The sequence below is a fragment of the Stomoxys calcitrans genome, chromosome 5 (assembly GCF_963082655.1).
Source record: "Stomoxys calcitrans chromosome 5, idStoCalc2.1, whole genome shotgun sequence".
Taxonomy (NCBI): domain Eukaryota; kingdom Metazoa; phylum Arthropoda; class Insecta; order Diptera; family Muscidae; genus Stomoxys; species Stomoxys calcitrans.
In genome coordinates, this window is record NC_081556.1 from 52,255,126 (window position 1) to 52,399,304 (window position 144,179).

Here is a 144,179-nt window from a genome sequence, read left to right on the forward strand (position 1 = left end):
ATCTCATCAATCTTGCCTCGCAGTCCATTGCAGTTTAACTGCAGGAACGATACATTTCCCGACACTGGCCTGGCAATAGTAGGGCTAGGGTGCTGTCTTTGCATAAATTGCCGTACGGGAGAGGTCGGGGGGGTCACATAGTCCGACGACGAGGACGCCGAAGGCGACGACGGCGACGCTTGTGACCCACTGCTGGCTATGTTCGCACAGCACCTAGCGACATAGCCAGTATGACTATACTCCCGTAGCGAAGTTAGGCCAGAGCAAGAACGGAAATGTACCCACTCCAAGCACCTGTTACACCTCACCGACACTGACCGATGATGAAGGCGGTTCTGGCAAACGGAACAGAACCAGGGTCCGGGGTTCTTTTCAATCCCGGCACGGAGAAGGCACTCCGGGATGTGCCTCTCCCATGACGAAAAAAGACGAACACGTACACTGAGGCGGCAGCCCTTGCCGATGAAGATTCCATCGGGTCAATCCGGTGCGTACAACCGGCTGCCATGGGATTGCTATTGGTCGTTACGGTTTGCGTGTACCACTGTGATTGCCTTTAAAATACTTTTTTCCTGGAGCTTCTCCATCCATTCTGAAAACATGACCTAGCCAATGCTATCGTCGTCATACAGCTCGTGATTCATACGACGCCTATATTCTCCACTAATGCCAACTGGTCCATATATTTTACGAAAATGTGTTCTCTCAAACACTCCAAGTACTGCCTCGTCTGCTTTCACAAGTACCCATGCCACAGAACCATATAACAACAGGGGTAGTATCAGTGTCTGTCGAGAGGTGGCCTTGTTTCTAAACTGCATACTAAATCCAAAGCAGCATCTGTTTGCCAGTATTATTCTTCGCTTAATTTCAAAACTGGTGTCATTCGTTTGGGTTACGGCGGTGCTAAATTAGATAAAGTTACTGACGTTTTGGGATTTGATACCATCAATTTTGTCGTATCCCCATTTTCTTTCGATTCTTTCAAAGGCTGCAGTTACTACCTTCAGCGACCGATCTTTGATATCGATGTCGTCGGCATAGGCATAGCATTTGTTGCATCTTGTATAATCTTCTCCAGCAGGTTATTAAAGAGATCGTACGATAGGCTGTCCCCTTGTCTGAAACTTTACTGAGGAACGTACAATATATCAGCAAGTGTCATCCTGCAGAGTCTTATTAATTTTGCAGGGATACCAAACTCAGACAATGCTTGAAATACCTTTGAACCTAAAGGGGTATCGAAAGCGGCTTTGTAGTCAACAAAGAGATGGTAGGTGTTGATTTGTCCTTCTCGGGTCTTTTCCAGGATTTGGTGCGGTGTGAATATCTAGACTAGGGTGGACTTACCAGGTGTAAAGCCGCATTGATAGGGCCCCATTCCCATTCACTTTAGATTTTAATCTTTTACACAGTACGCTCGAGGGTATCTTGTATGTGATGGCGAGGAGACTTACTCCTCTATAGCTGGCACATTCCGTTTTGTCTCCATTCTTGTGTACGGGACATAGTATGCTGAGGTTCCAATCATCGGGTATGCATACGCCTCATTAGCGTGTCGCCTCCGGTCTTAAATAGCTCAGGGAGTAACGCGTCTGCTCCTGCTGCCTTGTTATTCTTCAGCCGAGTCACAGCTACTTGAATCTCATTCTGATTAGGAGGTAAATATTCTATGCCCTTATCAGGGATTGGTTCTGCGAAATCCTCTTTGCCGCCATCTTCGGACTCTAACTCTGTCAGTTACCAGATTTCCTTTTTTGTCTCTGCAGAAGGATGTGCCTGCATTAAAGCCATTGGTTTGATGTTTAATTCTTTGGTAGAATTTCCGGACTTCATTCTGACACCTGTATATCTCAACTTTCTCACAACCATGTCTTTCCTTTTTCTTTCTTCGGAATAAACGTTTCACCTCTCTCCTTTTCTCTCGATACCTCTCCTTCATCTGGCTCGTTGCTACTGATTGCAAGGTTGCTCTGTATGCCGCATTCTTGGTTTCTTGGGGGAGGCTTCCTGTAGCCAAGTACGGCTTTCGCTGCATTTTCCCTGGAGTGGGCAATGGATTGCCAATGCGCCGTTTTATCATCGGGAAAAGGAGTGCTTTCACCAAGCAGTTGGCTCAGTCGAGTGGAATATGTCATTGACATCTCTTGTGCTTGCAGCTTTTCCATGTGCAGCTTCCGTGCAGTGTAAGTTCGTATGCTCCTCGCCATACTAAGATGGTTGCGAACCTTTGCTGCAACAAAGTAATGATCCGGATCGATGTTCGTCCCTCGAATCGATCGTACATCTGACACGCTGGTTGAATGCCTTCCATCTATCACAACATGATCTGTTTGGTTTTTCGAGTTTTGATCGGGTGACAGCTATGTGGTCATGTGAAGCCTTCGATGTTGGAATCTATGCTGCACAACACAAATCAGATACTTAAATTTTATGCTAAGCATGCACCGCCCCATAATTCCCTGCCCAAACGGGTAAATAGTAGAGGAGAGTACGAATCTGATTATTAAAAATTATGGGCAAGTTTATGGGCAATGCAGGGATTCTTGGGATTAAAGAAGCGGTAGAATTGGAGGCTACCGAATAGCGTGCCACAATGTGACAACTCTTTGGAGAGAAGATTTTACATGGCATAGTACCTCACAAATGTTGCCAACTGACAAATTTTTCTGATGGTCTCGCCAGGATTTGAACCCGGCCGTTCTGCGTCATAGGCGGACATGCTAACCTCGGCACAACGGTGGCGTTGGTTATCCCTTCCTAATACTTGCGACATTTGGGAGGCACTTTGCCATGCAAAAACTTCTCCCCAAAGAAGTGACGCACTGCGGCACGCCGTTCGGATACGGATTGAGTTTAAACTTGAATCGGTCAGCATTCATTGATATAAAGAGATATAGGAAAGTTAAAAAAACACATAAGATTCAAAAAAAATTGCATGAAATCTTTGTTTGAATCCACCGATATCTCGCGAATAAATGCTTCAATTTTGTCTTCTAATGCGTCAATTGAAGCGCCCTTGTCTGTATATACATGAGCTTTAACATAGCCCCACAATAGATAGTCTAAAGGCGTTATATCGCATGATCTGAGCGGCTAATTGAACAGTTCCGAACGTGAGATAAAATGTTCACTTAACTCGGCTCTCAATACTTCCATTGTTACGCGTACTGTGGCACGTGACACAGTCTTGTTGAAACCACATGTCATGCAAGTCAAGCTTTAGAATTTTGGGCAAAAATAAGTTAGATATCTTCTCACGGTAGCGCTCATAATTCACAGTTACGTTACGATTCGCATCATCTTTGAAGAAGTACGGTCTAGTGATTCCACCAGCCCATAAACCGCACCAAACTGTGACTTTTTCGGAATGCATCGGTGGCTCTTGCAATGCTTCTGGCTGATCTTCACTCCAAAATCGACATATTTGCTTTTTTACGTACCAATTGAGCTAAAAATTTGCTTTTCCGTAAAATGGAAGAAGCGCGGGATGAACTTTCTGAACAGAGCACGCGTTTTGATAACAAAATTTAATAATTTGCAAGCGTTGTTCGTTTTTAAGACGATTCATTGTTAAATCGAATCGAACCTACGACCCCTGCACTGGCAATCCAAGAACGCTACCAACTCGGCTACCGGGGCATTGTACACTGAGGCGGCTTCCCGGGATTAAAATTAAAAAAGAAAATTTGTTCCCCATTCGATGCATAGTATATTGACCTTCATTTAACTCTTTACCGATCTTTGTTCTACTTATTTTATTAATTGAACAGTTCATATATTTTAAAATTTAACGGTATTTCTCGCCTCGTGTCGCTGCAACATTTGTGGTCTTTTGTTTAACAAATTTTAAATGCTGGCAATACCACAATGTTTTGTGGCGACATCTATTGCAACTATTTCCAAGAATAAATCGATTATTGGCCTTTCTAATCGATTAGTGAATTTTTGATCATTTATTTGGAATTTTATCGATTATTTGATTATTTGTCTTGTTGATAAAGTGTGCGTAGTGAAGTTGAGTAAAACGACAGACATTAAATTAACTATCATCACCATCAAAACGTACGGGTGAACTTCTTGGAATCCGTCACGGGTTCCGTCGTCATTGTGAACGTCCGACAACCTCGATAATTTAACTTAAACAAATTTATCAATCTAATCAAGAGTGAAATTAAAAAAGGTAGTTGTGTGTTGATGTGTCAATGGTGTTGATTGAAATGCTCGTAATGATTATATTTGTGATGCATTAAGCGCTCATTTTCCTATTCTGTGACATATGTTGTGTACTGAATAAAGGAAATAAAAACAATATGTGGGAGAAAGGCCATAGAAAATTTTTTGCAAATCGAAAAGGATGTGTCGGCTGGTTAAATTCCTATTAATTCGTGATCGCTGAGACGGAAGAACCTCAATTTGTCAAGTAAATTGTTTCATAGCTTTGTTAATTATCTTGTTTTCCCCAATTTCCCAGCTGGCTGTGTGTATAGTGTGGTAGCGTTTCGTGTTTTTGGTGCTAATGAACAAAAATATCGAATATGTGAAAACTAACAAAAAAAAAGGTGCAAAAGTGGAAATATCAAAACAACACAACAGCTTTCGTAGAATTTTCCTACAAAGCAAAAGAGAAATAAAAATTAAATAGGCAGGAAAAGTGCAAAAGTGCAGTGAAGTGCTGTCTTCCGTAGTAAAAAAGGGAGTCATATGTCCTCATTATGAGGGTCTGGGAACAGCAGCTAAATAAAAAACCAGTTGCCTTTAGCCTAAAACTGTTCCTAGTGTTCGGGGTCGGGTGGATTTTTTTTTTGGAGGCACCAGCAAAAAAAAAATGCTAAACAAAAAACCCAAAGCCACAAGAGCAAAGTACAAGAAGCACACATAAAATCATTGTAACACTTGGAGTCAGTTTCATAGTTCTCGTTCTTTTTGTTGTGGCAGCAAACTAACAAGACCTGCCAAAAAACAATGGCCACTATTAGCAATTGCAAAATTTCGCTGTTCTGAGTTTATTAAAACAATATAACCCCACTACATCCATCAACAGCTGTGTCTTGCCCTCCCCCCAAATGCTTGTGCAAATAAAAGCTGCACACAAGCACACACACACACATAAACCAGTTTTGTTATTACAAATGTTCTCTCGAGAGACGACCTCACAAATTTTATCAGCTGCTCTTTTTGATTGGACAACGCAGTTGTTGTTGCTGTTGCTGCCAGTGTGCGTATGTGTGTTTTGTCTGCTGTTGCTTGCCCCATTGACAGCTGTTACAGCTTCCCACAAACAAAATAAAGGTAAGTTGAGACGAGAGATGATATACGATGAATTGTGTCTTGTGGTATACTTTTGTTGTTGGTTCATATTCTTTGCCGAAAAGTGTATGTTTACTTCCCAAGCTGTCTGTTATCTTTTGTTACCGCCATCTATAAGCCGAAACAACCCCCAACCATAGCAGTTTCATAATTAAGATGACATCTGTGCACTTGTTTGTCTGAGCATTTTTTCTCACAAATGTTGCAATTTTTTTTTTTTGATTATTCAGGTTTTTTGGTGGTTGGAGGATTTTTGAATTTTGTCCAGTGGCAATAAATCTAACATGTGCTTGCTTTAGTTTTGTACAGAATTCGATGGCTTGAGGGAATATAAGTATCAATATCAATAAAAAGTTGAAATAGGCCGTCATAAGTCGGATGAAATTTAATGATAAAACTTGATGTTACATTCAAACAAACAGCAATTGGGTAAGCTCTAGTACTAGCTCCGCTTGGGAATGTCTGTAGGATAGTAGTTATGACTGTACTCCTTTGCAACGAAATATGCTGAAGTCCTACTTTCATAGTTGATTGACAGACAAACAGTTTGATCTTGTGGCCGATATTAGAAAACATTTCCAAGCTCTGCAATCTTCTGTGCATCTCCTCTAATATATGACGCGAAGTTTCGAAATGTCACTTGAGGTTCTCTCTTGCAGCGCTGAAACTCTCGCTCTGCGTCATGAATCCACCTTAAGGTTTCTGGGCGGTGGATACCTATCGAAAAGACGATGATTTGTATGGTCCCTGCGATAAAAACCCACAAGGTATTGCTTACACAACATGTAGATTTGTCTTCGCACGGATAGGATCTTTGGCATTCTGACAGATCTGAATATTATTCCACTGCGTGTCACATAGCTGACGAGACCACACCGGCGCTGCATAATTTACCACAGACTGGCCAATTGCTTTGTATGAAGTCAACAAGGTTGCTTTGTCCGCAGTCCAAGTTCTGCCGGCAAGCAACTTGAGGACCTTGTTTCTACTCCTGACCTTGCCTTAAATTGCAGTGCCATGCGCGGAGGATTTATAAAGGATGTCACTTGTGCCACCAAATATTTTGAGATAGTTGTTGGTCGAATTCTTACTCCTTCGACTATCACATTCAACTGCCTATGCATCTCTGCTGACAATGAAGTGAAGAGAGTGGCTGAAGATTTGATGGCGGTTGTCTTCAAATTTCTGGCAGCGAAGTAAACGGCAAGTTCGGTGAGGTTGTAGTTCAACCTCACGCAGATGGAGGGAGCTACTGGGCATCCCCTTTTGATCTCTTCATCCACAACCGATTGGCGACAGCTGGAGAGATGGGGCTCGAGAGGTTCAGAGCCACGAGGGCCGTCCAATCGCAAGGCCTGACTACGATTAATATTTGTACTGATGGCGTGCAATGCAGTCATCGTGCTTTGCTATTTACGGAACCCATGCTGGTGCTCAGCAAATTAAAATTCTCCTACTAGGATCGGGAAGGGTATTGGGTCTGAACGACTCTGCTCTACTCAGGTCTTTTTAGGCTTCAGTAGCGGGATAACTCTGCCTATTTTCCAGACATAGGGAACTATGGGAGTGCTCACAGAAAGGTACGACTCCCGGTACGAGCAGGTTCGGCAGTATCAGTGTTGAGATTCCATCTTCGCTCGGAGCTTTAAACGATTTGGGGATGCATATGACATTTGTAAATTCGTCCAGGAAAATTGTGTTGTTGTTGTAACAGTGTGTTGTACACTGAGGCGGCAGCCCTTACGGATGTAAGACTCCATCGGGCCAATCCGGTACTTACAACCAGCCGCCATGGGATTGTGATAGTTGTTCATTGGTTGTAGCATGTACGCCTATAACGCTGAAACCGAGGGTTCGATTTCTGGCAAGAGCATCAAAAAAAATTTCATGCTGGTGGCATTTGTGAGGTATTATGCCATGTTAAAATTACTTCCTAACGGGCTTTTGCTCTAGCGCACGCCTTTCGGGCTCAGTTATAAAAAGGAGCTCCTTTACCACTGAGCTTTGACTTGAATCGGATAGCACTCATTGATATGTGAGAAGTTTACATCTGTTCCTTAATGGAATGTTCTTGGGCAAATTAGCATTTGTTCATCGGCTCGGACACCAATCGCCAAAAGTTACTGAGTTCCTGTCATACATCTTACAGGGGTTCGAAACTGGCTTTATAGTAGACCACAGCTTGCAAATGCCGGTGCCTAGGTTGCTCTGTACATTAATTCCGCTTATGTTTTTTGACCAGCCTATTGATTTTCAGATTAAGTTCCCTGATTCTGGGGCTAGTAGGACCTCTCGTCTGCCATTACCATTGACTACGCCAGAAAGTAGGTCTATACTTGGTGTTTTCGACCGGTTGGTCTAAAGCGAACGCGGCTGCTGCGTTAATGAATTTCTCGGAATTTCTTCTCAGCAATACGTAGATCAGAGGGATGTGGCAGCTCATTGAAACGAGGTTATGAAAGCGGATGATGATGAGAAGAATTATGGGAACATGGTCCGATCCCAATAAAATTACTGCTTGCCAGACAAGAAGATGCACTAGAGATGTCTGTTGACATCGTGTAAAAGTGGAGTTGTCAATCTCCTGTGCTAAAGCCATGTCCATTGATCGTTTTTCAGAGAATAACGCCATAAATCATGGCTCGCGTTAAAGTTCCCTAGTGCTAAGCGGTTGTGGCCAGACAACAGGCTTCCGATGCTGGTCCTATTATCTTGGTGATAACTGCTAACCGGCGTCACTGTCGGAACTGACTGCTATCTCTATACATTCCATGTAGGAGTCAGAAGTGCCAGGGTCAAGCGAGATAGCTTCCATTCCTTGTGCGTTAGGTGCTGTCACTTTCTGTATCCATAAGACTTTCCTTATGTGCGTCCGAAAAGGTCGCGCTCTCTTCGGCATGTATTCTCATACGTATTGTACTTTTTGTTTATAGTACTGTGTCTACATGTATGTTGGATGAAATAAGAGCTTGTCCTCATCAAAAACTAACATATTTTTTCCAAAATACATTTTTCATATTACATTTTTTTACTTTTGTAAATTTTTTATTTTTGTGCAATTTTCCAAGTTGCCACATTTGAAAAAAAACGTATAAGATTATATATCGCGAATACTGTTAAAGCTGCATGTTTAGTCCAGCTTTGTTGCCTGGATGGCTGCGACCATAATATTCTTTTGATTCATTAATTCCACTATCATATCAATCTTGCCCGAAGACCATTGAAATAAAATTGCAAGAACGATGCATATTGCCACACGAGAGAAGTTGCATAATCCGAAGAAGTCGAAGGCGATGACAACGACGCTTGCAACCGACTTAGTCAGCGGTGGCACACTCCATGAAAAATAGCTAGTATTACTGTTCTCCCATAAGGACGTCAAGCCGGAGCACGAACATTAATGCAAACGATAACCAATCCCTTGGCAGCCGGTTGTACATACTCGATGGTGGCCTTCAGTGTACAGCACGTATGTTCAGAAACGGAAATGCACCCACTCCATGCAACGGTTACAGTCACCTACAACGATCGTTAATCCCGGAACGGGGCAGCTGTGAGCACCACACAAGCTGGAACATTGAGCTCCAATTTTTGTGGTATTCAATGCTGTCACGAGAAGCTTAGCTGCGATTTACCGGGTGGCCTTCAGTGTACAGCATGTTTGTTCAAAAACGGAAATGCACCCACTCCATGCAATTGTTACAGTCACCGACAAGGATCGTTAATCCGGCTGTGAGCACCACACAAGCTGGAACATTGACCGAAAAAATTTTGTGGTGTTCATTGCTGTTACAAGAAGCTACCGGGCGCGTCCACAGGTTGCGGATAGTGGAATGCTCCACACGGAGTATGAGAATGCTCCACAATCAGCGGTTTCGAGCGGAGAGCCTCTGTGAGAGGCCCGGCGGTACCGGCTCTTGCACAAATACTGAGTGCCTATGATGCTCGATATGACAAGGCGAGTTAATGGTGCCTTTAAATAACCAATGGTCACCATGTTCTTGTGGCGATCGGCCCTTTGGACCGGAATGAGCTTGCTCACCAACAGGAGCTTGACGAAGATCGCCACCTCCATATGAAAATGTGTTTACAACAACAACAAAAGGACCGTTAATGGATGCGATTCTGGCTAGCCCAACAGAACCAATGTCCCGGGTTCATCTCCATCGCGGCACGAACCAGAAGCGTACGGAGCAGGCACTCCTGGATGTGCCTCTCTCATTACAAAAAAGGGTCAAAACACGTGCACTTAGGGTGCAGGCTCCTGGCCAGTGGGCATTCCAAACTTCTTCTGATGTTTTTGTCAGAATTCTTTGTCACAGATTCTCTCAAGATTCTCTCGGCGATTGTGATTGGCGTTAAAGTCACCCCTTGCCGGCACGGACAAACCCTAGACTGGCTGAGCAGAGACAGACTTCCAATATATAGTGGGATATAGGAATTGAAAGTTGACATCCTAGAAGACACTGCTTAGGTAGAAAAAAAAAACTCAAGCTGATTCCCAAACTATTAATGCGAGAATTTCAATACTTTGTCTTAATCACTTGAGACCATTGCTCTTAGTTCTTGTTTGACAGAGTTATAAACTGAAATAGAAAAGGCTTTAGTTTTCATTTCTATCCGTGGTACAATAAAATAAAGGCAGTCATGTTTCTATCATTATTGTACTACATATTGAAGAAAATTAATTAAATTATAAAACCTTGGAATATTTGAGAATATTTATGATTAAAATCACTTTTATGTCATTGGAACATTTGAAAAGACTTACAACATAGGGAGACTGGAGTTTAGATGCCGACAACGAAGCCAATCGTTTTCTTCTCAACTATAATTTGTAAATTCCTGAAATTGTTTGAAAGACAATGGGTAAATCCCTTACGGCAACCCTTGTCAACGAATAGTAAACAGATGCATCAACTTGTACACTGGTCACACAACTTCATTGAAAAACAAGACAACTACGCATTTGTCTGTCCGCCTTATCCGTCCATATTTAATTACCGTCAATCCCACACACGTACATACCTCGCTCTGACGTAGTTGTCAACTTCATCTTCTTCGAATATGGTGGTGGCGTGGTTTATTTTGTTTCAGTTGTAGGCGAACAAACTAAACTTGTCATTTTTTAGTCGGTGTATAGCTGACTGGGTTTCTCCAGCTTTTTTATATTGCACATGCTGGCGATGGATGAGATGAAATTAAACTTTAATGCGTCTGACAACAACAATTTTCGAATCAATAGATGCACCACATATTTACGTGCGCTGATAGCGAAATAACAACAACACTGAAAATGATGACAAAAGCAAAAAGACTGCATTGTCGCCAAGTGGTGACATCAATATGTTTGCAATCCCATGGCAGCCGGTTGTACGTACCGGATTGACCCGATGGAATCTTCATCGGCAAGGGCTGCCGCCTCAGTGTACGTGTTCGTCTTTTTTCGTCATGGGAGAGGCACATCCCGGAGTGCCTTCTCCGTATGCTTTTGGTCCATGCCGGGATTGAAAAGAACCCCGGACCCTGGTTCTGTTCCGTTTGCCAGAACCGCCTTCATCATCGGTCAGTGTCGGTGAGGTGTAACAGGTGCTTGGAGTGGGTACATTTCCGTTCTTGCTCTGGCCTAACTTCGCTACGGGAGTATAGTCATACTGGCTATGTCGCTAGGTGCTGTGCGAACACAGCCAGCAGTGGGTCACAAGCGTCGCCGTCGTCGCCTTCGGCGTCCTCGTCGTCGGACTATGTGACCCCCCCGACCTCTCCCGTACGGCAATTTATGCAAAGACAGCACCCTAGCCCTACTATTGCCAGGCCAGTGTCGGGAAATGTATCGTTCCTGCAGTTAAACTGCAATGGACTGCGAGGCAAGATTGATGAGATTGTGGATTTTATGAGTCGGAAGAGCATATCGGTCGCAGCGATCCAGGAGACAAAGCTGACTAACACCTGCAGCTTGCACAGTTGTCACGGCTACAATGTGCTACGTAAGGATCGCTCAAGGAATGGAGGTGGGGGATTGGCCTTCGTTATACACCATTCCGTGCAGTATAGACCTATCTCGCCTGCGCTTGACGCTAGTGACCCATACATGGAATGTATGGGGGTAGCAGTCAAGTCTGGTACTGCCGAGATAGAGATATACAACGTGTATATACCGCCGGTTGGCAGCTGTGTCCCGATTAATGGCCAGGCCTACAGCCCCGACATAAGTGGGTTGCTATCTGGCCATAGTCGTCTGGTTCTGGGGGATTTCAATGCACATCACTCGTCATGGCATTCTCCCCTAGGCAACGACCAGCGTGGCATAGCTTTGGCAGAGCAGATAGATAGCTCCACGTTTTGCACGGTGAATGAGGATGCCCCCACTAGGATTACGAGGAGGTGCAGCAGCTCGCCAGACATCTCAATCGCATCCCCTGATCTCCTGAGTGACGTATCCTGGCAAGCCGTCATCTCTTTGGGGTCAGACCACCTCCCCATAATCCTCACCATCGACCGACCACCCGACTTCATAACCTCTGAGCGCCGAACGTTCACCAACTATAAGAAGGCCAATTGGACTGGCTTCAGAGAGTATACCAATCGCCGCTTCAATGAACTGCCACCCCCCTCTGATGTGCTTGTGGCCGAGAGGAAATTCCGAGACATCATCAACGCAGCAGCCGCTCGCTTTATACCAGCCGGTCGAATACCGCAAGTGCGACCCAATTTCCCGGCGCAAGCAGTGGTACTCGCAGACGAGCGTGATGGGATTCGTGCTATGGACCCCGCTAACCCCAGAATCAGCGAGCTGAATCTGGAAATAAACAGGGTAGTCAACGAACATAAGCGGAATTTGTGGCTGGAACACTTGGAGCAATGTAACTTAGGCACCGGTGCAGGCAAATTGTGGGCCACTGTTAAGTCTCTCTCGAACCCCGGTAGACGGGACGACAGGACCTCAGTCACTTTTGGCGAGTTAACCGTGACTGATCCGAAGAGATGCGCCAGGTTGTTCAACCGTCAATTTATCGTGCATCCCGAGAGAGACAGGGCAAGGAGGAGAGCCATTCGCCGTATTCGTGGTCTCCGAGCCGATGAACAGCCATCACAATTTACCGTGGGCGAAGTTACGAATGTCATCCGTGGCGCCAAATCTTCCAAGGCGTTGGGCCCCGACGGAATCTCTACATTGATGCTGAAGAATCTGGATTTACCTGGAGTTGAGTACCTTACCACTGTCCTTAACCTGTCATTGAACACTCTTATAGTTCCCGATGTCTGGAAAATGGGCAGAGTGATCCCGCTACTGAAGCCTGGTAAAGACCCGAGTTTGGGGGAGTCGTACAGACCGATCTCCCTTCTCTCACCAGTGGCTAAGACGCTTGAGGCATTACTCCTCCCGAGCCTCGTAGGAGAATTTCCATTCGCCGAGCATCAACACGGATTTCGGAGACTGCACAGCACAACAACAGCTTTGCATGCCATCACCACACACATTTGCCGTGGCTTCAATCAACCCAGGCCATGTGATAGGACGGTCCTCGTGGCATTGGACCTATCGAAGGCATTCGACACGGTCAGCCATGCCAAATTATTTGAGGACATCGCCAACACGTCCCTCCAGCCAGGCCTTAAACGTTGGGTCGCGAATTATCTGTGTGGCCGCCAGTCATTTGTGGAATTTAGGGATAAGAAGTCAAAACACCGTAGAGTGAAACAGGGAGTTCCCCAAGGCGGGGTGATATCTCCGGCTCTGTTTAACCTCTACCTTTCCTCCATCCCACCTCCTCCAGACGGCATAGAGATCGTATCATATGCGGACGACTGTACGATCCTGGCATCAGGCCCCCCACCCATTGATGACATCTGCGATAGGTTGAACGTCTACCTCAACGAGCTTGCCTCATATTTCGCTGCAAGAAATCTGAAGATATCCGCCACCAAATCTTCAGCCACACTGTTCACTACAAATACGCGTGAGGTGAATTCTGAGCTGACTGTGATGGTCGATGGAGAATTGATTCCGACCATCAAGTGTCCCAAAATACTTGGCGTCACATTTGACAGCTCCTACACTTTCTCCCCACATGCCACAGCAATCTGCAATAAAGTCAAAAGTAGAAACAAGGTCCTCAAGTCACTCGCTGGCAGCACTTGGGGTGCAGACAAAGAAACCTTGTTGACCACGTACAAAGCAATTGGCCGGTCTGTGGTAAGTTATGCAGCGCCAGTGTGGTCACGTCAGCTTTGTGACACGCAGTGGAATAATATTCAGATCTGTCAAAATGCCGCCCTCCGAACTGCGACGGGCTGCCTCCTTAGTTCTCATGTGGACCACCTCCACCAGGAGACAAAGATCCTGCCAGTGCGAAGACATAACTACATGCTGTCTAAGCAATACCTTTTGGGCTGTTATCGCAGAAATCATCCAAATCATCATCTTGTGGATAGATACCCACCGCCCAGAAGCCTTAAGGTAGATCTACATGATCTAGAGCGTGAGGTCCAGCGCTATAAGAGAGAACCTCTAGATCAAGCGGCATATCAAGCGGGTCTGAACAACATTCATGCAGACACGGTAGCAGACGCGTTAACTGGCTACCGGGTGAATGTAGTCCTTGGAGTACGACCGCCACCCATTGCACCCGAAGAAATCGACCTCCCCCGGCAAACCAGAGTGATTCTGGCTCAATTACGTTCCGGCAGATGCAGCCGCCTCAATTCCCACAGAGCTAGGATTGATGCCGACGTGCAAGATGTATGTCCCGACTGTAACCAGGGACCGCACGATACACGTCACCTGTTTAACTGCCCGGCCAGACCCACTCGACTCAGACCCAGATCCCTGTGGACGCACCCCATCTTAGTCGCGGAGTTCCTGGGTCTTGACACTCAACAGAATCAAGCAGACGAAAGATAGTACACAATAAACTGCTACAACAACAACAACAACATCAATATGTTTGCTACTCACTTTCATTTACGCCCCAAATGGGGGATACGTTAACGAAAGGAAGATTGAGACAAGATTGGAGTGCTGATGAAGATTATGATCTTAATTCATTGTTATCCAAAATGGGAATATGAAAAGCTTAACGTGCACAATTGCTTATGTATACATGTACATGTTTGGATAAGGTGCCGTCTTTTTTTTATAGCCCATACTACACTACAGCATTAGAATTTAAAGTCAGGCTTTTAGCGTAGGTGGGGAAATGTTTATCGATTCAGAGATTCAAGATATAGCTTCCATGTATATGGATCGCCCAATTTACACTAATAGGCCCGTATTTTTATTGCATGTGCAATTTTGCACGGATTTGCCCAAAACATGGTACGGATTGTTGTTGTTCTTGTTGTAGCAGTTTGTTGTGTTCTATCTATCGTCTGCTTGATTCTGTTGAGTGTCAAGACCCAGGAACTCTGCGACTTCTATTTGATAAACGTCCGGCGCTCAGAGTTTATGAAGTCGGGTGGTCGGTCGATGATGAGAATTATGGGGAGGTCGTTGACCCCAAAGATATGATGGCTTGCCAAGATACGCCACTCAGGAAATCAGGGAATGCAATGGGAGGCCACCGTAGCGCAGAGGTTAGCATGTCCGCCTATGACGCTGAACGCCTGGGTTTGAATCCTGGTGAGACCAACAGAAAAAATTTTCAGTGGTGGTTTTCCCTTTCTGATGCTGGCAACATTTGTGAGGCACTGCGGCACGCCATTCGGACTCGGCTATAAAAGGGAGGCCCCTTAACATTGAGCTTAAAAACTTGAATCGGACTGCACTCATTGATATGTGAGAAGTTTGCCCCTGTTCCTTAGTGGAATGTTCATGGGCGAAATTTGCATATTTGCAATGGAAATGTCTGGCGAGCTGCTGCACGTCCTTGTAATCCTAGTGGGAGCATCCTCATCCACCGTGCAAAACGTGGAGTTTTAAATCAGCTATGCCACGCTGGTCGTTACCTAGGGAAAATGCCATGAAGTGTGATGCGCATTAAAGTCCCCTAGAACCAGACGATTATGGCCAGATAGTAACCCACTTATGTCGGGGTTGAAAGCTTGGCCATTAATTGGGACACAGCTACCAACCGGCGGTATGTACACGTTGTATGGCTCTATCTCGGAAGTACCGGACCTGACTGCTATCCCCTTGCACTCCATGTGGGGGTCACTAGCGCCAGGCGCAGGCAAGATGGGTCCATATTGCACGGAATGGTGTATTACGAAGGCCAACATAGTCCGACGAAGAGGACGCAGAAGGCGACGACGACGCTTGTGACACACTGCTGGCTATGTTCGCACAGCACTTTGTAACATATCCAATATGACTATACTCCTGTAGTGAAGTAAGGCCAGAGCAAAATCAGAAATTTACCCACTCCATGCACCGGTTACACCTCACCGACACGGACCGATGATGGATGGAGGCGGTTCTGACAAACCGAACAGAACCAGGGTCCGGGGTTTTTTCAGTCCCGGCACGGACAACAAGCGTGCGAAGAAGCCACTCAGGGATATGTCTCTCCCATGACCAAAAAAGACCATCACGTACATTGAGGCGGCAGCCCTTGCCGATGGAGGTTTCCATCGGGTCAATCCGGTGCGTTCAACCGGCTGCTATGGTACGGATTGTTGTATTACCCATGTTAATACTTCTTCCGAAATACAAAAATATCGGTTGAGAGTTAGACATTTCTTTTTCTTTAATTGCCTATTACAGAATATTTGTTCCACTAGCCGAACGTAGAATAGCGTTCCAAGCGCCTCGATCTTCTGCGCTCATTCTGAAATCTCTGACATCAAGTTTCGAGGTGTCTCCCAACACTTGATCTTTCCATCGGGCTTTTGGTCTTCCCGGTTTGCATGTACCACCGTGTTTGCCTTCAAAAGACTTCTTTGCTGGAGCTTCTTCATCCATTCTGACAACATGACCTAGCCAACGCAGCCGTTGTATTTTGATACGTGTAACTATGCTATCGTCGTCATACAGCTCGTGGTTCATACGTCGCCTATATTCTCCGTTTAAGCAAACTGGTCCATATATTTTACGAAGAATCTTTCTCTCAAATACTCCAAGCACTGCCTCATCTGCTTTCACAAGTACCCATGCTTCAGAACCATATAACAGCACGGGTAGTATCAGTGTCTTGTATAGTGTGATCTTCGTCTGTCGAGAGGTGGCCTTGTTTCTAAACTGCTTACTTAGTCTAAAGTAGCATCTGTTTGAGATCCAATTATAAGGTAGGGTTATACATGGTAGAATCAAATACAATTCAGCCCAGCTGATTACAAATTCATGAATTTTAAAATTGTATCGTCCCACTGAAATCTCGTTTACATTTCAAATAAATGACATACTAATGATAAAATGTTCCTACAAATTTAAAATTAAAGTTGAAAACATTTGAAGAATTAAAAAAAAAACGTTGTTAAGTGCAATTTTGTTGGGTCTTGTCGCAATCCCCACTTACACTGTCACTTGAAGCACCTTTTCTGTATTAATGTGCCCGTTGTTCTATGAGTCCCATAGTTTACCTGATAGCTTTCTTCTTCAACTTTTACGCTCCCTTGTTTTGTAACGATTTGGTGGTACATTTGTATAAGTCCGCTTCCCTCTTAACTATAGCGCACACAGTCGCCCTAAAGAGTTTCACTATGACCAAATTGTTTGAGAGCAATCCTCTGTTCTTCACAGGTATAAATATTCGCGAATAATGAAAAATTTTTTATAAAATACTAAATTCGCGATACTAGTTTATCCACCACGAAGTATTTTAAGATATATTTATTTATATTTTTTCTTTTATTTATTTATCCATAAGATAGCGAATCCGCTTGACTGCTAAATAAAACGATAAAATTGCCGCACTCTCCCTTTATTTGTCAACAACATGATGAGATAAAAGCCAGCTGACAAGCGATTGATTGGGCTTGTGGTGTGCGGAAAAAATGGCTCATTTGCTACTGCGAGTCTATGACTGTTCGCTTAATTATCACAACGCATTCAGGGTTATTTTTTCTAAGAAGTGTGAACATTTTGCGTTCACCCTCTTTTTTTATGCGGTTTTCTTTTGTTTATTTGTTTGTTAAAACATTGTCAAATATTTTTAGTTAATTACATAGAAATGTCAATTCTTTGACACAAGGGATGTGTAGGTATCCCTTGCTTTCTTGGCCTTCGGCTTCCGCTTACTTGGCCTTCGGCTTCTGCTTACTTGGTGGGGTATTCTTTCTCGACGCATCGATATGAAGCGCACTCTGCCTGGTTAGCCCGGAGCCTCCGACGTCAGATGGGGTATGCGCCGGTGTGGTGTCGTATGTTGGTTCAGACGGAGAGGGCTTCTGATTTGTTTGATGCTTTGGTCCCGTCTCCTCTAAAGACGGATAAGTTTAGATCGGCCATCAAATCTGCAGGAATACTATCCTGACTGAGTTCAATATAAGAGCCATCAATTGCCATCTCTATTAGACGTCCTCAAGCTCGCTGTATTGCGATCCTTGCTCCCTATTCAGCGTCTCGAGGTCCACGAAGACCTCTCCTTGCGCCTAACTTAATGAGAAATTGAGTGAAAAAAATTATCCTTAGCAGATGGACTTAGGAGCCACAGTGGCGTAGAGGTTAGCACGCTCGCCTATGACGTCGACGGACAAGTCGGCGGTACAGAAATCACTTTGGTGGTCCCGCCAGCATAAGGTGCCTTCTCCCATCCAATGATCATCAGTGTTGTTGTTGTCATTGTTTTTGTTTTTTGTTCTTAGCAGCAAGAACTCTGCTGAAAAACCGCCGCTGAGGCGCCCAGGCAACAACGGGGCTCCGTTCGAATAAATTCGATTACCCCTGACTGCTAACCATGGATCGTGAATGGACAAGTGGTCGCGCAATATTCTGACGTTAGCGGGACACTTCTGAGTGTGGCCTTATCTATCCTCTCCCTAAAATATGCATTAACAAAGAAACCCTTTTGTGTGTGATTGTGGCATTTAAATTGGCACTCATTTAAAGCATATTCCTGCACGCAAAAAAATAATTTGTTTCACATAAAAGAAAATTTCGCAAATATAAATTTTTGACAAATATAAAGTTTTTTACACTGACAATGCCTTTCATTATTGATATCACCTCGATCTTCTGCGCTCATTCTAAAATATCTGACACCAAGTTTCGAGGTGTTTCGCACCACTTGATCTTTCCATCGGGCTTTTGGTCTTTTGATCTAGCCAACGAAGCCGTTGTATTTTGATGCATGTAACTATGCTATCGTCGTCATACAGCTCATACAGCTCGTGGTTCATACGTCGCCTATATTCTCCATTAACGCAAACTGGTCCATATATTTAACAAAGAATACTTCTCTCAAATACTCCAAGCACTGCCACATCTAGTGCTTGGATTTATTTAAATTTTATGACACAAAATTATATTAGAAGCCTTCTATGTTGATCTAAAGACTTGTCATTAGACGTACCTACGGCGAAATTTTAAAAATTGTCAATTTCCGAGCTTACCATCCGCCCATCACTTTTTGTCCATCACTGGTCTATATGCTTAAATATTCACCATTTCTCTCTCTAGACACAAAAGAATAATAAATTCTCCGGTTAACGAATAATCGTTTGCGGCTATCAAACATTTTTGCCGTAAAAGCGTTTTTGGTGTTACAGCAAAAGAAAAGTACTTTTACCGTAGGGGAAGTTGCTAAAGGGTTTGCTAAAAACGAAATTAGTTACATTCAATAATCAAAAATTTTTGATAAAACCTGATAGAGCCGATTGGAACTACGATATCCCTGGCAACAGAAGTTACATGGACTTCTATACGGATAGTTTCAAACTAGGCGTCCAGGTGGGCTTTGGGATGTACACTAAAGATCTAGAGCTGGTCATGTCGAAAAGGTTACCCGATCACTGCAGTGTGTATCAAGCGGAGATCCTTGCAATTAAGGAAGTGGTGGAATGGCTAAAATATAATGTCATAACGACGATTAGCATAAATAACTTCTATCCGTAAATCCCTGGAGAACGTATTTCTAAACACAAAAACCGCCCTCGACTGTCGCAGATCTCTCAATGAGATGGCTGAACTGTTAAAAATTCACCTGTTCTGGGTGCGTGGCCCGGCAACCAGAGATATCCCAGCGAATTGTTGTTGTTGTAACAGTTTATGGTGTTCTATCTTTCGTCTGCTTGATTCTGTTGAGTGTCAAGACCTAGGAACTCTGCGACTAAGATGGGGTGCGTCCATAGGGATCTGGGTCTGAATCGAGTGGGAATTGTAAAGCGGACGAGCTTTCGAGACTAGGAACTACCCTACACATTCCAGGAATACTGGAATCTGTGAGTATACCTCTAGTGACATGTAGGCTTAGTTTTCAGGACCAGGCCGGAAGGACAAAGAATGATAGATGGTCACAAAGAGGGGGCTGTGAGCATTCCAAATTATGTGGCCTTATCTAGACTTGAAGAGGTCTACTGCTTTGCTGTCACGGGCTAGAACAGACGCCTCAGTCATTGTGTCCGTCATGACAGGTCACTGTCTAATCGGAAAACATGCTGACGGACTGATGGTTGCCAGCAACGAGCTGTGAGGACATCGAAGAAGAAGAGACTTTAGAACACCTTTTGTGTGTGTGTCCGGCACTAGCAATCGGAAAGAGTTTCACTTTAAGTTCTCTTTTCTTTGAGAATCTGTGTGATATAGCGGATGTAAAGCTTTGCAAGTTATGAGTCTTTTTAAAGCGATCTGGATGGTTCAACGGTAGGAACTAAAGGACATTTTCCTTCTTCTGTTCCTGTTATATCACAATGGACTGCCACTTAAACCTAACCTAACCTACATGTTACGTTTATGGCTAACGTTTGATATGTTGAGGCGAAACGTTACATAGTTACAATAAAAGAAGAAAATCATAATAAAAGTACTTTGTTTGTAATATAAATGTCTCAAACGTTTTATTTCTTTTGCGTATCCTTTTAACATTTCTAATAAAAAATGTGTGTCTTTCAGTATCTAAGACAGATATAGCTATCGCCCGATTCAAGCTTTCGAGGTCATAGTATGTAATATTACAATCCTTTTCGAATCAACTCTTAGCCTAACAAAAGTGTTTAAATTTAACTGATGCATGGACTTTCTCATCAACCTCTTGAGCTTGTATTTTTCCTTCATTTCTTATACTACACCTACTTGCGCATTGAAAATAAACAAGCAAACTTGCCAAGAATGTGTCCGGAAATAATTTGTTTATCTCCTCGTTTGAACTTATTACTCATAATAACCCCGAGACCTTCTCAATTAGGAACACTTTTTCATCTGCAAGATGCACTTTGTAATTAATACAAATTAAAAATATTAAAACCAGTGGGACGATTTGTTTGACTTGACTTGCGTTCACAGAAGAGTTTCATCTTCTTTTTCTCGAATGTCTTTATGACATGGAAATTTGCCATAATCGACGTGATCGCAACGATAATAGTTGGTGGATTTTAAAATTGGTATACCACCCAAGATAAGATGGATACTTTTTGTTTATTGCTTGTTATACCCACCAGCTGATCGGCTGATCGGTCTATACGAAGGTCTTAGGCCCACAGTAAGTTGTGTTAGGTCCTTCGATATCCTTCGTCAATTTGGCCCAGATCGGTCCAGATTTGGATATAGCTGTCATATAGACCGATCCACCGATTTAGGGTCTTAGGCCCATTTGGGACAGTGAGTTATGTTCAGCCCCTCGACATACTTCTTCAATTTGGCTTAGTTTGTTCAGATTTGCATATAGCTGCCATATAGACCGATCTCTCGATTTAAGATTTTGAGCCCATAAAAGGCGCATTTATTGTCCGGTGTCGCCGAAATTTGAAACAGTGAGTTGTGTTAGGACCTTCGACATCCTTCTCTAATTTGACCCAGATCAGTCGAGATTTGAATATAGCTGCCATATAGACCGATCTCTCGATTTAAGGTTTTGGGCCCATAAAAGGCGCATTTATTGTCCGATGTCGTCGAAATTTGGGACAGTGAGTTAAGTTAAGCCCCACGACATATTTCTGCAATTCGGCCTAGATCGATCAAGATTTGCACATAGCTGCCATCTAGACCGATCTCTCGAGTTAAGGTTTTGGGCCCATAAAAGGCGCATTTATTGTCCGATGTCGCCGAAATTTGGGAGAGTGAGTTGTGTTAGGACCTTCGACATCCTTCTTTAATTTGGCCCAGATCGGTCCAGATTTGAATATAGCTGCCATATAGACCGATCTCTCGATTTAAGGTTTTGGGCCCATAAAAGGCGCATTTATTGTCCGATGTCGCCGAAATGTGGGACAGTAAGTTAAGTTAAGCCCCTCGACATACTTCTGCAATTTGGCCTAGATCGATAAAGATTTGCATATAGCTGCCATCTAGACCGATCTCTCGATTTAAAGTTTTGGGCACATAAAAGGCGCATTTATTGTCCGATGTCGCCGAAATTTGGGACAGTGAATTATGTTAGGTCCTTCGACATCCTTCGTCAATTTGGCCCAGATCAGTCCAGTGAATATGGCTGTCATATAGACCGATCCGCCGATTTAGGGTCTTAGGTCCATAAAAGCTACATTTATTATACGATTTTGTTGAAATTTGGGACAGTGAGTTGTGTTAGGACCTTCGACATCCTTCTTCAATTTGGCCCAGATCGGTCCAGATTTGAATATATCTGCCATATAGACCGATCTCTATATTTAAGATTTTGAGCCCATAAAAGGCTCATTTATTGTCCGATGTCGCCGAAATTTGAGACAGTGAGTTGTGTTGGGCTCATTAAAATTTGTCTGTATCTTGGCCCAAATCTGTTCAGATTCGGATATAGCTGTCATATAGACCGATATCTCGATTTAAAGTCTTGGCCCCATAAAATGCGCATTAATAATCCGATTTCACTGAAATTTGACCCAGTGACTTATGTTAGGCTTTTCGACATCCTACTAAAAAGATCAATATTTTATTATAAACAATTGAACAATGACTTGTTCTTATTAGTATTTGGTCCGAATCGAAACATATTTCGATATTGCTGCCTTGGGGCATAAGGTATGCATTTTTCACCGGATTTTGATGAACAGTGGTTTACACATATACCCGAGGTGGTGGGTATCCAAAGTTCGGCCCTGCCGAACAATATGTATATTACTTTTTTGTTATCATGTTCTTTTTTTTCCCGGTGTAATAGCCTTGTGAACAAACATATTATATGTGTATAATTAATTTTTATTTAATCACATTTATTCGCTGGAAGCAAGCAAAAACAAAATCCCATGACGTATTTATTATGAGAATGGCCTGAAATCAAATGTAAACAGAAAATTTTGTATTCAATGCATGTGGCAGTCATGAATCGAAATATTTTGTGGTGGGGTATTTACTTCTGGGAATGCAATACATCTGCTGCATTGGTTTGTGTGGGATTTTGTTACATCTGCTCGTATTTTGTTTAATTTTAGTGTGCTGCAAGAAGACAGATTTTCGAATAAGTGACGCCTTAGTATTTTACTATTTTACTCATTGCATACAATTATAGCTTCTGCTCATTCAAATGATTATCTGTCTCAGATAAGGTAGATAATGTCTATTTGTTTTCAATAAAATTGCAAATATGATTGCTAAAACAGCAATATATGTTGTAAAAGAATACATTTTACAACTAGACTTAATATGTTGTGTATTGTGATTAACAAACAAAAGAATTTCTTATGATTTTTAATTGCATTGGCTAGTATACAACTTTTTATACCCTCCACCATAAGGGGGGTATACTAATTTCGTCATTCTGATTGTAACTACTCGAAATATTCGTCTGAGACCCCATAAAGTATATATATTCTTGATCGTCGTGAAATTTTATGTCGATCTAGCCATGTCCGTCCGTCTGTCTGTCGAAAGCACGCTAACTTCCGAAGGAGTAAAGCTAGCAGCTTGAAATTTTGCACAAATACTTCTTGTTAGTGTAGGTCGGTTTGTATTCTAAATGGGCCATATCGGTCCATGTTTTGATATAGCTGCCATATAAACCGATCTTGGGTCTTGACTTCTTGAGCCTCTAGAGTGCGCAATTCTTATCCGATTGGGATGAAATTTTGCACGACGTGTTTTGTTATGATATCCAACAACTGTGCCAAGTATGGTTCAAATCGGTTTATAACCTGATATAGCTGCCATATAAACCGATCTTGGGTCCTGATTTCTTGAGCCTCTAGAGTGCGGAATTCTTATCCGATTGGAATGAAATTTTGCACGACGTGTTTTGTTATGATATTCAACAACTGTGCCAAGTATGGTTCAAATCGGTTCATAACCTGATATAGCTGCCATATAAATCGATCTGGGGTCTTGACTTCTTGAGCCTCTAGAGTGCGCAATTCTTATCCGATTGGAATGAAATTTTGCACGACGTGTTTTGTTACAATATCCAACAACTGTGCCATGTATGGTTCAAATCGGTCCATAACCTTATATAGCTGCCATATAAACCGATCTTGGGTCTTGACTTCTTGAGCCTCTAGAGGGCACAATTCTTATCCAATTTGAATGAATTGTGGCACGTAGTATTTTTTTATGATATCCAACAACTGTGCCAAATATGGTTCAAATCGGTTCATAACCTGATATAGCTGTCATATAAACAGATCTGGGGACTTGACTTCTTGAGCTTCTAGATTTGGCTGAAATTTCGCAAGACGTTTTTTATTCTTACTTTCAACAACTATGTCAAATAAAGTACAAGTCGGTTCATAACCTGATATAGCTGCCATATAAACCGATCTGGGATCTTGACTTCTTGAGCCTCTAGAGGTCGCAATTATTATCCGATTTGCCTGAAATTTTGTACGACGGATTCTCTCATGACCATTAACATATGTGTTTATTATGGTCTGAATCGGTCTTTAGGCCGATACAGCTCCCATATAAATCGGTCTCTCTATTTTACTTCTTGAGCCCACAAAGGGCGCAATTCTTATTCGAATTGGCTGACATTTTACACAGGTCTCCAACATAAAATTTAATTGTGGTCCAAACCGGACCATATCTTGATATCGCTCTAATAGCAGAGCAAATCTTTTCTTATATCCTTTTTTTTTTGCCTAAGAAGAGATGCCGGAAAAAAAAAAGAAATGGACAAATGCGATCCATGGTGGAGGGTATATAAGATTCGGCCCGGCCGAACTTAGCACGCTTTTACTTGTTTTGTTTTCATTGCGCGCTATTACTTCTTATGGAAATTATTGACCGAACTTCTATCAAGGAACAACATTTTTTTAATGCCAGATTCGACTTTCTTCGTTGTTCTGTTAAAAATCAGAGTTGGACTCTGCCTGTTCCAAATTGAGAAGGCCACCTTTGGGCATGCGACTGACCATGGGGGCTATATTTCTGTCCAGAACCATAGTTTTGCTTAATGGTAATATTCTATTTAGTCAATTTAAATGCCTTGCCTTTTTTTGGAATGCCTTGCCCTAATTTGGAACAGTAATCTTTTCCATGGAACTATGGAGGTCACAATTCAATCCCCTTTTTCTAAATAACTATATTCGACCAACACAGCTGTATTCGAAGAATTTCAGCAGCTTAGGCAATATTATCCACCTCAATGACCTGATATTTGTGTTGATAACCAGTACAGGGAAACTCCTCAGGGACGGCGTCAAAATTTTCCTTATCCAGCCATCCGCAGCGGTGCACTTATAATTCCGCCCTTCATCTTTCTTTCAAACAAATTCAAAGAGGGGAGTGATGCAACAAGGGAGTCACTTGTGGGCTCCACCCTCACGTAATTTATGGACCCTTTTAAAGGGCCACCACAGTAAAGCCTCGTATCCCCTTAGTCTAGGCATTATGGTAGTTACTTACAAATGATTGGATCAAAAGATTCCTGAAATATGCGTACAGAAGGTGTCGAGGTTCTTCAGTAAAAAAGGTGAGAAATAGCCCATTTTTCCCGCCTTAGGAATAAGGCGGGAAAACTGGGCCACTCTGTTGCCACCTCATCTTCACGGAGATTGTCTATATATTCCAGTAAAAAACAGTTGTACTTTGTATGGCATAGGAACCGTAACCGTTCAAATGTATTCACCGTTCAGAGTATTTTTCCACCTGTTATCATTTCTACCTCTCAAACGGTATTAAATATCAGTCATCGTTCATGCTGTGGTTGGGGAAGCTTGACTTCGGACTGCTAATAGGAGTCTTGAGTGGAAATTGCAACGGCATATCCTCGACGTCGCGATAGAAACAGGTGTGTGAAGTCGAGGAGGATTTAGAAACGGTTAGAAACACTTATAGTGTCACTTTACCTACGTTATTCAAATCGAGGCTTCTAGTCGCGTGCCTTCCAATCTAATTTAACCTGGTTTATACATCGATGTAACCCTGAATTTTGACATCTGACCCGGTATTCAAAAATAGCAATTGTGAAACGCAATAATTTGTGTGATTTTTCGTTAAAAAAATATTTCACTTTTTTTCTCCTAAAGAGCTATAGAAAAGTTAAAAAAAAACATAAAATTCAGAAAAATACATGCAATCTTTATACTAATACGGTGTACGGTGCATATAATTTATTGTTTGAAGATTATTTCATGCAAATGTTGACCGTGACTGCGCCTCAAATGGTCCATCCGCTTAGTCCAATTTTGGCATACTCGTTCCAACATTTCGGCCGGTACCTCACGAATAAATGCTTCAATGTTGTCTTTCAATGCGTCAAATAAAGCGGGCTTGTCTGTATAGACATGAGCTTTAACAAAGCCCCACAAAAAATAGCCTAAAGCACATGATCTAGACGCCCAATCGACCGGTCCCGAACGAGAATTAAAATGTTCACCGAACTCGCCTCTCAATAAGGCCATTGTTACGCGTGCTATGTGGTACCGTCCACCACCACTTGACATGCAAGTCAAGGTCTTGCATTTTTGGATATCATCTCACGGTAGCGCTCACCATTCACAGTTACGTTACGATTCGCATCATCTTTGAAGAAGTACGGTCAAATGATGCCACCAGCCCATAAACCATTCATGGTTAAATTATAGACCAAACTGAAGATGTTTGACAGGGAAACAAAACTCGAAACATGCGTGAGCTGTTTAAACCAGTGCTGCAAAAAATATAATAGCTAAAAAAATCACCCTTTAGCTTTGCATAACCATCAACTTTACCAACTTGTTGTACGGTACTAGGCTCTTGATGACAGCCCAGGACATTTGGTGACATTCTGTTAGGGTTCTGAGAGGTTTGCAAGTTTCGGCAATTTGTTTCGCGGTCTATAGCGGCGGCGTATAGTTTATAACCGGTCGCCCGTTCGTCAACGTGGTTTTCTTGTCCATTCCTCAGGTGCTGCCGGCTAAAGATTTGAGGACTTTTCTTGTTCCTTGCTCTTTCGCAGATCGTAGTGGCGTGTGCCGACATTGAGAGGATTACTCCCAAAATTTTTGGGTGCCTCACCGTTAGGATCTTTTGTAAATCGACCCTCATATTAACCTTCCTGATGTGATCAGTTGTCAAATTGGTAAATAATGTTGCTGATGATGTGGTGGTGGGAGAAATTTTTAGGTTACGGCTCCTAAAAAATGCTGCCAAGTTTAGGAGGTAAATATTCATTTGGTCATACAGTCCGTTGATGTTATTCTATAGCCGGCATAGAACACTCATCTGCAATGATGTTATCTCTAGAGGTTTAGCCGGCGACAAGAAGTTTACCCGGCATTAGAATAGGGACCACTTGACCTATGTTCCAAATGTCTGGAATCACTAGGGTTAAGATGGACAGATTTAGTACATCCGTCGGGTATTTCATTTCCACCTTACCTTGTTGCTTGAGCATCGATTTTCCATCGAGGTCAATAGATTTTGATGGCTTAGCTCTTCTTCTGACCTCGGCAACGTGTTCTGTACTGAATAGTTGTGTTCAGTTCTGAACAGAAGTTTCTTAGGGTGCTCATTCCCGCCTTGTCTCTAGTTGGGTGCTCAATAAATTGTCCACCAAAACGGTTTGCAAATTTCTATGAGAATTTTTTTAAAAAAATTCCGTTGAAACTTTATCTTTGGGAACAATATTGTTGAAATTTTAAAAGTAAAATTCAGCTCAAAAATAAGTAGTGAGTATGGTGCGGTAGCGTTGTCCATTCACGGTAACGTGACGATTGGCATCGTCGACGAAGAAGTATGACCCAATGACACCACCAGCATGCAAACCGCAGCAAACCATTTATTTTTTGGATGAAGTGTTGATTGTGAAGCAAATGTGGATTGTCACCTGACCAATAACGCATAACGCAACGGAACCCACCGTAGCGTAGAGATTAGCATGTCCGCCTATGACGCTGAACGCCTGGGTTCAAATCCTGGCGAGACCATCAGAAAAAATTTTCACAGGTGGTTTTCCCCTCCTAATGCTGGAAACATTTGTGAGGTGTTGCTATGCTATGTAAAACTTCTCTCCAAAGAGGTGTCGCAATGCAACACGCCGTTCGGAAGGAGGCCCCTTATCATTGAGCTTAAACTTGAATCGGACTGCACTCATTAATATGTAAGAAGTTTGCCCCTGTTCCTTAGTGGAATGTTCATGGGCAACATTTGTAAATTTGTAATAACGCATATTTAGCTTATTTTCGAATCCATTTTGCTAAAAATGAGTTTCTTCACTAAAGGTGATTTTGCTTTGATTTCGCTAAAGTACGGTCATCGACTCCGAATTTCGGCATTAAATTTTTATGATTTGCAGACGTTGTCCGTTCGTTTACTTTACCATAATGAAAATGTTGAGTTTTCGAGTAAATTGACAGCGATTGAAGATAATTAGAGTGCGTTCACAAATTAAAATTTTCAAGTCCCCATTGGAAATCTCTTTAGAAGTAGAATTTTGCCTCTGTTCTTTAATGGAATGAATGTTCATCGACAAATTTGCAAACCTCACAATTAAGGAATATTTTACATATCCTTTTTTCTTCAAGCATAAACTTTACCGTTTTGTAAACCTCAATTCTTTAAGATAGTTTACCGAAACTGGCAAAGTTAGAAAAAGCACAATAATAATCAATCACTAAGGGGCCCCCGGCGCGGGACAGCTATGAGCACCACACAGGCTAGAACATTGGAGCTCCAATTTATGTGATGTTCATTGCTGTCATGAGAACCTTAGCTGCGAGCTACCGGGAGCGTTCACAGGTTGCGGATAGAAGAATGCTCTATACGGAGTAGCTGCAACGACAGTCACGGACAATCAGCGGTATCGATCGGAGAGTCTCAGTGAGAGGTCGCGCTCTTCCACAAATACTGAGTGTCTATTATACTCGATGTGACAAGGTGAGTTAGTGGCGCCTGTAAACAACTAATGGCCACCTGTTCCCGCGGCGATCGATCCTTTGCACCGGAATGAGATTGCTCACGTAGAGGAGCTTCACGAGGATCTTCTTGAAAATGTGGTTATAACAACAACTAAGGGGCCACCCTATTGTTCAGCATTATTTGTTATAAACATCTTAACAAAGCTATGTTAAGGCGTCAACTATTCTGTTGAAATTTAAATTTGCGGTCATTTTTTATACGAGGAGTTTATATTTTTTTTTTATTTTTCAAAAAAGCAGAGTTAGAATATCATTACTCTGGTTGGCATGTAGGAAGTACAATGCCATGTAAAAAATGCATATAATGAACGTTAAATTTTAATGGATGTGGCAAACTAAACTGTATGTAGAAACAAATTAATTAAAACAACGGGTTTAACTGGGTTAGGCGACCATTAGCTTGAAAACTATCAGAGACAAGCAGACGAGTTTTGGCTCTAAAATTTGCTTTTGAGAGAAATTAGCTTCGATTCTTTGTTCTTTTATTTAGCTACAACATTTTGTACGTTTGGCGATAAATTTACTTGGAAAACAAAGCATTTTAAAATTGGTTTAAGTCACTTAACTGCGAGGGAAATATTTTTTTTTTTTTAAATTTTGGGATTTATTTACAACATACTGCATATTATCCAGCTGAAAGCCATTAACTTCAAAGTTCTTATTTTAAGAATAGCAAAGCTTAAAATTCGTAAAAGTTAGGCAAGAGTGCATAATTTTTGTAGCGTTTGAAGGACTTCTCGGATCGCGAGATTTCCTCAAGAAATGACAAATGGTTTATCGTTCTCTACATACCCACAAACGGGGCTCTAAATCGAAACAAGAGACAAGTATACCTCACTTTCCTTGTTCTGACTCAACTCACCCGTCAATGCAAATAACAATAAACTTTATTCAATATCAACATAATTTTTCTAAATTTATTTATTTTCCAAGTTTTTGCCTGTTAGGCCGAGATTATTAATTCTTTTTTTTACAAATTTTGTTTGTTTCTCTTTCGAGACGAGATGGATGATCAGAGATACAAATGCAAAAGGAAAGCCAAAGATAGCAGCACACACCAACCACTGTGGGCCGCGTTTCGTCTTTCGTTTCGTTTTCGTTTCTATCTTTGGCTTTCCTTTTCCATTTGCATCTCCGATCATCCAGCTCGTCTCAAAAGAGAAACAAAAAAAAAATTGTAAAATTTAATGTCTCGCCCTAACATGCAAAACACTTGAAAATTTTAAATTCGGCAGAGCCGGCCAGGATTCGAACCTGGGACCACGGATCAACAGCGAGAGTCATTGCCGTTGTCTTAGCGTTCGAAGCCATCAATACAAATTCCAACAGATGAACAAAATCATGTGTAGTACGGAAGAAGTGTAATTTGATACAGATAGAATGTCTGTCATTACACAGAAATATATGCATTGGAAAAAGTACAGCTAATAAGCAGGATTGTCGAGCTTGGTTAATGTGGTAATTGTATCATAGATGCGTTTTCGCTATTAATAAGATTCAAATACAACATACCAACGCACGGCCCTTGAAGCCATCACATCTAATATGGTTGAAAAGTCTTCTAACCAAAGACGAAACGCATCTCATAGTGGTTGGTGTGTGCCGCTATCTTTGGCTTTCCTTTTCCATTTGCATTTCGGATCACCCAGCTCGTCTCAAAAGAGAAACAAACAAACATTTATTTATTTTTATTTTTTTTTTTTTCATTTAAAATTACTTCATCGAACACCAGGAGATTGAGTTCTTTAACGCTGGTTATTTATGCATTTGTGCTAGCCACATTTTCAAAGTTGTATTCAAGTTATGCGTTGCCTACTGTACTGTACCATGTTTGTTATGATCTAGTCTTAATATTAATTTGGCGATAGCCAATTTCCTATTGCATATTGGCGTTAGATGTAAAACTTGATTTGGTAAATAAAGAATAGTATAGATTTGTTAGATTTTTTGCCAATTGAAGCATAAAATACGCAATTCTTTTTTTTAACATTTCAAAATACGCGAATGTATTGAAAACTTTGCTGATTGGAAAAAAAGAAACTTAAACCCAATTTAAGATTAACAAATTGGTTGAAATTTGTTTGCAATTTCGCACAAATAGTGAAAAGATTTTTAGCGATTAGATAATCTAGCAATCTACAAAACTTTTAGTGTATGTATGTTTGATTTTTATACCCTCCACCATAGGATGGGGGTATACTAATTTCACAATTCTGTTTGTAACACCTCGAAATATGCGTCTAAGACCCTATAAAGTATATATATATTCTTGATCGTCATGTCATTTAAGTCGATCTAGCCATGTCCGTCCGTCTGTCTGTCGAAAGCACGCTAACTTTCGAAGGAGTAAAGCGATCCGCTTGAAATTTTGCACAAATACTTTTAATAAGTGCAGGTCAGTTGGTATTGTAAATGGGCCAAATCGGTCCATGTTTTGATATAGCTGTCATATAAATCGATCTTGGGTCTTGACTTCTTGAGCTTCTAGAGGGCGCAATTCTTATCTGATTTGGCTGAAATTTTGCACGCGTTGTTTTGGTATCATATCCGACAACTGTGCCAGGTTCGTAACCTGATATAGCTGCCATATAAACCGACCTTGGGTCTTGACTTTTAGAGCTTCTAGAGGGCGCAATTCTTATCCGATCCGATGGCTGAAATTTTGCATGAAGTGTTCTGGAATGACTTTTAACATTTGTGCCAAGTATAGTCTATATCATTCCCTAACCTGATATAAACGCCATATAAACCGATCTTACGAATAGACTTCTTAAGCCGCTAGAAGGAGTAATTCTTATCCGATTTGGCCAAAATTGTGCATGAAGTGTTTTATTTTGACTTCCAATAACTGTTTTGAGTATGATCTAAATCAGTCTATATCCTGATATAGCCGCCATATAAACCGATCTTCCGATTAAACTTCTTGAGCTTCTAGAGGGCGAAATTCTTATCCAATATGGTTGAAATTTTGCATATGTCGATTTGGTACAACTGTTCTAAGTATGGTCTAAATCGGTATATAACCTAATATAGCTGCGCTATAAACCGATCTCCCAGTTTGACTTTTTGAGGGCGCAATTATTACTCGATTTGCCTAAAATTTTGTAAGTGGTGTTTTTCTATAACTGGTGTTTTTCTATTCGAAAAAGTAATTTAAAGAACTTGACAGCTGTGATCCATGGCAGAGGGTATAAAAAATTCGGCCCGGCCGAACTTAGCACGCTTTTACTTGTTGTATTAGCTGTTTTTTGTTTTGACACAAACAAATGCTGAAAAAATAACCAAATTAATGAAAAAAGAAAACCCATAATACATAGTTGAGCTAATTCATCAACATAAAGTTTCAGCGCTGCACTTTATTATCGATCGACTCAGAATCACTTTCTGATTCGATTTAGTCATGTTCGTCTGTCCGTCTGTGAGTCCATGTATTCTTATAATCAAAGTGCAGGTCGTAATTGTTGTCCAATCATCACGAAATTTTGCACGTATCACTTTTTTGGCCGAAGGGCGACCTAAGCTATTGATTTTGATAAAAATTGGTTCAGATTTAGATATAGCTCCCATATATATGTATCGTCCGATTTGCACTTAAATGGCCATAGTAGCTAAAATTTTCAACCGATCTGCACAAAATTTGGCACGAAATGTTTTGTTACCGATCTTAACATATTTGCAATCTTTCATCCAAATCGGTTCAGATTTAGGTATAGCTCCCGTATATATGTATCGTCCGATTTGCACTTAAATGGCCATAGTAGCTACAATTTTCAACCGATCTGCACAAAATTTGGCACGGATTGTTTTGCTACTGATCTTAACATATCTGCTAGATTTCACCAAAATCGGTCCAGATTTGGATATAGCTCCAATATTTATATATCGCCCGATTTACACTTATAAGGCTGTAATAAACACAATTGCTAACCGATCTGCACAAAATTTGGCACGGATTGTTTTGTTACTGATTTTAACATATGTGCGAGATTTCATCAAAATCGGTTCAGATTTGGATGTAGCATCCATACATATTTATCGCCAGATTTGCACTTAAATGGCCGAAGTAACAACAATTTTCAAACGATCTGTTTAATAGTCGGTTCAAATTTAGATATGGCTCTCTTATACATATATATTGCCCGAATTTATAATTGTAGGGTAGGTGTAGGGTATTATATAGTCGGTTCCGCCCGACTTTTGCCTTTCCTTACTGGTTTTAAATTGGACTTAAATCTTTGACTTCTTTAGTTCAACCTTCGCCCGAACAAAATTGCTTAGAATTTTTTTATTTAATAAACTCGTATCCATTGTCTAGGTTAGGTTAATGAGGCAGTATACCATAAGAGTGGTATCACAATGGACGAAAACTTGTTAGGGAGTCTGATGGCAGACTGCCACTTTAGCCTAACCTAACCTATACCATCAGACTCACTTATACGTTTTCGTCCATTGTGATACCACAGGAACTGGAGAAGGGACGCCTTTAGTTCTTACCGTCGAAACATCCAGATCGTTTTAAAAAGCCCAACAGCTTGCGAATGTTCACATCCGCTAAATCAGACAAGTTCTTAAAGAAATGAGAACCTAAGGTATAACTCCTTCTGACTGTCAGTGTGGCGTCCTCACAGCTTCTGCAGAAGTCGTTACATGCAACCTTCAGTCTATCAGCATGTTTTCTGATCAGACAGTGACCTGTCATAATGGACACAATGACTGGGAGGTCGGTTCTAACCAGCGAAACCAAAGCGGTTGACCTTGTTGACCTTTTCAAGTCTAGATTGGGCCACATAATTTTGTAATGTTCACAACCCTCACTTTGTGACTATTTCACATGCGTAGCCGTTCGGGCCTGATCCTGAAGACTCAACTCAAATGTTGCTAGAGGTATACCCACAGATTCCAGTTCCTCTGAAATATGTAAGGTTGTTTCTAGTCTCGCAAGCTCGTCTACTTTGGAATTCGCTGAAATATCTCAATGGTCCGGCACCCAAATCAGGTAAATTTTCAACTGTTCCGCTATCTTGTTGAGAGAACTGCGATAGTCGAGGGTTGTTTTTTAATCGAGAAATACGTTTTTTTTTGAAATTTAGTGGCTGTTTGGCTAACTGAGAAGATATCTAATCGGCATGTATTCTCATATGTATTCTACTTTTTTTTTATAGACATGTCTACATGTATATTTAATAAAATAAAAGCTCGATTTAATCAAAAAGTTGCGTATTTGCACTATCCATTTGTCATATTAAATTTTTCGTACATGTCACACGATGTGTACAACTTTCAGACTATTTTTGAAATTACATATGACATGTCTGATCGTCTAATGGCAACTTTAGCCATTCTACCATTTCTTTAACTGCAAGGATCTCCGCTTGATGTACTCTACAGTGGTCGGATAACCTTCTCGATATGATCAGTCCTAGTTGTTCAGAGTACACACCAAAGTGCACCTGGTCGACTGGTTTTGAAACATTCGTATTTAAGTCTTCTATTGTCGTGGATATCGTACATCCAATGGGTTCTATCAGGAATATTGGTACAGTGCTTTTTATTAAAAAGCGCCTCAGGCAATGTGTAATCCTCCCCACTGCCTGGAACATCGGGCATTGTATCAAGGATAGCACAGTGTTCCTAGGCGCCACATTACCAAAGAGCTTCCTTAGCTTCACAGCAGTGGGAGCAGCAATTTGTCTAGCCACAATATCCAGGGGCAAATTTTTGTTGGAACCTTTACGAATCCAGCATACTAATGTAAATGCTCTTTTCAATAATTAAAACTAAATCTGCCCATTGCATTCTCAATGTATTGAGCATCATCAATTCCTCAATAACAAGATTTATCAATTTTTTTTTTGTTGCTTCTGTCTGAGCTAAGGCCCTTAACACTTGATATGCATTAAGAAGCCATAAAATGCAAAATCGAATGTTAGGCCCCGGACTTTATTCTGGCCATATTTAATACATATATTTTTATACCCACCACCTTAGGATGGGGGTATACTAATCTAGTCATTCCGTTTGTAACACCTCGAAATATTCGTCTAAGACCCCATAAAGTATATATATTCTTAATCGTCATGACATTTGAAGTCGAACTAGCCATGTCCGTCCGTCCGTCTGTCGAAAGCACGCTAACTTTCGAAGGAGTAAAGCTAGCCGCTTGAAATTTTGCACAGATGCTTAATATTGCTGTAGATCATTGGGGCTTGCAAATGGGCCATATCGGTTTAGATTTAGATATAGCTCCCATATAAACCGATCTCCCGATTTGACTTCTTGAGCCCCTGGAAGCCAAAATTTTTTACCGATTTGTTTAAATTTTTACATGTGGTATTCTGTTATGAATTCCAACTACTGTGCCAAGTATAGCCCAAATCGGTCTATAATCTGATATAGCTCCCATATAAACCGATCTCCCGATTTGACTTCTTGAGCCCCTGGAAACCGCAATTTTTGGGCTGAAATTTTGCTTGTAGTGTTCTCTTCCGACTTCTAACACTTGTGCCAAGTTCGGTCCGAATCGGTCTATAACCTGATATAGCTCCCATATAAACCGATCTCCCGATTTCACTTCTTGAGCCCCTGGAAGCCGCAATTTTTGTCCGATTTATCTGTATGGTCCAAAAAACCATAAAATTATGCCCTTCAACTAAACTTATGTTTTATAAAATTTTGCCAGAATCCATGGTGGTGGGTTTCCAAGATTCGGTCCGGCCGAACTTTTCATCTCATTCGTCATTATTTTTATCAGAAGTTAAATTTATGGTTGTGAATATTGTTATTTGATGCAAATAATTTTTATACAATCTTCGTTCATATATTTAACAGAATTTCAATGAACTTTGTTTGAATTTGCGTCAACGTGTAATGTGAGTCAAATTCAAAATACAGTATAGGTTATTGACTTGAGTTTCCTTCATAACACAATTGCATCTTTTGTGAAATGCGAGAGTGCCAATGAACATTGTTAACATTTCATTTAATAACTTTTCGCTGTGTGATTTAAGTAAATTTTATGGATTTTTTTTCAGACTAATGAAAATTGAGAAACTGCGAGATTATCTCGTTTATATTTAATATGTAATTTCTCGTGGTATATAAAATGAAGAATTTTTTATCATAAGATTTTTTAAAAAAGAATACAATTATATAAAAATGTACACAGAGAGAAATTGTTTTAAATATACCACTTGATTACTCTTTCTTTAACTGTTTCTTCTTAAACTGATAGGACATTAAATATTGAATTAAACTTATATGCAGTCAAAAAATAAGGTTTAAACACTTAATTCTAGTAAGAAAAGGATATATTTTCAAAAATTGTAATTATGGCATTTTTTTAAAAATTATACAAATGGGGAACAACAAGTAAAGGGTGATCTTTAAGCGTAGTTTTTTTTTCAAAATTAAATAAACAGTCAAATTGCAAATTTTTTCCCATGAACATTCCACTAAGGAACAGGGGCTAACTTTTCACATATCAATGAGTGCCGTCCGATTCAAGATGATAAGGACCTCCTTTTTTTAGCCGAGTCCGAACGGCGTGCTGCAGTGCGACACCTCTTTGGGGAGAATTTTTACATGGCATAGTACCTCACAAATGTTGCCAGCATTAGGAGGGGAAAACCACCGCTGAAAATTTGTTCTGATGGTCTCGCCAGGATTCGAACCCAGGCGTCATAGGCGCACATGCTAACATCTGCGCTACGGTGGCCTCCAAATATGCATCATATTTTAAATGCATCTATAAATTGGTTTTTGCCATTAAATTCTAATAAATAACATTAACATGTGTACACTCATAGAAATAAGTCTGCTGATAATAATAAAAACTATCACTGAGTGCTGTTCGATTCAAGTTTAAGCTCAATGATAAGAGGCCTCGTTCTAATAGCTGAGTCGGATCGGCGTGCCGGAGAGCGACACCTCTTTGGGGAGAAGTTTTTACATGGCATTGTACCTCACAAATATCGCCATAATTAGCAAGGCATAACCACCGCTGAGAATTTATTTTCTGATTTTGTCGCCAGGATTCGAGCTCTGGCGTTTAGCGTCATAGGCGGACATGCTAACCTCTGCGCTGTGGTGGCCTTCATGCTCTTTTGTTTAGGTGTGATATATTCTATTTATAGACACAATGTCTGGAAGTGAGTTTAACTTAAAATAACATTTTGCAATAAAATTGGTAGAGCTTTGTGGAAAAGAACATGTGATTCTGCTTTTCAATATAAAGGTCTCGAGTTCAAGGCTTGAACCAGGAAAACGATTTTAATTTAAATATTTCATACTTTAAAATTATGTCCCACATTATTTCGCGGGTTTGTGGGGTACCATATAATATAATAAAATATATTTTTGGAGTTAATAATGCCACAGTCATCAAATTCAATTGGAATTCAAAACTAACAGTTATTTAACTCTTACTTCGGAACATCCCTAGTAAAAAAGTTGAAAATTCGGGACAAATTATAGATACATTTTTATCTTATATTATCTTATTAGATATTTGAGGCAGATATAATTGAGTCTGGCAATATCAATTTTAATACCCTACACCAGCACTGTGGTACAGGAGAAGAGCTAGACCCATTGATAAGTAAAGCGATCAGCTTAGAATCACTTCCTGATTCGATTTAGCTATGTCCGTCTGTCTGTCCATGTATTCTAGTGATCAAGTTACAGGTCGCATTTATTGTCCGATTGTCATGAAATTTTGCACAAGTCTCTTTTTTGACCCAAGGACGAACGCTATTGATTTTGAACAAAATCGGTTCAGATTTCGTTATAGCTCCCATATATATCTTTCATCCGATATGGACTTTTAAGACTTCAGAAGCCATAATGTTGGTCCGATCTTTACATAATTTGGCATGAGATGCTTAATTTGACGTCTTCATATGTGTGCAAAATTTCATAAAAGTCGGTTCATATTCAAATATACCTCCCATATATATCTTTCATCCGATTTGAACTTCTAAGGCTGTATTAGGCACAATTTTTGTCCGATTTTTACAAAATTTTGCGTTAGGTGTTTTATTTAAAGTCCCAATGCGAGTACCAAATTTCATAAAAATCGATCCAGATTTAGATATAGCTCCCATATATAGAAGCCACAAATTAATTCGTACAAGATTTTGTACGAAGTGTTTTATTTGACGTCTTAATACCAGTGCCATATTTCATAAAATTCGGTTTAGATTTAAATATAGGTCCCAGATATATCTTTCATCCTAAATAGACTTTAAGCCTGTAGAAGCCACAATTTTTGTCCGATTTTGCATGAGACGCTTTATTTGACGTCCTGATTAGATATAGCTCCCATATATATATTTCATCCCATATGGACTTTTAAGGCAGTAAAAGCCACAACTTTGGTCACATCTCTAAAATAATGGACAAATGTTGCCAGCATAAGAAGGGGAAAACCAACGCTGAAAATTGTTTCTAATGGTCTTGCCAGGATTCGAACTCAGGCGTTCAGCGTCATAGGTGGACATGTTAACCTCTGCGCTACGGTGGCCTCCGGTCTGTAGGCCTTTGGTGTCGCATAACTTGCCTTGCCGGGCTTAACTGCCCCATCCCTTGATGAAGACCGTAGCCTTTGTGAGCTGGGAGATATCCATCTTTCTCACCAGGTCGAGCTATGCGTCCTCCCAGGGAGCATGAATACCTCCGACGAGCTGGTTGACGGTATCAATACTATACAGTCCACTCTGTGTGGGTGGACCCTCTACAGAGTTCTACACATTTTCAAAATCCGATCGTTAACCAGATCCTCCACTTGGGATCGATGATCTGGTACAATCCTACCGCATGCACAGCCGGTATTGATGACTGCATAAGTCAGCTCATAGGCGTAATAGGGCTGCTCCTTACCATTCTCAGCGACCATCTTCCCCTTCCGTGATGACTGTGGCTTCCTATTGGAAGTCACAGTCCTTCATAAAGACTCCTTCGATCATTTTCCAACTTTGTCTACTTCCGCAGCACACTGTCTGGAGTCTCCATTGTGGAATGGCTGGCTTGGTTTTCCCAGAGTACTTGAAAGCGGGGAGCTCTTTTTCTTCTTTAGTATTTTAACAGTGTTATGCTCTTCGGGAGATCTGATTCTTTTTCCAGCTTCCGTAGAAGTACTTGGAATATCAGTTCTATCCCTTCCAGCTTCCTGCACTTTTGCCCGATTACGCTGCCTCTGTCTCCTTCTTCGTGCGCCGGATCGATTTCTCGGTTTGCTTGTGAGCTTAGCAAAGCCATCGCTCACTTCTGCCGTCAACCCGATGCCCACATCTCTCGATTCGGCTGCGTTGACTGTTTCATTGACACAGTCGCTGTCTGAATCCGAGTCAGAAACACCACCTTTACTTAAAAGCTGAGGACGAACTGTGCATCCCTTTGGTTTATTCTGACGACTAGTTGTGCGCTTGAAGCACTATTCTCGATTACAGGTGCCAAGGCACCCACACCTATAGGAGGGGAGGACAACACGCTACGGTCTGATGCCACCACCGCAGATGTTGAGTCTTTGGAGTTCATTTCTAACCTACTCCAAAAGGCTTTAAAATTTTTTTCGTAATAAGTAGTACTTATTTCGAGATACGGATATATTTTTTTTCTTTGAGGAGCGAAATAAAAGCACGTTCGCTTCACTCAACAGCTACAATTGCATTACAATTATTAACAAATATAAAATATATATTTTTTCTGTTTGTACTCTTTTATGTTGATCTTTAAAATCTCTTCCTGATTATTCATTTCCAGCCCTAGATCATATTCAATGCTTTCTATTCAAAAAATGACAGCAAAGAAATTATAAAAGTTGGCAAAAAATATATATTTTCTATTGAAAAGCCAAAGTGCAATAGACCAGGAGTGACCAAAACAGACACTTCTATTCCTTTAAAATAAATGTAAATGATATAAAATTACTGTAGAAAGATATTTATGAAATACCCCTAGATATTGAAATTTATGAACTACGAAGTTAGTCGAAGTGAGATGACTTTGAAGAACAATTTTAAACCCCCATAACCATTATCATTTTTTTTATTATATTCTGTTCAATAAAAATGTTAAGCCAAGTATTTTCTACAAATAATACTTTGGGAGCAATAATGTAAATATAATTCATTGACCAGCCATAATAAACAACCATAATAAATAGAAATATTAATTTACAGCAGATTCTTAACGATGACGCACATGACTAAAACAGCTTCTCAGTAGTTATTGCAAGTTGTCAGATGCAAGTGAAATGAATACAAATTCACATATCTTTCGACAAAGACGAACAAACTTGGTAAGAAACTGGTTTGCGTCTTACTACTTTTTCTTCTAGGAATTTCAAAATAGGCTTTAGTAGCGAATATTACGTCATGAAAAAAAAAAATACTAGTTAGAAAACTTTTAGAATAGTACAGAAAATGAGAAAATACAATTAAACAATATTTGTACTAAAAGAGCCTATTTCTGATAGTTCACAAGTGAATTTTCTTTTATTTATTCTTATTGTTCAGAAATTCACTTCCTGGCTTGTTTTCTTCTTTAAATGGTAATATATAAAACTTAACAATTTGCACAGGTTTTAATTAAAAAAAAATATGCAATCAGCAGCATAAGTTTGAAAAGAACTGTTTGTAAGAAATCAATTTGATAAGATAATAATTATGACCGTAGTATTTCAATCACCCTCTTAATATCAACTATCCGTAATGGTCTCTTATTTCTACGTATTTTAAATTTCATTAACGCCGCTGATCAAGTGTTCAATACAATGATTATTATGACATGTTAATAACATTTTATAAATACCTACTTCCACTAGCGGAAATGGTGTAATTCAATATTTTCCTAGCTGGCAAGTGTGTGGTTGTTGTTAGTGCCATTATGAAATATTTGCACAAATTATATGGAAACCTTGTGAGTTGTTAGGAGAGAGGAAGCAAGCAGCGAGTAGACCACCAGCATTATTTTTGTGGTGAATCTTGTGAAAAAAGGGTACAACTTTTCATTGGAATATACACACTGAATATTTGAAATTTAAGATATGCAATGAAGTAAATGCCATGCTACTTCTATCATCTTGCAAGCCAGCTATACAACCAATATTGACCCTATGACCCAAGATGAAATACAAATGTATTTTCGAATTCACATGCGAATTTGTGTTTCATTCTTCAAAAAAAGATGTATAAGAAATAATGCTAAATTCTATAGAAAAAAGAGCATTGAAACTCTTGGCTATGGAGCACAATTGAAGCAGCAGCATTTCTCAGTCGACAAATGCAATCTGAACGTAGTTTCCCCTTGATACATTTCTGTCTGCATTTTTCCGTTCTGCGTTTTACATAGATTCATTAACATTCATTTGGTACGAGGGTCCTGAGCTAATATTGGTAGCGGTTTGCATGTGAAAATACCAATGTTTTCACATAACATCCCTATATGTTATTTTCTTGACACTTGCAATCATTTTCCATACACCTTCTCGCTTTTTGCGGAATTGTAGAATTAGGTGGTATGTTTATTTCACAGTATTATGAATCATATTCAACACTCCTAGTTTCATGGAAATCAGATTAAAGAAAATTTGTCGTCCAAGAGCTTAAAAAATTGACAAATTGGTCTGAATGTAGCCCTACATTCAAAAGTGGTCTTATGTGGCATTAACTAGGGACAAGTTCATAAGCCAGTATTTGCGTTTCATTTATGTACGACAGCGAAGTGGGCGACTAGGTTAGGTTGAAAAGAGGGTGAGGATATTAATCCGTGGGCAACTATATAAGGCGGAAATGTACCCACGGTGAATCTTTCGTCTCCTTTGACGAATGTTCCAATTGCAAAATGTCCGGGTATTTCCCCATAGCGTGTATGTCGCAAGCGTTTCTTCTTTACTTTCAAACTGTTTTTCGGGATATCTGTTCCGCTCCATGTTTCAATTTTTCCTGTATGTGTGAACCGCCAGGTGTTTATTCGCATGCAAACCAAGATTTGGCAGCCCCAACAATTTTTCGAGGTGACCAACTTTAGGGGGCCGCCAAAAGTCTTCCGGACAACTTAGAGCCTTCAAATTTTGCACATGATATCGCTAACACCTCAGCTTTAACCATTCCAAAGGGATATCTCTATCCGTTCTCACACGGCATATTCTTTACTAGTTTTTTCGATTTCTCGTCGTTTGGCACCGAATGGACCGACGTTCTTTTTTATTTTTGCTGATGTTCAAGTAAAAAGTATACTTGTGCAGAAAAATAAATCACAGACATTTCTTAAACATCATTTTAAAATATTGGACTATTGAGAGCTGTATTATAATCGACAAATAGGTGGAAGGTCCCAATCTGTTTGACCTAAAAGTATAAGCCCACAAGGATGAGAACCAATTAAGGGGAATTTAGCCATCTTTTTGCGAATCTGTTCGGCTTGTAATGTGTAATAGTAGTATTCGTTGGTGGTACAGTTATGGCGTAATAGCTTGCACGTTAGTGAAATCGTATTTAAGAATATTTTAAAAAATCTCCCTGTACTTGTAAAATCTCATGGAAATAGGTCCGGCTTTACATGGACCCTTTAAAATGATATTGTTCTGATTTCTATCAAACTTATTTTTCTTCACTATAGTATAGGATTTCGAAAATTCGTACTCGACGACTTAGTTTTTATTCCCTCCACCATAGGATGGGGTATACTAATTTCGTCATTTCGTTTGTAAATCCTCGAAATATTCCTCTGAGACCCCATAAAGTAGATATATTCTTGATCATCATGTCATTTTAAGTCGACCTAGCCATGGCCGTCCGTCCGTCTCACCGTCGAAAGCACGCTAACTTTCGAAGGAGTATAGCTGGACGCTTTTGCACAAATACTTTTTATTAGAGTAGGTCGGATGGGATTGTAAATGTGCCAAATCGGTCCAAGTTTTGATATAGCAGCCATATAAACCGATATTTTTATTACACAACACATTTAGTGCCGCCTGTCTTCCACCCCGTCGCTCTCATTCGCTCAGCTGGTTTAAAGAAGACAAATTTAATATGAAACATTCCAATTATAAATTTGATAAAACGGTACCTTTTGTCGCAGCCGAGAGGTGAACCATGAAACTTCTGTTTACAAAACAGACTTTCTAGGCATTCATCCACATCACTATTGTTTGAATCTGACTATTTCCTCCCTTCAATGTTTTCTAACAACACAATGCAAAACATTGAGCTTAGGTTAGGATGAAAAGAGGGTGCGGATATTACTACGCCCCATGCCACTATGGACATACACCTAAGTCAGTAATCGGATTGTTGTGCACTCTTAATACTAAAAAAGTAATCTAGAAAAAGAAAATCTAGGTAAGGAACTCCGTGTTACTTACAAAATCCTTAATTGTTTTCCATGCCACGCCACTAAGTTGGTTCATATCTGGTATAGTGTCCCCACCTAAGTACCGGTATCTGTTAGACGCGATAGCCGAGCAATGACATAGGCAATGCTCCATCGTCTTATCATCTTCCCCGCATGCTCTACACCTGATATCACTTGCCGCATCGATTTTACATAAGTAAGCTCGTAGTCCTATGTGTCCCGTTATGATACGGAGAGCTATACTGACCTCCTTCTTACATGCTTGCAGTAATAGCCTCGTCTTCTAACACCATAGGATTTTCGCCGTCCTACCGACCGTTTCGCTGTTCCATAGGGTTGCATGCGCATTCGTCGCCCACGCTCTAACTCGGACTGGGTCAATCCGAAAGGCTTCGGGATAATCAAGTTTATTGACGGCAGTTCTCTGGTCTTCACTGCAAAATCCAGTTACTCCGCTTTGGCCCGGCAACCAAACGATGCGAATCGTGCCATCCTCAGAGGCACGATCCACAAAACATTTTCTAACTCTTTTTCATTAAAGGTAGCCAGACTTTTTAGTTTACCTTTGACATATTCTAATTATTGACAATGTCTCACCAGTTCTACCATCACCAATGTCTCACCAGTACCATCAATAATGAAATGTTTTTGTACAAGATTAGTATAGTTCTTGCTTATTCCAAAGAGATTCGTTTAATTAAAATTACTCCACCTGAGTTTAAGCTATTTCATCTATGCTCATGATAAGTTAGTTTTTTTTTCTACTAAGTTAAATTTCTCATTCTCTAAGAATTATTAACTGAACGTGAGTAAATATCATGTACTAACGTGTATTAGTACCAAACTTACATTTACGAAAAACATTTTTCTCAATGTACACCTACAGGAGGCCCATTAGCAAAAGTTGTCATGTCAAATGCAAATTTGTCCATAAACATTCCATTAAGCACAGGGTAAATTTCTCAAATAATACTGAGTGATTTCCGATTGAAGTGTAAACTGATACAATAATAGTTATATTATGATATAGTTATATCAGGTTATACACCGATTTGAACCGTACTTGGCACGGGCGTTTGATGTTGTAACAACACACCCTGTGTAAAATTTAAGCCCAAGCGAATAAAAATTGCTGCTCCTAGAGTATCAAGAAATCAAATCAAGAGATCGGTGTATATGATAGTTTTATTCAAATGTGAACCGGTGTGGCCCATTTGCAATGCCCAACGACCTACACCAATAAGAATATGTCTGTGCAAAGTTACGAGCGGATATCTTTATTCGTTCGAACGCTCTCGTGATGTTTACAGACGGACGGGATTAACTCTGAACGTCAAAAATATATAAACTTTATGGGGTCTCAGATCAATATTTCGAGATGTTAAAAACGGAATAAGTAGATTAGTAAACTCGCAATCCAAAAATTCTAGTACGAGTTGCGGGTCTATAATTGTATATAATTTCTTGGGCATTTTATACACCCTTCTTTTTTTGCTCATAGTTTTTAATTCAACTCGTACAGTGGAAAATATAAAATGAAACTAAATGCATCAGCAGAGTAAGGTCATCGCGTCATTCATGTGTTTAGTAACTACACTTCTGTTCATAATTAAAGCATTGAGAATGGGGTGGGAGCGTTTAAACGTTGATTTGTCAGTGTTAGGTACAATCAAACGATACGATTTTTTTTTAATTAGCTTCACTATTATTTAAAGTTTGAAGAAGGTTATCGTAGCACATAGGTTAGCATGCCCGCCTATGACGCCTGGGTTCGATTCCTGGCAAGAACATAAAAAATCGGCTGTGATTTCCCCCCCATTTTGACGTACATATAGCACCTGTTTAAGTTGACATATCTTTTTTTAAAAAAAAGTCCAAAAAACTTATCAATGGAATTTTTTTTATCAAAAAATGCAAAAGTACCCTTTTTTACATTTTTTTACTTCCAAACTGTATAACTTTAAACTATCAGATGTGGAAACTTTTTGCAGCAAAATCGTTGTTTTTCGAACCACAAAAGACTTCAAAAATTGCAAAACATAAAGCCAGTATCGGCCAAAATTTCAACAAGTAAAAATTAAAACTCATATATTCCCGGAACCAGTGGAGATATTGCACTACCCAGCAAAAAAGAATTTTGGAAATCGGACCACAAATGAAGATTAGGCAGCCCGAACAATTTTTTGAAATACCGAAGTGATTTGGCAACCCGAACAATTTTTTGAAATACCGAAGTGATTTGGTAACCCGAACAATTTTTTGAAATACCGAAGTGACCAACTTAAGGGGCCTACCAAGAGGCGCCTGAACACCTAGGGACTTGAAATTTTGTAAATGATCTTGATAACACCTTATCTTTAACCTTTTCAAAATTCAAAGAGATGTATCTATCCGTTCTTAAATGGCTTGTTATACCCAACACCATAGGATAGAGGGTATATTCATATAGTCATTTCGTTTGCATCACATCGAAAAATCAATTTCGACCCTACAAAGTACATATATTTCAGATCGTCGTAAAATTCTAAGACGATTTAACGATGTCCGTGTGTCTGTCCGTCCGTCTGTTGTAGTCGCTCTGCAGTCTTAAAAAATTGAGATATTTAGCAGGTTAAGTTCTTGAACGGGTCAAATCGGACCATATTTGGATATAGCTGTTATATAAAGAGTCTGCAGCTCATAAAAGCTTTAACAGTGAGTAGTTTAAGGCCTCCCGACATCTGACCGGAATATGGTTCAAATCGGACTTTATTTAGATATACAATAGCTACCATATAGACCGATCTGCCGGTTAAGGGTCTAAAGTCCATAAAAGCTACATTTATTACCCAATTTCGCTGAAATTTGAAACAGTGTGTTATTTTAAGCCTACCGACATCCGACCTGAATACGGTTCAGTTCGGACTATATTAAGATATAGCTGTCATATAGACCAATATGCTGATTAAGGGTCTGATGCCCATAAAAGCTTTAATTATAATCCGATTTCACTGAAATGTGAATCAGTGAGTTATTTTAAGCCTCCAGCCATCTGACCCAGATATTGTAAACATCGGACGCTATTTAGATATAGCTGTCATATATTGGGTTGCCCAAAAAGTAATTGCGGATTTTTCATATAGTCGGCGTTGACAATTTTTTTCACAGCTTGTGACTCTGTAATTGCATTCTTTCTTCTGTCAATTATCAGCTGTTACTTTTAGCTTGCTTTCGAAAAAAAGTGTAAAAAAAGTATATTTGATTAAAGTTCATTCTAAGATCGATATGTCGATTAAGGGTCTGAAGCCCATAAAAGCTTTACTTATTACCCGATTTTGTTGAAATTTTAAATAGAGAGTTGTTTTAAGTCTCCCTAATATGAATCAGATCAGACTATACAAATATAGCTGTCATATAGATCGATCTTCTAATGTAGGGTTTTAATCCCATAAAAAGCGGATTTCTTGCCTTCGCCTTTCGCCGAAACTGTTACTTGTATATGAAATAAAGGGTGATTTTTTTGAGGTTAGGATTTTCATGCATTAGTATTTGACAGATCACGTGGGATTTCAGACATGGTGTCAAAGAGAAAGATGCTCAGTATGCTTTGACATTTCATCATGAATAGACTTACTAACGAGCAACGCTTGCAAATCATTGAATTTTATTACCAAAATCAGTGTTCGGTTCGAAATGTGTTCAAATTTTGACAAATTTTGTTCAGCGATGAGGCTCATTTCTGGTTGAATGGCTACGTAAATAAGCAAAATTGCCGCATTTGGAGTGAAGAGCAACCAGAAGCCGTTCAAGAACTGCCCATGCATCCCGAAAAATGCACTGTTTGGTGTGGTTTGTACGCTGGTGGAATCATTGGACCGTATTTTTTCAAAGATGCTGTTGGACGCAACGTTACGGTGAATGAACACATTTCGAACCGAACACTGATTTTGGTAATAAAATTCAATGATTTGCAAGCGTTGCTCGTTAGTAAGTCTATTCATGATGAAATGTCAAAGCATACTGAGCATCTTTCTCTTTGACACCATGTCTGAAATCCCACGTGATCTGTCAAATACTAATGCATGAAAATCCTAACCTCAAAAAAATCACCCTTTAGTAGTGGAGTTATAATAAAATTAGATGACTATTATATCCTTGGTGGTGAGTATCATGGTGGTAAGGCACGGCCGAACTTAACACGTTTTTAATAGTTTTTTTTTTTCGATTTTTCTCCCATTATGCGCCGTCGTCGTAGGTTGAAGGCCCGCTGGGTACTTGGACCCAATTTTTGGGTACTTGGACCCAATTGAAGGGGGACCCGTCCCCCTTCAGACACCGAAAAATTATATAGCCTATGTTTCCTTCCAGACCAACCTACACGATGTGCCAAAATTTCGAGAAAATCGGTTTTGCCGTTTTTCAGTCTATACGGAACAAACAAACCGAGTCCCATATATCCGTGATTGGCGTTTTTGTGGGGGTGGGGTGGAATCCTATACTTCGACATGAATTTGAATGCCAGATTAGTTATCTTCTCCCTCATACTTTTCATTCGATTCCCATATTGTCCTTATCGGTGGAGGGTCCGTCCCCTTCCGTTGTCAATAAATTATAAAGCCTATTCCTACTTTCTGACCATATTCGTAATCTACTCCTGAATATCTTTCATTTGAGTCCCATATTGTCATGACCGTCAAATAAACCTATTTTAAGGGGTTTTGGGGTTGGGGCGGCCCCCAGGTACTTGGACCCAACATTTATTATGAAATTCGTACTCTACTCTTGAATACCTTTCATTTGAATCCTATATTGTTCCGATCGGTCCACTTTTATTTTTGGGTAGTACTTTTGGGGTAAGGGGGAGGGTCCGCCCCCACCTGATAGCAAAAAATTATATAGCCTATTTTTGAGTCTATACGGAGAAAACAAATAAACAAACATATAAAAGATTTATATTTAAGATTTTCAATTGTGTTGCACGACATGTGCAAGTCTACATGTGGTAAATATGACATACTATAAGACACCGACATACCGTGTAATAGAGCCTTTAGGTAGAAATCTTTTTGTGCAGCATTCAAACTTTACACGCAGAGAAAATTAATAAAACCTAATCCGCGACTCTCGACATGAAAATGTATATACCCGCCTTTGCCAAAAAAATGCTAGAAATAATAGTCTTTTCCAAGCCGAGAGGCGCAGATTAAAATTTTATTTTAGATACTTGGTTTCTTCGGAGAAGTTTCTCAGAATTTCATGTATTGGGTTGCCCAAAAAGTAATTGCGGATTTTTCATATAGTCGGCGTTGACAAATTTTTTAACAGCTTGTGACTCTGTAATTGCATTCTTTCTTCTGTCAGTTATCAGCTGTTACTTTTAGCTTGCTTTAGAAAAAAATTGTAAAAAAGTATATTTGATTAAAGTTTATTCTAAGTTTTATTAAAAATGCATTTACTTTCTTTAAAAAAAAACCGTAATTACTTTTTGGGCAACCCAATAGATTACGTTTTTGCCATACGATTTAAATTTTTTTTATTCATACAAACAACTCCTGATATATATAATAGAAGTAATAATTTCAAAATTTCAAAAATTAGCAAATAGTAAAAAATTGGAAAATGTTGTACTTTACATGCTTTTTTCATTGAAAGATGAGATAGGATATAAACATTTTTGTAATATTGTCTGTTTGCGCTTTCTTTTTTCGATCTTAAAATCTTATTGAGATTCCATTGCAGGATATTGTCCGGCTTGAGACCAGTGTTTAATGCTTTCTATTCAAAGAATAGTATATCAAAAAAACATTTAAAAGTCAACAAAAGTGTGTTATTGGTAGAAGCATTTGACTGGTTTCCCGTATAGCGATTTCATTTTCGACCAAGAACTATCATCAGCGGGAGATGTCAAATGGATCATAGTGCTTTCCAACCATCCCAACTAGAATAGGTTGTATTTTTGTAAATTTTTGACATTTATGACCTTTTGTTTAACTTATAATCATTTGAAACAGCAGAAAATGTTTGCTGATTTAGCAAAAAATTACTTCTGTCCCACATTCAGGAGACTTTCTGCTGTTACAGCAAACATTTTCGCTGTTTTAACTATCAAATTTCTCCGAGTGTAAACATACTTTCCAAAACAGACAGTGACTAGTAACACGATTAGAATTTTACAAACATTTCGATACCTTACTTCAAATATTATATCTTGCTATTTTATTTCACAATGCTGTTGAATTATTTGTGCTTGGTTGACTCCGTTTGTTTGGTTGCGAATGGATGTTGGTATTTTAGTATTTTTTAAGCTTTTCTGCTTGCATCGAAATTAAATTTAAACTAACGAGGGGGAAAAAGAAAAATCACAAAACCAGAACAATATGCAGCATATTTATACGGACACAAAATATATTAGCCAGACCAATGTGCCACAAAGTTACTTTGCCGTCACGTCCGTCTGACTGCCTGTTTAGCACTGTACCCTTTCAAATTCTGCCAACATGGAAATAATGCATGTGTCTGTTGCATATAGTCCACTCACTTCCCGTCTAGCAAAGTTACAAACAAATGCCAGTCTAGAAACTCAGCCATCATATACAATAAAATGAAACTCTATCAAGAGCAAATTACATTTAATAATATTTTTATTTCATAAAGTCCCTTAGAGGGCTTACCGCGATTCGAAGAAACTCATTGAACACGTGCTATTTCCATTGATTTTTCTTGTAATGGCTTATATGTTGATTAATCCATGTAATGTATTCCCATTGAATTTCATTCAATGGATACAGTCAATGAAATATTTATGCTAAAGGGCAGCAAAGTTAATGATATTTTTGAGTAGATTCCCATGAGAATGTTTAGCAATTCATCAATAAAAATCGTTGCTGATGTGTAAAATAAGTAAAATAAATATTTAAATATTTTTATAACATGAACATTTTGTTAATGTTTAATTGGAGAGTTTGGTTTATATATCGTTGATATATTGAATCACTAATAATAAATAAATAGCCCTTAAGAAGTAAAATCGGTTCAGTAACCGTCAATCTACACAGGGGGTGCACAAAATTAATTAAGTCCTTAAGGAGACAGCAACGATTTTTTTTCTGAAAGGAAAAAGTTGTTTAATTTTGTTAATATTATTTTTACTTTTAAAATACTTTATTCGGTTTGTCAAATTATTTGATTTTTAGTCAGAGAATTAAAAAAAATTATAGAGATTAGCTCACGCATACAATCTCATTTTTACTTTATGCATCTCTGATCCACGCCAAACTTATTTGTTTTGTGTTCGGCCTGAAACCTAAAACATTTATTGAACTTTTATACATGGACAATTCCACGAAAAAATTGCCCCACGCTACTTCCCCCATCGGACGCCTCCCCAGGTGGTGGATAGGGAGAAGCACGTATACGAATACGAACACGATGGATCCGTGCAATAGGATCGGCAGTGGATGAGCCAAAAGCTATGGCCAACGGTGGCGCTCGCAGATTTTCAGAAGATTTACCATCAAGAAAGCCCGGCCTAGAGGGTCGCTTGCAACCCCAGCACTAAGTACCAATGCGCCGTCCATCCAAAAATCACGATTACAGAAACATCAACAAGAAATAATGAAACTGACAAACCCCGGATGACGACCTATGAATTCAGAACACGGTTTATGTTTGGAACATGGAACGTCAAAACTCTCTCAGAATCATCAAGACTTGACCAAGTGCAGAAAGAGATGTCAAACTACAATACAACCTAGACATTCTCGGTTTAAGTGGAGTACGAAATCCGGAACTATGGATCTTTAAGATGGCTACCACTTCATTGTAACATGCAATGAAATCCACCGAATAAATGGGGTCGATCTTCTATTGTCGCCGAAAGCAAAGCGAGATCATACAAAGTCATATCTGAACGCATCGTGACGGCAAGATTGAATTCAACATTTTGCAAAATGTGATGACGAAACAAAGGCTCAATACTATTCCCAACTCCGCTCAATGACACGTTCTCTACCAATAGGGTACATTAAAATCGTTATGAGGTATTTTAATGCCACGGTGGGCGGCAACAACAATAATGTACAATCAATCAAGGGAGTGTAAAAACTTGGCGTCACCAGGAATGACAATGGCGACAAATTGGTTGATTTCCGAGCAAAAACTGTCTACTTCTTACTTACTTAATTTGTCCATGACAGAACATTTGTTCCACTAGCCGAACGTAGGATAGCGTTCCAAGCGCCTCGATCTTCTGCGCTCATTCTAAAATCTAAGTTTCGAGGTGTCTCCCACCACTTAAACTTTCCATCGGGCTTTTGGTCTTCTCGGTTCGCGTGTACCACCGTGTTTGCCTTCAAAAGACTTCTTGGCTGGGCTTCTTCATGCATACTGACAACATGACCTAGCCAAAGCACCCGTTGTATTTTGATGCGTGTAACTATGCTATCGTCGTCATACAGCTCGTGGTTCATACGTCGCCTATATTCCCCATTAACGCAAACTGGTCCATATATTTTACAAAGAATCTTTCTCTCAAGTACTCCAAGCACTGCCTCATCTGCTTTCACAAGTACCCATGCCTCAGAACCATATACAATAACAACACAGGTATATATATAAAATATGCACAAATATACTTCACCAAATGGATACACATCACCAAATGGATACACCCGTAATCAAATCGACCTCGTACTTATCAGCAAACTCTTTCTGTGTTCGCTGATGGATGTAAAATCTAGACGAGGGGCCGACATCGATAGTGACCACATGCTTTTAGCGGCCACTCTACGTCTACAGCCAGCCATCGCGAGAAGGACTCAAACAAAAAGCACAAAGTCCAGCCTCGTTCATCTAAAAAACCCGAAACCGTGAGCGAATACAAGTCAGCACCCGGCACGGGGTAGCTATGAGCACATACAGGCTGGTAATTTGAGGTCTGATCTGTGCGATGTTTATCGCTGTCATGAGAAGCTTAGCCGCGAGGTACCAGGCGCGTCCACAGGTTGCGGATAGTGGAATGCTCCATACGGAGTAGCTGCAACAGTCGCAGTCAATCAGCGGTATCGAGCGGAGAGTCTCACTGAGAGGCCGGGTGGCACCGGCTCTTGCGAAAATACTGAGTGCCTATGATGCTCGATGTGAGTTTTTGGCGTCTTTAAATATCTAATGGCCATTATGTTCCCACTGCGATCGGTCTATAGACCGGAACGAGGTTGCTCTTCTTTAAGAGCTAGAAGAGGATTGCCACCACCACGTGCAAATGTGGCTAAAACAACAACAACAAGTCAATATTAACTGAGAAACTACAAAATATCACCCAGTCATGGACCAACATAACAGCAGCATGTACGTAGAAGTCCACCAATGAAGGCATTGCTCGACGATCCCAAAAACCATGAATATGCAACGATACCATAGTGGAAATAAAATACCAGAAACGTCTACGCAATGCTCTGCTATGGGCAAAATCAAGTGTAACAAAAACCACAGCAAGGACTGAATATAGTGCAATAATAAAAGATGTGGACGGATCGGAATTTACAGCACCCGAACAGCAATTAGAGGATTTTTCAGCTGCGAAGGACCAACAACCGATAATATTAACTCCGACCCTCTTAATCCCCCGGTGTGCCGAAACCCAAGCAGGGATATATTTACTACCCTACCCACCTAAAAAGAAATTGAGGCCGTTCAGGTCTCACACAAAAACGGAAAATCAGCCGGTCCTGACAACGTTCCTACCGAACTGTTGCGGTGTGGGGCACACCCCCAGCTCAAACCCCAATAATCAGAGAGGCCTAGAATACAAACGATGTCCCCTCGGAATGGAAGAAGGGGATCATGTTCATAATCCCAAAGAAGGGTGATCTCAGCCAGTGTAAAAACTGGAGGGCGATTACATTGCTAAACGCAATAAATAAAGTGATGGCAAGTCTTCTTCTGGAGCATATTTCGCCTGCATTTGACAGCATTTTGAGGAAGGAATAGGTAGGTTTTCGGCCAGGATGTTATTGTGCCAACCGCATTAATCCCCTGCGTATAAACATTGAATATTCTGCAGAAGTTAATACACACCTATTTCTTTTATTGATCCACTTCGAGCGAGCTTTTGACAAAGTTTCGCGAAGTTCAATATGGAGCACGCTGTTGAATAAGGGCAATCCTGAAAAGATCGTGACGCTTATTAGGAAGCTGTATAGGAATGCAGAGGTTCGTTCCCTTTAAATGAAAAAGAGATTCGTTCTTTCGGGATCGATAAAGGAGTGAAGCATGGTTCATCCTATCGCCGACACTATTTTAAATTTTTACTAGATCCCGTCTAAAAAGCGACAAACGCTGAGACACCATATAGCATTCGCTGAGGTAAAAACGACTTCATTGGTGACATAGACTACGCCGATGATATATGCTTCTTTACGCATTGCTTTGAGCACATAAAAGCAAAATTGAAACGCTTGAATGAAAACGCGGCCAAAGTAGGCCTGAAAATAAAGATAGTTTAGACCAAATTTCATGATGATGAAAAATCTGACTCTGCTTACTTTAAACGGCCATGCTATCGAAGATGTTAATAACTTTTCCTATCTTGGCGGCAAAATAACAAAGGACAGAAAATCAGAAGCAGACATACGCGATCGAATCAACTAATTTTGGGGATTTATTTAATTTTCTGTTTTGGGGAGTTATTTCGTGGCGCCATAGACATGTGGAACATAGGGATAATACTCATTAAAGCCCAATTGAATTATTCGGAGTGTAGGATAATTTTGACAATACTTGACTACGAAGGAAGTTATTTAAAGTCCAATAGGTCCTCTTGGATCAACCTTGTCTCCCAAAGTTGCTTCATTCTATTTTCTGTCGTCGCATGTTCGTGTAAGCTGTTTTTTTATATATAAATCTTATATATAAAAATCAATTTGTTTTTGTTTGTAGGGTTGTTTGTTTGTATGTTTGTGTGTTCCTTATAGACTCAGAAACGGCTGAACCGATTTTCTTGAAATATTCACAGATGGTGCATAATGATCCCGTGGTGAAAATAGGGTACTACATTTTTTGTAGTACCCTTACCCTAATTTTCAGAAACGCCAGATCTCGGAGATATAATACCTTAAAAATAAAATTTTGGTATCCAAATTTCGGATGGGCTACCTAGGGGGATAAGAAAACGTATCTGATATCCATTTGTCGAACCAAGTACTAGGGGGACCACCCCAACCCTAAAACACCCCTAAATCGGACATATTTACCGACCATGGCAATATGGGACTCAAATGAAAGGTATTTGCGAGTAGAATACGAATCTGATATCCAAATGTGGGACCACGTTTCTGGGGGTCCACCCCTTCCCCAAAACACCCCCCAAACAGGACTTATTTACTGACCATGGGAATATGGGGCTTAAATAAAAGGTATTTGAGTGTAGAATTCGAATCTGATATCCAAATATGAGACCAAGTGCTTGGGGGCCGCCTCTCCCAAAAAACCTCCCCCAAAAGGGACACATTTTCGACCATAGCCACATGGGGCCCAAATGAAAGGCCTTGGGAGTAAAGCACAAATCTTATATCAAGCAAGAATTGATAGCCACTTTCGGGACCAATTTTCTGGAGGTCAACCCCTTTCCCAAAATACCCCACAAGCAGAAATTTTTTAGTGACCATCGCAAAATGGGGCTAAAATAAAGGTATTTGGGAGTAGAACACGAATTTGATATCCAAATTTAGGACCATGTATTTAGGGAATCACCCCTTCCCCAAAACACCCCGCAAAGGGTAAAAAATTTTCTACCATGCCAATATGTGGTATTTAAGATTAGAAAACGAATTTGATAACCTATTTTGGGCCATGTGTTTGGGGACGCCTCATCGTGTAAACTCCCCTAAACCAATGGCAATATGGGGTTTAAATAAATGGTTTTTGAAGAAGAGCACGATGCTGATATTTTTTCAGGGCCGAGTGCCTGGGGAATCACCTCACCCCCGAAAACACCCCTAAATCAGATATCATGAGAGTAGCGAGCTGAAATGAAGTATTTTCAGAATGTATTGGATTGCCCAAAAAGTAATTGCGGATTTTTTAAAAGAAAGTAAATGCATTTTTAATAAAAAAAAGAATGAACTTTAATCAAATATACTTTTTTTACACTTTTTTTCTAAAGCAAGCTAAAAGTAACAGCTGATAACTGACAGAAGAAAGAATGCAATTACAGAGACACAAGCTGTGAAAAAATTTGTCAACGCCGACTATATGAAAAATCCGCAATTACTTTTTGGGCAACCCAATAGTACACCTTACATCCAAACTTAAATTCGTAGACCAGTAAATATTATATGGGATTCGGACAAAGACACTTATTTTGTTAAATTGTTAGTCAAGCGATATACTATTTTGGTAGCATGGTATTTCACTAAAAGCTCTTAAATTGTCGAAAATAAATATTCCAAGGAAACTTTTGTTCCATAAAAGTAAAAGAAGGCGCAGCGGAGCGAGCCCGGGTCAGCTAGTATGAAATAAAACAAGTAAGAAGGAATTAAGTTCGACCGGGCCGAACTTTGGATACCCACCACCTGTAACAAAAATAAGTCACTGTTCTATTTGGTAGAACAAAATATTGGTCCTTTTGGCAGCTATATCCAAATATAAACCGATGTGAACCATAAAGGACACGGATGTCGACAAGCCCAACATAAGTCACTACGTCGAATTTCAACGAAATCGGATAATACATTCGCTTTTTATGGCACCCTTAAAGGCTTAAAAAAATCACAGCTATTGTATATCTAAATATAGTGCGATCTAAACCATATTTGGGTCGGATGTTGGATGGCTTAAAACTACTCATTGTTTCAAATTTCAGCGAAATCGGTTAAAAATTAAGCTTTTATGGACTTTAGACCCTTTATCGGCAGATCGGTCTATATGGCAGCTATATCTAAATATAGTCAGATCTGAACCATATTTGGGTCGAATGTTGGGAGGCCTAAAACTACTCACTGTTTCAAATTTCAGGGAAATTAGATAAAACATAAAGCTTTTATGGGCATTAGACCCTTAATCGGAAAATCGATCTATATAGCAGCTATATCCAAATATGGTCCGATTTTGCCCGTTCAAAAACTTAACCAGCGTGCATCAAAAAGACGTTTCTGTGCCAAATTTCAGCTCAATATCTAAATTTGAAGGCTGTAGAGTGATTACAACAGACGGACGGACAGACACGCGGACATCGTTAAATCGTCTTGGAATTTTACGACGATCCGAAAAATATATTTATATAAAATATATAAATACTTTGTAGGGTCGGAAATTGATATTTCGATGTGTTGCAAACGAAGTGACTAAATGAATATACCCCCTATCCTACGGTGGTAGGTATAAAAACAGACAAAAAAGATGTCATATTATGGTCTGATCTTAACCATATTCGACAAGAATTTTGATGGGTCTAACACAACTCACTATTCCGTGTTCCATCAAAGTTGTAAAATAAATACCCCTGTTTTGGGTTTATTACCGTAAACAGAGATATCGAGCTTCTTCTATTTAAAGCGGTGATCTCAGCGATCGTGGAATATATTAACTGGTAACTATTGGGGTGATTACTAACCAGGTATAGTCCGTTCGGTAAGACCTTTCGGATTGCAAAACAGCGATTATTTGTTTTGAATTGCATTTTAATTTCAACTCATTCGACTAATCCGTTGGTTTCATATTCCACACACCTGCATCCTCTCTTTATATTTTATTCAATCGTCGTAATTGCTTTTAAATCTCAACATCATGCTCTTGATCTTGAAAATCTTTGAACTGGGCGACAGCAGCCGCAGAGCGCTTTTCTTAAACATTTCTATGTACAAATGAAAACATTTCCAGTGCAACAGATATGCGACAGATCTGCCGAGTCTCAGACAGACATTTCAAAGCTATAGATGGCACGCTTTTTTAGAACTGAAATGCATTGAGGCAGTTGTGTACCTCCACAGCCGTGATACTCATGTGTCCATCATACCGGGAAAAGATAAGAAAATATTTTTTATTTATTTTCATTGTGTTTATATTTATTATTGTAGTGTTAAATAATAACAAAAATAATTATAAAAGTACGTGTGTATATAACAATTGAATTTTGTTTTGGTGTTGACTGGCCTGTACAAGTAGTTCCCCTTTTATCATTTGACATGAATACCAATTAAATTCTGACTGACGCTTGCTTTCCTTATTGGGTGACTATTTAGAAAAAAAAGAACAGTGACCGTGAATTAGTTGCACAGTGATCGGAATTTTTCGTCAAAGCATTTTTATTGTATTTAATGACATCACACATTTCCATAAATTTTAAAAATCGTTTTCTATCCTATTCTGTTATTTACAGAATTTTAAAAAAATGTGAAACAGGCTTGAAATAAAAAAAAAAATATATAAATTAAAATAAATATATTTAAAATTTTTATAATTGAGTATTTACCGGAATTACAACTAAAGTAAATTCAGAAAAGGGAATAATTTAAATCGAAGTTTACATCAAGTTATTAAATAACTACACCCAGAGAAATAAGTTTGCTGATATCAGCAAACATTGTCTGCTGATATTAGCAAGCATTGTCTGTTGGTTTTATATTCAACATTTATTTTAACATTTAAACTATTGTTAAAGCAATTCCTTTATACAAATGTAAATTTCTGGTGTTAATTTGAAAAATAATTAAATTGTAGAAGGTTTGATAAAATTGTATTTGGAAAACCTTTAGCACTAAAAGATAAGTTGTAATATATAAGGTTTTGAAGCATTTTTGAAATTTTGAGGCTAAAATAAACATTTTGCTGACTGAAAACAGCAGAAAATATTTGCTGTTTTAGCAAATAATTATTGCTGAAATATTTTAAAAATTTAACATGTCTCAATTGTGTTATTTTATTTCCTCTACTGAACTTACAAAGCATACACTCAACGAAATTTGTTATTCAAAAAGTAAAGTGCATGCTAAAGCAACAGTTTTTGTCTTTTAAAAATGGGAAAGCGCATATTATTGCTGTTTCAGCTAACAAAGGCTGCTGTTTTGGCAAACAAAAGGCCGCTGTTTTAGCAATCCTTTCCGTCTGCATTTTCAACTAACAAAATCTGTTATTTTAAATACAAATATTGAAACTATGTACTTTCAGTTGAACTGTCAAAAAAATGATTGCTTTTTTTTGTTTTATGCTTTTATTTATGTTTGCAAATTAGGCATTTTTCCAAAGCGAGAAATTAATTTTGGAATAAAAGCTGATCAATAGATTCCTTGTACATATATACATCGGAGCCATTGGTACAAGTTTCATAAGTTGGCTAAACTCGTCGTGACCGTCTTTGTAGCATATTTATGTGGTATTAATTTCTATACATTATGAAACAAGTAAAAGCGTGCTAAGTTCGGCAGGGCCGAATCTTATATAGCCTCCACCATAGGTCACCTTTGTCGTGCTCTTTCCACGGTATCTGTTTTTAGGCAAACAAAAGATAAAAGAATATTGAATATTGGAGACCATAGTAGAAGTCATTGTGTAAAATTCAACCAAATCTAGTAAAACGATTCATACCATATTCGACACGTATGTTAAAGGTCATGGGAGAAGCCGTTGTACAAAATTTCAGCCAAATCGGATAATTCTTGCGCTTTTTAGAGGCTCAAGAAGTCAAGATCACATATAGGTTTATATGGCAGCTACTTCAGGTTATGGACCGATTTGAACTATTCTTAGCACAGTTGTTAAATGTCCTAACGAAACACCTTATGCAAAATTTCAGCTAAATCGGATAATAATTGCTCCCTGTAGAGGCTCAATTAGTCAAGACCCCAGATCGGTTTGTATGGCAGCTATATCAGGTTATGGGCCGATTTGAACTTTTCTTAGCACAGCTGTTGAATGTCATATCGAAACACCTCATGCAAAATTTCAGCTAAATCGGGTAATAATTCCGCCCTCTAGCAAATCGGATAATAATTGGGATCTCTAGAAGCTCAAGAAGTCAAGACCCAAGATCGGTTTATATGGCAGCTATATTAGGTTATGGACCGATTTGAACTATTCTTAACACAGTTGTTGGAAGTCATCACAAAATACGTCGTGCAAAATTTCAGCCAAATCGGATAAGAATTGCGCACTTCCAGGTTTCCTATCGTCGCCTCGATTATACCGCGATGGTATAAGCTGCTCCCATCCTCAATGCATTCTCCCATCGCCTTAAATCTCATCGCCGGAGTTGCTGTCTCACACTTAATCTGTATGTCAATTGGTCGGATATCTAGAATGGTCTCCAGTGCCCTAGCGGGTGATGGTCCTCATCACTCCGCCTATGCCTAGACAACATGTTTTCTGAACCTGTTGTATGATCCTTATGTTGCACTTTTTCTCCATAGCAGTCCATCAAACTACTGAAGCATAAGTAAGTATTGATCTAATTACGCTCCTGTAGAGCCAGCCAGTGGACTATCCTCAAATTCAGGCCCCATTTCGAGCCTACGGCTCGTCTACATAGTGCCCAACATCTGTGAGCCTTCTCGAAAGCTCCTGAATGTGAGACTTCCAATTCAATTTCCTTTCCAAGATCACACCTAAGTATTTGACCTTGTCAGATATTGGCCCACCTTCGTCTTCCTCGTGAAGAGGCATATTTCAGTTTTCTCTGGGTTAACATTAAGACCTCTGGGTCTAGCCCAATCATATGCCATATGCAAGACCCTTTCGACCTTCTGCATAGTTCGTTCGGATCCTTACCCCTTAGAAGTATTATAACATCATCTGCGTAGCAGACGGGTTCAAATCCCCCTGTGGCGTACCCTGTGCCACTTTCTCCCTTATATTTATGCCATGTGACACACAATTTATCCACCTGTGCCTTAGCATATGGTTTATCCAGTCTCTAAGGACCGGGTCCACCCAGTACTGGTCTAAGGATTGGATCAGTGTGTCGGTCCGCACATTGTTAAAAGTCCCCTCGATGTCAATGCATACCGCCAGTGTGTACGTTTTGGCATCGAAGGATTCTTCTATTTTATGCACAAGGCAGCCTCCATTGACCATCCCTTGAAATAAGCATGCTGTTTGTATTTGAGCAGTTTGCTTGATGTCCTACTCTTTACCATGGTGTCCACAATACGTTCCATGGTTTTGCGTAGAAAGGACGTAAGGCTTATAGGTCTGAAGGCCTTTGGTGTCGCATAACTTGCCTTGCCGGGCTTGGGTATAAACACCACCCTTGCCTCCTGTCAGGCAAGTCCTAGGCACGCTGTGAAAATGTTGGCCAGATGAGGCGCCAGGTAGTCTGTCTCTTTCTGTAGTAACGCCGGAAATATTCCATGAGGGTCGGCTGACTTAAATGATTTGAAGCTCCTCAAGGATTTATTCACCATAAATTCCGTAATTATAAACCTTGTTCTGAATGTCGAGTATGTAGTTGCGAACTCAAAATTAGGAACTCAAACATTTTAGTTACGAGTCTTGAAATAAAAATCCAGTTATTTATTTGCGAAAAGTTTTCGTTAAAATTTCTCAGAATATTTCATTTTCATAGAAAGTTCCGTCATGTAACTTTAAATATTTTATTTCAGACGAATTTGAAATTGATTTAAAATTATCTGTTGCCTTCCTTTCGCTTAAACCTTTCTCTCCATGAATCATACCACCCTCGTTGTCATTGTGACAAGCTTTTTATTTATTCTGGGGTTGTATGCATGTCATAGACAAGTTTTAAAACTTTTTTAATGTTATTGTTATTTACCTCGTCATTCCCACTTTTGTCCAATGCTTTTTGTTTTGTTGCTTTTCCTCATTCGTTTCTAAGTCGATTTTTTTGTTTACATTTTAGTTGTTGGCTTTCTTTATCGTTGGCTTTGTGGGTCAGTAACGTGGGGGAAAAAAACCATTTTTGGAATAGTAGGGGGGTTTCCTAAAAAAATGGCATTGAAAGTCAATTTGTTATTGTAAGAGTAAGAGAACATATTATTCTCTTAGCAGCGCTCGAGTATGTTACTCTTTTTAAAAGTTAGTATGGGTATTGTTTATGACGTATGACAGAATCTATGTACGTCAAAACGAATTAAGTGATTCCAAGAAATAAAATCTGGTTAGTTTAATATATTAAACTCTAGCTCACACATGTTTATACAAATGTATGGGGCTCTTAATTAAACATTTTGATTAGATTCTACTTCTGTTGTTTTGTTCTCTTTTAGATTCCTAAGTTAGTAGTTGTTCGTATTCCCGCCGTCATCGCCGCCATTTGCCACCATGTCATCTTCTAGTCACTTGGAAAGTGTCGCAGACACCGAATGGTTGGAAGATCTCCTCAAGGAGGTGCAATTGGAACAGTTCCTAGAACGTATACGAGATGATTTGCAAGTCACGCGCCTGGCACATTTCGATTATGTGCAACCCGAGGATTTGGAACGCTGTGGACTGGGCAAACCCGCCATTAGACGATTGATGGAAGCTGTACGCAAGAAAAAGGCCCATCAGTGGCGTAAAAATATTCTCTCTAAGCTTATTGGTGGTGGCAAACAGCCCTCATCTAAGAAATCTTCAAATGCCACCAATAAAGAACAAAACAATACTCAGCTAACTTGTCTTATACATGAGAAGGACATCACATTGGGCAACAAATTAGGAGATGGTTCCTTTGGTGTGGTGCGTCGGGGTGAATGGCTTGCAGCAGCGAATGGTAAAGTGCTTCCAGTAGCGGTTAAGGTGCGTATTAAGTATTTAACTGTGTTAAAATTAAGTAATTTTCCCCGTTTCCTATCCATTGCAGGTCTTAAAGGCCGACAACCTTACCCAGCCTGGTATTATCGAGGATTTCTTTCGTGAAGTTCAAGCTATGCATGCCTTGGATCATTCAAACTTGGTGCGTTTATATGGTGTGGTGCTTTCCCAGCCCATGATGATGATAACCGAATTGGCTGAAAGAGGCTCATTGCTGGATACTTTGCGGAAACAGTTGAAGCAAACTCCTCTAACCACCATTTGGAATTGGTCTGTACAGATTTCGACCGGCATGGCCTATTTGGAACACAAACGTTTCCTTCATCGTGATTTGGCTTGCCGTAATGTTCTTTTAGCTTCTGGGAATAAAATCAAAATTGGCGATTTCGGTTTAATGAGGGCCTTGCCTCAGGAGGATGATTGCTATGTTATGTCAGAACATAAAAAGGTACCTTTTCCTTGGTGTGCTCCCGAGTCGTTAAGATTCCGGCAATTTTCCCATGCTTCCGACACATGGATGTTTGGGGTTACTCTGTGGGAAATGTTTACCTTTGGTGAAGACCCCTGGGTGGGTTTAAATGGTTCTCAAATTTTGCGCAAAATTGACAGAGAAGGTGAACGCCTACACCATCCTGATGCATGTCCGCCAGATGTCTATGAGTTAATGTTGCAATGCTGGGACAAAACGCCAGCGGAAAGGCCCACTTTTGCAGCCATAAAGTAAGTTTTGACTGAAGCATAATTTCTGTGTTAACACTCCCCTTTTGCATTATAGAGAATTCCTAGTTGGCGCCTCACCTCAAATTGTCAAAGCCGCAAAGGCCTTTAACGAACCCAATCGCCTTGCTATAGAGGGTGGTGATAGCATTACTATCATTGACGGCCGATCCGAATTGAAGCTTATCAAAGGACAGAACCAAAGAACTTTTGAAATTGGCGTCTTTCCTCGTCAAATACTTGAGAAAAGTAAACCAACCAACAGTGATCTCATACGACATACACACGAAAACCTCAGAGCCACAGGTCATTCAGGGTCTCCCTTCGGTTTCTGTTGGGGTGGTGCTGGCACCATGGCCACAAGTGCCAGTGAAATGCATGCCGAGAGAGCACGCAAAACGGCTTCATTGCAGCCGCAATCTCTACAAAATTTACATCATGCTAAAGAACGAAAGTCGGTGGTTAGTAAACAATTTTCCTATAACAAATTGGTCAATGAGAGGGCTGTGGAAATGCAGCAGCGACAACAGCAGTCTGGAGGAAATAAGAAGAAAACTGGGCCACAAAGACCGCCACCGCCCCAACAACAACAACAGCAGCAGCAAGAAGGTTTACTCATCGATATTTCCCCCGAATTCGGTGGCGCTGGACCTCCTCCTGCCCAAAACTCACAGCAACTATTGCACTTGAGAGAAAGTTCTTCGATGCATGTCGATAGTTCGTTTTGTATTCTAGATGCCCCCATTGATGTACCCACGGAAGGCGATGAGTTTGCGGAAAATGACAACTCAACAATAATGCCACCCACCCCAACACAAACGACCCAAATGCAGTCGCAGGCGCACTTTGATTATGGTGCATCTCCTTCTCGCCTGCAGCCTCCTCCTTATCAAATGCCACCCACATACTCTAATACAATGGAATTTTCCCAACAGCAGCAGCAGCAGCAACAACAACAACGTGATCCCTTCGATACAAGTAGAATAAATGTGACTGGTACCAATGACGATATTAACGCTTTATACTCTAATGTGATGAAAATGCAACAGCCGCAGCCGCAGCAGCAACAACAGCCGCAGCAACAGGATACTCCCCTAAGGTATGTCATGAGAAACTTGAAAATTAAAAAGTGCCATCCACAGGGAATTATTGTAAAGTCACAATAAAATCAATCTTAAGATGATGTTGCGTGGGCAAAATGTTATTTTGAATTCAAACCTATTGAAACCCTATTCTTCCTAGAATCATAAACATTTATAATCTCAAGTGCCAAATAATTGCCAAAGCTACAAAACTTGTAAAATACTTCTAAAGTATGCAGAAGCTCATCTACGATTAATTGACAAGTATCGGGTTTTCCTATAAGGACTTGACATTTTTTTAAATAGAACGCAAACCATTTGAGAAATTTCAGTAAATTTGTTATCGGCTTGAAGTACATTCAAAACATTTATGAATGGAACTAGTTTTCTATTTCCGTTATTGATCAATTTTATTTTCGATTTCGTTCATATGGCCACCGCGGGCACTTTAGCATCTGCCAGTGCGTTAGAACCAATTTTCGATGACTCGGTCACACATTTCAGCCGAAACAGGCGTTATTGCCCGTTCAATGTTGGCTCTGAGCTCTTCCAACGTCGTCAGCTTGTTGGCATAGACCAATGACTCGATGACCGTTTCTTGCGACAACACTCCTAAAAATCGTACTCTTCAATAAATCATTTTAACGTGTGCTGTGTGGCTTGTGGCTCCGTCCTATTGAATCCACATATCGTCCAGGTCTATATCCTGAAATTCAGGCCAAAAATAATCAGTGAGCATGGTTGACGTCGATGAAGAAGTATGGACTAAAGATGCCGCCGGCATGCAAACCGCACCAAACAGTTATTTTTTTAGATGAATTGTCGTGAAGCACATGTGGATCACCAATAACGCATTAGCTTATTGACGATCCCACTTAGCCAAAAATGAGCTTCGTTGCTGAATATGGTTTTGTTCTTAAAGTAGCGGTCACCGACTCCGAATTTCGGTAGTTAATTTTTATGACTTGGAGAAGTTGTTCGTTCGTGTACTTTACCATGATGAAAATGTTGAGTTTACTGAATGAATTGGCAGTGACAGTTCGATGATTAATGTAAGAGTGCGTTCACAATTATGATAACACACGTCACATAGAAAACAATAAAATACCGTTTGTGTGCTGTGCTGTTTACGGGGAAATTCGAACGTAAAATACAAATACTTGCATGCCCCATTAATACTGGCGCGTGTTTATCAAGGACGGTACCACTTGGTAGCTGTTAGCAGGGAGATAGAAGACAGGAAAATATGTCACCGCAGCTTGGGGAATTTCCTCTTTCATCCTACGGGGCTTCGATTTCTTAATTTAAATTCCGCTTACTGATGTTAATCCACATATAGTTTGCGATCCAACGTTTCAGTCCCGAGAGGATAGACATATTGCCAATGTCCTCAAAAATTTGGGTCATGGCTAACCACATTGAAAGCCTTCGAGAGATCAAGAGCCACGAGAACCGTTTTATGGCTAGTTGAGACCTCAGCTCGTATGGGGCGCACACAAAGCAGTCGTCGTACCCTTCAATATGTAAAATGCATGCATACCCAGCATTGGGAAATTCTCCAACAAGGCTTGGGAGGAGCAGTATTTTCATATGTCTTGGCTTATTATTATGACTATTTTCCTGACATCTTAAACATTACGACTCGAGAGACAAATGACCTTATCTACTATTCAACTCCCGGTACATATAGATTTTTCAGCATCAGCGAAGATCTACCGTCTCGGCCAAGCGCCTGGAACATTTTGGCGCAGTGGATGTTAGGGATGATTTTTAAAGAGCTATAGGAACGTTTTTCAAAACGATCTAGGCCAATTGACCTGTACCGAACGTAAAATAAAATGTTCACCGAACTCGCCTCTCAATAAGTGTATTGTTACGCGTGTTATGTGGCACCGTCTTGTTGAAACCACGTGTCATGCTAGTCAAGGTCTTGCATTTTGGGCAAAAAAAGGTTAGATATCACCTCACGGTAGCGTTCATAATTCACAGTTACGCTACTATTCGCATCATATTTGAAGAAGTACGGTCCAATGATGCCACCAGCCCATAAACCGCTCCAACTGTGACTTTTGCTGGATGCATTGGTAGCTCTGGAGGATCTTCACTCCAAAATCGACAGTTTTGCTTATTTACATACCCATTGAGCTAAAAGTGTGCTTCGTCACTGAATGAACTTTCTTAATGGAGCACGCATTTTGATGATAGATTCAATAATTTGCAAGAGTTGTTTCTTTGTAAGACGATTCATGGTTAAATTATAGACCCAACTGAAAATGTTTGACAGTGAAATAAAACACGAAATGTGCGTGAGCTTTTTAAACCAGTGTTGCCAAAAAGATAATTGGTAAAAAAATCTTCCTTTAGTTTGAAACTTCGTTCAGGGTAAATTGTAATGGTTTTTCATCGGCTCAGAGGACAAGTATTAAACGACAGTTCGCCGAAGCGGCGAAGAAAGGAGACACAATTTTGTGGATGAGGTTTGATCCCAATAAAAGATGTGTGGCCCTGATAGCCAATGTAATGGGCAGGCAGTCTTAAACAGACCTCAGTCCCTGTGATCTCAAAGTAAACCCCCAGACCCACTCTGTCCTCTAAGTTTGATTCATCCATGTTGCATGAACTTCCAGATGGCATAAACAGGTTTCCGTCAATCCAAGACGTTGGCGCTGGTAGGAGTGGATCGCCCTCCACCTCAAATGTCGTTTCAAGTATTCAATCCGAAACTTCTTCAGTTCCTTCCAGGTTTGCCGCGATGGCATGATCTGCTCCTACCTTCTATCCATTCTCCCATCGCCTTAATTCTCACAACCGCAGTGGCTGCCTCACACTTATGTCATCTACTAACGTTGCAGTTTGTTCATGGGTTTTCTGAGAGAAACTTTTTCACCTTGACAGCGTCAGTAACGGTATCGACTTGTTCACAGAAAAGCTTCCAGGAGGCACGTTTTGTCGCTCGGATCATCTTTCTGTATTCCTTGATCCGCATGTAAAATACATTCTGTCGCCAGTGAGTGTTTCTCATTGGTATGCCACTTTTATCCCAACTTTTTTTTCATGCGAATTGGACCGTCTCCGTTTCAATATCTACTTTCTCTCTTCTACCTTCTTCTAGGGCGAACACAATAGACATAGATCTCCAATCCAGGTTTCTAACCTAACCTTTGTGACAATATAACTAATCGAAGCCTCTGCTAGTAATACATTTCTTATCCTGCTCTACAAAATCCTCCTCTACAAAATCCTCCTCTACATAACCGTCCACCAGAAAAGATGGAACAGTCATTGATTGGGGAATTGGTTAGAATATAATAACCTAAAATTATGTTTAACACCCTTCAGTCTTATAGTTTATATACCCATAAAAAAACTCTAATTTTAGAACTATATATAAATATTAGTATTATTATCATTTATTGCAAATCATTAAAACACTATCGCCTTATCTCTTTTAGAAATACTTCCCTGCAAAACTCCAATTACAATAGTCCATCGGCGAGAAAAAGTCTCTTTGGCGTATCTATCTCCACAGCTTCCAATATCTCCTTAACGGGCAACAAAGAAAACATACCGCAAATGACTTCCGAGGCAAGCAAAAATCTTCCAAGCCACCGGCAATATGAGGCTACTCCCATACAGGCGACAGCAATTTCTGCTGCCGAAGATTCAGCGCTACAAAGAAATTTAAGCACTCTCTCCTTGGAAAAACAAAGCACCACTCAAGCCTCCTCAGTGAATGACTCTCAAGTAGTATTAGACAAGAATTTCATTGCAGAATTAGAAAAGGATATGTACTCTAATAAGGGACAGAGCGATTTTGAAAGGAACTCAACACAAATGTATGCCAATAAAGAAGCTGTTTATGCCCACAAACAGAATCTAACACCCCTGAAAAACGCAGCCGCTGCTAATTCACTTTCAAATCACTCAAGTCCATCTTCAAATAATGGTGCATCGCCAAAAATGCAAAATTCCGAGAGGCAAGGCCTGTATGGCAGCAGTATTAGTGCAACCGCACAAGAGGCTCTGAAACCAAACAATTTAGAGAACCCAGCAGCCTCTAACGTGAACGCCTCAAATACTCAGAGTGTGGTGAATCGTATATGGTACGAACGAGTGGCCAATCAGTCAGAGTATTATGCCCAGCCTACAACGGAAAATTTATACTCGAATCAAGAACTTTATCAGGCCAGTCCCGCTAATGCAGTCTCCACGAATGGACTCAATCATAGCTTTGTCGCGATTTCAAATCGGGTCGTTCCGCCCAAAAATGCTAATCAGGTTTATGCATCTGCCGCTTCAATGTATGGGAGTGTTACAGGACCTGGTATATATGATACTGTGGCCCCCACACCATCCACCTACTATGGGCAAGTGCCTTTAAGTCATGTATCCAATCTAGGAAATGGTCAAATTTATTCAAATGGTTCTATTGTTGGTGGTGGTGGTGTTGGAGTTAATACACAGCCTGCCATTTACGATGAAGTAGCTGTAGATGATTATCTGCGACCTCATCGTCCTGCACCCTTAGCACCACCGCAGTTGTCGGCGCAGCAGATACAAAGACGTTTGGAAAAATTAAAACGACAACAAGAGTCACAAATGGAAGGCAGCAGTAGTTTATATGCACCTGTACCCTCAGAATTCGAGAGGGAGCAACAGAAACTTCAACAAATGATGCAAGATTTGGGACCAAATGCACAGGAACTAGATGTACGCAATGCTTTGCGTGCGGCCAGTGGTGATACAGCTTTAGCCGTAAGGCATTACAAAATCGATCAATTGTCAAGGTAAGATATCGGACATTAATATAGGGTAAAAATGTATTTCCAATTCAAACTATCATATTTTTTTTTTAATTGAAACTGTTTTCAATTGCATCAAATGACAAAAATGTGTGGAAGTGACCTAAATTCCACCCTCTTAAATTGCACTCTCTTTTCAACCTAACCTAATTTTCCGAATCCATTCACTTTTGCTCAATATGGTCACTTTTTGCCCTGGCTACTGCTCGGCAAATTCTTCTCACATATCATTGTGTGTTGTTCGATTTAAGTTTAAGCTCAATGATAATGGTCCTCCTTTTGGAAGCGGCTTTGGAGCCGCCAAAGAACCAACCAAGAACGACTAAAAAATCACGTTGGGCCATTTTAGAAAGCAAGGTAAATAATAAAAACAAAATCCAGAATGGATGCGGTGAAAAAAGCCATTGTACGGGAATGGGCCAAAGTACCGACAGATTGCATTCGTATAGTTTGCAACTTGTTTTTGACCGACTCAAAGCAATAGTCAAGGCGAAAGGTGGTCATATCGAGTGAAGGGATTCTGAATTTTAGATTACTTCAGCATATTTTTGTCATTTGAATCAATACCAAATAAAACCGTGCTAAGTTCGACCGGGCCGAATCCTATATACCCTCCACCATGGATTGCATTTGTGGAGTTCTTTTCCCGGTATCTCGTTTTAGGTCTACAAAAGAGCTATATCAAGTTATGGTCTGATTCGGACCATAATCGAATCGAATTTCACCCAAGAAGCTAAATAGGGCGCACAACAAGCCGATTATACTGGCTTAGGTGTATGTCCATAGTGGCATAGGGCGGATAAATATCTGCACCCTCTTTCAACCAACCTAACCTAACCTAAATTGGGAGATCGGTTTATATGGTCCCTTAAGACAACCGACCTAAGTAGCAGTGTTTATGGATATGAATTTTCAACAGAGCCAAGAAGGCGAATGATAGAACACACTGAGTAGTTCACTAAATTTTCTGTGTACTCCCCTTTAAATTGCGCTATAGTGACACAAAAGATGTTTGGGCCTCTTGAACACCTCCTCTTCATCACATACCTTATAACATAAAAGTCCACCTCTCCCTGCGTGTAGCGAGATGTCAAATGACCTTATGCTGCAATGATTATTCAGGACACATTTTAATATTCCGAGGTCATGCTTCATTGCCCCCGGAATAAGCGACGTCCTGTCCCTTGAAACACCCAGTCACAGAGCCTTGGGCAATCTTGAATCCGCGGAACCAAGCTTCATACACGCGGTCACCTTGTAAAACGTCTACCCTACCAAGCCCACACATGTGTGGGTTGTATTCAGTACCTTTAGCGACCACCCGGTAGGATTGAGGGTGCAACATCGCCGGAACATAGTTTAGCCAGAACTACTCTGGTTTGACAAGGCAGCTTAACTTCTATTGGAGCTATGAGCGGGGTATGATCTTCATAAACTGCATTCACTTGGTAGCATTTAGACACTCCTAATACGCTACTTGAACTAGTGGCGATCTTTTATCAGCGCGATCATCTCGCTCCAGATCATTAAGATTCAACCTTACTTTCAGGGCGATGCTGGTCTATTTAAAAGAATAACGGCTCAGTTAGTACAGCTTAGACTACATAAGATTGCATCTTTGCATCTTAGTCTCTTGGTGGAGCAAGAAAGGATCTTAGTCACCGTAGTTGTTGTTGTTGTAGCCATATTTTCATGTGAAGGTGGCGATCTTCGTCAAGCTTCTGTATGTGAGCAAGCTCGTTCCGGTCCACAGGACCGATCGCCGCGGGATCAGGTTGGCCATTGATTATTTAAAGGACCAATAACTCGCCTTGTCATATCGAGCATCATAGGCACTCAGTATTTGTGCAGTATTTGTACGTTCTCCAGGGATTTAATGACTGTTTGTCTGTCTGAGAAGATATTTATGCCAGTCGTCGTTATGACATTATCAGTTTTGCCGTTTTTTGTAGTTTCCTACCAAAAGTTGTAGGTTTTTATTCACTTGGTAGGTAAGACCTCAATTTTTGGTAGGTTTTTCTAACATAAAAAAATCCAAGTTAATTACTGAAAAAATTGACATGGATGACTCACTCGTTAAGAGCGCAAAATAAAATCATGGATGTCGAGGTTTCAAATACTGTTGCAAGAGGTCGCACTGTTTCAAATTTCAGGAAATAGGTCGTAGGTTTTGTATTTGACTATAACTGGCACGAGTTTTAAAGTATCTCTTCTACATTTCGTAAATTCTGGGTATGGGAATGGCGAAAATTGGTTTTTGCGCTCAAACGCTTAAATAGGTAGATCGTTTTATCCAAACCCGGCAGGGTTGTACATAGAAATCGGTCCAAAATACGACATTACAAGATTTATTTTCGGGAGATCGGTATAAAGGAGTCTATATTAAGATATACGTCGTGTTTGATTTATGCTATGGGATGATTTCAGCAAACAGACGATCGGAAACGTCTAGATTCTCTATGAATAATTCCAATCTAATACTTTGTATTCAACGGAATGGCAAAATGCCCAACTCTTCGGTAGTGGGTTTAAAAATATATACTAAATTGTTGGCTTGTTGGTAGGTTTTGGTCGGGTTTGGTAGGATTTTTCTTTTCTTTTGGTAGGAAATAATTTTCTTGAGTGGCAACACTGGACATTATATCTTATCCATTCCGCCACTTTCTTAATTGCAAGGATCTGTATCAAGGATAACACAGTGTCTGTAGCCGCCACATGATCAAAGAGAAAGCTCCCTTAGCCCCACGGCAGTGGTCGCAGCAATTTGTCTAGCCACAATGTCCAGAGGCATTAGATGTAGCATTTAATTCAGTGCATCAGATGGTGTCGTCCTCAGTACGGCAGTGATACACAAACAAGCCATCCTTTGGATCTGGTTGTGTATAGAATAGTAGATGGACTTTTGAAGTTCCGTCCACCAGACCACAACACCATATAGCATTATAGGTCAGACAGTGCATGGCGCGCGGTCTAAACCCCCCAACTTTTGCCAATGGCTCTCTTGCAGATGTATAGGCAAGAGTTGACTTTATTGCCCTTTCCAAATTGTTGGATTTGAAGTTCAATCTCCTGTCCACCGAAACACCCAGGTATTTTGCGCTTTCTGTAAATGGAACATTCTCTACTCCCAAAGAGACAGGTGCCACTGTAGGCAACTTGTATCTCATGCAGAAAAGAATTACTTATGTCTTATACGGATTTACGCCCACTTCGTTGTTGCACGTAGAGCTTCCTGAAGTATATCTCTTAGTGTGAGAAACTTTCCCTAACCGCAACTACCACGTCATCAGCATACGCGACCACTTTTAGAGATCTTTGCCCTAACACCCAGGAATTTCGCGCTTTCTGTAAATGGAACATTCTCTCCTCCCAAAGAGACAGGTGCCACTGTAGGCAACTTGTATCTACTGCTGAAAAGAACTACTACTGTCTTGCACGGATTTACAACTAGACCACTTTCGGTAGACCACTCCGCTGTTGCACGTAGAGCTTCCTGAAGTATATCTCTTAGAGTGCTGGGAAACTTCCCCTAACCGTAAGTGCCACGTCATCAGCATACCCGATCACTTTTACACCTTTTTCTTCAAGATAATATTTTGTTAATGGCAATATTTCAAAGTACAGAAGACAGTACACCGCCTTGAGTTGTTCCTATACTTACCCATATTTTTAGATCCACAGATCCCAAGCCTGTCGTAATGCATCTTTTAGTAAGTAAGTTATTAATAAACTTTCTTACGGTCGAGATGATGCCCTCCAACTCCTTCATGATTGACATCGGCTTGTCAATCCTTCAATCAATCCTTCATGATTGACATCGGTTTTTCATTATTGATAGCACCTTCAATGTCGAGAAATGCCATTGTATATTCCTTATAAGCGAGAGAACCCTCTATGTAGCCGACAAGGTCGCAAGCGCTGTTTCAGTGGATTTGCCGCGACAGACGATATCCAGAGATCTTTGCGGGTCGATTGAAGTTGGTTTATAAAATTTAAGCTAGTGGTGCTTTAATTTTTTTTTAATGCCCAAAAAGGTATTGACCTATAGTTGGAGTAAATACAATACCTGGTAGAAACCATCTCTATTACTAACTCAAATCCACCGTAGCACAGAGGTTAGCATGTCCGCCTATGACGCTGAACGCCTGGGTTCGAATCCTCGCGAGACCATCAGAAAAAATTTTCAGCGATGATTTTCCCCTCCTAATGCTGGCAACATGTGTGAGGTACTATGCCATGTGAAACTGCTCTCCAAAGAGGTGTCGCACTGCGGCACGCCGTTCGGACTCGACTTAAAAAAACTTGAATCAGACTGCACTCATTGATATATGAGAAGTTTGCCTCTGTTCCTTAGTGGAATGTTCATGAGCAAAATTTGCATTTGCATTCGGCTCCAGTTAAAATATACCACGGAGCACTTATTTTAACTACTCTCCAATTTTTTTAGGATTTTCGAATCTCTATATCTTCATCTTACTGTCTTGATTATATTAATTTATAAGTATTTATTATTTTATTTTCAGACTGGGTGTGGCAAATCGACAACTATGTGAACAAGCCTTACAGAAAACTGGCTGGAGTTTGGAGCTGGCAGCAGCCGTTTTGTTAGAATCCACCTCATAAATAAAAATACCACCACCAAAACCACCACGACCTTCTTTCATATCGTATCATTCCATTATCCTCCCTGACTAACAACTAACTCTGCAAACTGAGTTTTTAAAATGAATTTAAAACCCTAAAATGCACTTTTGTGATCGAACAGTACAATACGATTCAATAGAGAAATAGGAATCATCATAACAACATGTAATTCAATTAGTCCCGGACCCTTGCAAAACAAATATAGTTGTTGTAAATTTGTTATAATTAAAAATCAAGGAGGGTATTGTGCTAATCAATCATTCAACCGTCCTTGCTGTAGATAGTTCTAAATGAATATGTAGTACCAAATGAAAATGAAAACTTGGGAATTTTCTCAATCCCCCATCACCCTTACGATATTGACCTTTCAAGCGTATATAGCCAAACTCATTTCCTTAAGTTGCTGCTGCTTCCCATCGTTTGCATGCATTATATGATTTTATTTTATTTTTTATTTAGTATATGTAAATACAAATATTTTAATAGTTACATAATGACACTAATTTTAATGGCATATTTTATTTTCCGAACCGGACAAAACAAACAAACCAGACATTTAGCCTTTTTAATAAAATCTAATGCTTACTGAGCATACAATTTTTTTTGAGTTAGTTTCTATTTTAATTACAACATTTTATTTAGTAATCACAATTTTATGCTTTTCCTTAAAATATGAATCATTTTAAACTTGAATTATAACAACAAAGTAAACAAAAAAAAAAAAAAAAAAACATTTTGCATATTTTTTGCAAAACAGTCGAATAAACATGTACAATATATATAGTTGTCAATAAGTTTGCCTTTACATACGCCCCATATTAATGTCTGAATGTTGGTAGATTAATGACATTAATGGATATTAACTAACAATTGTTACATCTCTACCTAACAACAGGATTCACTGAATAAGGTTAAGCCAAGCGATCAGCCGATATACTTTTTTTTAATATTTGGCAGTACTTGGCATTGAGGATGTCAACTTGTTCTCTTTTTACATTCATTCTTTGTTTACGTTTTCTCCTATATGATGACATTTTCAATCGTCAGATTTGACATCCTTAATGATGTTTATGGGGCCTATCCACTTTGTGTTTTGCATGTGACCTAACCTTCTATTAGTGAATCCTGACCTAACAATAACTATATTTTGGTTGTTGAATGTTTGCAATTGTTAGCATGCTTACCAAATGTTACATACCGACCGATGTATGTTAACAACCGAATCAAATGTGAAGAACAAAAAACAAAATATAAAAAATATTAAAATGAAAAATTGTGGTTTAATTTCGATGGAAACGTGTTATTATTTTTCAATCGAACTGAAAATTTTAACCACTTTACGACTGCACTGGTGGGCTCCTTCGAAGATAGTTGTCCTCTTCGGGAAAGAAAATCAGTCCAAGAAAAGCCTTGGATGACCGGGGAGATTCGCAATATTGGGATAAAGGTCCGCAGACATTTTAACAGAGCACGTCGTAAAAAAGCGGAAGTTTATTGGGATGTGTATTACACATGGCTCAAGGAGTACAATAAGATTACCCGAGCGGTAAAACGTGCCTCCTGGAAGCTTTTCTGCGAACAGGTCGATAGCGTTAATGACGCCGCCAAAATAAAAAAGTTTCTCTCAAACCCATGTCTAAACTGAATCTTTAATAGACGACATGGGAGTGCGAGCGGAGACAACGTAGGACATGTTAAGGCTTTTGATGAAAACCCATTTCCACAGGATACGAAGGGACTCACGGAGACACCGGAATCTTGGAATTATGACGTTGATCGAAGGTTTATAAATACCGAATTTATGGTGAAGAAATCCTTAAGGATCTTCAATCCATTTAAGTCACCTGGACCCGATGGAATATTTTTGACGTTACTACAGAAAGAGGCACTCTATCTGGCGCCTCGTCTGGCCAAAATTTTCGCAGTGTGCATAGGACTTGCATATACTCCAAAAACCTGGCAGAAGGCAAGGGTGGTGTTTATACCCAAGCCCGGTAAGGCAAGTTATGCGACACTAAAGGCCTACAGACCCATAAGCCTTAGGTTCTTTCTACTCAAAACCATGGAACGTATTGTGAACACTATGATAAAGAGTAGGACATCCAGCGAACTGATCTAATACAAACAGCATGCCTATGTCAAGGGAAGGTCGGTGGAGACTGCCCTACACGAGGTTGTGCATAAAATAAAAGAATCCTTCTATGCCAAGGCGCACACACACTGGCGGTATGCATTGACATCAAGGGGCTTTTAACAATGTGCGGACCGACACACTGATTCAATCCTAAGACCAGTACCGGGTGGACCCGGTCCTTAGAGACTGGATAAACCATATGCTAAGGAACAGGTGGATAAATTGTGTGTCCCATGGCATAAATATAAGGGAGAAAGTGGCACAGGGCACGCCACAGAGGGGTCATTTTATCGCCACTCCTATGGATGTCCACCATAAATACCCTGAGGAGGGAATTGAACCCGTCTGCTATGCAGACGATATAATAATTCTAAGGGTTAAGGATCCGAACCAGCTATGCAGAAGGGCCGAAAGGGTCTTGCATATGACTGGGCTAGACCCAGAGGTCTCAATGTTAACGTTTCCTCAATAAGACGATAGGCTCGAAATGGGGCCTGAACCCGAGGATAATCCACTGACTCTACACGAGCGGGATTAGATCAATACTTACATACGCATCAGTAGTTTGGTGGACTGCTGGGAGAAAAAGTGCAACATAAGGACCATACTACAGGTTCAGAGAACATGTTGTCTTGGCATAGGCGGAGCGATGAGGACCACGCACTGGAGACTATTCTAGATATCCGACCCATTGACATACAGATTAAATGTGGCGCAGCCACTGCGGCTATGAGACTTAAGGCGATGGGAGAATGGATTGAGGATCGGAGCAGCTCATACCATCGCGGTATAATCGAGGCGACAATAGGAAACCTTGAAGGAAGGGAAAAGGTTTCTGATCGGATACCTGAGATGAACCTTGAAGTCGAGTGCGAGGCATTGCTGCCATCGGCATAGTCTTGGATTGACGGAACCCTTGTATTGCCATCTGGAATCATGTTACAGGGATGGATCAAAACTAGAGGGCAGAGTGGGCCTGGGGTTTACATTGAGAACCAAGGGACTGAGATCTGTTTTAGATTGCCTGACCATAATACGGTCCTGCAGGCGGAAATCCGGGCGGTGCTAACGCGAGGACGTCGAGTGTGAACATCTTTACCGACAGTAAAATTGCCATAAGGGCAATAAAACCAGGACGGTAAGGTCACGAACAGTCTTGCAGTGTAAGAAAGAGATTAACGCCTTCTCTGAGGATGGGAAATCCGCATCGTTTGGGTGCCGGGCCATAACGGAGTAAGGCGAAATGAAAGGGCAGACGATTTGGCGGTAAAGGACAGAAGACTGCCGTCAATAAACTTGGTTAACCCGAAGCCTTTCGGGTTGATGCAGTCCGAGTTAAGGGAGTAGGCGATGAATGCGCATGCAATATTGTGGAACATTGCAACGGTCGGAAGGACGGTGAAAATCCTATGGGGGGATCCAGATCGTGAGAAGACGAGGCTATTACTGAAAGGAAACAAGAAGGAGGTCAGTATAGCTATTTGAATCATAACGGGACACATAGGACTACGAGCTCACTTATGTTAAATCGGTGCGGCAAGTGATAGCATGTGTAGGGCATGCGGGGAAGATGATGAGACGTTGGAGCATTTCCTTTGTCATTGCCCGGGTTTCGCGTCTAACAGATACCGGCACTTAGGTGGAGACACAATACCAGACATGAACCAATATAGGGGAGTGGTATTGAAAACAACTAGGGATTTTGGAAGTAGCATGGAATTCCTAACTTAAAATTTTCTTTTTTTAGAGGTTACAACAAGCCGATTACTGGCTTAGGTGTATGTCCATAGTGGTATGGGATCTTTTCAACCTAACCTAACAAGATCTGGAGAGCTATGAAAAGAGGATACAGGATGAGTTTAACTCTCCGTCAGGGCTTATTTTTATCCATAGAAGTCAATAACACCTTACTTTTTTCAGTAAGCCATTATTGAACGTTTATTCCCAATAGCCGAGCTTAGAATAGATTTCCAAGCGCCTCGCTTTCTGACTTCTTTTTTCCAATTTTTGAGAACCATTTCGAGAATCCTTCCTAATTTACTCTTACAACATGTTGTTGTTGTTGCAGCAGTGTGCTGTACACTGAGGCGACAGCCCTTGCCGATGAATGATTCCATTGGGTCAATCAGGTACATACAACCGGCTGCCATGTAATTGCTTCTGACAACATGACCTGGTATTTTGGATGCGTTTAACTATGCTATCGTCGTCATGCTGCCCGTGGTTCATACCACGCACTATGGTTCAAGATCATTTGTAATGCCTAAAAACCGGTAACTTTTGAACCGAAAGAAAATTTTACTGATTCTATTTTTGTTCGACAGATAAACTTTTTTTCAGTTTATAAATTTGAGGTCATTGGAAGTTTTGACTTTTTTACAAAAAGCATCTAAAAGTTTGTTTTTTCATAGTCTACACCAAGGCGTATTTAAAAAGGTGGCCGCATCAGCACAGCTGATAAAACTGCAAATGTCAAATCAATTTTAAATTCGCCTTACATAAACCTAACGTAAATGTAAACTTCAAAACTTAGAATATATCAGGTTGAATAGGAAGCGTCTAGCAATCCGAATCGCTATCCTCTTCATTCGGGAACCATACTGCGATCGCCTTAGAAAAGTTAAAAATAAGTAAAAGCGTGCTAAGTTCGGCCGGGCCGAATCATATATACCCTTTACCATGGATCGCATTTTTCAAGTGCTTTGGCCGATATCTCTTTATAGACAAACAAATGATAATGGATGAGAATTTCTGTGCTATTTCAGCTATACCAAGTTATGAACCGATTGGGGCTATACATGATTTGTCTATTGGAGACCACAGTGGAATTAATTGTGTAAAATTTCAGCCAAATCGGATAAGAAATGCACCTTTAGTGGCTCAAGAAATAAAATTGGGAGATCGGTTTATCAGGTTATGGACCGATTCAGGCCGTATGTTAAATGTCATACGAGAGTCGTTGTACAAAATTTCAGCCAATTCGGATAAGAATTGCTCTCTCAAGAGGCCCAAAAAGTATAATCGGACAATCGGTTAATATTGGAGTTATATCAGGTTGTGAACCGTTATGGGCCATACTCTGCGTAGTTGTTGATGGTAAAACCAAAATTCTTCATACAAAATTTCAGCCAAATCGGAAAATAATTTCAGGGCTTAGTCTATCCCCCAGAGGCCTTTCTATGTGTATGCCTCTACCCTATGCTCTTGAAATCAAGCTGTCTGATACGCTGCCTATTCATGGTTCCAAATTATTTAATTTCCTATTACTTTCGTGAGCATTTATCGACTTCCGTTTGGAAAATTTAACTTTAACTAATACCATCGATGAGGACTTGCTCATTTGAAGTTCATCAAGTCCTAGAAGCAAGTACAAATACATTTGCTACAACAACTTTAATATGTGTTCCTTAAAATACTTAAGTGTGCTTTTAAGATATTTTTCATAGCTGCCACTAAAGAGGCCACCTTTGCGCAAAGGTTAGCTTGTCTGCCTATGACGCTGAAAGCGTGGGTTCGAATCCTGGCAGGAATATTCAGAACATTTTTCAGCGGTGGTTATCCTCTCCTAATGTAAAATTTCACCCCAAAGAGGGGTAGCTCTGCGGCAGGCCGTTCGGACTCGGCTATAAAAAGGAGGTCCCTTATCATTGAGCTTAAAATTGAATCGGATAGCACTCATTGATTTGTGAGAAGTTTGCCCCAGTTCCTTAATGGAATATTCATGGGCAAATTTTCATTAACATTGCCACTAAAACATATACCCCTTAATGATCGAAATTTATTGGAATCTGGGTTGCTTACGTTTTTGTGCAAGCTCGTGCGTGCTGAAAAAATAATGGCTATGTGTGAAATGGCGGATAAATCTGTTTGGCTTCGTCAGTTTGATTTATTGGGTTGCCCAAAAAGTAATTGCGGATTTTTCATATAGTCGGCGTTGACAAATTTTTTCACAGCTTGTGACTCTGTAATTGCATTCTTTCTTCTGTCAGTTATCAGCTGTTACTTTTAGCTTGCTTTAGAAAAAAAGTGTAAAAAAGTATATTTGATTAAAGTTCATTCTAAGTTTTATTAAAAATGCATTTACTTTCTTTTAAAAAATCCGCAATTACTTTTTGGGCAACCCAATATTATGTAGTAGGGTCTGTACTATTACGACGGAAAGAAAAAATACGGCGACACGCAGAAAAATAATTAAAAAACAAATTGAATATACCCCCATCCTTCGGTGGTGTGTATAATAATCCTGTCTAGTCGATATGTCGAGGAAAAATTTATAAAAAATAAACAATATTTAGTTGTGGAAATCTGCTACGATTTTTCAAATGTGAATTAAGTTAAATGATGTTTATCTTTTGTATTAATTCACATTTTTTTTGCGTTTTTTATACCCACCACCGAAGGATGGGGGTGTATTCATTTTGTCATTCCGTTTGCAACACATCGAAATATCCATTTCCGACCCTATAAAGTATATATTGGGTTGCCCTAAAAGTAATTGCGGATTTTTCATATAGTCGGCGTTGACAAATTTTTTCACAGCTTGTGACTCTGTAATTGCATTCTTCTTCTGTCAGTTATCAGCTGTTACTTTTAGCTTGCTTTAGAAAAAAAGTGTAAAAAAGTATATTTGATTAAAGTTCATTCTAAGTTTTATTAAAAATGCATTTACTTTCTTTTAAAAAATCCGCAATTACTTTTTGGGCAACCCAATATATTCTTGATCAGCGTAAAAATCTAAGACGATCTAGACATGTCCGTCCGTCTGTCTGTTGAAATCACGCTACAGTCTTCAAAAATAGAGATATTGAGCTGAAATTTCGCACATATTCTTCTTTTGTCCATAAGCAGGTTAAGTTCGAAGATGGGCTATATCGGACTATATCTTGATATAGCCCCCATATAGACCGATTCTCCGATTTAGGGTCTTAGGCCAATAAAAGCTACATTTATTATCCGATTTTGCTGAAATTTTGGACAGTGAGTTGTGTTAGGCCCTTCGACATCCTTCGTCAATTTGGCTCAGATCGGTCCAGATTTGGATATAGCTGCCATATAGACCAATCCACTGATTTAGGGTCTTATGTCCATAAAAGTCACATTTATTATCCGATTTAGCTGAAATTTGGGACAGTGAGTTGTGTTAGGCCCCTCGACATCATTCGTCAATTTGGCACAGATCGATCCAGATTTGGATATAGCTGCCATATAGACCGATCCTCCGATTTAGGGTTTTAGGTCCATAAAAGCCACATTTATTATCCGATTTTGCTGAAGTTTGGGACAGTGAGTTGTGTTTGGCCCTTTGACATCCTTCGTCAATTTTGCTCAGATCGGTCCAGATTTGGATATAGCTGTCATATAGACCGATCCTCCGATTAAGGGTCTTAGGCCCATAAAAGCCACATTTATTATCCGATTTTGCTGAAATTTGGGACAGTGAGTTGTGTTTGGCTCTTCAATTTGGACATAGCTGTCATAAAGACCGATCCTCCGATTAAGGGTCTTAGGCCCATAAAAGGCGCATTTATTGTCCGATGTCGCCGAAAGTTGGGACATTGAGTTAAGTTAAACCCCTTGACATAGTTCTGCATTATGGAACAGATCGGTGAAGATTTGGATATAGCTGCCATATAGACCGATCTCTCGGTTTTGTGTTTTGGGGCCAGAAAAAGCGCATTTATTGTCGGATGTCGCGGCAATTTTGGACAGTGAATTGTGTTGGGCCCTTCGACATCCTTTTTCAATTTCACTCAGATTGGTCCAGATTTGCATATAGCTGCCATATAGACCGATCTCTCGATTTAATATTTTGGGCCCATAAAAGACGCATTTATTGTCCGATGATGCCGAAATTTGGGACAGAGAGTTAAGTTAAGCCACCCACATATTTCTGCAATTTGGTCTTTATCGATCAAGATTTGCAAATAGCTGCCATATAGACCGATATCTCGGTTTAAAGTCTTGGCCCCAAAAAAGGCGCATTTATAATCCGATTTAACTGAAATTTTACACATTGACTTATGTTAGGCTTTTCGATATCCGTATATGGTTCAGATCGGTTTATTTTTAAATATAGCTACTAAAAAGACCAATATTTTGTTAAACATAATTGAACATTGACTTGTACTTATAAGTATTTGGTCCAAATAGGATCATATTTCGATGTAACTGCTATGGGACATAAGGTATGCAATATTCACTAGATTTTGATGAAAGGTGGTTTACATATATACCCGAGCTAACGCGTTTTTACTTGTTTTTTTTTTTGCTTTTTCATAGCGATTTCTATGAAACAACATCCAACTTTTTTCAATATTCTATATTTAATTCGCCAAATGCAAAAATACGGCGAATGCTTTTGTAGTCAAATGATACATTATTTATTTATTGATTTATTTATTAGTTTATTTATTTATTTATTTATTATTTATTTATTTAATATATTTATTTATTTATTTATTTATTTATTTAATATATTTATTTATTTATTTAATATATTTATTTATTATATATTTACATATTTATTTTTTATTTTAGTTTGTTATATTCGTTGATTTACGGGTCCCTTTTTTAATGTGGAGATGGCAGCAGGTGGGTTAAGCCATTGGGAACTGATGGCATTTGCGAACATTTATAAATTTGATTTTTTTACTAATTAACAATTATAATTAAACAAACATGTTGTTTTGATTGATTAAAACAAAAATTGCCAAAAATTTTAAATGTCGCGGCGATTCGAATTTTATTCGCCTTGTTTAAAAATTTTGACATCCATTTCGAGTTCCCAAAAAGTATGCTTTGTTGTAGCATTTCACCTGCCTCCCAATATCCGACCACGTATGGTTCAAATCAAACCATATTTGGATATAGCTGCCATATGGACCGACCTGCAGATCTGGGATCTTAAGCCATTAAATCCTCGTTTATAACCTGATTTCATTGAAGTTTAAAACTGTTACTTATATAAACTTCTCGGCTCCAGAACCGAATATGATCCAAATCGGCCCATTCTCGGACATTAATGTAGATATAAAGGATGAATTTTTAAGTTAAAAAAAAACACAAATATTCAGAAAAATGCATGAAATCTTTATTTGAATTGATAGTACGTTCCATATGATTTAATGTTTGAAGATTATTTCATGCAAATGTTGACCATGAATGCGCTTCAAATGGTCCATCCGTTTAGTCCAATTTTGACATACTCTTTCCAACATTTCAGCCGGTATATCACGAATAAATGCTTCAATGTTTTCTTTCAATGCGTCAATTGAAGCGGGCTTGTCTGTATAGACATAGCCCCACAAAAAATAGTCTTAAAGCGTTAAATCGCACGATCTAGGCGGCCAACTGACCGGTCCCGAACGAGAAAACCAATGTTCACCGCATTCGCCTCTCAATAAGTCCATTGTTACGCGTGCTGTGTGGCAAGTGCCACCGTCTTGTTGAAACCACATGTCATGCAAGTTAAGCTCTAAATTTTGGGAGAAGACAAGTTGGTAGCGCTCACCATTCACAGTTACGTTACGATTTGTGTCATCTTTGAAGAAGTGCTGTCCAATGATGCCACCAGTCCATAAACCGCACCAAACTGTGACCTTTTCGGGATTCATTGGTGATCTTCACTTCAAAATTGACAATTCGTACCCATTGAGCCAAAATAGAGCTTCGACCCCCAATGAAAGAAGCGCGCTATGAACTTTCTTAACAGAACACGCATTTTGATAATAAAATTCAATAATTTGAAAGCGTTGTTCGTGTATCGAGTAAATAACCACTTTAATTGAATTTTTGAACCTATCATAAATCTAAATTCAAAAATTGGTAATCAATAACACAAATTCCTTTATAGGACCGATTTCAACAAATTTTTTTATTTGAATGTACAAATTTCTTTATTGAACCTAGTTTTAATTTATTATTATGAAAATTATTATTATAAATTATTATTATATTATTATGGAAATTGGTTAATTAAGAAAGGTAAATTGCAGCGGGAAATAAACTCACACATTTCTATTCGGAGTTTCGATAGAATTAATCGATAACGGATGTCATAATTCAAAAATGCGAAACTCGATCGTAAAAGGCCGATTGCCGATGCGAGAATTAGGCCCCATGATTGGCTGAGCTGATGAATAGGTGATATGTGTTTTCTTGATATTTTTTTGTCTAGCCACACCACTTTGTGTCTGTTTGTGATAGAAGCTAGACATATATTTGACTCATTCGCACTTCTTTTCGCATTACATATGTGTGAAAGGGAACATAATATAATCTTGCTCAATACACAATTATTATACCCACCACCGAAGGATGTGGATATATTCATTTTACCATTCCGTTTGCAACACATCGAAATATCCATTTCCGACCCTATATTTACGACGATCTAGCCATGTCCGTCCGTCTGTCTGTTGAAATCACGCTACAGTCTTTAAAAATAGAGATATGGAGCTGAAATTGTGCACAGATTCTTTATTTGTCCTTAAGCAGGTTAAGTTCGAAGATGGGCTATATCGGACTATATCTTGATATAGCCCCCATACAGACCGATCCGCCGATTTAGTGTCTTAGACCCATAAAACCAATTTGGCCCATAAGACCAAATTTGGGACAGTAAGATGTGATGGGCCGTTCGACAATCTTCGTCAATTTAGCCCAGATCGGTCCATATTTGGATATAGCTGCCATATAGACCGATACCTCGATTTAGTGTCTTAGGCCCATAAAACCACATTTATTATCTGATCTTGCTGAAATTTTGGACAGTGAGTTGTGTTTGGCCCTTCGACATCCTTCTTCAATTTGGCCCAAATCGGTCAAGATTTGGATATAGGTAACATATAAACGGATCCGGCGATTAAGGGCCCATAAAAGCCACATTTAATATCCGATTTTGCTGAAATTTAGGACAGTGAGTTGTGTTAGGCCCTTCGACATCCTTCGTTAATTTAGCCCAAAACGGTCCAGATTTGGATATAGCTGCCATATAGACCGATTCTCCGATTTAGGGTCTTAGGCCCATAAAAGCTACATTTATTATCCAATTTTGCTGAAATTTGGGACAGTGAGTTGTGTTTGGCACTTCAACATTCTTCGTCAATTTAGCCCAAATCGGTCAAGATTTGGATATAGCTGCCATATAGACCGATTCTCCGATTTAGGGTCTTAGGCCCATAAAAGCTACATTTATTATCCAATTTTGCTGAAATTTGGGACAGTGAGTTGTGTTTGGCACTTCAACATTCTTCGTCAATTTGGCCCAAATCGGTCAAGATTTGGATATAGCTGCCATATAGACCGATCTCTCGATTTAGGGTTTTAGGCCCATAAAAGGCGCATTTATTGTCCGATGTCACCGAAATTTGAGACAGTGAGTTATTTTAAGCCCCTCGATATACTTCTGCAATATGGCACAGATCGGTGCAGATTTGGATATAGCTTCCATATAGACGGATCTCTCGATTTAAGGTTTTGGGCCCATAAAAGGCGCATTTATTGTGCGATGTCGCCGAAATTTGAGACAGTGAGTTGTGTTAGACCCTTCGACATCTTTCTTCAATTTGGCTCAGATCGGTCCAGATTTGAACATAGCTGCCATATGGACCGGTCTCTCGATTTAAGGTTTTGGGCCCATAAAAAGCTAATTTATTTTCCGATGTCGCCGAAATTTTAGACAGTGAGTTAAGTTAAGCCCCTCGACATACTTCTGCAATTTGGCTCAGATCGGTCCATATTTAAATATAGATGCCATATGGACCAATCTCTCGATTTAAAGTTTTGGGGCTATAAAAGGCACATTTATTGTCCAATTTCGCCGAAATCTGGGACAGTGAGTTGTGTTAAGCACTTCAAAATTTTGCTGCAACTAGGCCCAAATCGGCCCAGATTTGGATATATCTACCATAAAGACTGATATCTTGATTTAAAGTCTTGGCCCCAATACAATGTGCATTTATAATCCGATTTCACTGAAATTTGACACGGTGACTTATGTTAGGCTTTTCGACATCCGTGTCGTATATGGTCTATATCGGTTTGGAACTTTCAAAAGGATACTCGTTGAGAAATGTACACGGAACTTAACATAGTCAATGTTGAAGTGTTTTACAATAAGTATGCAATATTTGAGGACCTTAGTAGGTCCAGAGGCTGATCCTTAGAGCTTGAAAGTTGGTCACATCCAGCATGTCAAATTGTAAATTATTTGCCAAACAGTCCTTTATGATCGGATTGATTCTTCTTTTAAAGGAAGAAAAAACAAAATGTTTTGTCTAAAAATTGTCTATTTTGGGAAGGCATTAGCATATATATTGGTTGGTCACATCGGAACTTTCACAGCATTACAAGCATCTATTGGGTTGCCCAAAAAGTAATTGCGGATTTTTCATATAGTCGGCGTTGACAAATTTGTTCACAGCTTGTGACTCTGTAATTGCATTCTTTCTTCTGTCAGTTATCAGCTGTTACGTTTAGCTTGCTTTAGAAAAAAAAGTGTAAAAAAAGTATATTTGATTAAAGTTCATTCTAAGTTTTACTAAAAATGCATTTACTTTCTTTTAAAAAATCTGCAATTACTTTTTGGGCAACCCATACAATAAGTGCTCTTTAAAACATAACAAAAAGAAAATAACACCTACTGGAAGAAAAAAGAAAGTTATGAAGGAAATAATGCTGTTGCATTTTTAAACTCGTAGCATTTTGTAACCTTTCTAACGATGTAAAGAAATTTTAATCAGTTCAGAAATAGTCCCACAATTTCACAAATACCGACGATACCTGGACTAAAATTAAAAAAAAAAACATTGTTTTAAGTCCACTCAATCAAACTCAAACCGTTAGATATATATTAGACATATCGGGGTTTTTGTAGGGTTTTATGAGCTCTATCTTTTAAATCAATCCGATCGCCCTATAAATAACTGTTTGTCAAGCAATTCAAAATTTCACATTCTCGAGGTGACCAACTTTCAAGCTCCACGGATCAGTCCCTGGACATACTAGGGTCTCAAAATTGTGCATACTTATTGGAAAACCTCAACATTAACTATGTGGTGTCCATATCTCTTTCCCTTCAAAAGTTCCAAGATTTGGCAACACTGTGGGCCGTTTAATTGGCGACGCGACATACTATGTACCGGGCGTATCCTTCTTCGGTGGCGACGTGGAGATTGTCCCATCCCTTCTAGGGTCCCTTGGTTTACACGGATGGGTCCAAACTGTCTGGGGACACCGATGCAGTTCGTTCTAGAGGTCGGTTTTCGAACTCAGAAATTAAGTTTAGTTTGAATGCAAGAATATGGAGAAGGCGCCTATCCATCACATCACCTCGCGAGTGTTTCCGCGGACCGCAAGTCTACACTCACTCAAGTATTTACACGCCAAGTGCCAAGGATTGATGCTACGGGTCTGAGCATGCATGACAGCATATTGATGACTTCGCGTCCCTCGTCAAATAAAATCCGTCTTAACCACATGAAGAGCCTCCCCAGAGACACATCTGCAAGTTCACCGAGATCGGAGGAAACCCGTGTTCCCTATAGACCCAGAGCAGAGCAGGTCAATCATCTCATCCTCCTCAAAACATCGTTCACAGAAGTCGTTGGGTGGCACTCCCATGCGCGAGGCCATATGGCCGGTTATGTTTCCCGTAATATAATAATTTCGTCATTCTGCTTGTAACGCCTCGAAATATGCGTCTAAGACCCCATAATGTATATATATACTTGATCGTCATGTCATTTTAAGTCGATCTAGCCATGTCCGTCCGTCTGTCTGTCTGTTGAAAGCACGCTAACTTTCGAAGGAGTAAAGCTAGCCGCTTGAAATTTTGCACAAATACTTTTTTCGATTGGAATGAAATTTTGCACGTAGTGTTTTGGTATCACTTCCAACAACTGTGCTAAATATAATTCAAATCGGTTCATAATCTGGTATAGCTGTCATGTAAACCGATCTTGGATCTTGACTTCTTGAGGCAATAGAGCGCGCAATTCTCATCCGATTTACCTGAAATTTTGCATGAGGTTTTTTGTTATGGCTTCCAATAACTGTGCTAAGTATGGCGTAAATCGGTATAGAACCTGATATAGCTGCCATATAAATCGATCTGAAATCTTCACTTTTTGAATCTCTAGAGGGCGCAATTCTCATCCGGCTTCTCTCGTGACCTTCAACATACGTGTCTAATATAGTCTGAATCGATCAATAGCTTGATACAGCTCCCATAAAAACCTATCTCCCGATTTTGCTTCCTGAGCCCCTACATAGACTTGTTAGAAAATGTGAACATTCAAAGTTTTTTGACTTTTAAACCGATCTGTCCAATTCAAATGTAAGAACTAAAAATGCATCTTCCTTTCCTAATTCCTGTGAAATCATAATGGTCTAACGAGTTTTGGTGAGTCTGATTGCAGAATGCCACTACAATCTTATCTAAAGTAAGCTACAACTGCAAAACTTATAAGTTTATTTGACCTTTTACTCTAAATATTGTTCTTATGTCGTTATGTGTAGTTATGTATGACATGAAATACATCTATGGTGGTGGGTATCGAAAATTCGGCCTGGCAGAACTTACCTCATCATTACTTGTTCCATATACTATGAAATAGTGAAGAGCTTAGATGTAATTAAGTACTTATTTGGTACTTCTTTCACACATCATACAATGATGTCTCATAATATTGACGCCTGCTCTGTAAATAAGAGCGCCTTGTCAAATAGATGTCTAACAAAAAAAGTTTGTTTCTTAAGTCTTTTGTTTGAAAAGAATGGCAACAACCATTGCGTGTTGGCAATCAAAACAAACGAAAGAAAGTTTAGTGTTTTTTGCAGAACTAAATGAAAGATGGTACTTCATAACACGCAAATACCAAAAAAAAAAAAACAAATAAATAAAAAAATCAATTAAAATAACAATAATGAAGCTAAAACGTTGTAGGAGTCGCTGCAAAAGGAAATCTAAGTGAAGACTCCTCATCTACAAGAGGATTGTTATAACAATTTGACATACTTTTCACATTAAGAGTACAAAATAAAAGCAAAATAAGCAAAATCTCTAAAAATTAAATCAAAAGTCAATATATATTACACCCAAACAGAAAAATTATGTTCAAATGAATTCATCGCCTTTCTTTTGCTCGTTTTGCTTCCATGCAACAATCATCCAACATTTTAATGCTCAGTACTGAAGATATAAACTTTTCAGTTTTTTTGTTTTGATGTGCAGCTGCTATTTAGAGAAATCATTCGTTTGGCAACACAAAAAAAAGTTCATAGACCTTAATGGTAGCTACCAATCAAGGCACTAAGCATTCATGTCAAAATCATTTATGATTGAAATTTTGTTTAACTTAAACGCTCAGCTCGTTGGGCTGCTGTGTGTATGTGGGGGAAGCTTTTGAAGAAAACTCTGCGTGCGTGTAGCAAATTTGTTGTAAAGGCCTGATCAATTCATTTTTTTTTTCGAAAGCAATCGAGCACGCAAAATCATTGCTTTTCGCTTGTGCTGGGTCGATGGGTGCTGATGCAAACGGGCCATTGCAATATTTTACCCATAAATGCAGCCATCGTACTGCATAGTTCTGCATAGACCGTAGGTTGTGAATTTTCTTGTAATCGAAAACAAAAAAAAATCTTAACGAAATACTTATAAACATTTGTGGTACATAGCTACAACGTAATACAGCCGAAACAAGAAAATTGACCTAAATTTTTGTTTGTAGCCAACACCATAGACAAAAAGAGATTTTTATTAACTTGCAACAATTCCAAAATATATACTTGTATATCGATTGGATTTTCTATACAAAAGCACAAATATGTTCGTTAGCTACTATGCTTGCATGTTACTATGCCACCAAGATTTAGGTATGTGCCAGTGCAGGTCTAGTATGGAAGTTGACTTTAGTATTGTACGCAATCTCAATATGTTGTACTGCTGCATTTAGTTCCAACTGCTCCCATTATCCGTTTAAAATACCAAACATTTGAAGTTTTTTTTTTCCTTTTACAACATCTCCTCTCGAGACCAAAATGTTGTCACCACCTGAAGACAAATTCAGGCAAACACCTTTTGATTTTTCTTGCTTACACGCTTGAAAAATGTGAGGTCTTTGAGTTTGTTGTGATGTTTGTGACATATACTGCATGTTGGCAAATCCAAATAAATTTTAAAAATATTTAGTTCATTCTAAGCACAACTAAGAGGCCAAAAGAAGCCAAAGAAGTCAATTGAGGATATCGTCTTAAATGCGAGCTATAACTGGTTATGAGCAGTTTGTGTCATAATTGAACTTCACATAGCGGTAAAGACATTTTTATTCGCTTTTAGTTAATGTAGATCTAAAATATAATTACATCAAATGAACTTCGTTATGGTCCAATGTTAAATAAATGTAACTAAATTATGTTTTATGCAGTGCATATGATGAACAATCGTGAAAGACATTTTGAACTGAAATCAACACATATTGTTGATTTTAATCTTTTTTATTTTGTTAATACATTTCAAATGTTGTTTTTAATGGTTTTGGAAAAATTCCCAAATAAGTCGCATAGGAGTAAGCACCATATTTTCCCAGAAGTTCGATCGCATTACAATTTTAGAAGTTTCTGCAAACAAAGTTAAAGAAAGATCAGTGAAACAACAGAATGCTTTTTTTTTTTTCTATACCCTCCACCATAGGATGGGGTATACTAATTTGTCATTCTGTTTGTAATTCCTCGAAATATTCGTCTAAGACTCCATAAACTATATATATTCTTAATCGTCATAACATTTGTAGTCGATCTGTCCATGTCCGTCCGTCTGTCAAAAGCACGCTAACTTTCGAAGGAATAAAGCATGACGTGTTTTGTTATGACTTCTAACAATTGTGCCAAATATGGTTCAGATTCCTCCATAACCTGATGAAGCTGCCATATAAACCGATCTGGGATCTTGACTTCTTGAGCCTCCAGAGGGCGTAATTATTATCTTGTTTGGCTAAACTTTTGTACAACAGCTTCCCCCATGACCTTCGACATACGTGTCAAATATGGTCTGAATCGGTCTATAGCCTGATACAGCTCCCATATAAACCGATCTCCCTATTTCACTTCTTGAGCCCCTAAAGGGCGCAATTATTACTCATATTGTCTGAAATTTTACACAATGGCTTTTACTATTGTCTCCAACATTCAACTCAGTTATGGTCCGAGTCGAATATTAAATTTCTTTTCGTAATTATATTCTGAGACGAGAGTCTAAAACATTATTTGAACAGAAAGAAGAGATAAATATCGTGACTCAGCAAATTTACCTTGGTAATTTTATTTCATATTATTCTGTTTGTAACACCTTGAAATATGCGTCTAAGACCCCATAAAGTATATATATTCTTGATCGTCGTAACATTTTAAATCAAACCAGCCATGTCCGTCCGTCCGTCTGTTTGCCGAAACACGCTAACTTTTGAAGAAGTAAAGCTAACCGCTTGAAATTTTTCACAAAAACTTCTTATTAGTGTAGGTCGGTTGGGATTGTAAATGGGCCAAATTGGTCCAGTTTTTGATATGGCTGCCATATAAACCGATCTTGGGTCTTGACTTCTTGAGCCTCTAGAAGGCGCAATTCTTATCCGATTTGACTGAAATTTTACACGTGGTGTTTTGGCATCACTTCCAACAACAGTGCCAAGCATGGTTCAAATCGGTTCATAATCTGGTATAGCTGTCATATAAATCGATCTTCGATCTTGACTTCTTGAGCCAATAGAGCGCGCAATTCTCAACCGATTTGGCTGAAATTTTGCATGAGGTGTTTTGTTATGACTTCCAATAACTGTGCTAAGTATGGCGTAAATCGATATAGAACCTGATATAAACCGATCTGGGATCTTGAATTATTGAGCCTCTAGAGGGCAAATCTCATCCGATTTGGAAGAAATTTTGTACAACGGCTTCTCTCATGACCTTCAACAGACGTGTCTAATATGGTCCGAATCGATCAATTACTTGATACAGCTCCCTTATAAACCTATCTCCCGATTTTGTTCCTTGAGCCACTACTAGGAGCAATTCTTATCCGAATGAACTGGAAGATTAGACAATGACTTCTACAATGTTCAGCATTCAATACATTTATGGTCCGAATCAGACTATAACTTGATATAGCTCCAATAGCATAACAGTTCTTATTCAATATTCTTTGTTTGCCTAAAAAGAGATACCGCGCATAGAACTCGATTTATTTATGCTCTTGCTACCGTCCACGACCTTTCTTGGAAAATGCGTACTTCACACTGAGCGTTGTCATATGTTTGTGCGCCACGGGAATGGTTTGCATGGTTTTCAGCTGTTGTCTGTGTGTGTGTTGCTGACGCCTTTTTGATGGCGGCACATGCGCTTGATGCTTAACTGCACAGCCCAGGTAAATAGAGGAAAATATAAAGGACGGATTTTCCTTTTTATACCTACCCTCCACCATAGGATGGGGGTGTACTAATTTCGCCATTATGTTTGAAACACCTCTAAATATGCGTCTCAGACTCCATAATGTATATATATATTCTTGTTCTTCATGTCATTTTAATTCGATCTAGCCATATCCGTCTGTCTGTCGAAAGCACGCTAACTTTCGAAGGAGTAAAGCTAGCCACTTGAAATTTTGCACAAATACTTTTTATTATTATTATTTTTGATATAAACCGATCTGGGATCTTCACTTCTTGAGCCTCTAGAGGGCGCAATTCAAATCCGATTTGGCTACGTGTCTAATATGGTCTGATCGATCAATAGCGTGATACAGCTCCCATATAAATCTATCTCCCGATTTTGCTTCTTTAGCCCCTACAAGGCGCAATTCTTATCCGAATAAACTGAAATATTACACAATGACTTCTACAATGTCCAGCATTCATTTATGGTCCGAATCGGACTATAACTTGATATAGCTCCAATAGCATTGTGGTTATTGTATGACTGACTAACAACGTGTTAAAAAAGCACCTTTATAATTGCATTAAAGCTATGTTTGGTGTGACTGAGAAGAATAGATTTAATCATCTCTGTTACAAAACCTGTCAACCAAACTTTATTTTAAACAAAATTTGAGAAATTCGTAAACTATTTTGAACGAATATTTGTTAAAATTAAAGCATATAGGTAACAACATAACAACATGTTTATATTGGGTAAATAAAAACGTTGTTTGCAACGGGGTTATTAAGCTTGTTGAGAAGAAAATTGGTTAAGTAAACTGACTTTCTAAACCCAAGTTAATGAACTATATCCCACTAATTACAGATGAGTAAAACTTATTAAAAATTTACAAGTATTCTTTGATTTAATCAAAATTTAACCAAATCAGATTAAAATTGGATAATTTATTTGGAATAAGTGTTTTACTTTAATTTTTTCTCACCATTTTTCTGAGTGTATTAACAATTCTGGAGGTCATCATAAAAGTCAATAATTTAGAATTTATGTTGTGTAAAATTATAGCGTTTCTAAAACAATTCTATACAATCTTTTAAAAAAATGCTTCTGTTTTAGTCAAGAAATCATATATTTTGAATTTTTCCTCCATAGTATACTTCAACCAAATAAGATCACCTCTAGCTTTCAGAATAAAAGTTATTTGTCCTTGGCTGAATTTTTGTGTGCAATACTTGGGGTCAACATTATAATCAAGGTGCATATATATTCGGTTTTGGTGTGGGCTCCGGAAGTTTCAATATTTGAAAGTAGCGGTAGAGTTTTTCCACCTCACTAAAATAGGAGCTTCCCCATATTTGCGCATCGTAGCTATATAAAGAGACCCAAACCGCTAAAAAATTCTCCCACTTCGAGGTAAGGCTAACGGATGGTTTAGCGATAAAATGGTTCTATGTGGAATAAGGGGCAATTTTTGTAGCTTCTTATTTTTTTGAAAGGCGTTTAGTAAAAGATAATTTCGGGATTAGTATTAATCCCATGTACTTGTATTCAATTACTTTTCTGACCAGTACACCTTTATATGACCAAGTGAGTATGCCCCTCATCGTAAGGTGTAGAGTTTAATTTTGAACAAGTAAAAGCGTGATAAGTTCGGCCGGGCCGAATATTGCGAACCCACCATCATGGATTCTGCTAAAAATTTATACAAAATAAATTTACAATTTTTGTTTATTATACCCTCCACCATAGGAGGGGGTTATACTAATTTCGCCATTCTGTTTGTAAGTACTCGAAATATTCGTCTGAGACCCCATAATGTATATATATTCTTGATCGTCGTGACATTTTATGTCGATCTAGCCGTGTCCGTCCGCCTGTCCGTCCGTCTGTCTGCCTGTCGAAAGCACGCTTACTTCCGAAGGAGTAAAGCTAGCCGCTTGAAATTTTGCACAAATATTTCTAATTAGTGTAGGTCGGTTTACAATACGTAAATGGGCCATATCGATCCATGTTTTGATATAGCTGCCATATAAACAGATCTTGGGTTTTGACTTCTTGAGCCTCTAGAGTGCGCAATTCTTATCCGATTTGAATGAATTTTGGCACGACGTGTTTTGTCATGATATCCAACAACTGTGCCAAGTATGATTTAAATCGGTAAATAACCTGATATAGCTGTCATATAAACCGATTTGGGATCTTTACTTCTTGAGCCTGTAGAGGTCGCAATTATTATCCGATTTGCCTGAAATTTTGTACGACGGATTCTCTCATGACCATCATATATTATGCTCTGAATCAGTCTATAGCCCGATACAGCTCCCATATAAATCGATCTCTCTATTTTACTTCTTGAGCCCCCAATTATTCGAATTGGCTGACATTTTACACAGATCTCCAACATATAATTTAATTGTGGTCCAAATCGGACCATATCTTGATATCGCTCTAATAGCAGAGCAAATCTTTTCTTATATCCTGTTTTGCCTAAGAAGAGATGCCGGGAAAAGAACTCGACAAATGCGATCCATGGTGGAGGTATATAAGATTCGGCCCGGCCGAACTTAGCACGCTTTTACTTGTTTTTCCTTTGAGACGAACTCAATGATCGGCGATGCAAATGGAAAAGGAAATCCAAAGATAACAGCACACACTAACCACTATGGGACGCGTTTTGTCTTTGGTTAGAAGATTTTTCAGCCATATTAGGTGTGATGGCTTCAAGGGTTGGTGTGTTGTATATGAATCATATTAATAGCGAAAACGCATCTATGATACAATTATTACATTAACCACACTCGACAACTCTGTCTATAAGCTTTACTTTTCTCAATGCATGTATTTTTGTGTAGTGACAGATATTCTTTCTGTGACAAATTACACTTCTTCCGTACAACATATGATTTTGTGCATCTGTTGGAAGTTGTATTGATGGCTTCGAACGCTAAGACAACGGCAATGGCTCTCGCTGTTGCTCCGTTTAAAAAAAATTTAATGATCTTCGCCCTAACAGGCAAAAAAAAAACTTGAAATAAACAAAATAAATTTAGTTGAAGGGCATAATTTTATTCTACATACCAAACTTCTGTCAAAATAGCAAATATGAAGGCTTCTAGGAATCGAACAAGGATGATCGAGAGACCGGTTTACATGAGAACTAAAGGGTGATTTTTTTGAGGTTAGGATTTTCATGCATTAGTATTTGACAGATCACGTGGGATTTCAGACATGGTGTCAAAGAGAAAGATGCTCAGTATGCTTTGACATTTCATCATGAATAGACTTACTAACGAGCAACGCTTGCAAATCATTGAATTTTATTACCAAAATCAGTGTTCGGTTCGAAATGTGTTCAAATTTTGACAAATTTTGTTCAGCGATGAGGCTCATTTCTGGTTGAATGGCTACGTAAATAAGCAAAATTGCCGCATTTGGAGTGAAGAGCAACCAGAAGCCGTTCAAGAACTGCCCATGCATCCCGAAAAATGCACTGTTTGGTGTGGTTTGTACGCTGGTGGAATCATTGGACCGTATTTTTTCAAAGATGCTGTTGGACGCAACGTTACGGTGAATGAACACATTTCGAACCGAACACTGATTTTGGTAATAAAATTCAATGATTTGCAAGCGTTGCTCGTCTTAAAAAAAAATTACGTCTTGTAAGGGCTCAAGAAGTCAAATCGGGAGATCGGTTTATATGGGACCTATATAAAAATCTGAACCGTTATAACCCATTTGCAATACCCAACGACCTCCATCAATATTAAGTTTCTGTACAAAATTTCAAGTGGCTAGCTTTACGCGTTCGACCGCTTTTGTGATTTCGACAGACGGACGGTCGGACTGACGGATAATGTCGAGAGGTTCAAGAATATATATACAAATCGGGTCTTAGACCAATATTTCGAGGTGTTACAAACAGAATGACTAGATGAGTATATCCCCATCCTATGGTGGTGGGTATAAAAGTTCCTGTTGCTTATAAAGAGCAAAACATTCGTTGTCGCTCAATAATAAGTTTCTGTTGCTTATATTCCAATTATTGTTTGGTAAGTGCTAAATTATCAAATACATACCTACCACTTCCATAAAATGGACAAATTGTGAAATGAGACGTGTATTTTTGTAGGTCTATGGTATTTTCTAATTGTTATTGTTGTATTGCGTTATTAACAAATGAGGCTATTGGGAGCAAAATTTCTTATATCATTTGAATGCATTCAAAGTGTGGATTGTTTTAGGAAAGATTGATAACGTATGAAGGAAAGTTATGACATGGTGATAGTAAGGCACTATGGCTATGTACCCACTAACATAATTGAAGCCGTTATCGTGAACCGGAAAACTAGAATTAGATTGTATAGAGTAGGTCTATGAACACGATATTTACATTACGTTTGTAACACCTCGAAATATTCGTCTAAGACCCCATAAAGTATATATAATCTTGATCGTCTCGTCATTCTGAATTCAGCCGGGCCGTATCTTGGGATTCCATGGATTCTGCTAAAAATGTATACAAAATAAATGAAGTTGTAGGGCATAATTTTATTCTACATACCAAACTTCTGTCAAACCAGCAAAAATTGCAGCTTGTAGAAACCGAACAAGGATGATCGAGAGACCGGTTTACATGGGAGCCATATCAGGTTATATATTGATCGTACTTGTACAGTTGTTGGAAGTCATAACAAAAGACTACATGCAAAATTCCAGCCAAATCGGACAAAAGTTGGGGCTTGAAAGTGCTCAAGAAGTCAAATCGGGCGATTATATGGGAACTATTTTAGGTTATAGAACGATTTGGACCGCAGATGACACAGTTGTTGAAAGTAATAACAGAATACTACTTGCAAAATTTCAGCCAAATCGGACAAAAATTTCGGCTTCCAGGGGCTCAAGAAATCAAATCGGTTTATATGGATGCTATATCTAAATCTAATCGATATGACCAATTTGCAATCCCCAACGATCACATCGATATTAAGTATCTGTACAAATTTTCAAGCGCCTGGCTTTACGCGTTCGCCCTCTGTCGTGATTTCGACAGACGGACGGACGGATCGATTCAGAATGAAGAGACAATCAAGAATATATATCCATTATAGGATTTTAGAAAACAATTTCGAGGTATCACAAACGGAATGACAAAATTAGTATACCCCCATCCTATGGTGGTGGGTATAAAAAGAGTTTTAAACAACAATAGCAGGGGGTAGAAAAGAAGGGGCGAAACGTTTTCGTTACATTGCACACAAGTTATGTTGTTATTAGCAAGAGACGGGTAGGTAGCCCAAAAATGGAATAGATGTTGGCACAGGAAGTTTTAAAGAAGTTTCATGATTGAGATATTTACCACTACGCAAATGGAGATATGTGTTTCAATGTATGTGACAGTAAATGCAGCTAAGTCCAATAAGAGAACAAATGTAGGTACAGGTAGATTTAAGGAAGTTTCATGATTAAGATGTTGACCAGTAGGCCAATGGAAATGTGTGTCTCAGTGGATGTTCGTCAGTGCAAATTTGTCTGTGAACATTCCATTAAGGAACAGTGGCAATATGCATTACATAAAGTTTTTTCCATATGATAAAGAAATAAGTAGCATCGACAGTCACGTGTTCATCAACAGGTTAACAAAATTGACGAGCGGGTTTAGCTATCTTTGGATATGTATACCAATGCACTGCCAGCGCCGAGCATTGGTAGTCGGAAGACTACTTAGAAGAAGATTTTGGGGAGGTAATTTAGATTGTCCAAGCATATAAGACATTGACGACAATGTCAACAGGATTACGAATGCACTAGTGGATTCTTTCGAAGATAGTTTTCCTCTTCGAGAAAGGAAATCAGCCCAAGAAAAACCATGACCAGGGAGATTCGCAATATTAGGAAAGAAGTCCATAGGCTTTAGTACATGGCTCAAGGAATACTATAAGGCTTTTAGAGCGGCAAAACGCGCCTCATAGAAGCTGCGAACAGGTCGATAGCGTTAATAACGCCGCCAAGATAAAAAAGTTTCTCTCAAAAATCCATGTCTAAACACGATATGGAAGTGAGAGTAGAGACAAAAGCCTCAACATGTCCTCCGTTGTCTCTACTCTCACTTCCATATCCCGCAAGATACGGCGGGACTCACGGAGACACCCGAATCTTGGAATAATGACGTTGATCGAAGGTTTATATTAATTATGGAATTTATGGTGAAGGAATCCTTGAGGAGCTTCAAATCATTTAAGTCATCCGAAACTGCTGGAATATTTCCGGCGTTACTACAGAAAGAGGCAGACTATCTGGCTTCTCATCTGGCCAATATTTTCACAGCGTGCCTAGGACTTTCATATAATCCGAAAGCCTGGCAGGAGCCAAGGGTGGTGTTTATACCCAAGTCCGACAAGGCAAGTTATGCGACACCAAAGGACTACAGACCCATAAGCCTTACGTCCTTTCTACTCAAAACCATGGAACGTATAGTGGACACCATGATAAAGAGTAGGACATCTAGCGAACTGCTCAAATACAAATAGGATGCCTATGTCAAGGGAAGGTCGGTGGAGACTGCCCTGCACGAGGTTGTGCATAAAATAGAAGAATCCTTCGATGCCAAAACGCACACCCCGGCCGTATGCATTGACATCGAGGGGGCTTTTGACAATGTGCGGAACGACACACTGATCCAATCCTTAGACCAGTAGTAAAGCTCCGAGCCAGCTACGCAGAAGGGCCGAAAGGGTCTTGCATATGCCATACGACTGGCCTAGACCTAGGGACTCAATGTTAATCCAGAAAAGACCGAAATCTGCTTGTTCGTGTGGAGAACAAAGGTGAGCCGATTTGACGCACCACATTTCCTCAATAGAACGATTTCGATATCTGACAAGGTCAAATACTTAGGTGTTATCTTGGGCAGGAAACTGAATTGGAATCGTACTGAGAAGGCTCACAGATGTTGGGCACTATGTAGACGGGCCGTAGACTCGAAATGGGGCTTGAATCTGAGGATAATCCACAGGCTCCACAGAAGCGTGATTAGACTAATACTTACTTACGACTCAGTAGTTTGATGGATAGCTTTGGAGAAAAAGTGTAACATTAGGACCATACAACAAGTTCAGGGAACATGTTGTCTTGGCATAGGCGGAGCGATGAGGACCACGCCCACTAGGGCACTGGAGACTATTCTAGATATCCGACCCATTGACATACAGGTTAAGTGTGAGGCAGTCACTGCAGCTGTGAGACTTAGGCGATGGGAGAAAAGATTGAGTATAGGAGTAGGTCATACCATCGCGGTATAATCGAGGCGTCGATAGGAATCTTGGTGGTCAAGTGCGAGGCACTGCTGTCAGAGACACAGTCTTGGATTGGTGGAATCCTAGCATTGCCAACTAGAAGATCATACTATACAAAGCTAGAGGATAGAGTGGTCTTAGAGGTCTACATTGATCACGGAATGCCAGAGGTGGTGTACTGCTAATGCAAAGACGTCTAGTGTGAATATTTTTGCGGACAGTAAACTAGCCATCAGGTCAATAACAACCAGGACGGTAACAGTCTTGCAGTGTAAGAAAGAGATTAATGCCTTCTCTGAGGATGGCACAATCCGCATCGTTTGAGTGTCGACCCATAGCGCAGCAAAGCGCAATGAAAGCGCAGACGATTTGGCAGTGAAGGCCAGAGGACTACAATCAATAAACTTGGTTAACCCGAAACCTTTCGGGTCGAAGCAATCCGAGATAAGGGCGTGGGTTACGAACGCGCGTGAAACACTGTGATTCAAACGAACCGATCTGCAGGTCGACGAAAATCCTATGGGAAGATCCGGATCATGAGAAGACGAGGCTTTTACTGAAAGAAAGTAAGAAGTAGGTTGATATAGCTTTCGGCATTATAATATAACACATAGGACTGCGAGCTCACTTCTGCAACATCAGTGTGCAGAAGTGCCCTGCCCTGCACGTGTAGGGCATTTGGGGAAGATAATGGGACTTTTCTTTGTTGTTGCCCGGCTTTCGCGGCTAACAGACAACGGCACTTAGGTAATGACACAATACCAGACATGAACCGACTTAAGGGCGTGGTATGAAAAACAATTGGGGATTTTGTTAGTTGAACAGAGTTCTTAACTTAGATTTTCTTGTTAGAAATCGGAACGCACCACAAGCCGATTACTGGCTTAGGTATATGTCTATAATGACATGGGGCGGATTAATTCGCACTTTCTTTTCAACCTAACCTAACCTAACCTACTTTTTAAAAGTTTGTATGAACATTTTACTGGTGAACTACGATTTTCTTTTTCAAGTTTACTTTTTAGTAATTGGAGCGCACAACAAGCCGATAACTGGCTTAGGTGTATGTCTATAATGACATGTGGCGGATTAGTATCCACATCTCCTTTTCAACCTAACCTAACCTACTTTTTAAAAGTTTGTATTAACATTTTACTGGTGAACTACGAGTTCAATTTTTACTTATCAAGGGAAATGAGGTTTGTGAACCTTTCATTGTCCGTTGACCACACATTCGTACATTTACTACCAGGCACATATTGCTTTGCTGTTTTATGGGCTGGACTTTTTGTTATATGCAATAGTTTCGATAAAGTGCAACCAACACAAATATTCGGCTGCAAAGAGTGAACGACGGTCAGCTGGACTGCTTTAGTTTTTTATATCACCAATTGCAATTTGAAAAAAAAATTTATTGCAAAAAGTCATAAAATGGAGTGAGTGAACAAAGCATGCATGTTGCCACTAGTACCTTAATGCAACAGAATTCCAATGATTTGCCCCTCTCTTGAGTGCTGATGCCGAAACGGATAACCCATTCATGAAATGGGCTGGTACGGTGTTTTCTGGCGAACCACCGAATGACTGACAAAAACTGGGTGCATTTTGGATAGTCGCAGTACTTTCGATTTTGTTTGACCACAATCGCGAGCATAGATGTTGCCACATACTTAACGAAACGCATACACATGGTCCCAAAATATTAGTGAACTGTAGCAAGTTAATGGACATGTATTCATTCGCATTTTATGGGCGCATATTAGAAGTTTGCAATTTTATAAAAAATTAAGTCATCGCCATGTTTTTGTACGATTTGATTCAGCGAAAATAAAGTATTTGGCGGTAACATGTGGCACAAACTCATTGAAAAATGATGGACTAAAGAATGGGTGTGTGGATGGAGAGACAGTCACTAAGTTCCAACTTGCCTAAAGGCGCACGTGCGTTGAAATCAATAAGGAAGTTATCTCAAAGCGAAAAGTTTAGTGTTTGGCCATTTTAAATGTAAACATTTCAATTTCTTCTCGCGTTTGCATGTGTGCCTTTAAATAATTTTGGTCTTAAGAAAATTCAAATTTGGTCAATTGTTATGCAATGCCGTTTTTATGGCAAATTCCTGGTTAGGAATTTAAGGTTGAATTGCTAAAACCTTGAAAGTCAGGCATATTTTTTGTTGTGTGTTAAAAATATAAATTCGCAAGAACGACCAAAAAAGTTTTTCAAAATTCCACAATTTAGCAATTTTATAGCAGACATAGAGAACCGTTTATATAAAAACAATAACAAATTTGCTAAGTTTGGACGGGTCAACTGTTGTATAGCTATTATGTACCATGGATTCTGCTAATAATTTATAGAATTTGGGATGAACTTTATATGAACCGATATTGCCTATCAGCAACATTGATAGAATGTCTCTATGCAAGAATGTCAGGAGGATAGTCTTATTTCTTCAGACTAATGTGATTTCTACAGACGAACGGACAGGCATGTCTTGACCCACTTAGAATGTCAAGACTATCAAAACTACACATACTCGTACATTGTGCGTTTGAAGATCGATATGCAAGGGGTTGTATACGAGGTTAGTATACCATATGATGGTGGAAGTATAAAAATGCCTTTCCCGAGAATCTACTAAAAAGTAAATTTAGGACTTGTTGTTTTATTATTAACAAGTAAAAGCGTGCTAAGTTCGGCCGGGCCGAATCTTTTATACCCTCCACCATGGATCGCATTTGTCGAGTTATTCTCCCGGCATCTCTTCTTAGGCAAAAAAGGATATAAGAAAAGATTTGCTTTGCTATTAGAGCGATATCAAGATATGGTCCGGTTTGGACCACAATTAAATTATATGTTGGAGACCTGTGTAAAATGTCAGCCAATTCGAATAAGAATTGCGCCCTTTGGGGGCTCAAGGAGTAAAATAGAGAGATCGATTTTTATGGGAGCTGTATCGGGCTATAGACCGATTCAGATCATAATAAACACGTATGTTGATGGTCATGAGAGAATCCGTCGTACAAAATTTCAGGCAAATCGGATAATAATTGCGACCTCTAGAAGCTCAAGAAGTCAAGTCCCCAGATCTGTTTATATGACAGCTATATCAGGTTATGAACCGATTTGAACCATACTTGGCACAGTTATTGGACATCATAACAAAATACTACGAGCAAAAATTAATTCAAATCGGATAAGAATTGCGTCCTCTAGAGGCTCAAGAAGTCAAGATCCAAGATCTGTTTATAAAACAGCTATATCAGGTTATGGACCGATTTGAATCATACTTGGCACAACTGTTGGATATGATAACAAAATACGTCGTGCAAAATTTCATTCCAATTGGATAAGAATTGCGCCCTCTAGAGGCTCAAGAAGTCAAGACCCAAGATCGGTTTATATGGCTTCAAAACATGGACCGATATGGCCCATTTACTATACCAACCGACCTACACTAATAAGAAGTATTTGTGCAAAATTTCAAGAGGCTAGCTTTACTCCTTCGGAAGTTAGCGTGCTTTCGATAGACAGACGGACAGACGGACGGACATGGCTAGATCGACATAAAATATCGCGACGATCAAGAATATATATACTTTATGGGGTCTTAGACGAATATTTCGAGTAGTTACAAACAGAATGACGAAATTAGTATACCCCCCATCCTATGGGCGGAGGGTATAAAAAGGCCAAAAATATTTTTATAGCAAAATATGGCAGCTTGTGTTTAACTTGTTTACCAAACCAATTCAAGTTCTCCTGTTTTAAAATAACTGTTTTGTGAATTTCAAATAATGTAGATGCCAATTGCCCATCGATTAGAGCAATGTGGAAAATGGTTTAATTCAAAAATGTGCAAACGCTTATAAATTTTGTGCATGCATGGCGCGTGTTAAAGAAGGTTAGTAGCGAACTTGACATTGCTTTGTTTATACCAAGTCGATGCCTATCAGTAAATATATTCAACTCAGGTTTGAAGATGCACTTCTCAAAAGGTTCAAGTCGATTTTTTTAGATGGGTGTGGTCGGTATTGCCTCTCCATCTAAATTACGTTGTATGTTAGCCGCGAATGCAAGGCAATGAAATTGGTAATGCTGCAACGTCTCTTCATCTTCTCCAAATAGCATACTTCTCTCAGTATTGGCCTATTCTTCTCACGATCCTGATCTTTCCATAGGATTTTCCGTGTCCTACCCACAGCGTCAGTGTTCTACAGTGCTAAATGCAGATTCGTCGGCCACATCTTTAATTCACTCCAAAAGGCTCTACCAAATGTTTCATTTTATGAAAACGTTTTTTAACCAACCACCGAAGAATGGGGGTATATTCATTTTGTCATTCCGTTTGCAACACATCGAAATATCCATTTGCGACCCTATAAAGTATATGTGTTCTTGAACAGCGTAAAAATCTAAGACGATCTTGCCATGTTCGTCCGTCTGTCCGTCTGCCTATTGAAATCACGCTACAGTCTTTAAAAACAGAGATACTGAGCTGGAACTTTGCACAGATTCTTTTTTTGTCCATAAGCAAGTTAAGTTCGAAGATGTACTATATCGGACCATGTAGACCGTTCCGCCGATTTAGGGTCTTAGGCCCATAAAAGCCACATTTATTATCCGATTTTGCTGAAATTTGGGACAGTGAGTTGTGTTAAGCCGCTCGACACCCTTCTTCAATTTGGCCAAGATCGGTCCAGATTTGGATATAGGTAGCATATAAACGGATCCGGCGATTAAGGGCCCATAAAAGCCACATTTATTATCAAATTTTGCTGAAATGTGGGACAGTGAATTGTGTTAGACCCTTCGACATTTTTCTTCAATTTGGTCAAGATCGGTCCATATTTGGATGTAGCTGCCATATAAACCGATCTCTCGATTTAAGGTTGTGGGCCCATAGAAGGCGCATTTATTATCCGATATCTTCGAAATTTGGGATAGTGAGTTGTGTTAGGTCCTTTGACATTCTTCTTTAATTTCTTTAATCAGATCGGTCCAGATTTGGATATAGCGGCCATATAGACGAGTCTCTCGATTTAAGGTTTTGGGGCCATAAAAGGCGCATTTATTGTCCGATTTCTCCGAAATTTGGGACAGTGAGTTTTGTTAGGCTCTTCGACATTTTTCTGAAACTTGGCCCAAATCGGTCCAGATTTGGATATAGCTGCCATATATAGCGATATCTCGATTTAAAGTCTTGGCCCAATAAAAGGCACAGTGAATAATATTAGGCTTCTCGACATTTGTGTCGTATATGGTTCAGGTCGGTTTATTTTTAGATATAGCTACTAAAAATATCAATATTTTGTTATACACAATTGAACAATGACTCGTACTTACCAATATTTGGTCCAAATCGGAACATATTTCGATATAGCTGCTATGGGGCATAAGGTATGCATTTTTCACCGGATGTTGACGAAAGGTGGTTTACATATACCCGAGGTAGTGGGTATCCAAAGTTGCGGCCTTTATCAATTTTAGAGAGAACATCTGTTGTGTCCTGCAGTCCTGGGTCCTGCAGTGGCAAGTAGAAAAAGTTCCACCTTAGGTATTTATTTCTTTGAGAATTTTTCTGAATAAGCGGATATAGCTTGTTAAGGCGTTCTAGTTGGGTGCGACAGTTGGGTGCAATCACACATGTTAGTCCATTGTAATGTGACAAAAACTCTGCGATCCTGGAACTTTGCGACTGAGATGGGGTGCGTCCAGAGGGATCAAATGAGAACCTGACGTGGAACTCCTTCTGACTGCTAGTGCGGGACACACACAGAAGGTTTTCTTTAGTCTCTTCTTCTTCGATGTCCTCACAGCTTCTGCAAAAGTCGTTGCTGCCAACCTTCAGTATGTCAGCATGTTTTCTGATTAGACAGTGACCTGTCATGACGGACACAATGACTGAGACGTCTGTTCTAGCCAATGACAGCAAAGCAGTAGATCTCTTCGAGTCTAGATTTGGCCACATAGTTTTCGAATGCTCACAGCCCCCTCTTTGTGACCAACTATCATTCGTTGTCCTTCGGGCCTGGTCCTGAAAACATAGCTTACTTGTCGCTAGAGTCATACCCACAGTTTCCAGTATCCCTGGAATGTGTAAGGTAGTTCCTAGTCTCGCAAGCTCGTCCGCTTTACGATTCCCTGGAATATCTCTGTGGCCCGGCAGCCAGAGCAGGTGAATTTTGAACTGTTCAGCCATCTCGTTGAGAGATCTGCGACAGTCGAGGGCGGTTTTTGTGTTCAGAAATACATCCCAATCGTCGTTATGACATTATATCTTAGCCATTCCACTTCCTTAATTTCAAGAATCTCCGTTTGATACACACTGCAGTGGTCGGGTAACCTCTTCGATATGACCAGTTCTAGACCTTTAGAGTACACCTCAAAGCCCACCTGGTCGTTCTGTTTGGATCCATCCGTATAGAAGTCAATGTAACTTCTGTTACCAGGGATATCGTGGTTCCTATTGGTTCTATCAGGATAGTGGTACAGTAATTTTTATCAAAAAAGCGGCTATGGTGGTTACAAACCATACTGTCTAGAACATCGGATATTGTAGCAAGGATAACACAGTGGCCGTAGCCGCCACATGACTAATGAGAAAGCTCCCTTAACCTCACGGCAGTGGTCGCTGCTATTTGGGTAGCCACAATGTCCAGAGGCATAAGATGTAGCATTAAATTCAGTGCATCAGATGGTGTAGTCGTCAGTGCGGCAGTGAATCTGGTTAAGTATTGAGCGGTAGGTGGATTTTTGAAGCGCATCCACCAGACTACAACACCATATAGCATTATAGGTCTGACTACTTCGGTATATACCCAATGCATGACTCTCTTGCAGGTGTATAGAGCAAGAGTGGCCTTTCTTGCCCTTTCCAAAATGTTGGATTTCAATTTCCTGTCCAGCAAAACACCCATGAATGTTGCTCTTTCTGTAAATGGAACATTCTCTCCACCCAAGCAGACAGGTTCCACTGCAGACAGGTTCCACTGTGTCCCTCCATCCCATAGTTATATATGAATTTCTGATACAAACAGAGTATATCTCCCTAAGCCAGGAAACCAGCCTATCAGACACAGCTTGTAATTCAACCGATGATACATCATCAGGGCCTGGCGACTTAAAGGAGTCGAAACCTTTTATCGCCCAAAGGATTTTCGGCGGTCGCTGTTTGTCCTTGGCTTGGCACTAGGGCATGCTGACACAAACGAGTCATTCAGGGCCATCGTGATCCGCTTCACCACTATATTTATATCCTCCGTATTTTCCAATTTCTTTTCTAGTCTTGAAGGGACGTGCAGAATTTGTGGCGAAATTTATCCCAATCCGCCTTTCTTCTGTTTAGCCGAATGACCACTGCTTCAGTATTTTCTCCAATATACAATACATATATTAATTCTGAAACTAATATAACGATGATCAGAGAACTGTGGTCATCCAACACTTCCCAGTCGCATATTCTTCCAATTATATCTTCCGATATAAAGGTTATATCTAGTACCTCCTACCTGTTCCTGATAATAAAGGTCGGTTTATCCCCTTTATTACAAATCACCAGATTGCAACTTATAATATATTCAATAAGCAGCTCACCCCTTTCGTTGACATCCGAACTTCACCATATCTGGTGATGTGCATTAGCATAACTTCCTACAATGAGGCTTTTCTTCTCTACAGAGCGGATTCAACTAGCGACTTAAGGTTTGACGGCGACATCTCTGAATCGTGTGCCATATATAGGCTGGCTAGTTAAACAGGTGACGTGTGGTCCCTGGTCACAATCGGGACATACATCCTGTATATTGGAATCAATCATTGCTAAGTAGGAATTGAGGCGGCTGCATTTGTCGGATCGAAATTGAGCCAAAACTACTCTGGTTTGCCGGGGGAGGTCAATTTCTCCAGGTGCAATGGGAGGCTGTCATTCTTCAAAGACAAAATTCAGCCGGTAGTTAATCACCGCTTCTGCTACCGTGTCTCTATGAATGTTGTCTAGGCCCAGGTAGCGCTGGACCTGACGCTCTAGATCATGTAGATCTACTTTAAGGCTTCTGGGCGGTGAGTACCTATCCACAAGATGATGATTTGGATAGTCTCTGCGATAACAGCCCAAAAGCTATTGCTTAGCCAGCATGTAGTTATGTCTTCGCACGGATAGGATCTTTGTCTGCTGATGGAGGTGGTCCACCTGAGAACTGAGGAGACAGCCCGTCGCAGTTCGAAGGTCGGTGTTCTGACAGTTCTGAATATTATTCTACTGCGTGTCAGAGTTGACGAGACCACACTGGCGCTGCATAACTTACCACAGACCGGCCAATTGGTCTGCGGTCTGCACCCCAAGTGCTGCCTGCAAGTGACTTGAGGACCTTGTTTCTACTTTTGACTTTATCGCAAATTGCTGTGGCATGTGAGGAGAATTTTTAAGAGCTATGAAATGTGACATTAAGTATTTTGGGACACTTGATGGTCGGAATTGTCACTCCGTCGACCATCGCTTTCAGCTTCTTACGCACCTCATGCGTATATTAGTGAACAATGTGGCGGAAGATTTGGTGACAGACATCTTCAATAAGAGGCAAGTTCGTTGAGGTAGATGTTTAACCTATCGCAGATGTCATCAATGGGCGGGAAGCCTGGTGACATGATCGTACAATAGTCTGCATATGATACGATATCCATGCAGTCTGGAGAGGGTGGAATGGAGGATAAGTAGAGGTTAAGCAGTGCCGGAGATAGGAAACACCCTTTTTCATTCTACGGCGTTTCGATTTCTTATTCCTAAATTCCACAAATGACTTGTGATCACACAGATAATTCGCGATCCAGCATTTCTGGTCTGGCTGCAGGGACGTATTGGCGATGTTCTCAAAGAGTTTGGCATGGCTGACTGTGTCAATAGGTCCAGTGCCACGAGGAGCGTCCTATTACCTGACCCAGAGCAGTTGTTGTGCTATGCCATGCGGATGCTCGGCGAATGAAAATCGAGGTATTCGACTAGTTCGTATAAAGCAAGCGGCTGCTGCGTTGATGACGTCTCGGAATTTCACTGAAGCCGACCTTATTTTGATTGATACACACTCAGAGGTTATGAAGTCGGGTGGTCGGTCGATGGTGAGAATAATGGGGAGGTGGTCTGATATCTAAGAAATGACGGCTTGCCAGGTTACGTCGCTCAGGATATCAGGGGATGCAATGTAAATATCTGGCGAGCTGCTACCTCTCCTCGTAAACCTAGTGAGGGCATCGTCTTTCACCGTGCAAAACGTGAAGCCTTCAATCTGCCGAAGCTAAGCCCCGCTGGTCGTTACCTAGGGGAGAATACCATGAAACGAGGTATAAGGCGTCGTCCTTATCATATCTCTGTTACATTACATTGGACTAAAATTCCCGATTGCACCCTACCACTTAAATCTAACCTACCCTCATGTTGATGGAAGTAGCTGCATTACTGTAATTTTACACAATCGACAACAGCTCATCATAACCAATGAATTGCAACGGCACAACATGTTAGCACTAAACGAAAATTTAATTTGTTCCGAAATATAAACTTTACAAATTGCAAGCATGCATCATACGGGTAATAATACTCTGGGTATATTTGGTAATTAGTGCTATTTTTAATTTTGACCAAAGCATTAACAATTTGAGGTGAAAGTACCCATTTAACCATGCTCAACCGAATGTCCATGGCTTGAAATACTTACTGCATAAGCTCAATTACAGTAGGTGCCTACGCTTCGATATAAGTAGACAAAGGAATTTTGTGCAATTTTTATTTATTTTTGTAAAAAATGTTGGCGTGCTGGGATGGTACAAAAAGTCAAGAGAGGCCTATTAATAAAGAAACAAACAAATGTTTGATTCTATGAAAACGTTTTTAGAAACTGACTTTATTAATTTTAAACTTTACAAATTGCAAGCATGCATCATACGGGTAATAATACTCTGGGTATATTTGGTAATTAGTGCTATTTTTAATTTTGACCAAAGCATTAACAATTTGAGGTGAAAGTACCCATTTAACCATGCTCAACCGAATGTCCATGGCTTGAAATACTTACTGCATAAGCTCAATTACAGTAGGTGCATACGCTTGGCTATAAGTAGACAAAGGAACTTTGTGCAATTTTTATTTATTTTTGTAAAAAATGTTGGCGTGCTGGGATGGTACAAAAAGTCAAGAGAGGCCTATTAATAGAGAAACAAACAAATGTTTGATTCTATGAAAACGTTTTTAGAAACTGACTTTATTAATTTTAGAGATTGCTGAATACAAAATTTAGATATATCTATACATATATATCTTGCAACCTATCAGCCAATCCATGACTCAATGTTCTATTACATGATTTTCAGACTATTTACATTATTTTTTCAGACTATTTACTTAAAAAAAGCAAACGCATGATTCCATTGCCTACTCAAAACTCACGCGTTTATTTCATGTTTATGGTTTGGATGACGCCTCATTGTAGTAAAGTGTATATTTCATTACATTTCATTGTAATATGCAAAACTCTATAAAAACAAGACGATTAGCGATGAGTTTCTGAGAGGTCCATAATTGAAGCTATCCGCATGTTACACACTCGTAAAAATAAAATTACTAGAGGAGTTTCCTGTTTTCAACTGATATTAAATTCAATAATAAATTACAAATTTGGAATTTTCATAGTTGGTTTATAATGGCTGGACTATAGAAAATATTATTTTTGTAAGAGAACGAATTTATACTCTAATGCTTAGGTGGTAGATATTTGGGCTCACTTCAACCAATTTAATACATTGTAATAAAGCAAAAATGTGCCCCCGTTCCTAAATGTTATTTTCATTGGCGAATTTGCAATATCACAAAACACTTTCAACCGTTAGAGAGTTAGGTTAGGTTGAACAGAGGGTGTAGATATTGATCCGCCCCATGCCACTATGGACATACACCTAAGCCTTGTTGTGCGCTCTAAAAACTATAAAATCACCTCCAAAAAGAAAATTTTATGTTAGGAATTCCGTGCTACTTACAAAATCCTTAATTGTTTTCGATACTACTCCCCTAAGTTGGTTAATGTCTGGTATTGTGTCTCCACCTAAGTGCCGGTATCTGTTAGACGCCAAAGCCGGGCAATGACAAAGGAAATGCTCCAACGTCTCATCATCTTCCACCCATGCCCTACAAATGCTATCACTTGATGCACCGATTTAACATAAGTAAGCTCGTAGTCCTATGTGTCCCGTTATGACACCAAGAGATATACTGACCTCCTTTCTTCCTTTCATAGGAGGAATATTTTTGATCAGTGTGTTGTGCGTAACCCCTTTCCATCTGCGTTGAGCATGCTTCATGTTAGAGCATATTTGGATATAGCTGCTTTCACAAATGGTGAATTTTTATTATAAAGGGTGAATATTTAGCTATTATCTTTTTTAGCAACACTAGTTTAAATAGCTCACGCACGTTTCGTGTTTTGTTTCACTGTTAAACGTCTTTAGATTGGTCTATAATTTAACCATGAATCGTCTTGCAAACGAACAAAGCTTGAAAATTATTGAATTTTATAATCAAAATGCGTGTTAACAAAGTTCATCGCGCTTCTTCCATTTTACGACGAAGCTCATTTTTGGTTCATGGATAGGTTAGGTCAGGTTGAAAAAGAAGGTGTGGATATTAATTCCAGAAATTGGCTTGTTGTGCGCTCTAAATACTAAAAAGGTAACCATGAAAAAGAAAATCCAAGTTAGGAATTCGGTGCTAATTGAAAAAATCCTTAATGGTTTTCCATGCCACTCCCCTTCATGTCTGGTATTGTGTCCCCACCTAAGTACTGGTGTCTTTTAGCCGCTAAAGCCGGGCAATGACATAGTAAATGCTCCAAGGTCTCATCATCTTCCCCACATGCCCTAAACATTCTATCGCTTGGGTGCGTTAATAAGCTGAATTGTCGATTTCGGAGTGAAGATCAGCCAGATGCATTGCATGAGCTACCAATGCATCCAGAAAAGGTTACAGTTTGGTGCGGTTTATAGACTGGTGGCATCATTGGGCCGTACTTCTTCAAAGATGATGTGAATCGTAATGTTACTGTAAATGGTGAGCGTTAGCGAGAGCTTGACATGCATGACATGTGGTTTCAAGACGCCATGCCACACAGCACACGTAACAATGGACTTATTGAGAGGCGAGTTTGGTGAACATTTTACTTCACGTTCGGGACTGATCAATTGGCCGCTTGAATCGTGCGATTTAACGCCGTTAGACTATTTTTTGTGGGGCTATCAGTACAGAAAGGAAATGCGGACAGACGGACGTGCCTTAGCCAAATCAAGACGAAGTTCTTAATTTTGTACAAATGTGTACTTCGCTTCGTCAGTATTCGGAGGGATAAACACCACCTGAATGCAATATGAACTTTATGCAAATAACTATTTATTTCGATTTAATGAAATCAGTACAGAAACGTGTTCTTTTATGTCATCTGCGTCGAAAAAGGCAAAACAGACATTCATAACCTTTGTATGAGTATCTAAAATATATTCCTAAAGCTTCCAACATTAAAAAGTCGTTAAACAATGATATCATAAAATTTTTAGTGGAGCACATACCAATGAAACGTCAACTATGAAACTGCAAAGTGATCCTATACTATTTTTTTTTAAGTGTAATACAAAGCCTTTTCCGCATTTCACATGAAGAGTATTTTCATTTTCATTTGCTCATACAAGAATGATGTTGCCATCTATTGTTACGACTATGTACGCTGTTAACATCAGCTGAATCTAATTTTGTTGCACTCACATTATTTGTAAACATTATTACCGGGGAAATGCGATGACCGGCTGTTAATGTCATCAATCCATCTTCTGGTTAATAGTGCGTTAGAAACTGGTTAACGAGATGACTATCGGTGCCATATTTTGTTTTAAGCTTCATCGCTGCATTGCAGCAAACAAATGATGACCACCAAATGCAGTTTATGTTTGTGCATAAAAATAAATAAATGTTGCAACAACAAATAACAGGATTTTAAGTGGATATGGGTGTTTTCATTGGAGGTCATCTTAGCACAGACGTAAGCATGTCCACCTATGTCGTTGAACGTCAAGGTTCGAATTCTGAAGAGAATATTAGAACAATTTTCAGCGGTGGTTATCCCCTTATTAATACTGAAGACAAATGTAGGTCCTTATCACTGAGCTAAAAACTTGAGTAGAACAGCACTGATTGATATCAGAGAAGAATCTCCGCTATTCCTTAATGGGGTGTTCATTGGCAAATTTAGAATTTGCCTTGGTGTTTTCGTTTGTTCGTTCGCTCCACAAAGCTAAGATTAGTTTATAGTGACATTCTGCACTCACTTTTTGTCAAGGATTCACTTTTAATCTATTGTGCTACCACTGGAACAAGATAGGGAGGATGCCTTCCAGTCGAATCCATCTAATTGCTTTAATAAATCTAATAAATTGCGAAATTTTTATAGAGAACCCAAAGTGCAACTCTCATTCTGCTTGCCAATGCAACTTGCTACCTTATCAGCAAGTTTTCTAGTTATATGATGGATTCACGATATGTGACGGACACAATGAGTGAGACTTATGTTCTGCAGCAAGCCTGTCTCGCCAACAGCATGTATATAGTATGGGCAAGTTCACTGAAACAGCCCTTCAAGACCCAGTCGCCTACATAGAGTGTTCTCTTGCTGTCTTGACATTGAGGGTATTTCCAATAATGTAAAACGGACGATAATCATGAGGGAGCTGGAGTTTCTAGGCATCAACACTACCGTAAAAAAGTTTGTTTATGACCTACTAATAAAAAGATGCATCACTGCAGCCTTGGGATATGTAGATCTAAAACCAGTAAGGAAAGACAAAAGTCGGGCGGTGCCGAGCTATATCCACTTCTGAACCAATTTTGATAGACCTCGGCGGATGTTTTCAGATGGGTTACTAAGCAATCCGTATCAAATTTCGAGCAAATGCCCAAACTGTAAAAACAATGGTTGACAAATGACAACATTATTTCAAATTACCCAATATCTGACGAACATGTTTAGGAAGTTATATCTAAATGTGAACCGATTTCGAACAAATTTCTTAGATATTGTGGTAGTCGTCGAGGAAAGCGTTATACCTAATTTAGGGAAGATTGGTCAATGAATGCGCTTGCAGTAGCTCTAGAAGTGAAAATAGGCCGATGTTAGGGGTGATTTTTTTAAAAGCTATAGGAAAGTTAAAAAATGAACACACACACACATAAAATTCAGAAAAATTTATGAAATCTTTATTTGAATTGTTAGTACGGTCCATATAATTCAATGTTTGAAGATTATTTCATGCAAATGTTGGCCGTGACTGTGCCGGTATCTCACGAATAAATGTTTCAATGTTGTCTTCCTTCCAGAGGTTAACAAGTCCGCCTATGACGTTGAACTAGTGGGTTCGAATCCTGCCGAGACCATCAGAAAAAATTTTCAGCGGTGGTTTTCCCCTCCTAATGCTAGAAACATTTGTGAGGTACCATGCCATGTAAAACTTCTCTCCAAACAGGTGTCGCACTGCGTCACGCCGTTCGGACTCGGCTATAAAAAGGAGGTAAAAAGGAGACTGCACTCGTTGATTTGAGAGAAGTTTGCGCCCGTCCCTTAGTGGTATGTTCATGGGCAAAATTTGAAATTTGCAATGTTTTCTTCCAATACGTCAATTGAATGCATTTCTGGATGCATTCGTAGCTTTTGCAAAAAACATCCTTTTTATATATGGGAGCTATATCTTAATCTTAACCGATTTCTATGAAATTCACCAGCAATGACGAGAGTCATCAAAAAATCCTTTCTGCCATCGGGTAAGAAATGAGCGCTTTATTGCAATATTTCTCAAAATTGGACGAACGAATATATATGGGAGCTATATCCAAATCTGATCCGATTTGATCCAATTTCAATAAGCTTCGTCTCTATGACAAAAAAATGTTTGTGCCAAATTTGAAAAGGATCGGACGAAAATTGCGACCTCTAGTTTGTACACGAATTAACATAGGCAGATAGACATAGGCAGATAGTCCGGACAGACGGACATAGCTAAATCGAATCAGAAAATGATTCTGAGTCGAACCTTATACTTATCAATGGGTCTATCTCTCTTTCTTCTAGGTGTTACAAACAAATGCTCAAACATATAATATCCTGTACCACAGTGGTGGTGTAGGGTATAAAGATAGGTCAGCAAAGGAACGCCTTAAGTAGGTGTACTGTCTCTTCTACTCTGGAATATAGCCATTCACAATATATAATTGTGTCTAGTAGAAAAAGGTGTAAAAGTAGTCGCGTATGCGGTTACGGGAAAGTTTTCCAGCACTCTAGAGATATAATTCATACTAAGCACTACGTGCGACTGCGAAATAAGCTACCGAAAGTGATCTAGAGATTAACTACAGTGGCACCTGTCTCGTTGCTGTACCATTAGGTGAAAAGTATATAATAGTCCTTCACCACGTCCTGAAGTGGATGATTAATGTCATCAGGTGTAGTGTTATTTTGGGATTTTCCTTAACAATTGATCTCCTGGGTACGACAGTGCTGTTTAAATGATGTATGCTGTTTATTGGTTGGAGTAGAATAGTAGGCTGAAAGGAGGTGAATGGATAGTAAGAAGGTGATGGACGTTAATGAGGTGAAGGACGGTTGAAGCGATGAGAAGAAGTATGGATGAGGAATCAGTAGACTGCATCGAAAAGGTCGGGAGTTGAAGGCTGCTGTACCGTATTGAAGTCTTTGGAGATGGTCGTAAACGTGTGAGGTTAGAAGTTCTGATAGTTTAAATGTTTTCCACACTGTGACGCTGCTATTTCTTGTGAGTACCAGAGTGTACACCATGTTGTGTGAATGTTTCGGTGCCATTCCTGTTTTGGCTCAGTCTTGTACTAAGTCATTTCGGGTAATGCCACCTGATTTCTGATGGTTCTGAATGAGGTGTTGCTAAGAGGTAGAGATGCATCATCCCACTAGGTGACCAGACGAGAATTGTTTCTTCAACTGGAAGTAGTTGGACTACGCGGTCGGACCACAGTCCTTAATCTGGTACACGGGAGTCAGGAGCTCCTGGAACTTCGGTTTCAGCCTGATCATGCTGAGGACTCAGTTGGGAGCAACTTGGTGGCTGTGGATTAGAACTAAATCGCAGGAAAGGCATATCGATTCTCGGTGTGGTGTTGCATATAATCAACCGCGTGCCGTGACCCATAGATCGGAAAGTTTCTTAGATGGTGTTCCGCTCCTAACCAAGGGGGAGATCATGTCCAAACAACTTGGGATCGAATTGGTATTCATGCTGACTTGGGTCACGTACGGGGGCGTTGCCAGACGCATTATATTATATCTGGGTGCTTTGATGGACAGGAAATTGAACTTCAAATCCAACATTTAAGGAAGGGAAAAAAGGCAACTGTTGTACTATACATCTGAAAGAGAGCCATTGGCAAAATTGGGGGGTTTAAGCGCATGTCATGCACTACGTATATACCGCTATATGGCGTTGTGAACTGGTGGACGGCGCTTTAAAAGCCCACCTTCTGTTCAATACTCAGCCGTATCCAAAGGATGGCTTGTTTGTGCATCACATTCGCATTACGGACTGAATTTAATGGTAGACCTAATGCTTCTGGACATTGTGGACATTGTAAATTGCTGCGACCACTGCTGTGAGCCTTAGGGAACTTTCTCATGAGTTACGTATAATCATACTACCCCTGATAAAATTGATAAGTTCTTGGAAACAATTAGCCAATAAAACGTGTACAATTATTGCACTGTAAGCATAAGTGAATTTGACATTCTTTAGTTTGACTTTATTTTATTTTTCCAGTTAAAACTGTCTGGAGCTGAGTATACAATTATTTACAAAAGTGTGTTAATCAAATTTCATTTAAAATAAACTTATGCTAACACTGCAATAATTAATTAACAAATAATACCTGTAGAATAAGTAAATTAAAAATGTAAAAGTTAGTCTTAGTTCCATCCTCTTAGTCGCAAGTCGACGAATAAATAAATAAAAGAAAGAAAAACAAAAAAAAAAAAAAACAATTGTTTTTTTTTTAATAAACATAATTAATCAGGTTATCTAATTGGCGCAGTCGGTAGGATCCTTTAGGAATTAAAAAGGATCCAGTGAAACGTACCTAAATTATAAATAATTAAATAAATTCTGCGAATCCTACGGGACCCTCCAGGATTATAAAATAAACATTAGTGCAGTGAATAATTAAAAAAAAAAAAAAAAAAAAATTGAACACCACTAAAATAAACAATAGTGCAGTGAATAATTCAAAAAATTGAACACCACTAAAATAAACAATAGTGCAGTGAACATTTAAGTTAAGTGGACACCACTAGATAAAGGAAGTCAATCCTTTTTTTTTTTCTTTTAAAAGTGTATTCGCAAAGGCAAAAAGTCTTCGACAAACGAAGAAGAATGGAGGAACAAGCTCACATCGCATCCGTAAATGTGGCAGAAGAACTAGCCAGAAAGGATCAACAATTGGAACGGTTACGCCAAGCATATCTAGAATTGCAACAGCAAACACAAGAACTACAACAACAACAGCGTAACCCGGTGTTATATGATACACAATCAAATAATGCAAAAGACAACATTTTAAAAACGATAAATCATCTACCCATTTTCACCGGCACCGGAGAAGTAACGGTGAACAGCTTTTTTAGTAGCACTGAGTACTTGCTGTCAACTATACAAGATGAAAATATTAAGAAAGAGGCCATAATAACAATATTCTATAAAATAATCCAGGGACAAGCTAAAGACGTCATAATAAACATACCCACACCGGACAACTGGCAACTAATCAAGGAGACTTTAAAACTAAGGTATAGACCGAACGTGGAACCACACAATATATATAGGATGATAGCCAACTTAAAAGTAAATTCGGTAAGTGAATTAATAATAGAGTTGCAGAATCTAAAATATAAGGCAGATGAGTTAATAGTTTATTACCGAAATGACCACTATATTGACTTATCAAACGTGGACAGTCTTTTAGTAAATACAGTTAAGGAAATGACACAAGGTACACTGTTAGACAAAATTTACGAAGAAAGAAACATTAATGATATATTAAAAATATTGACAAGAAGGAGATTTGAAGACACATGCATTAGGCCAGAATATAGGAAGTTTAGGACTAAAGACGACGTAACATTTAGACAAAATCGGTCGCAAAATAGGAATAATTTTAATCCGCAGATTAACAGTAATAACCAGGGATATAATCAACGGAATTGGTTAGGACAAAATAATTTTAGGTCGGATATTAGACAAGAACGAAATAATAATGATAATAATAAAACCTATAATAATAATAATAACGATTACTATAATAGGAATAGAAACTTTAATCATTCAGGACAGTATAGAGTCCAACAAAATAACAGTTATAATAATAACTATAATAATAGGAATCAAAATGGAAATTTTAATCATTCAGGACAGTATAGAGTCCAACAAAGTAACTATAATAATATGTCGGGAAATTTCAGAAGGTTTCAGCAACAGGTAGGAAACCCTAGGCCAAATTTCAGCCAAAATCGCTTGAATCAACCTAGGCAAGACCAGCAGGAACCTATGGAAATAGACAATATAGAAGTAGATAATTATCGAGTAGTAGGAAACTCTGAACCAAATTTACATCAGGATAACGGACAAGACCAAAGACAAAATAATTTTTTTCGGAAACAACCTCCGATTGTTTACCTACCATAACCATTACGATTAATAAAAGGAAATATAAAGCTTTGATTGATACAGGCGCAAACTTAAGCCTGATTGACAGTAAGGTAAAAGATTTTGAACGAGTTTTACTAAAACAACCTATAGAATTTAGCACCATAACTAGGAAGGACATAATTAAATTTGAAGTTATAACTGACGCACCTATGGAATTTAACTTACCAAATTATACAAAAATTAAGTGGAAAATGCAAGAGTTAAAAGGAAGAAAGTACAATTTTATTATAGGAGTTGATTTACTAAACCATTTTAACACGATGATAAATTTAATAGACGGACACATAACATTTAATAACGAGATTACAAAATTTTTAATTAATCCATATAGGGATTTGGAAATATGTTCATTGGAAAAACTGGAAGTTGACTTGGACAGAATTCAGTTGAATCATTTAAATGCAGAGGAGCATTTAGAAGTTACGAGAATTTTAAGAAGATTCGACAAAATATTTTTTAAAGAAGGGGACCAATTGACAAGTACAATGACAATAAAACATGAAATAAGAACGACAACAAATGAACAGATAAATTCCAAATTATACAGATATCCGCCACAACATGAAGAAGAAGTACGACGACAGATCAGGGAAATGGAGGAACAGGGCATAATTAGGAAAAGTTGTTCAAGATATTCAAGCCCATTAATAGTAGTACCCAAGAAAATAGATAATTCTGGAGAGCGTAAATATAGATTAGTGGTAGATTATAGGAAGCTTAATGAAGTGACGATCGATGATAAATATCCACTACCGAACATAGATTCAATTTTAGATAAACTAGGACGAGCACAATATTTTACTACCTTGGATCTAGCCAAGGGATACCATCAAATTCTAATAAGAGAACAGGACAGAGAGAAAACAGCTTTTGTGACACCTCACGGATTATATGAATTCATAAGAATGCCGTTTGGGTTAAAAAATGCCCCAGCGACATTCCAACGATTAATGAATGAAACACTAAGAGATTTCATTAATAAAACATGTGTAGTTTATCTGGACGATATACTTATTTTTAGTACTTCTCTTAAGGAACACGTTAAAGCCATAACGGACATTTTCACGGTATTGGAACGGGCAAATTTAAAAATACAAATCGACAAATGTAATTTCATGAAAAGAGAGACGGAATTTTTGGGGCATATTCTGACAAAGGAAGGACTAAAACCAAACCCCAATAAAATTAAGGTTATTCAAGAATTAGATTTACCTAAAACAGAAAAACAAATCAAAAGTTTCCTGGGATTAACGGGATATTATAGAAAATTTGTGAGAGATTATGCTAAAGTCGCACAGCCAATAACAAAATACTTAAAGAAAGGTGTAAAAATAAATTTAAGGGACCCTACATACATAGAAGCTTTTGAAAAATTAAAATCTTTAATTAGCTCTCATCCAATTTTAAGATACCCAAATTATGAAAGACAATTTACATTAACTACAGATGCGTCGAATTACGCAATCGGTGCTGTCCTGTCACAGGAGGGACATCCAATTTGTTTTGCATCAAGAACGCTTAACAATCACGAAAGAAATTATTCGGCAACGGACAAAGAATTTCTAGCAATATTATGGAGCGTTAATTATTTGAGACCATACCTCTATGGTCGAAAATTTAAAATATTTACGGATCACCAACCCATCAGATTTTTACACACAAAATATAGAGGGAAAGACATGTCACCCAGGCACCAGCGATGGTTTTTGAAATTAGGAGAATACGATTTTAATATAGAATACATAAAAGGCAAGGAAAACAAGGTGGCAGATTTTCTAAGTAGAATTGAGAAAGATAATGAAGATGATACCATTTCAGATAAGGTACAAAATTCGGAGAATAATTCAGAATTGAGAATAATAAATAATATTGAGGATGATGATGATGTATCAATGATTACAATTCATTCAGCTGATGAAAATTTACAAGATCATTTCTTTATAAAAGAAGAAATAGTGAATAAGTACAGGACACAGATTATACTTACAAATGATAAAGTTCAGGAAATAAAACATTTACATAATAAAAGGATAATTTTCATAGCGGAAAGTGATTTTCACGAAATGGGGGAAATATTTAGAAAGTATATTACCAAAGGAAAAATAGGTATATTTTCGGAAGTATCGGAGAGAAGCTATAATACTGTTCAGGAAAAACTAATAGAAATGTACTCTAATGAGAAACAAGTGGAATTTATTAAATGCACTATCAGGGCTCAAGATATAGAAACAGAAGTGGAGGCGGTGAAACAGATATCATTATATCATGTAAAAGAAAGTATGCACTCGGGCATACAGGAAACCTATAACCAAATAAAAAATAAAATTTATTACCCAAGATTAATGGAACTAATTCAATTAGTTATAAATCAATGTGAAGTTTGTCAGGAGATAAAATATGATAGAAATCCAATTAAATTGAAATTCTCATACACAGAAACACCGTCGACGAAAAACGAAATAATACATATTGACACATATGTGATTAAAAGATTTCATTTTTTGACAATAATTGATAAATTTTCTAAATTCGGTGCAGCGTATCCATTGAATGATAGAAATCATTTAACAATAATGGAGCAATTAGATGATCATTTTACAAAGGTAGGGAAGCCAAGGAAAATAATAGCCGATAATGAATTTAAAGCCACTAGACTAAAGGAATTCTTAGACAATGAAAATATAGAATTGCATCTGACCAAACCTAATAGTCACACGGGAAACGCCGACATAGAACGATTTCACAACACAATTGCGGAAAAGTTTAGGATAATGTATAAAGCAAATAAGGAAATACCGGTGAAACAATTAATTCAGAGATCAATTAGAAATTACAACGAACGATATCACTCAACTATTAAATGTACTCCTAAAGAGGTTCAACAAGGAAAAATGGATGAAAATAAAGTTAGAAAGTATTTAGAGGACAGTAAAAGAAAAATAATAGATAAAATAAATAACTCTAGAGAAGATTATAAGGAAAATAGAAAAGAAGGGTTTATAAAAAATTATAAGGCCGTCCGACATAAGGAACAACCGAAATATAAAAAGACAAAACTGGAGCGAATACATCCGTGCAATATTAAAAGACCTTTGAAATTTGCAGATTTGGACAACACTGATGATACTAATATGGATACCACAGACTAGAGGGATAATTACTACAAAATTTCTGACAGAACAAAGAGGATATATGGACATTTGCATGGGAAATCAGAAAATTGTTAATGAATCGGACATAATTTTACATATAATCAATCTTCACGAAATTGAAACAATTTTAGATGACATAACAGATAACATTATTCTAATGAAAATCGAAAACAAAGAATTACTTGAGTTAGAACTATTAGATGCCAGAAATAAATTAATGACGTTGATACCCAAACAAAATAGAAAAAGACGTGGACTAATTAACGGTATAGGAAGTATGACCAAATGGTTATTTGGGACGATGGACGATGAAGACAGACGGAACATACAAGAACATCTTCTTAATATTAATGAAATTAAGGAAAATAATAATCAACAGATTGTAATTAATGATTATTTCAATATAACTTTAAGTCATTTAAAGATGGTAATTAAGAATGATAGAAAGAAAATAGAACAAGAATTAAACTCTATAAACAAATTTTTAGAGGAAGAAAATAATAAAAGTTTATACTTAGAACAATTGACTAATATACAATTAATTAAGAATAAGATAGAGCATTTGCAAGACAATGTAATTTCTGCAAAATACGGGATTGTACACCCAAGTATTTTAACAAGTAGAGAAATAAGAAAATATGAAATAGATTATAACAAACTTAAATATATTCAGTTTGGAACAACATTTCTTAACAACTCTTATCTTGTGTTTGGAATAAAAATACCTAAACAATTTATAACAGTAAAATTAAGATTTATTGTACCAATACCAGATAATGAAAATAATGAAATAGAATCTAATATGGAAAGATTTTTTGAATTCCAAAATAAAACTTATAAATTTGAAGAGAATAAACATTTAAAAGATTTAAAGTTAAGTCATCATTGTTTAATAAAGAATAATTGTCAATTGATAAAAAATAAAGACTTTGAAATTATACAGTTAGATATAGACACAATTATAATTAAAAATGCAATAAACACGACTGTAAATCAAACTTGTAACTTTGAAAAAATTTTGTTAAATGGAAATTATTTAATTAATTTTAATAATTGTTCAGTTAGGATAAAAGATTATTATTTTTCAAATATTGCAGAAATTACAAAAGAAAGACAAATAATTGAAAATACAAACAAAACTCAAAATTTTAAACATAAGATATCGTTCGAACAAATTGAAAAAGAACATCAATACAATGTAAGAAATATCGGAAAATTAAAATACCACACTAAAATAACATATGTATGTAATATTTCTATAGTAATTGTAATAATTATTTTAATTTTCATAATCATAACAAAACATAAATATATAACTGTAAAATTAAATAAAAGAATTCAGGAGAATTCTAGTCTAAAGGGGGGAGTAGTTACGTATAATCATACTACCCCTGATAAAATTGATAAGTTCTTGGAAACAATTAGCCAATAAAACGTGTACAATTATTGCACTGTAAGCATAAGTGAATTTGACATTCTTTAGTTTGACTTTATTTTATTTTTCCAGTTAAAACTGTCTGGAGCTGAGTATACAATTATTTACAAAAGTGTGTTAATCAAATTTCATTTAAAATAAACTTATGCTAACACTGCAATAATTAATTAACAAATAATACCTGTAGAATAAGTAAATTAAAAATGTAAAAGTTAGTCTTAGTTCCATCCTCTTAGTCGCAAGTCGACGAATAAATAAATAAAAGAAAGAAAAACAAAAAAAAAAAAAAACAATTGTTTTTTTTTTAATAAACATAATTAATCAGGTTATCTAATTCATGCGGCGGCTACGAACATTGTGCTATCCTTGATACAATGCCCAATGTCGCAGGCAGTGTGGATTATACATTGGAATATATTATGTCATAATGGCATAAATATCTTCTCAGATAGGTATTCAGCCTGGGGAACATCTTCTGAATTAATTTGAACTTAGCACAGTTGTTAGAAGTCATAACGAAACACGTCATGCAAATTTTCCGCCAAATCGTTCTCTAGAGGGTCAAGAAGACCCCGGATCGGTTTATATTACGGCTATATCAGGTTATAGACCGATTTGAACATTACACAGTTGTTGGAAGTCATAACACGTCATGCAAAATAGTGGATTCTCCCATGACCTTCAACATACGTGGCAAATATGGTCTGAATCAGTCTAAAACCTGATACAACTCCCATCTAAAACGATCTCCCTATTTTACTTCTTGAGCCCCAAAAGGGCGGAATTCTTATTCGAATTGGTTAAAAATTTATACAATGACTTCTGCTTTAGTCTCCAACATTCGATTTAATTTTAGTTAGAATTGGAGCGTAATATATATTAGCAATTATATTTTTTTTATCCATTGTTTGCCTAAAATGAGATACCGGGAAAAGAACTCGACAATGGCGATCCATGGTGGAGAGTATATAAGATTCGGCCGAGCAGAACGTAGCACGCTTTTATTTGTTTCTATATTACACTGAAATATAACTCTGTGCATAATTTTAGAGCTGTATGCAACATTGTGCGGCGTGCCGCAGTGCGACTTCTTTTCTGGCAGAAGTTTTTAGATGGCTGCCATACCAATTGCCACAGTACCGCTCAAATGTCGCTAGCATTAGGAGGGGATAACCACCGCTGAAATCGTGTTTCTGTTGTTCTTGCCAGGATTCGAACCCAGACGCTCAGCGGACATGCTAACTTCTACGCTACGGAGGCTTCCAATAGCAATATAGATTTACCAAACTTGTTATTTACCAATATAGCTTAGCCTTTATTAAAATCGAATTTAGCCTTAACAGTTTAAATCATGGAAGCAGCCATATTTGAGTTGTTCAATTCTTTTAAATGTTGATAATTGTATAACATCAATCTCTGGAGTCATAGACAACAGACTAGTGCCCGCAACTCAATGAAATGATGTGAAAAGAAAAAAGAAAGCAACATCATAACGATGAATTACTCGCTATTTTCCTGATTGACAATGAATCATGGAATTGCATGTAATTCAATGTTACGAGACTTACGCATTTTAAACCAAAATGGAGGAAAATCCTCATTTTTGTCCATGATGCCATCAATGGTTTATGCCGCTGATGGCGTAAAAAAACATATTTGACTAAACTCGATTTTGGGGCCGACATAACTTTAAATAATGTCAACATGGACGTGAAATGTTTGGTGTGCATTTTTGCAAATAGTTCAAGTGTAGAGCATGTGTGTGTGTATGTGACTAGGTTGGCACAAGCATAGCTTGTAACTAGATTGATGTGGTATGTTGGTAAGATTGAAATATAAAGGGGTTCGCTATACTGGTCATACATATTGTGGTTGTTTTTCAATTAAAGCCAACTTGTTTGATGTTGACTTCAGTTAAGTTTGAGTTGAATCCTTACGCACAAATATAGTTGAATTTGAAATGGAAGACTATTACGAATTCATATATTTACACGGCAGAATCTTATATTCAGTTTTTCCTACATATATTCATCTAGATTTCGTTTAACCAATGCCACCACATGGCCGACATTATAACAAATAATAAAAAAATTAACCAAAAACCATGACTTGACAGTGATAGTAATCACATCGAAGTCATATGGCTAACGCGAAAAAAATGTGTGATATTGATGATTGACTTAAAACAAAAGACTTAAGACACATACTTTTTTATTATTTCACGCTAGCGGTACAATAGGTTAATCTTACTGCAATATTGCATACCTATTCCATGTAACGGGAATAATTTAATTAACCCCTCTGTACGGTACACTTGAAACGTAACCATGACAGATTTGTGAATCTTCACACATCTTTAAATGGAAATGAGCGGAAGATTTCGGAATAGGTTTGATTAATTAACAGCAAATATTAATTTTTTGTTAACTAAAGTTGGATAGCGCCAAATGCAAAATTTCCGTTATCTTTTTGTAGGCAAACAAAAGATAAGATTATGAACCGCCATACTAAGAACAGTTGTTGGAAGTCATAATAAAACACCTCATATAAAATGTCAGCCAAATCGGATAAGAATTGCGCCAATTAGAGGCTCAAGAAGTCAATATTCAAGGTCGGTTGATATGGGAGCTATATCAAAACATGGACCGATATGGCCCATTTACAATTCCAAACGACCTACATTAGTAGGAAGTATTTGTACAGAACTTCAAGAGCGTAGCTTTATTTCTTCGAAAATAAACGTGCTTCGACAGACAGTCAGACGAACGGACATAAATCTATCTAAATCGACTAAGAATATCAAGGCGATTAAGAATATATGTAGTTTATTGGGTCTCAGATCAATATTTCGGAATGACGAAATAAGTATACCCTCATCCTTTGGTGGAGAGCATAAAAATGGTGACGAAGAAAATGCGAACATATTCCGTAGAAGCGGCACTGAGTTCTATAAACAAAATAGTAGCGACATATCGCTGCGTCAACATACATTTCTCTTCAATTACCTCCAATTGTAATTAAATGGGCAACAAACAACTCAGCTTCAGTGTACTTGCTTTTGTTGTGTGTCGTTACATGACTTTTGTTTATGTTATCTCATCCAAAAGAGGCCAGTAGAGCAGAGGTTAGCATGTCCTCCTATGATGCTGAACGCCTGGGTTCGAATCCCGGCAGGTCTATCAGAAAAATTTTTCAGCGGTGGTTTTTCCCTCCTAATGCTGGCAACATTTGTGAGGAACTATGCCATGTAAAACTTCTCTCCAAAGAGGTGTCAGAATGCGGCACACCGTTCGGAATCGGCTATGAAAAGGAGGCCCGTTATCATTGAGCTTAAAACTTGAATCGGAGAGCACTCATTGATATGTGAGAAATTTCTTTCTTTGTCACCATTTTTATACCTATAGGATAAGGGCATGCTACTTTTGTCATTCCGTTTGTAACACATTGAAATATTGGTCTAAGACCCCATAAAGTATATATATATATTCTTGATCGCCGCGACATTTTAAATCGATCTAGCCATGTCCGTCCGTCCGACCGCCTGTCGAACGCACGCTAGCTTTCGAAGGACCAAAGCTAGGCACTTGAAACTTTGCACATATACTTCCTATTAGTGTAAGTCAGATGGGATTAAAAATGGGCCATTTCGGTCCCTATTTTTATAAAGCTCCCATATAAACCGACCTCCCAAATTGACTGAAATTTAGCACTGGGACGTTTTTTATGATATACAACAGATATGCTAAGTATGGTTTGAATCGGTACATAACCTGATATTGCTCCCATATAAACCGACCTCCAGATTTTACTTCTTGAGCCTCTAGAGGGAGTAATGCTAATCCAATTTGGCTAAAATTTAACTGTTTCCATGACTTGTAGCATATGTGCCAAATATGGTCTGAATCGGTTTATAAACTGATGTAGCTCCCATATAACCGATGTCCCGATTTTACTTCTTGAGCCCCTTTAGTTCGCAATTTTCATACAATTTGATTGAAATTTTGCACTATGGCAGCTACTATGGTCTTCCACATCCAAGCCAACTCAAATCGATTCGTACCAAGATGTAGCTCCAATAACATAGCGATTCTTATCCATTATCCTTTGTTTGCCCATAAAGGGATACCGGACAAAGAACTTGACAAATGCGATCTATGGTGGAGGTACGTGAGATTTGACCTGGAAGATCTTAGCACACTTTAACTAGTTATACCCTACACCAACATAGTGGTACACGTTATTATAACTTTGTGCATTTGTTTGCAACGCTATGAAGGACAAGAGCTGGCCCGTTGATAAGCATACCGAATGACGTAGAATCAGTTCATTATTCAAATTAGCTAAGTCCGTCTGTCTATCGAAGTATTCTTGTAAACAGGCTACAGGTCGCATTTGTTGGTATAAGGACGAACGCTATTGATTTTGAACAAAATCGGATAAGATCGGATAAGTTATAGCTCCCATACATAACTTTCATCCGATATGGCCTTTTAATGCCGAAGTGGCCACAATTTTGGTCCGAATTTAACAAAATTTTGGATGGAATATTTTTTGATGTCCCAATAAGTGTGCTCGGGCTGAGCTGATTATTAATTTGAATCTCATACAAATTTGGCTGTCCCAAAATTTCCTTTATAGGGTAGAGAGGTGATAAAATGTTGAAAAGAGTGTGAGGATATTAATCCGCCCCATACCACTATGGACATATATCTAATCCAGTAATCTGCTTGTTGTGCTCTCGAATTACTGAAAAGTAACCTTGAATAAGAAAATCTAAGTCAAGAATTTTGTGCTCCTTACAAAATCCTTAATTGTCTTCCATACCACGCCCCTAAGTTGGTTAATGTTTGGTATTATGTCCCATCCTAAATGCCGGTGTCTGTTAGCAGCAAAAGCCGGGCATAGGGAATGCTCTAACGTCTCATCATCTTCCCCGCATGCTCTATACATGCTATCACTTGCAGCACCGATTTTGCATAAGTGAAATCGTGGGTCACGATACCGAAAGTTATACTGACCTCCTGCTTACTCCCTTTCAATAAAGCCCTCGTCTTCCTACGATCCGGATCTCCCCATAGGATTTTCGTCGTCCTACCGACCGTTTCGCTGTTCCACAGGTTCATCGCCCACGCCCTTTACTCGGACTGCGTCGACTCGAAAGGCTCGGGCTAACCAAATTTATCTGATTTTTTCAATTTCTATTTTTATACCCTCCATCATAGGGTGGGGGGCATACTAATTTCGTCATCCTGTTTGTAACTACTCGAAATATTCGTCTGAGACCCCAAAAAATGTCGTCGCGACATTTTATGTTGATCTAGCCATGTCCGTCCGTCTGTCCGTACGTCCGTCCGTCTGTCTGTCAAAAGCACGCTAACTCTCGAAGGAAAAAAGCTAGCCGCTTGAAATTTTGCACAAATGCTCCTAATTAGTGTAGGTCATTTGGTTTTGTAAATAGGCCATATCGGTCCATGTTTTGATATAGCTACCATATAAACCGATCTTGGGTCTTGACTTCTTGAGCCTTATCCGATTGGAATGAAATTTTGCACGACGTGTTTTGTTATGATATCCAATAACTGTGCCGAGTATGGTTCAAATCGGTTCATAACCTGATAAAGCTGTCACATAAACAGATCTGGGGCCTTGACTTCTTGAGCTTCTAGAGGGCGCAATTCCTATCCGATTTGGCTGAAATTTTGCATGACGTATTTTATTCTTACTTTCAACAACTGTGTTAAATAAGGTTCAAATCGTTTCATAACCTGATATAGCTGCCATATAAACCGATCTGGGATTTTGACTTCTTGTGCCTCTAAAGGTCGCAATTATTATCAGATTTGCCTGAAATTTTGTACGACGGATTCTCTTATGACCATCAACATACGTGTTTATTATGGTCTGAATCGGTCTATAGCCCGATACAGCTCCCATATAAATCGATCTCTCTATTTTACTCCTTGAGCCCCCAAAGGGCGCAAGTCTTATTCGTATTGGCTGATATTTTACACAGGTCTCGAACATATAATTTAATTGTGGTCCAAACCGGATTATATCTTGATATCGCTCTAATAGCAGAGCAAATCTTTTCTTATATCCTTTTTTTGCCTAAGAAGAGATGCCGGGAAAAGAAATCGACAAATGCGATCCATGGTGGAGGGTATATAAGATTCGGCCCGGCCGAACTTAGCACGCTTTTACTTGTTTATATTTCATCATTTTCTTGGTATGGGTAACGATAAGAATTAATAGAAAGATTTTCTTAAAAAGAATTTTGCTAATTTTGGAATAGCAGCTGTGTACCTAATTCAAACATCTTCGTTGCAGTTTTTCTGCAGCTCCCAATTTTTAAGTAAACTACAAAAAAAAAGAGAAATAAAAAACGAAAGACTTAAGCAACATACTTGTTTGTTGTGGCTATCATTTGGTCGTTAGGTCAATTAATTAGTAAATGTGTGCACGTTCTATTGAAAACTTAAAGAATTTTTCCCAAAATGAGCATTTAGTTAGACAATTTGATTCTCGTTCTCTCCGCCCCCTCTGTAGTTAATTAAACAATCAATATGTGATGCAATCTCTGCATTAAGAATAGCAGTAGATATAAAATCTTCAATTAGACGTCGCGCTTTGGTCATTAGGAGAAAATCTGTTTTCGACAATGGCTCAACGCAAGTGGCAGACATTAGCGCTGATATTTTTGTTAGAGGCTACACTACGTGTTTGCCACATTTGCCATATTTGCCAGGGCAAGAAACCAATTGAAAAATCTGTAGATGGTATACGCGTGTGTGCATGGATGAAATATAGAAGGAAAAACAAAATAAAAACTAAAACTAAAATCATTGACTAAAAGTCACTGACCAAATACTTGGACAACACATTCTTTGTTGACCATATTCCATGGTTGTTGTGCTGGCTGTGGTGGCAATGGCTGTCACTATTGGCCCCTACTTCATCAGCACGTACGCACATAGCGTACTTTATCCAACCGTCCATGTCGAAAATGGTTTGATGACCATTTTTAACTGCTCACCACCATCACAGCTCAGAGAAAACAATGGTCAAAGAACAGTGGTTTTGAAAAAAATTATTTTTAAATTTTCTATTCATTCGCCAATACGAGTATTTGTTTGACATTAACAGTATTATCTCACATAAACAGTATGCAATGGATTGCAAATGCAACGTGTGTGTGTTTTTTCACAGAGGCAATGCGGATTTATATTCATAAGTAAAAACGTGAACTTAGCACATGCCAAACCTTGGGAACCCACCATCATTAATACTGATAAAAATGTACAAAAAGAAAAACTAAATTAAAGGGCATCATTTTACTTTTCTTACCAAATTTATGTTAAACCAGGCAAAAATTTAAAGTTTTAGGAGCCGTGGAAGGCTAATCCGGAGGCTATTTCATGGTAGCTATATCACATTATAACCTGATTTGGGCAATACTTACCATGGTTGTTGAAAGTCATAACAAAACAATTCGTGCAAAGTTTTGGCCAAATCGGATAATAATTGTTGTTGTTGTTGTCGCAGCAGTGTGTTATATACTGAGGCGGCAGCCCTTGCCGATGAAGAACTCCATCAGGTCAATCCGGTACGTACAACCTGCTGCCATGGGATTGATAATAATTGTGTCTTGTAGGGGCTCAAGAAGTCATGTCGAAGGACCTATTTATGTGGGAGCTATACCCAAATCTGGGACGCCACCGTGGCTCAGAGGTTAGCATGTCTGCCAATGACACCGAACGCCTTGGTAGCCGAGTTGGTAGCGTATTGCCAGTGCGGGGGTTGTGGGTTCGATTCCCACAATAGGCCTTGGTCAATCGTTGCTGTGGCATTACAATGGACTTATAATTATCTTAGTGAGTCTGTATAGGACTGCCACTCTTGCCTAACCTATCCCCTCACTAAAGTTGGGAAGATTTGTGAGGTAAGTTACTATGCTAAAATATCTCTACCTAGTGGGGTCGCTTGTGGCATGCCGTTTGGACTTGGCAAAAAAAAGGAGGCCCCACTCATTGATATGGGAGAATATGAGGCACTTGCATTGACATATAAAGAATTTTCAAGTGCACAACAAAAAGAGTTTGGCAATGTAGATGTTTTTGTTGTTCTTTAGCATTGATGATTAGTTTTTATCGGAATAAACGAAATAAAGGCTTTCTTCTCTCTTACTGCGCTAAGGAGTTAGAGGACCTGTTTGAAAACAAAAGCGTGCCCTATACCGTACTCAATGGCCGTTGGGTTTGTAGGCCACTTAAATCAAATTGATAAAAGTGATAATAAAGATACATGGCTTTTAAAAAACCGCGCTCCACCATTTCAGTCAAAGTGTTTTGAATAATAACGCTCACTTGCCCAATTTTTATAAGTTCTTTCCTATTCTTTGAATAGAAAGCATTGAATATGATCTCGAGCTACACGATGTTCGAACAAGTAAAAAGGCGTTAAGTTCGGCCGGACCGAACTTTGGATACCCACCACCTCGGGTATATATGTAAACCACCTTTCGTCATAATCCGGTAAGAAATTCATAATTTATGCCCCCTTAGCAGCTATATCGAAATATGGTCCGATTTGGACCAAATTCGAAACGAACAGCGAACTAATAAGCCCAAGTCATTGTTCAATTTTGTAGAACAAAATATGGGTAATTTTGGTAGCCATATCCAAATATAGGCCGATCTGAACCATATACCACACGGATGTCAAAAAACCTAACATTCACTGTGTCAAATTTCAGCGAAATCGCATTATAAATGGGCCTTTTATGGGCCCAAAACCTTAAATCGAGAGATCGGTCTATATGGCAGCTATATCCAAATCTAGACCGATCTAGGCCAAATTGAAAAAAGTTGTCGTAGGTCTATATGGCAGCTATATCCAAATCTGGATCGATTTGGGCCAAATTGCTGAAAGTTGTCGAAAAGCCTAACGCAAATCACTGTCCTAAATTTCGGCGAAAGTGGACAATAGTGCGCCTTTTATCGGCCAAAGACCTTAAATCGAGAGATCGGTCCATATGGCAGCTATATCCAAATCTGAACCGATCTGGGCAAAATTAAAGAAAGATGTCGGAAGGCCTAACACAATTCACTGTCACATATTTCGGCGAAATCGGACAATAAATGCGCCTTTTATGGGCTCAAAATCTTAAATCGAGCGATCGGTCGATATGACTGCTATATCCAAATATGGATCAATCTGTGCCATATTCCAGGATGATGTCGAGGGGCCTAATTCAACTCACTGTCCCAAATTTTGGCGACATCGGACAATAAATGCGCCTTTTATGGGCCCAAAACTTTATAAAGCTATCGATCGGTCTAAATGGCAGCTATATTCAAATCTGGACCGATCTGGGCCAAATTGAAGAAGGATGTCGGCTGGCCTAACACATTTAACTGCCCCAAATTTCAGTAAAATCGGATAATAAATGTGGCTTTTATGGGCCTTAGACCCTAAATCGCGTATCGGTTTATATGGGGGCTATATCAAGATATAGTTCGATATAGCCCATCTTCGAACTTAACCTGCTTATGGACAAGAAAAGAATCTGTGCAAAGTTTCAGCTCAATATCTCTATTTTTAAAGACAGAAGATCGATAGATGGCTAGATCGTCTTAGATTTTTACGCTGATCAAGAATACATATACTTTATAGGGTCGAAAATGGATATTTCGATGTGTTGCAAACGGAATGACAAAATGAATATACCACCATCCTTCGGTGGTGGGTATAAAAATCACGAAAAGATTTTGAAGAGCTCAAACAGACAAAATATAGAATTTATTTATTTATTTAAGAAAATTTATAAGCGTAACAAGTAAAAGCGTGCTAATTTCGGCCGGGCCGAATCTTATATACCCTCCACCTCTTTATTGACAAACAAAGGATAATGGATAAGAATTGTTATGCTATTTCAGTTATACCAAATAAGGAACAGATTGTGGCTATACTTGGTTTGGCTGTTGGAGATAAAAGTGAAATTCGGTTTGCCAAATTCCAGCCAAATCGGATAAGAATTGCGCCCTATAGTGACACAAGAAGAAAATTTTCGAGTTCTGTTTATATGGGCGCAATATCAGGTTATGGCCCGATTCAAACCATATTTAATACTTATGTTAAAAGTCATACAAGAATTCGGTGTGCAGCTAATTTCAGCCAAATCGGATAAGAATTTCTCCCCTTAGAGGATGAAAAAGTATAATCGGGAGATCGGTTTATATTGGAGCTATTTCAGGTTATGAACAAATTTAAACCAAACTTGGAGCAGTTGTTGATAGTCAAACCTAAACACTTCTCCCAAATTTCAGCCAAATCGGATAGTTATTGCGCCCTCCAGCGCTCAAGAAGTTAAAAACAGAGATCGGTTTATATGGGAGCTATATCAGACTATGAACCGATTTAGACCATACTTGGTGCAGTTATTGATGGTCAAACCATAACACTTCATTAAAAATTTCAGCCAAATCGGATAATAATGAGCCCTCTAGAGGCTCAAGAAATCAAGTTCCGAAATCGATTTATATGGCAGCTACACCAAAACATGGACCAATTTGGCCCATTTACAATCCTAACCGACCTCCAATAATAAAAAGTATTTATGCAAAATTTCAAGTCCCTAGCTTTACTTCTATCTCCTTCTCTCCTTTATTCATATGACCTATATCAAGAAAAAGAAAAGGTGGCAAGCTTTACACCCCCTTTCTATGGTGGAGGGTATAAAAATTACGAAATTCATTAGGTCCTTAGAACTTTATTAAGGTTTATTGTTTTTAATTCTGATTTCTTTTAATATTTTTCCTTCAAACCACTGTGCTTCAATCGAAAAAACTAATTTCGCAATCCACTGTGACTGGCTAGTGAACGCATTAATAAAAGTGCGTTTATTTATCATTTTAGGAACGAGTAGCACAATTTTTTATTAAAAGCCTTAAATCGATCTATCGATTGCTTGGTCGTTAGTGTCGGCTAAATATGAAACGTTGTAATAAATTTCGAAGACCGTTCACCAAGACAGCACTTATGACAAAAAGTACTAAACCTAGTCTATCAAAACGAGTAGACACTTTAATACCAGTACAAAATGTCAAAATATGGCAATGGTGTTAAAAGCCAATCGATATTCTCGTTGTTTTTGAAAAGGCCTTCATAGACGGGAGCATGATTGGTTTTTACAATTAAGAAATTCTTTGGTTTTTTTGAAATTTTTATTTTTTATTTAATATTAATTTCTAGTTTTTGTTGTTGTTGATTTATTTAAAATGCATACTAACAAAGTCACCGAATTCCAAGGTGATGTATTAAAAAATTGTGGGCATAATAATGGAATCCCAATGCAGTTTTATAAAAATCTTCTTTTGGTTTATAAACAAAACAAGAAACAGTCCTAGCAACATTGATTTTTCACCACACACATTTACTAAATGGACTGCAGGCAACTCCTATTAAAATAAAAAGACATAAACAAGTAAGAGTGTGCTAAGTTCGGCCGGGCCGAATCTTATATACCCTCCACCATGGATCGCATTTGTCGATTTCTATGCATTTTGCGCCATCTATAGGCTCAAGAAGTCAAGATCCCAGATCGATTTACATGGCAGCTATATCAGGTTAAGTACCGATTTGCCCCATACTTAGCACACTTATTGGAAGTCATAACAAAACACAGCATGCAAAATTTCAGCCAAATCGGATAATAATTGCGAGCTCTAGAGGCTCAAGAAGTCAAGATCCAACATCGGTTTATATGACAGCTATACCAGATTATGAACCGATTGATACTAAACACAGTTAATGGAAGTGATTCCAAAACCCTATGTGCAAAATTTCAGTCACATCGGACTAGAATTGCTCCCTCTAGAGGCTCAAGATGTCAAGATCCAAGGTCGGTTTATATGGCAGCTATATCAAATCATGGACCGATTTGGCTCATTTCCAATCCCAACCGACCTACACTAATAAAAAGTATTTGTGCAAAATTTCAAGCGGCTAGCTTAACTCCTTCGAAAGTTAGCGTGCTTTCGACAGACAAACGGACGGACGTACGGACAGACAGACGGACATGGCTAGATCGACTTAAAATAACATAACGATCAAGAATATGTATACCTTATTGGGTATCAGACGCATATTTAGAGGTGTTACAAACAGAATGACGAAATTTCTATACCCCCATCCTATGGTGGAGGGTATAAAAAAATAATTTTAATACCCACCACCCTAGGATCGAAATATCAATTTCCAACCCGACAAAGTAAATATATTTCGGATCGTGTCTGTCCGTCTATCCGTCTGTCTGTTGTCATCATTCTACATCCTTCAAAAATTGAGATATTAAGCTGAAGTTTTGATGTACGCAGGTTAAGTTCTTGAACGGTCCAAATCGGACCATATTTGGATAAAGCTACTATATAGACCGATCTGCCGATAAAGGGTGTGAAGCCCATAAAAGCTTTATTTTTTATCCGATTTCACTGAAATTTGAAAAAATGAGTAGTTTTGGGCTTCCCCACATCTGACCCAAATATTAATCACATCGGATTATATTTAGATATAGCTGTCATATAGACCGATCTGCCGATAAAGAGTCTGAAGCTTATAAAAGCTTTTTTTATTACCCGATTTTGTTGAAACAGTGAGTTATTTTAAGCCTCCCGACATTCGACATCAATACGGTTGAGATCAGACTATATTTGGATATAGCTGCTATATAGACCGATGTCCCGATAAAGGGTGTGAAGCCCATTAAAGCTTTATTTTTTAACCGATTTCGCTGAAACTCGAAATGGTGAGTAATTTTAGGCATCCCAACATACGACCCAAATATGGTTTAGAATGGACTATGTTTGGATATAGCTGCCATATAGACCGATTTGCCGATAAAGGGTCTGAAGCCCATAAAAGCTTTAATTTTTATCCGATTTCACTGAGATTTGAAACAGTGAGTTATTTGGAGCATCCCGTAATCCGACCTAAATATGTTTTAGATCGGCCTATATTTGGAAATTTGAAATGGTGAGTAGTTTTAGGCATCCCAACATACGACCCAAATATGGTTTAGATCGGACTATACAGCGGTCAAAAAAAGTATTCATCATTAGCAAAATTGATAATAAATTCACTTATTTTGGGTAATTGAAGAAAATTTAAAGTAAACAAATAATGCAGTTTTATGCAATAGTTTATTTTTCGTAATATGTTTTAAAATAAATTCAAAAAATAAATTTAATTAGCGCAAAAAATGCAATTTTATATAATAACACCAAAAACAGAACAAAAAAAGTATTCATCATTGATGTGCTATCATCAAAGTCAAATTCAAATATTATTTGGGAATCCCCCTTTTCTGTTTTATTTAGTGAAGGAGGCTTTACCCTTGACAGCAAATATTTAATTTCATTGAAAATATAGTTTTTGTCAAAATGGGTCGTAAGCAAAACGAGGTTTCTGATGAGGTAAAAGTTTTGATAATAAAACACCACAGGAATGGTTTAACTCAAAAAACTATCAGTGAAATATTAAATAGACCACGATCTACTATACAATCCATCATCAGAAAGTGGACAGAAACGAAAACTGTTGACAATAAACCAAGATCTGGTCGACCAAAAGCACTTTCAGTTGGAGATGTGCGTTGGCTAGTGCGGCAAGTTCAGAAAACTCCGAAGACAAATGCGACCATTCTTCGTAAAAACACTATGGAATATTTAGGGAAGGAAGTTACTACACAAACAATTCGAAATACACTCAAAAGGCATAGTTACAGAGGAAGAACTGCACGTAAGAAGCCCTTTATAAATAAAATAAACCGAGTGAAAAGGCTAAACTTCGCAAAAATGTATGTAAAACAGCCCGAATCATTTTGGAAAACAGTCATTTTTGCAGACGAGAGCAAGTTTAATCTTTTTGGGTGCGATGGAAAGGTCATAGTGTACAGAAAACCAAATACAGAGCTTGAAGAACGAAACACAGTTGCTACTGTAAAACATGGTGGAGGTGGTTTAATGGTTTGGGGGTGTATGGCGGCTTCAGGAGCGGGAAATCTTGAAATTATTAATGGAGTAATGGATCATAAGTATTACATTGACATTTTAAAGAGGAATTTAAAAGATAGTGCTGTAAAACTTGGGCTTGGTAATAACTTTCAATATTATCAAGATAATGACCCCAAACATTCTGCTTTAAATACCAAGATGTGGATGCTGTATAACTGCCCCAAAGTCATTAAAACTCCTCCTCAAAGTCCCGACTTGAACCCAATTGAACATCTTTGGGAACATCTCGAACGCAAATTGAGAACGCGCAATTTTTCGAGCAAGAGTCAAATGCAACAGGTGATAATGGAGGAATGGACTAATATAGACCAAAATATAACCGCTAAATTAGTCCAATCGATGTCAAACCGTTTAAAAGAAGTTATAAGACGCGGTGGTCGAATAACAAAGTATTAATTTTTTTAAATTATGTTATTTATTTTTTTGTTTTTTTGCAATGATGAATACTTTTTTTGTTTAATTTTTTGTGTTCAGCTGTAAAATGGCCCTTTTTGTTCCAATAAATACATATATATCACACAAGCACTACTGCATCATTAGTTTAATATGTTTTTATTCCAATTGTCTTTTGTAGACTTATTAAAAAAAAAACATTGAATGATGAATACTTTTTTTGACCGCTGTATTTGGATATAGCTGCCATATAGACCGATCTGCCGATAAAGGGTCTGAAACCCATAAAAGCTTTAATTTTTATCCGATTGCACTGAAATTTGAAACAGTAAGTTATTTGGAGTCTCCCGATATGCGACCTAAATATGGTTCAGATCGGACTATATTTGGGTATAGCTGCCATATAGACCGATCTCCCGATAAAGGGTCTGAAGCCCATAAAAGCTTCATTTATTACCCGATTTCGCTGAAATTGGAATCAGTGAGATTTTTTAAGCCACCCGTCATCTGACCCAAATATGATAAAGATACGATTGTATTTAGATATATCTGTCATATAGACCGATCTGCCGATTAAGGGTCTGAAGCTCATAAAAGCTTTACTTATTACCCGATTTCGTTGAATTCGAAAGAGTGAGTTGTTTTAAGCCTCCCGACATCCGACCCAAATATGAGTCAGATCAGACTATATAGATATAGCTATCATATAGACCGATCTTCCAATTTAGTGTCTTAATCCTATAAAAAGAAGATTTGTTGTCTGAAAATGTTACTTGTAAATGGGTTCTCGGGACCTGAATAAAATATGATCGAGACCAGCCCCTATTAAGATATAACTGCGGATACCGTAGTGGAGTTGTAATAAAATGGGATGATTCTTATATCCTCCTTGAAATTGGTCCAGATCGGTCCAGATTTGGATTGTGACGAAAGGGGGTTTACATATATACCCGAGGAGGTGGCTATCCAAAGATCGGCCCGGAAATTTAACTTGTTTTCTTAGGTTTGTGAGAATATTAACTACGTCATTCTTCATTACAATATTGATTTCAAGACGTTCAAAGTCGATTTAGCCATGTGCGTCTCTCTCTGTCGAAAGCACGCTGAATACATAAAAATTTGCTCATAGTATTCTTTTATTAGGTAGGACAGTTGTGAATGCTAACGAGTCATACCAGCTTGAGGATCCGTCCAAATCCTGATATAACTGTCATATAAACGAATCTTCCGATTTCACATCTCGAGCATCTTGGAGCCGTCACTTTTAATAGATTAGTCTGAAGTAATGCAAGTACTGTTGTCAAATGTCAAACTCACTTAGATATTTTAGTCTATTGTGATACAGCATGGACATGAGAAGGAGATGCCTTCCAGTTCCTACTGCTTAACCAACTAGATCTCTTTAAAAATTATTCTTTTTCTCAATGTAGGAGCGGCACACAAAAGACGTTCTATAGTTTTCTACACCTGCAGAAATCGCTACTTACAACCTATTAGAATGCTTTCCAATCAGACAGAGACCTGTCATGACGGACACGATGAGTGAGACTTTAACTCTCGTCAGCAATGTATTAGACCTCTTCAAGTTAAGATTAGGACGCATAGTCTTGGTGCGTTCACAGCCCCCAAATTTGTATGCCCACAGATTCCAGTTCGTAAGATAGGTCTTAGTCTTGCAAGCTCGTCTGAACTTTACAAATTTCTGGCATATCTCTGTGGTCGACATCCAGAACTGGTGAATTTATTGCCAGCCTGGCTGTCTAAGAAGAAGCCAATCCATCACTCTTTTATTGCAAGGGTCTCCGCTTGACACACACTACAGTGATCTGTATGCCCAATTCCAGCTATTCGGATCCAACATAGTGGTCCAGACTCGAACCATCCGTCTTCGTTCCTTCGTTTACCATATTTTATCAAATAGCTGTTTAGACGAAATGTAACCGCAACACGTAAGAACTGTAACACTACTTTTTCCTAGAGACAATGCCTCTGGAATATACGGCAAGCAGAATATATCTCCCTAAGCCAGTATATCGCATACAATGTGTAATTCGGCCGGTTAGGGTCCTGGAGTTTTAAAGAAGTGAAATCATTTGTCAACAAAAGAATTCTTGACTCAGACCCCGACGAAAACGTATCATTATTCGGTGACACTAAGTCCGTTGGAATGTTTCCGGGAAAATATGTACCCACGTACATATTTTCACTAGGGTCTTCCGTAGCTAAAAGGGGTCGAATGTATCTCCTGCATCTATCCGTGAAGCTGTAGGATTTGTTCTGAGTCTTTTTTACAAGGGTGTAAAGTCTTATTGAAGCTGCATCTGCAACCCTTTCTTAGATCAACCAGTTCTGCGGACCACCCCCATGGTGTGTTCTTGGTTACTAAAAGTATAGAAAATTTATTCATTCGTTAGTTCCTTAAGCAAAAATTTGACGATACATTGGATATACGTTGCAATAGACTCTAGATAGGTTGAAGGAAATATATCTTAGGGCAAAGATTCCTGAAGGTCACCTTTCTTGGCAACAGCCTGCAATGACGTTGTCGGCTACATATATTCGCTGTCAAAGAATATACAATAGTAACATTTCTTCATACCGAGGGTGCTTACTTAACTTACTTACTAGTTAATAACAAACTTACTAATTACTAACTTACTTACTGGAGGCCACCATAGCGCAGAAGTTAGCATGTCTGAGTACAGCGCCGAACGCATGAATTCAAATCCTGGCGTAAACATCAACAAACACCCCTTACTAATACTGGTTAATGTGAGGTATCCAACCAAGTTGAAACTTCTCTACCAAGTTGTGTCGCTATGCGATACGTCTTTAGGACTCAGCATTAAAAAGAAAGTACCTTATCATTGAACTTAAACATTAATCGGACTGCACTCATTGATATGACAAAAGTATCCCCTGTTCCTTAATGGAATGTTCATGGGAAAATTAACTTTACTTACTAAAATATACATTGTGGAAGGCTTAGAATCTGTAGGTCTAGAAAGACAGATTTAAAGAGGGATACCAGGAAAAGGTGTTTTGCCTCCATCTGATGAGGCAAGTCAAGCCACGTTATAGGACACCACAGGCCTACAGATCACCGTAGCACCAAGACTAGCATGTCCGTCTTTGACGCTAAACGCCTTTCTTGGCAACAGCCTGCAATGACGTTGTCGGCTACATATATTCGCTGTCAAAGAATATACAATAGTAACATTTCTTCATACCGAGGGTGCTTACTTAACTTACTTACTAGTTAATAACAAACTTACTAATTACTAACTTACTTACTGGAGGCCACCATAGCGCAGAAGTTAGCATGTCTGAGTACAGCGCCGAACGCATGAATTCAAATCCTGGCGTAAACATCAACAAACACCCCTTACTAATACTGGTTAATGTGAGGTATCCAACCAAGTTGAAACTTCTCTACCAAGTTGTGTCGCTATGCGATACGTCTTTAGGACTCAGCATTAAAAAGAAAGTACCTTATCATTGAACTTAAACATTAATCGGACTGCACTCATTGATATGACAAAAGTATCCCCTGTTCCTTAATGGAATGTTCATGGGAAAATTAACTTTACTTACTAAAATATACATTGTGGAAGGCTTAGAATCTGTAGGTCTAGAAAGACAGATTTAAAGAGGTATACCAGGAAAAGGTGTTTTGCCTCCATCTGATGAGGCAAGTCAAGCCACGTTATAGGACACCACAGGCCTACAGATCACCGTAGCACCAAGACTAGCATGTCCGCCTTTGACGCTAAACGCCTGGGATCGAATCCTAGCGAGAACATTAGAAAAAATTTTCAGCGGTGGTTATCCCCTCGGCTATTAAAAGGAGGCGCCTTGTTATTGAGCGTAAACTTGAATCGGACAGCACTTATTGATATGTGATAAGTTTGCCCCTGTTCCTTGATTTGATGTTCATGGGTAGATTTGAAAAAGCCCGTAGACCTATAAGCCTTAAGTTCTTTCTGCTTAAAACCCGAGCTGCTCAAATACAAAGCTCATGCCTAAATCCAGGAAAGGTTTGTAGAGACTGCCTGCATGGGGTTGTGCATTATATATGCAATAGAAGTATTCTTCGATGGTAAGACGTACACATTGGCAGTTTGCATTGGCATCGAAGGAGTTTTTTCAAGATGTTCAAACCGACACACTGATCGAATCATTAATCCAGTACCAGATAAATTTTGGGTCCCACGGCATAGATATAAATGAGAAAGTGGCATAGGGCACACCACAAGAGGGCATTTTATCGCCACTTCTATGGGTGACAGCCACAAGTGACCTGAGAAGGGATTTGAACCCGACTCTGATGTTATAATACTTCTAAGGGCTTAGGATCCGAATCAGCTATGCAGAAAAGCCAATAGGGTCTTGTAGATGGCATACGACTGGGCTAGACCTAGGGGTATCAAACTTAAGGCGATGGGAGAATAAATGGAGTATAGAAACAGGTCATCCCATCACTGTATAATCGAGGCGACGATAGGAAAAGCGAAAGGAATAGAAGAGGTTTCTGATTAGATACTTGAGACGATATTTGTGGTCGAGTGCGATGCACTGCTGCCAGCGGCACAGTCTTGGATTGACGGAATTCTGGTATTACCAACTGGAAGATCATGCTATATAGATGGATCCACGATAAAAGAGTGGGTGGGCCTTCGGGTCTACATTGTGAACCCACGGACTGTGATTTGTTTTCGACTGTTTCGATGGAGTTCCGGAATATCACGCACTGCGCAATGGTGAGATTAACGCCTTCTCGGAGGATGGCACGATCCGCATCATTTGGGTGCCGGCTCATAGCGGAGTAAGGGGGAATGGCTTGCAGTGGTTCTAGGAGTGATATATATATATATATATATATATCACTCCTATTTCACATCTCGAGCATCTTGGAGCCGTCACTTTTAATAGATTAGTCTGAAGTAATGCAAGTACTGTTGTCAAATGTCAAACTCACTTAGATATTTTAGTCTATTGTGATACAGCATGGACATGAGAAGGAGATGCCTTCCAGTTCCTACTGCTTAACCAACTAGATCTCTTTAAAAATTATTCTTTTTCTCAATGTAGGAGCGGCACACAAAAGACGTTCTATAGTTTTCTACACCTGCAGAAATCGCTACTTACAACCTATTAGAATGCTTTCCAATCAGACAGAGACCTGTCATGACGGACACGATGAGTGAGACTTTAACTCTCGTCAGCAATGTATTAGACCTCTTCAAGTTAAGATTAGGACGCATAGTCTTGGTGCGTTCACAGCCCCCAAATTTGTATGCCCACAGATTCCAGTTCGTAAGATAGGTCTTAGTCTTGCAAGCTCGTCTGAACTTTACAAATTTCTGGCATATCTCTGTGGTCGACATCCAGAACTGGTGAATTTATTGCCAGCCTGGCTGTCTAAGAAGAAGCCAATCCATCACTCTTTTATTGCAAGGGTCTCCGCTTGACACACACTACAGTGATCTGTATGCCCAATTCCAGCTATTCGGATCCAACATAGTGGTCCAGACTCGAACCATCCGTCTTCGTTCCTTCGTTTACCATATTTTATCAAATAGCTGTTTAGACGAAATGTAACCGCAACACGTAAGAACTGTAACACTACTTTTTCCTAGAGACAATGCCTCTGGAATATACGGCAAGCAGAATATATCTCCCTAAGCCAGTATATCGCATACAATGTGTAATTCGGCCGGTTAGGGTCCTGGAGATTTAAAGAAGTGAAATCATTTGTCAACAAAAGAATTCTTGACTCAGACCCCGACGAAAACGTATCATTATTCGGTGACACTAAGTCCGTTGGAATGTTTCCGGGAAAATATGTACCCACGTACATATTTTCACTAGGGTCTTCCGTAGCTAAAAGGGGTCGAATGTATCTCCTGCATCTATCCGTGAAGCTGTAGGATTTGTTCTGAGTTTTTTTTACAAGGGTGTAAAGTCTTATTGAAGCTGCATCTGCAACCCTTTCTTAGATCAACCAGTTCTGCGGACCACCCCCATGGTGTGTTCTTGGTTACTAAAGGTATAGAAAATTTATTCATTCGTTAGTTCCTTAAGCAAAAATTTGACGATACATTGGATATACGTTGCAATAGACTCTAGATAGGTTGAAGGAAATATATCTTAGGGCAAAGATTCCTGAAGGTCACCTTTCTTGGCAACAGCCTGCAATGACGTTGTCGGCTACATATATTCGCTGTCAAAGAATATACAATAGTAACATTTCTTCATACCGAGGGTGCTTACTTAACTTACTTACTAGTTAATAACAAACTTACTAATTACTAACTTACTTACTGGAGGCCACCATAGCGCAGAAGTTAGCATGTCTGAGTACAGCGCCGAACGCATGAATTCAAATCCTGGCGTAAACATCAACAAACACCCCTTACTAATACTGGTTAATGTGAGGTATCCAACCAAGTTGAAACTTCTCTACCAAGTTGTGTCGCTATGCGATACGTCTTTAGGACTCAGCATTAAAAAGAAAGTACCTTATCATTGAACTTAAACATTAATCGGACTGCACTCATTGATATGACAAAAGTATCCCCTGTTCCTTAATGGAATGTTCATGGGAAAATTAACTTTACTTACTAAAATATACATTGTGGAAGGCTTAGAATCTGTAGGTCTAGAAAGACAGATTTAAAGAGGGATACCAGGAAAAGGTGTTTTGCCTCCATCTGATGAGGCAAGTCAAGCCACGTTATAGGACACCACAGGCCTACAGATCACCGTAGCACCAAGACTAGCATGTCCGTCTTTGACGCTAAACGCCTTTCTTGGCAACAGCCTGCAATGACGTTGTCGGCTACATATATTCGCTGTCAAAGAATATACAATAGTAACATTTCTTCATACCGAGGGTGCTTACTTAACTTACTTACTAGTTAATAACAAACTTACTAATTACTAACTTACTTACTGGAGGCCACCATAGCGCAGAAGTTAGCATGTCTGAGTACAGCGCCGAACGCATGAATTCAAATCCTGGCGTAAACATCAACAAACACCCCTTACTAATACTGGTTAATGTGAGGTATCCAACCAAGTTGAAACTTCTCTACCAAGTTGTGTCCCTATGCGATACGTCTTTAGGACTCAGCATTAAAAAGAAAGTACCTTATCATTGAACTTAAACATTAATCGGACTGCACTCATTGATATGACAAAAGTATCCCCTGTTCCTTAATGGAATGTTCATGGGAAAATTAACTTTACTTACTAAAATATACATTGTGGAAGGCTTAGAATCTGTAGGTCTAGAAAGACAGATTTAAAGAGGTATACCAGGAAAAGGTGTTTTGCCTCCATCTGATGAGGCAAGTCAAGCCACGTTATAGGACACCACAGGCCTACAGATCACCGTAGCACCAAGACTAGCATGTCCGCCTTTGACGCTAAACGCCTGGGATCGAATCCTAGCGAGAACATTAGAAAAAATTTTCAGCGGTGGTTATCCC

General features: G+C 39.0%; 1 protein-coding gene across 3 annotated transcripts; it reads left to right on the forward strand.

The window, feature by feature from the left end:
- Positions 1-3,996: 3,996 nt before the first annotated feature.
- Positions 3,997-73,589, forward strand: LOC106087483 (activated Cdc42 kinase Ack). Of its 3 annotated transcripts, XM_013252534.2 has the most exons (7): positions 3,997-4,183; positions 4,475-5,292; positions 61,215-61,725; positions 61,790-62,460; positions 62,516-63,556; positions 66,992-68,326; positions 72,865-73,589. In XM_013252534.2, exons 3-7 carry the CDS (start codon positions 61,270-61,272, stop codon positions 72,962-72,964), a joined length of 3,603 nt encoding a protein of 1,200 aa, XP_013107988.2. In that variant the 5' UTR covers positions 3,997-4,183; positions 4,475-5,292; positions 61,215-61,269; the 3' UTR covers positions 72,965-73,589. The 3 variants fall into 3 exon arrangements, with proteins under 3 accessions (XP_013107988.2, XP_059225093.1, XP_013107989.2); XM_059369110.1 differs by lacking the exon at positions 4,475-5,292 and having other exon boundaries at positions 3,997-4,423; XM_013252535.2 differs by lacking the exon at positions 4,475-5,292.
- Positions 73,590-144,179: the final 70,590 nt, after the last annotated feature.

What these genes read in the sequence shown, in the direction of transcription:
- LOC106087483 (XM_059369110.1), top strand. Translation starts at nt 61,270, where the DNA reads ATGTCATCTTCTAGTCACTTGGAAAGTGTCGCAGACACCGAATGGTTG. An exon ending in TGCTTCCAGTAGCGGTTAAG is followed by an intron (nt 61,726 to 61,789) that starts GTGCGTATTAAG and finishes TATCCATTGCAG; the next exon opens with GTCTTAAAGGCCGACAACCT. An exon ending in CAACAGGATACTCCCCTAAG is followed by an intron (nt 63,557 to 66,991) that starts GTATGTCATGAG and finishes TATCTCTTTTAG; the next exon opens with AAATACTTCCCTGCAAAACT.